At 43.9% G+C, this 121,896-nt stretch overlaps 1 protein-coding gene across 1 annotated transcript; it reads left to right on the forward strand.

Moving 5' to 3' along the window:
• The first annotated feature begins 10,759 nt into the window (after positions 1-10,759).
• Positions 10,760-111,947, forward strand: LOC120063931 (zinc finger protein GLI2-like). Its single transcript, XM_039014241.1, has 16 exons — positions 10,760-10,873; positions 11,022-11,075; positions 15,072-15,125; positions 15,384-15,525; positions 59,029-59,134; positions 69,714-69,919; positions 75,662-75,856; positions 90,036-90,237; positions 90,698-90,899; positions 94,144-94,254; positions 94,557-94,688; positions 103,464-103,613; positions 104,469-104,633; positions 104,841-105,119; positions 107,057-107,396; positions 108,115-111,947. Exons 1-16 carry the CDS (start codon positions 10,760-10,762, stop codon positions 110,436-110,438), a joined length of 4,776 nt encoding a protein of 1,591 aa, XP_038870169.1. The 3' UTR covers positions 110,439-111,947.
• Positions 111,948-121,896: the final 9,949 nt, after the last annotated feature.

A 121,896-nucleotide genomic window follows, 5' to 3' on the forward strand; every position in this document is an offset into this window, starting at 1 on the left:
AAACTCCCCAACACACAAACCCCAATGTAATTACATAGTGAGAAATTGAAATGATCAAAGTTAGAACATTTATATATGTGGACGTGTATGTACAGTGCCTTGAGAAACTAATCAGACCCCTTGACTTTTTCCACATTTTGTTAGGTTACAGCCTTATTCTAAAATTGATTAAATAGTTTTTTTCCTCGTCAATCTACGCATAATACCCCATAATGACAAAGCAGAAACAAGTTTTTAGATTTTTTTTGATAATTTATTACAAATAAAAACAGAAATATTAAATTTACATAAGTATTCAGACCCTTTACTCAGTACTTTGTTGAAGCACCTTGGGCAGCAATTACAGCCTTGAGTCTTCTTGGGTATGACATTACAAGCTTAGCACACCTGTATTTGGGGAGTTTCTCCCATTCTTCTCTGCAGAGTCCCTCAAGCTCTGTCAGGTTGTATGGGGAGCGTTGCTGCACAGCTATTTTCAGGTCTCTCCAGAGATGTTCGATCGGGCCACTCAAGGACATTCAGAGACTTGTCCCGGAGCCATTCCTGCGTTTTCTTGCTGTGTGCTTAGGGTCGTTGTCCTGTTAGGGTCGTTGTCCTGTCTGCGGTCCTGAGCGCTCTGGGGCACGTTTTCATCAAGGGTCTCTCTGTACTTTTCTACATTCATCTTTCCCTCGATCCTGACTAGTCTCCCAGTCCCTGCTGCTGAAAAACACCCCCACAGCATGATGCTGCCACCACCATGCTTCACCGTAGGGATGGTGCCAGGTTTCCTCCAGACGTGACGCTTGGTATTCAGGGCAAAGAGTTCAATCTTGGTTTCATCAGACCAGAGAATCTTGTTTCTCATGGTCTGAGTCCTTTATGTGCCTTTTGGCAAACTCCAAGCGGGCTGTCATGTGCCTTTTACTGAGGAGTGGCTTCCGTCTGGCCACTCGACAATAAAGGCCTGATTGGTGGAGTGCTGCAGAGATGGTTGTCTTTCTGGAAGGTTCTCCCATCACCACAGAGGAATTCTAGGAACTCGGGTTCTTGGTCACCTCCCTGACCAAGGCCCTTCTCCCCTGATTGCTCAGTTTATGCCGGGCGGCCAGCTCTAGGAAGAGTCTTGGTGGTTCCAAACTTCTTCCATTTAAAGAATGATGGAGGCCACTGTGTTCTTGGTGACCTTCAATGCTGCAAACATTTTTTGGTACCCTTCCACAGATCTGTGCCTCGACACAATCCTGTCTCTGAGCTCTACGGAAAATTCCTTCGACCTCATGGCTTGGTTTTTGCTCTGACATGCACTGTCAACTGTGGGACCTTGTATAGACAGGTGTGTGCCTTTCCAAATCATGTCCAATCAATTGAATTTACCACAGGTGGACTCAATTTCGAGTCTCAAAGCAAAGGGTCTGAATACTTATATAAATTAGGTATTTCTGTTATTTCTCTCGCTTTGCCATTACGGGGTATTGTGTGTAGATTGCTGAGGATTCTTTTTATTTAATACATTTTAGAATAAGGCTGTAACGTATCAAATGAAAATGATGCAGACAATTACATTGATGGAAGCTACAATCTATCTGCAATATTAAAGCTGATCTACCCCCTAAAAAACAGTTAGGACATTTCTCAGGCGATTGTGTTTGAGTCTTTACATCTGTTTTATATAAAGAGATCAACCACAGGATATTGCATGTACTAGCAGCGAGTGGTGGTGGGGGAGGGTGGGTTAAAGGGAACAGCTCATCCACAGGACTCGTATGTGTACATCTGTTCATTCTGGGGATCATTGGAAGAACATGGCCTCTGAGTGACAGACTGATTGCCTCCCAGCTACTAAGAACAGGACACGGGATCTAGTGTACCTTACTCAGTGAATGTACAGTGTGTACTCAAAGTATTTTTTCATAGTCAAAATCTGAAAATGGCATCCTATTCCTTATTTAGTGATTTAGTGCACTACTTTTGACCAGCTCTGGATAAATAAGGTTTATAGTCAAGTGCCAGTTCTCTCAGGCTTCCTTTGTGAACTTGTTAAGGCAGTAATAGTAGTACTTTCCTGGCCGGAGAATCCATTGTAAGGCAGTAATAGTAGTACTTTCCTTGCTTTTGAATCCATGTTAAGGCAGTAATAGTAGTACTTTCCTAGCCTGGGCAATGGGCATACAGTATATACCGTAGCACCTTTCACTATTTCTCTTCACTGTTACAGTCTGATCTTCCTCTAATATAAGTGCTCAAATTTCAGATAGTCTACTGTCAGTTGACTCAAGCTTCCTTTGTGAACATGTTAGGGCAATAGTTTCCTTTCTCGGTTCACTGACCAGGAGGACACCTATCTATATGACAAGTCATACAACAGATATTCCTTCCTGCGTCTGAGTCACGCATATGACTAATGAATGCTGCCAGTTCCTTTTCCACCATATATTTTAACCTGTGCCCTTTTTAAACCAGGGCTTCAAAGGTTTTCAGGGGTGGATGTTGTTCTGAAGACAGTGATTTCCCCCATCTAGAATGTGCCCTTGTCTTAAAGCATCCACATGCTTCCCAGCCAAAACAGTTCGGAAACAGTTTGTGCATATATTATGACAACATTTTGTTCGGGCACACAACATTTTATAGTCCGTAGCATAAGCATAAGCTACGGACAACAAATACATTGGCATTTTATCAATGGCAATTTGAATGCACGGAGAGACCATGACGAGATCCTGAGACCCATTGTTCATCCGCCACCATAACCTCATGTTTCAGCATGATAATGCACGGTCCCATGTCGCAAGGATCTGTACACAATTCCTGGAAGCTGAACATGTTCCAGTTCTTCCATGGCCTGCATACTCACCAGATATGTCACCCATTGAGCATGTTTGGGATGTTCTGGATCGACGTGTACGACAGAGTGTTCCAGTTAGGCCTGTGGCGTTCATGACATTTTGTCAGCCTGTTATTGTCATGCAAAAGTCTGCCGGTGTCACAGTAATTAATCGTTAATTAACATAAACACATTTAGCATCTCTAGGCCTCCACGCATACAAGCCACTGATGCGCTGCCTTTGGAACATCTACTTTTAAAAAAGTCTAATAAATCAATTGAATATACACCATCACAATAAATCCATTATTTATTTTAATAAGGTCTAAAGAAACAATATGTTATGAAGAAACATTTATTTCAGATAACAGAATATGAGTTGGCCTACTCTATGTTATCTGGCTAAGTGCCATTCCATAGGCTGTAGGCTTGTTCATTTAGCAGACAAGTGTAACGATTCTCGTCTGGTGAAGGAGAAGAGGACCAAAATGCAGCGTTGTAAGTGTTTGTCATAATTTAATTGAAAACTGAACACTACACAAAATAACAACGAGGAGAAAACGAAACAGTTCTGCAAGGTGAACAGACACTACACAGAAAATAAACACCCACACCCAAAATGGGGAAAACAGGCTACCTAAGTATGATTCTCAATCAGAGACAACGATCAACAGCTGCCTCTGATTGAGAACCATACCAGGCCAAACACAGAAATATAACAACATAGAAAAAAGAACATAGACTACCCACCCCAACTCACGCCCTGACCAACCTAACACATAAGACATAAAAAAGGAACTAAGGTCAGAACGTGACAACAAGATATGCTTATAAGTCCCTTGCCATTATTTTATATTAGATGATTTCCCATTCCAGAGTGAGTGCGCATATTTGACTCATTTCAGGAAACTAGGCATATGTCGCGCATGACTATTTCACAGGAGAGCCATTTGAACTTAAAATTTTTTAATCAAAGTTTTTTGGCAGAAATGCCTTCTGGAACATGTGAACTTTCATGTGCCTTAATAACAAACTTGTATGCCATCTGTAAATATGAATAATATTGTTCAATTACGAGCCTAGTTGGTTTATCCACAGAAAAAGCCAGTAACCTTCCCGCTAGCCATGATTGGCTGAGATAATGGGTATGCTGGACATGCCGAAAGATGAGTTTGGATTGGTCTGCCATTTAGCACGCTTCTGTCTATAACATGAGCTGGTCAGTATGTGTAGGTAATCCTTTTTAACGCGTCTTTTTTGAAAGATACTGCAAAGGTGTTGTTCTCCACTTTCTGGAGGACCGAGTTTTGAAATCAGTGGAATGCACAGTGGAATTAGAATATGATAGTTAAGGAGATGGAGAAAATTCTGGCGTTTTATTGCAAATATGCAGACAGAGTCGAAAAGAGAACAAACAGAAGGCTGTTGTATAAAACACCTGTCTCCGGATTACATCTTCAAACTAAGGCAACCATGGCATTTATGACAGAGAGAGAAGTGTCCATCCATGTATACGGGTAAGATAGTCTAGCTAGCTACATTTTCAGATATTACACATATCTAATTCAGTCAAAAAGTTGTTTTCATTTTAATTTAAAGTGTACTGTTAGCTAGCTAGCTAATGTTAGCTGGCTGGCTCGCTAGATAACGTTACGTGTATGATTTGTGTAGTAATATTATTCGTATCTCAGAGCCATTTGCATTGCAAGTTATAGCCTAATGTTAGGTAGCTAGCTAACATTGAACCTGGTTGGTTAGCTACCTGCAGATTCATGCAGGGTAGTAACGTTATGAGTTCAGATTATGGTTAACTGTTTAGCTAACTAGCTACAGGTCTAAACAAAAGACTCCGCTATGCAAGTAACCATTTCAATAGAATATTTATGATGTCACTGCGACAACTGTCGATAGACGTAGCAGGTAAATTCGCTCTGGCAATCTACTCTGATTTCAGAGCATTCATCTGAGTGTGCCAGAGTGCAGAATAACTGACGAATTTACGAACGCTCAACACCCGTTGAATATGGCCGGTGTCAGTAAACGTTGGCAAAAAAAGTGTAATTAAATTGTTGCCAGCAGCACAGTTGCAGTCAACAACACTCTGAATAACATAAAAACAGCCTAACCAGCTCTGCTAGGGCGAGTAAAATGGTCAGAGTGACCTGCTCTCTCATTTGTGTCTGGAAGTAGCTAACAAGCTAGCCAACGTTAGCCAGTTAGCTTGGGTGCTTGACTGCTGTTGTTAGGTCAGAATGCTCGGATCAACCCTACTCATCGGCCAGAGTGTCCAGTGTGCGCTCTGAACGCTCCGAGAGCGAAGCGCTCTGAATTTATGAACGGACAATCTGACAACACTCTGAGTCTACGAACGCCCAGAGCACACTGGCATTCCAGATTAAATTTACGAACACACCTGTAGTATAAACCAGCCTCTAGTCTTGAAATCTTTGGTTGTTTAGTACATGGCCTCACATGTGAATCCTTAAAGAGCAGTGTGGTGCTAAAGCTTAAGAGGGTGTGAACGATGCTGAATGGGTGTAGACAAAGAAGAGCTCTCCAGCACGTGTACAAAAATATTCAAGGGCCATTTTCTCAAAAGTGAGGTTACAAGTTTATCAACTTTCAAAGCAGAATTACTTTTCCATTGTTCCTCAACTGTACTGTATGATATAGCATTTTCTAGCTCTGAGTCTACTTTTATCCAATGTAAAAAACACAATTTCAAATTTTGCTACATAATACCGAATCGAGCCGGTCGGTCACATATGAAGTTTGATGTAGAGCATAAAAGTGAGAATTTGAAACAGGTCTTATACGCTAGATTTAGAGTTATTTAGCAAGTTTAGCTGTGAATGATAAAAACCTTAGAAAGCCTTAGAAATCCAAAGGTAAATGGGCTGCATGATGCGACTATAGGCTATTGATGATTTAAGAAAGTCGTCAAAAATGCTTGCTGTCTGTTCCTTTGCCTCAGGCTGCACACGCTGTTCTCTCATCAAGTGATCATATTTTCACCCATCAGACTATTCTCAAATTAATCCTGTCTTTACTAATATCTAAAATTAGTTTTGATTAAGAATGGCCCCTTTTCAAATGGGCAGGAACATGTCAGGTATAGGCTACTCCGGGTATTTTGCTGTGTGACAGGTCATATTCCGACCCAAATCTCTGTATGCAATGGGCTCTCCAATGAAGGAGAGAGGGGAGGAAACTCACGGTGGTGAGATATTTTGTAGCTAAAGGGAATGTGTCAGCCTATTAATTATGAAAATATAACAAATGTCTTATTACTAGGCTATTCAAAATCAAATACAAATGCAATATAATTGTAGGTTAACTCTGAATTTGTTTAATTTAGGCTAGCCCAATTATGTACCAAAGATATCTCACATCAGTATTTTTTAAATGTTTTTTCTGCCATGTGTAATATGCGGTAGGCAATGTATTATAAAGGCACACTCATATTAATTCCGAGGTCTTTTTCGGGCTTGAGGTCATAATTGGGCCTATGTGTATCCATAAGCTCTAATATGCATATGGGTGTTTTGAATGAATCATCACAGTAGAAAGCACTGTCCATTTCGTTGTGTTTGGCTTTGAAACAACACCCACAACCATCATGTTTTCCACTCAGTTTCAACTGGTTGTTGAACTTCTTTCTTCAAATTGTTCAATCACAGTGAGTTTTAAAGCACATACTGTTTTGATGATAAGTGTTTGATGTGATTTTTGATTGTGTTTGCGTTGATGTCAGAGTGGTTAGAGGGACAATACAGCCCTGACTACGAGGCCATTAGGACCTGATGGAGGGACAATAGAGCACTGAGTACCAGGCCATTAGTGACCTGATGATCATTAGCGAGTTGGGTACTACTAACACATGTCCAGAGTGCATAAGAGGAGATTACCGTGACTCAACGGTCACGTAGAATATTTCTGCGGTCATGACGCATGACTGCCGGAGCTCTAGTTCCAGTTTCCGACAATATCCAGCAACTACTCACAGCCATTGAAGAGGAGTGGGACAACATTCCACAGGCCACAATCAACAGCCTGATCAACTTTATGCGAAGGAGATGTGTCGCGCTGCATGAGGCAAATGGTGATCACACCAGATACAGAGTGGTTTTCTGATCCACGCCCCTACCTTTTTTTAAGGTGTCTGTGACCAACAGATGCATATCTGTATTTCCCGTCATGTGAAATCCATAGTTTAGGGCCTAATTTATTTATTTCAATTGACTGATTTCCTTATATGAACTGTAACTCAGTAAAATCTTTGAAATTGTTGCATGTTGCTTTTATGTTTTTGTTTAATGTATATATGGAAGAATACACGTTTAAACACTTCTACCAATACTTTTTTTGGGGTCGGGGATAGCCCTAACCCAGGCTGTATATTTGAGATCCTGTAAGCCACCAACAGAGGTTAGGATAGTGATTGGGGAAGTGATTTCAGTGCTCCTAAATCAATGCTGGAAGTTAACAGAAACGGGCATGTATTTCCTGAATGCCAGACTGTAGAGGGGAGGTGAACATCTTGACTAAAAGAAGTACATCAGAACAGTGCATGGAGGATCTCTGTACATGCAGAGAGACCGTAGTCTGCACTCTGCAGTTAGGCCATATACAGTAAAATAGTCACAGGAAAAATAACAAAAACTCATTACAGATATACAGTGGGCTATGAAATTATTGACACCCTTGATAAAGATTATTGGCATCCCTAAAGATTCTTATCGATTAAAATCAAAAAAAGTATACATTTGGTCTTATATTCATAGCACGCAATGACTACATCAAGCTTGTGACTACAAACTTGTTGGATGCGTTTGCAGTTTGTTTTGGTTGTGTTTCAGATTATGTTGTGGCCTAGTTAAATAAACGTTAAATAAAAAATATATAAACTCAGCAAAAAAAGAAAGTCCCTTTTTCAGGACCCTGTCTTTCAAAGACAATTCGTAAAAATAAAAATAACTTCACAGATCTTCATTGTAAAGGGTTTAAACACTGTTTCCCATGCTTGTTCAATGAACCATAAACAATTAATGAACATGCACCTGTGGAACGGTCGTTAAGACACTAACAGCTTGCAGTTATGAAAACTTAGGACACTAAAGAGGCCTTTCTACTGACTCTGAAAAACACCAAAAGAAAGATGTCCAGGGTCCCTGCTCATCTGCGTGAACGTGCCTTAGGCATGCTGCAAGGAGGACTGCAGATGTGGCCAGGGCAATGAATTGCAATGTCCGTACTGTGAGACGCCTAAGACAGCACTACAGGGAGACAGGGCGGACAGCTGATCGTCCTCGCAGTGGCAGACCACGTGTAACAACACCTGCACAGGATCGGTACATCCGAACATCACACCTGTCGGACAGGTACAGGATGGCAACAACAACTGCCCGAGTTACACCAGGAACGCACAATCCCTCGTCAGTGCTCAGACTGTCCGCAATAGGCTGAGAGAGGCTGGACTGAGGGCTTGTAGGCCTGTTTTAAGGCAGGTCCTCACCAGACATCACCGGCAACAACATCGCCTATGGGCACAAACCCTCCGTCGCTAGACCAGACAGGACTGGCAAAAAGTGGTTTGTCTCACCAGGGGTGATGGTCGGATTCGCAGTTTTCGTCGAAGGAATGAGCGTTACACCAAGGCCTGTACTCTGGAGCGGGATCGATATGGAGGTGGAGGGTCCGTCATGATCTGGGGCAGTGTGTCACAGCCTCATCGAACTGAGCTTGTTGTCATTGCAGGCAATCTCAACACTGTGCTTTACAGGGAAGACATACTCCTCCCTCATGTGGTACCCTTCCTGCAGGCTCATCCTGACATGACCCTCCAGCATGACAATGCCACCAGCCATACTGCTCGTTCTGTGCGTGATTTCCTGCAAGACATGAATGTCAGTGTTCTGCCATGGCCAGCGAAGAGCCCGTATTTCAATCCCATTGAGCACGTCTGGGACCTGTTGGATCAGAGGGTGAGGGCTAGGGCCATTTCCCCCAGAAATGTCCGGGAACTTGCAGGTGCCTTGGTGGAAGAGTGTGGGAACATCTCACTGCAAGAACTGGCAAATCTGGTGCAGTCCACGACTGTTACTTTTGATTTTGACCCCTTTGTTCAGGGACACAATATTAAATTTCTGTTAGTCACATGTCTGTGGAACTTGTTCAGTTTATGTCTCAGTTGTTGAATCTTGTTATGTTCATACAAATATTTACACACGTTAAGTTTTCTGAAAATAAACGCAGTTGACAGTGAGAGGACGTTTCTTCTTTTGATGAGTTCATATAAAAATATGGTAAATAATGAGTTTTGTCATTTTGAAGTGTTTTATTGTAAACAAGAATATAATATGTTTCGAAACACTTCTATGTTAATGTGGATGCTACCATGATTACGGATACTTCTGAATTAATGGTGAATGATGATGAGTGAGAAAGTTACAGAGCATCAAAGATCATACCCCCAAGACCTGCTAACCTCTCACCATTACCAGGGGAGGTAAGCATGTCTTGGGGGTATGATCTTTGACCCTCTGTAGCTTTCTCGCTCATCATTATTCATGATTCATTCAGGATTATCCATCATTTTGAGATAATAATGTCTGTCTTTCTCTAAACAATTGTATTAGTATAAAATGTATGCTGTATTTTTTGGAGCATACAATATAGCTCCGTGTTTATATTGACTTGCAAGACACAAAAACCCTATGAAGTAGACCCCATTATGCTGGTGGTGATAACTCACCTGAGGACCACCATACATCTGAAACCTAAGCGGGTTCAACACCGGCCCAGACATCTGAGGGTGGTATAGGGGCGTCAAACCCCTATATATCACACTACACCAGGGTAGAGAGAGGGTTGGGTTGCATAAGGGCAGGCAGGAGAGAAAGAGAGAGAGAGGGGGAACGAGAGAGAGAGATCTTACCAGCATCAGTATCATCATCCTGAGATAGGAAGAAAGGGGCGAAAGAGGAGTGCAGAAGAGGAGTCTGCAAATCTCCATAGATGATGACTGTCTTTGATATTTGTTTTCATTCCTTTCAGTGTTAGTGAAAGGGGATATGTTGAACGTTAGTGAGACAGAGAGAGCGAGAACTACTTGACACATTGGAAAGAATCAACCAAAAAACAGCAAATTAGAATGCTACCTTGCGCTAGACAGAGAGTACACAGTGGCAGATGACCTGAGCACTGTGACTGACCCAAAACTAAGAAAATCCTTGACTATGTACAGACTCAGTGAGCATAGACTTGTTATTGAGAGACACGGGAAGCAGTTGTTGTTGGGGGTTAATTCCCTTGCTTAAGGGCAAAACGACACATTTTTCATCCTTGTCGGCTCAAGGATTCGAACAAGCGACCTTAGGGTTACTTGCCCAACACTCGTGACCACTAGGTTACCTGCCGCCCCAATGTTTACAAATGTTTCCCATGCCAATAAAGCTCCCTTGAATTCAGCGAGAGAGAGAAATATGGAATTTCCTATGTAGTGCACCACTTTTGACCGAGTCCAGGTTCTGGTCAAAAGTAGTGCACTATATAGGGAATAGGGTGCCATTTGGAACACATGGTCAGATAACCACCAACCAGGGGAAAGAAGGGTTTATAATGGGGTATAACTGAACTGCTACAACATCTGGGTCTCCTCTCACTTGTGTATAGTCATTGCTACCCTCCTATCCCTCCGTCCTCACGCTTCTCTCTACTCTCTAATGGGCTCGTACACAGGCTTACACATGCCTTTTATTTCCTGTTGATTGTCTCACTCAGACATACAACTTGTTTATGGCTTTAATCAGTGTAAAAATAAAGTTGTGTAACCCAGTATGATAAAAACAGGACTAGAAGACCTTGAGAAGAGACGAAGAATGACAACACAAAAAGCTTTTTTACTATCCCAGGACCCAGACTGTGACTCGCTCACTGAGAGGTGGGTTATTGGTTATGTGGCAGCAGAGGGACAAATCCAAGAAAGGAGTCTGGGAGTCCTGTATAGGGGATTATCCCACCAACACCCAGCACCATAGAGTCCCCTGCCTGTGGTCACGTGGACTGGGGGTCAGTGGAGGGGGCTGGGGGAGCCACGATCCTGTTCGCTCACTGCACTAGGCTGACCAGCCAACCAGAAGAAGGGAAGAAGGAGAAATGAAGAAGAAGAAATGGCCTCTTGTTGTTTGTTCTCCTCATCCACCATCTGTCTGTTCAGTTCCTGACACCTGTACTGTCCCATCAGAGCCTGACACCCCTGTCTTCAGGGACGGTGAGTGGAGGGGAGGGAGGAATGGGTCAGAGAGAGGCTCCAAAGACCTGCATGGTGGAGCTGTGGGGGGATGGGATGGGGGTGAAGTTGGAGCCACTTCTATCCAAGCAACACACTTTCTAGCTCTTTAGTCCTTTACCCGAGCCTACAGTACCCTGAGATCCAAGCCCCACATTTTTAATAATGGACTTAACCGAACAAGCTTGTGTCTGTTTAATATACAACTCAGGGCTTAATGTATATTTGTGATTATTGTGGGGGCGATGTTAAATTGAGTCTAAAATGTAAATCTCCCTACCATCATATCTAAGCCTACATGACACCAATTTCAAGGAAATTTGGCAAATCAACTTGATTGGACGTACACATACCGGATTGTTTAACAGGGTGTTGGCAATTGAGTTTTCAGAGTATTCTCTGCACCTACCTAGCTCAAATTCAGATTCAAACGAGACTATAGCGTCCATAAAGTGACCATTGGACTTACAAAATGTCGGATTGACTAAGTTTGTAGGTGAAACAGTTTTTATTACATCTCTAATTCATTGCTCTCGCGTGCTAATTTCTGTCCATTAAGAACCAACCAGTGGCGTGCCATGGGCCTGGGGCCTGGGCCTTCAGTGAGGTCCTACACAGTCCCACCCGAATTAATCCACCTCTTATTACCATCATAATGATGCCATGGCTCTAGACACTATACATTTAGACAGAAACGCAGTATAACCAGGCGTTGCGTCACCTTGAAATTGACAAAAATTGACATTTTTGGGTAAACAGTGTTTACCCAAAAACATGACACAGTCAATGAGTCTTTTCAATATTTCCCTATTTTTCTTCACCTTTTCATTGTGCAGCTCCGTTGTCCTGCGCGCTTGTTCGTTGAGCTGTAGATCCACTCGGGTGTCCCCAAAAGTTTTCAAAAGCACCATTGCTTGTAAGTGCCCAGCCGTACATTGGTGTCTCGTTGCTGCCTTGGTTAGACAACTCAAGTTTGCAAAGCCAGTGTGGCTCCAAACACCAAATCGATCACTTGCAAATAATAGGCATTCCCAGCAGTACAGTTTGCAGTGCTTCTCGGAGCCTGTGAGCCATTGATAGCGCTCGTAGTTGGAACTTTGAAAGTGGCGAGCGAACGAACCCCTTTCCAGTCGAATCTCAGAGTTCTAAAACCAGGAGCAGAAACTCAGTTGCTGCCCAACAACAGCAGCAGCTGGCTTATAGCAGGCTAGCAGCTGTAGCTAGTCAGCTAACACCAGTCGGATGAGAAGCAAGCTACAAGGAAAGGAAGCTAGCTAGGTATATTTAGCTATGGAAGGATTTTCATATGACTGAAGTCATCTGTGTAAACTAAATCCGAGCACAAACAAATAAGCTAGCAAACCTCCCTGGCTGCTATTATAGCCAGTTAGCTAGCCAACTAGCCAGTAGCTACAAGCCAACAAGACTGTACCATATGAACCACAACTCAATGTTGACAATATATCCTAGCCAACTAAGTTACATTCTTCCATAAAGCATAGCTAGAGGGGTGGGTCTGGGGTATGTAGATTGTGTGTAGATTGATGAGGGGAAAAAACGATCTGAATAGTTTCCGAAGGCACTGTTTATATTAGGTTGTATGTATTTTTTGATATAGGTCTATTGTAAATGTGTATTATTGTAGCATCACCATCTTTAAAATAAAGGTTTAAGGAAATACAATCAGGCACCATATTACTAGAAGAAGCTTGCTTTCATATAATAATAAAAAAGCTTGACATGTTAGTGGAATGGGATTAGTGTGGTGTGCGAAGAATCCAATACTTTAACTTCTATGCGGTACAAATCATATTATTGTGGGAGCACCTCTAAGAGTATGAATTAGGCTGTTTGAGAAGGTTTGAATCCTAAGCAACCTGCATACACATTGTTTGAAGTACAATAGACTAATATCTCTACTGTGATAGGTCAAAGCTGTGTTCTGGAAAACCTTGGTAGAGTATGGGTAGAGTAGACATTGTAGTGCTCATGTGAATTTATTTTCTTTTTCGGCTTCAGACCAATGCTTCCTTATCACTTTAAACATAGCTTTTTGTTTTTAGTAGTAAAAAAATGATACTTGGCTTGAATTATAGCAGGAAACAACAGCTATTAATGTGTTGCAAGCCAGATGTTCATATTAAACATGATGTTATCAAGAAGACATTCTCTCTTCTTCAGGGGTCAAGTCACTAGGAAGACAGATAGACTGATGTTTAGGGTTTACTATGTGCTCTAGGGTTGGGCATACCTTCGTTGATCCAAGAGCCTTTGATTGTAAAAAAATATATATAATTTGTTGCCAATGTCATACAACCATTGGAATCAGCTGAAACAGATAATAAAACACTTCTTACTGCTTTGGATTGTGATCGTAAAAGGAAATGTCTTATGAATGAGTTGTCAGCCTCAGTGACAAGATGGCTAGAGGGAAAACAACTTTTATTTGTTTTTGGCAAGACAATAAAGAAACAGATGCCTTTTAAACCTGTTAGCTGCCCACTTCTTAATCGGCTTACCTAGGCACAGGGACGGGCAGCGGGACAGGCAACTAGTACCTCTGAAGGGTCATACCAATGGCCACTGGTCCGCAATATCTCCAATAGAACACAAGATGTTGGAAGACCACAGGAAACCTAAAAGGATGCTTCACACATGAGCACACATTGAATTACTTGATAGTGTTCTGTGAGTACTGTTCATAGTGGCTAGTGTAAAAGGCTAGAGAAAAAGAACATATTTAATCAATGTATTACAGTAGCATATAAACTAATTATTGGAAAGAAATTGTATCATCAGTTGAGATAATGTCCTATTTGGTCTCTAGAACACCAACATGCTGCAAATACTGTGTATGCCATGCCTAAAGGCCTGTGGTGTTAAAATGTTAATAGTGACAGAGCACTCCCTAATTCAGAAATTATTTGCAAGCGCATACATAAGTGCTGTTTGTCAAGTCATTGAAAAAATGTTTGTATATGAGTTCAGCAATATAAACAGTGTAAAACATAGTCTATGTTGCATTCATTTAAAGTTCTGACTGCCAAGTGCCCACGTCTGTCAACAAGTGTGTGGAAACTGTATGTCACTTCACTTTTACACTCCAGTAGAGCTGTTTTTAGTGTTTCACTACATTGAAGAGTGTAGAGTAGAATCGTCCTAACCAGCAAAATAGTCAAGTTATCTGTCCGAGTTTGTACTTATATGGCAAATAACGATTAATAAAATCATAATGAATAAACATATATTCAACCAATGAATCAACCAATAAATCACAGTGAATCAAATCAGTGCATACAGGTCAGATTAGACAATGTCAACAACGAAACCCTCATATTGACACACTAAAAGGGGTAAAACCAGTAGTGATAACCATGACAACAAGCTAGTGCCTAGTGACAGTGGGTCGTCACTAGCTTCCACAGCCATAAACCCTGCTTATTTCTACAATTTCTCTTCTTAAAATGTGATTTTAAATTTGAGAGTGTGGAGTGATCTCCCCTCTTAGCTTTAGACCGCTACTTCTTTGCACTTAGCCGAGGATAATCGTCTAGGTTCCACAAACTCAAACAAGTCATTTGCTGCCAAGTCTACTGCCATTCAAACAAGCATGTGAATGTGGTGTCATGGTGATGTCATAGTGGCTAAAAGACAGACTGCTGAGTGTGTCACATTTTTACTATGAAGGACATTAGGAACGTATTACACTGAACAACTGAAAAACCTGTGTCTATTTAAGTATACGTTTTCATATTGAGTGACGCCTTAAAACTATGTAGCTTATATACATGGTAGTTACAGTACATTCATTTATTATTTGTGGACAATATTCTGAGGGATACTGTTTTTACTCTCTGACAAAAAGTTAAATATCTACATTTAGTTTGACTGTGTAAGAGAGGAGGCTGTGACCAGACACGCTACATGATATAATATGGTAAAATAATGTGTCCTTTTGTGTCTTTCTCTGTGCCCCAGACGGTGCCTGGCAACCAGCAACACTCTGCATTATCTCAGAGAAGTCTGCTTCATGTCAGGACACTGAATAGTTTTTAGATTCTTTCTTATTCATTTCATATTTTATACACAGTGCTGGACTGTAATACAGAGTGTATGATCTGTAGAACTCCCTCTGTTGGCAACTCGGGCACTGCTACAGCCAGTGAGTATGTGTGTGTGTTGTGACAAAATCCACCTCCTCATTCCAAAATAATCTTTTGTCAACAACATTTGTATTGCCTTTACACATCTTCTGCTTGAATCTTTCCTTTTCCCTCCCTGTCTCTCTAGGTTGACACGGACTCCCTGCTGTCCACTATGGATACCTCTGCTCTTACAGCCACTGAGAAGAAGGAGCACAAGGGATCAGGTCTGGATGGAAGCAGCTTCTCAGACCTGCCAAAGAAACCGTCTCCTACTACAGTTACCAGAGGTATGACTAGTCTAAGAGCTGCCACCTTCAACTACATCTCTCCAGTCCAAACCTCCCAATGTTTCCCTCTCTCCACTCTGTCTGTACCGTATAGCAATGCTCCCAGTCATAAAGTAGAGTCTTCAATACCCACATCAAATACATTATAGGAGTCTCCCTGTCATACGGTATCTCTCATACTGAAAATATTTTCAATATAAAATACTTCTTGACTTAATTGATCGTGCAGAAGGTAAAATGCATGAATTTAAAAATGATTCAGATATTGACTTTAAGTAGTTTTTTTTCGGTGGCCTGTGTTGGTGTATGCTTTCATATTGGCTTATTCCCCCACTCAGTGGCACATGAAAGAGATAGATGGAGAGGGACTGCATGATTCAAAGATGTCAGAGACTGGGAGATGAAAAAACACTATAATGAGATTGAAAAACCTTGTTCTTACCTCCTGAGTATAAATGTTATGAATTACTAAAGCTGTCTGTGGTAACAGTGGACTGCACAGTGCATCAGAGTCCTCTGACATCGGCGAGGACCGGGAAGTACCTTTGATATGCTAATGAGCTTTTATCTGATAGTGTGGCATTGGTTAGTTATGTTTATTGATAAGCTTGGTGGCCTGCCATAAGCAAAGCCATATGAGCATTAATTGTTTAGAGAAATACATGAAAAATAGGACATTTCTCTCTGTCCTCACTGGCGCCTCTACAAAGAAATGGTCAAAGATTGTTTCCAAAAATACTAATTATATTTATTGTCTTGGAATCTACTGTGGCCTATATCGGACACTTGCAATTCTTCAAACCCACATAGACCAACGAAGTATGATGGTTGTAAATTATGTTGTAAGTAAAATTGCATAGCATATGACTGAAATGGAAAGTAACACGCAGGCAACTCTTATGTGATGATACCCTTAGTGGGTCAGTCCGGTCTGAGGAGAAAAAAGAGAGAGAGACAAAGAGAGAGAGAGAAAGAAAGAAACCGAGGGAGAAGGAGAAAGAGTCACAGAGAGAGAGAGAGAGAATGAGAGAGGGAGAGAACCCATGCCAAGGAGGACCTACACCCAGACCACAGCATCACCCCAACCAGCTAAGACCACCCCAAGCAAACCCTGGCCACACCCTATATAGGCCCCCCCCATATCAGACCAATGCCCCTTCTGCCCACCCCATGCCCCCTGCCCCTGAAGCAAGGACCTCAACATGACAGCAGGACATACGCCCAGGCCGTGAGCAGACCAACAGGCCCAGCCCCCACTATTACACTCACCCAAGCCCCATCCTGAGACCTAAGAGGTATGTATCAGATGCTCAACATGCTCTGCTCACCTACTGTGATGGTCCAGGCCTAAACCACACAAAAACAACACTAGACACTATGGAACACAAAGCTTTTACTATCTGATCCTGGAATATACAAGGTCTGAGGTCAACTGCCTTTGGCCTAAAGAGCAGGAACCCAGACTTCATCAAAGAAATTTGAAATACAAACATTGTCATCCTACAAGAAAACAATTAGGCAACAACAAATTCAATCCCTTCTAGACAATTTCCTGGACAAACGGTGTCACTGTAATAGTGAAGGTGTAAACTGGGCAGTAGAAAACCTAAACAGTATATTTTACCTCTCAGCTTCCCTATCAAATCAAAACAGTTCAAGCAAACAACCTAAGAAAATTAACAGCAATGGCAAATGGTTTGATGAAGAATGCAAAAAGCTAAGAAGGAAATTGAGAAACGTATCCAACCAAAAACATAGAGACCCAGAAAACCTGAGCCTACGCCTTGACTATGGTGAATCACTAAAATAATACAGAAATACACTACGGAAAAAGAAGGAACAGCACGTCAGAAATCAGCTCAATGTAATTGAAGAATCCATAGAATCTAAACAAACAACAACACAAAGAGTTATCTATCCAAAACGGAGATGTATGGATAAACCACTTCTCCAATCTTTTTGGCTCTATAACAAAGAACAAACAGCAAACACATACATGATCAACTATAAATTGTAGAATCAACTACTAAACTACTAAATACTATACATTCATGTACATACTACCTCAATTGGGCCGACCAACCAGTGCTCCCGCACATTGGCTAACCGGGCTATCTGCATTGTGTCCCGCCACCCACCACCCGCCAACCCCTCTTTTACGCTACTGCAACTCTCTGTTCATCATATATGCATAGTCACTTTAACCATATCTACATGTACATACTACCTCAATCAGCCTGACTAACCGGTGTCTGTATGTAGCCTCGCTACTGTATATAGCCTGTCTTTTTACTGTTGTTTTATTTCTTTACTTACCTATTGTTCACCTAACACCTATTTTGCACTATTGGTTAGAGCCTGTAAGTAAGTATTGTATTCGGCGCACGTGACAAATAAACTTTGATTTGATTTAAAGACTACCAGAACGCACTGGATTCTCCAATTACAGTGAATGAACTACAGGACAAAATAGAAACCCTCCAACCTAAAAAGGCCTGTGGGGCTTATGGTATCTTTAATGAAATTATCAAATATACAGACCACAAATAACAATGGGCTATACTTAAACTCTTTAACATCATCCTCAGCTCTGGCATCTTCCCCAATATTTGGAACCAAGGACTGATCACCCAATCCACAAATGTGGAGACAAATTTGACCCCAATAACTACCGGGGGATATGCGTCAACAGCAGCCTTGGGAAAATCGTCTGCATTATCATTAACAGCTGACTCGTACATTTCCTCAATGAAAACAATGTACTGAGCAATTGTCAAATTGACTTTTTACCAAATTACTGTAACGACAGTGTCACGTTCCTGACCTGTTTTATGTTATTTTTGTATGTGTTTAGTTGGTCAGGGCGTGAGTTGGGGTGGGCATTCTATGTTTTGTGTTTCTATGTTTAGGTCACTTGTAATTAGCCTTATATGGTTCTCAATCAGGGACAGGTGTTTGACGTTTCCTCTGATTGAGAACCATATATAGGTTGGCTGTTCACACTGTTTGTTGGTGGGTGATTGTCTTCCGTGTCTGTGTACGTGCACCACACGGGACTGTTTCGGTTTGTTCGTTCGTTAGTTGTAGTCTGTACCTGTTCGTGCGTTCTTCATGTTATATGTAAGTTCTCATGGTTTAGGTCTGTCTACATCGGTTTTGTTATTTTGTAAATTCTCAAGTTTGTTTAGTTTTTGTCTTGTTTAAATAAATACTCATGTCGTATCACAACGCTGCGTTTAGGTCAAATCCCTACTCCTCCTCTTCGGACGAAGAGGAGGAGGAAAACCGTTAGACAGACCACGTATTTACCCTGCACACCCTATCAAATCAAAATCAAATCAAATGTATTTGTCACATATACATGGTTAGCAGATGTTAATGCGAGTGTAGCGAAATGCTTGTGCTTCTAGTTCCGACCATGCAGTAATATCTAACAAGTAATATAACCTAACAATTTCACAACAACTACCTTATACACACAAGTGTAAAGGAATGAATACAAATATGTACATAAAATATATATGAATGAGTGATGGCCGAACGGCATAGGCAGTAGATGGTATAGAGTACAGTATATACATATGAGATGAGTAATGTAGGGTATGAAGACATTATATAAAGTGGCATTGTTAAAAGTGGCTAGTGATACATTACATCAAGATGGCAAGATGCAGTAGATGGTATAGAGTACAGTATATACATATGAGATGAGTAATGTAGGGTATGAAAACATTATATAAAGTGGCATTGTTTAAAGTGGCTAGTGATACATTACATCAAGATGGCAAGATGCAGTAGATGGTATAGAGTACAGTATATACATATGAGATGAGTAATGTAGGGTATGAAAACATTATATAAAGTGGCATTGTTTAAAGTGGCTAGTGATACATTTAATTGCCTCAAGATGGCAAGATGCATTTGACGGTATAGCGTACAGTATATACATATGAGATGAGTAATGTAGGTATGTAAGCATTATATAAAGTGGCTAGTGATAAATTGATTACATACATTTTTCCCATTATTAAAGTGGCTAGAGTTGAGTCAGTATGTTGGCAGCAGCCACTCAATGTTAGTGATGGCTGTTTAACAGTCTGATGGCCTTGAGATAGAAGCTGTTTTTCAGTCTCTTGGTCCCTGCTTTGATGCACCTGTACTGACCTCGCCTTCTGGATGATAGCGGGGTGAACAGGCAGTGGCTCGGGTGGTTGTTGTCCTTGATGATCTTTTTGACTGTAACGACTCTCCTCTTCGTCTGATGATGAGGAATAGGAATCATCGGACCAACACGCAGCGTGGTAAGTGTTCATGCCTTTTAATAAATAAACAGAACACTGAATGACAAAAAACAACAAAGAGAGTGAACGAACCGAAACAGTCCTGTAAGGTGAAAAAACACAAAACAGGAAACAACTACCCACAAACACAGGTGGGAACAGGCTACCTAAGTATGGTTCTCAATCAGAGATTGACAGCTGCCTCTGATTGGGAACCATACCAGGCCAAACACAGGAAAGGACAACATAGAACAAAACATAGAATGCCCACCCCAAGGCGGAGCAGTTGCTGTACCAGGCGGTGATACAGCCCGACAGGATGCTCTCGATTGTGCATCTGTAAAAGTATGTGAGTGTTTTTGGTGACAAGCCGAATTTCTTCAGCCTCCTGAGGTTGAAGAGGCGCTGCTGCGTCTTCTTCACCACGCTGTCTGTGTGGGTGGACCATTTCAGTTTGTCCGTGAAACTTAAAACTTTCCACCTTCTCCACTACTGTCCCGTTGATGTGGATAGGGGGCTGCTCCTTCTGCTGTTTCCTGAAGTCCACGATCATCTCCTTTGTTTTGTTGACATATAGTGTGAGGTTATTTTCCTGACACCACACTCCGAGGGCCCTCACCTCATCCCTGTATGCCGTCTCATCGTTGTTGGTAATCAAGCCTACAACTGTAGTGTCGTCTGCAAACTTGATGATTGAGTTGGAGGCGTGCATGGCCACGCAGTCGTGGGTGAACAGGGAGTACAGGAGAGGGCTGAGAACGCACCCTTGTGGGGACCCAGTGTTGAGGATCAGCGGGGTGGAGATGTTGTTACCTACCCTCACCACCTGGGGGCGGCCCGTCAGGAAGTCCAGGACCCAGTTGCACAGGGCGGGGTCGAGACCCAGGGTCTCGAGCTTAATGACGAGTTTGGAGGGTACTATGGTGTTAAATGCTGAGCTGTAGTCGATGAACAGCATTCTTACATAGGTATTCCTCTTGTCCAGATGGGTTAGGGCAGTGTGCAATGTGATGGCGATTGCGTCGTCTGTGGACCTATTGGGGTGGTAAGCAAATTGGAGTGGGTCTAGGGTGTCAGGTAGGGTGGAGGTGATATGATCCTTGACTAGTCTCTCAAAGCACTTCATGATGACGGAAGTGAGTGCTACAGGGCGGTAGTCATTTAGCTCAGTTACCTTAGCTTTCTTGGGAACAGGAACAATGGTGGCCCTCTTGAAGCATGTGGGAACAGCAGACTGGGATAAGGCTGGATTGAATATGTCTGTAAACACACCAGCCAGCTGGTCTGCGCATGTTCTGAGGACGCGGCGGGGATGCCCTCTGGGCCTGCTGTCTTGCGAGTGTTAACACGTTTAAATGTTTTACTCACGTTGGCTGCAGTGAAGGAGAGCCCGCAGGTTTTGGTAGCGGGCCGTGTCAGTGGCACTGTATTGTCCTCAAAGTGAGCAAAAAATTTGTTTAGTCTGTCTGGTAGCAAGGCATCGTGGTCCGCGACGGGGCTGCTTTTTCTTTTTTAGTCCATGATTGACTGTAGACCCTGCCACATACCTCTCGTGTCTGAGCCGTTGAATTGCGACTCCACTTTGTCTCTATACTGACGCTTAGCTTGTTTGATTGTCTTGCGGAGGGAATAGCTACACTGTTTGTATTCGGTCATGTTTCCGGTCACCTTGCCCTGATTAACAGCAGTGGTTCGCGCTTTCAGTTTTGCGAGAATGCTGCCATCAATCCACGGTTTCTGGTTGGGGAATGTTTTAATAGACGCTGTGGGTACAACATCACCGATGCACTTGCTAATAAACTCGCTCACCGAATCAGCGTATTCGTCAATGTTGTTGTTCGCCGCAATGCGGAACATATCCCAGTCCACGTAATCGAAGCAATCTTTAAGCGTGGAATCCGATTGGTCGGATCAGCGTTGAACAGACCTGAGCACGGGTGCTTCCTGTTTTAGTTTCTGTCTATAGGCTGGGAGCAACAAAATGGAGTCGTGGTCAGCTTTTCCGAAGGGAGGGCGGGGGAGGGCCTTATATGTGTCGCGGAAGTTAGAATAACAATGATCTAGGGTTTTGCCAGCCCTGGTAGCACAAACGATATGCTGATAGAATTTGGGGACCGCAGCCTAAACATCAGCACGACAGGTAATTTCCACAAAGCTGTAAACGATCTGAGAGAAAAGGCAAGAAAGGCCTTCTATGCCATCAAAAGGAACATCAAATTCGGCATACCATTTAGGATCTGGCTAAAAATACTTGAATCAGTTATAGAACCCATTGCCCTTCATGGTTGTGAGGTCTGGGGTCCGATCACCAACCAAGAATTCACTAAATGGGACAAACACCAAATTGAGACTCTGCATGCAGAATTCTGCAAAAATATCCTCCGTGTACAACGTAAAACACCACATAATGCATGCAGGGCAGAATTAGGCCGATACCCGCTAATTATTAAAACCCAGAAAATAATTCTACAACCACCTAAAAGGAAGTGATTCCCAAACCTTCCGGCAAGTAGCCTAGTGGTTAAATCGTTGGACTAGTAACCGAAAGGTTGCAAGATCAAATCCCCGAGTTGACAAGGTAAAAATCTGTCATTCCTCCCCTGAACAAGGCAGTTAACCCACTGTTCCTAGGCTGTCATTGAAAATAAGAATTTGTTCTTAACTGACTTGCCTAGTTAAATAAAAGTAAAATAAAAAATAACCAAGTCATCACCTATAACAAAGCCATCACCTGCAGAGTAATGAACCTGAAGAAGAGCCTCCTAAGCAAGCTGGTCCTGGGGCTCTGTTCACAAACAGACCCCACAGGGCCCTAGGACAGCAACACAATTAGCTCCCACCAAATCATGAGAAAACAAAAAGATACGTACATGACACATTGGAAATAATTTACAAAAAAACAGCAAACTAGAATGCTATTTTGCCCTAAACAGAGAGTACAAAGTGGCAGAATACCTGACCACTGTGACTGAACCAAAATTAATTAAATATTTGACTATGTATAGACTCAGTGAGCATAGCCTTGGTATTGAGAAAGGCCGCCGAAGGCAGACCTGGCTCTCAAGAGAAGACAGGCTATGTGCACACTGCTCACAAAATGAGGTGGAAACTGAACTGCTCTTCCTAACCTCCTGCCAAAAGAATGACCATATTAGAGACACATATTTCCCTCAGATTACACAGATCCATAAAGAATTCGAAAACAAATCCAATTTTGATAAACTCCCATATCTTTTGGGGTGAAATACCACAGCAGCAAGATTTGTGACCTGTTTGCCACAAGAAAAGGGTGAAGTGAAGAACAAACACCATTGTATAAACAACTTATATTTCTGTTTATTTTCCCCCCCTTTTGTACTTTAACGATTTGCACATCATTACAACACTGTATATAGACATAATATTACATTTTAAATGTCTTTATTCTTTTGGAACTTTTGTGAGTGTAATTTTTACTGTATATTTCTTATTGTTTATTTCACTTTAGTATATTATCTATTTCACTTGCTTTGGCAATGTAAACATATGTTTCCCATGCCAATAAATCCCCTTAAATTTAAATAGAATTGAAATTTAAATAGAATTGAAGAGAGAGAGAGAGAGAGAGAGAGAGAGAGAGAGAGAGAGAGAGAGAGCAAGAGAGAGAGAGGCAGACCCTCTCATATATAAAAAATGAGACCTCGTGTTTTCATCAGTGATTATATGTGTGATGACAACTCCTCATAACGAGGTCTGAGGACCTTGTTCTTGGCTCCAGAGGTTCAACGTTATAAATAAGTTAGAACTGCATAGTGGAGCGGTTCTGAGGTCCTTCCTTCTGAGATGCACAAAGACATCTAGCGAGGGCCCACCACAGAAACGTTAATAGAACTTATCAGTCGGATATTTTTACTATTTAATGAAGGGCTTGGTGGCCTGCCCTCAACCAACTATAATCACCATACATTCTCTATTCACTCATTGGTAACAGTGAAAGTAGAACATTTACAGCCATACTGACTTGGTTACATAGTTATAGCCCTAGTTTTTATCTTCTTATCGACACCTTTTCACTGATTCTGCAATTAGCATGCAGATCATAACAGGAATGTTAATATAGGGCATAGCGTGAATAAATCAATATGACAGTGTATTATTCTTAGTACATTTCTCAAAGTAGCCAAAATGAATGGCCTCATTCACTCATCTCTATTGAAAACTACTGTAAGTCAAAGGCTAACTAACTGAAGCATCGTCAGACCATTCTCAGTGAAAGTGCTAAGAAAAGCACTCAAATGTTTGCATAAGATATACTGGTAAAACAAGTCATTACAAATGAATAAAGTTCTAGCAGCTATGTTTTTTCTCTTCGCTGGCCTGGTCTAGACTCATTGGCAGTTAGAACATCAGCATCTTACTAACAAAACTCAATTTCAGTTGAGTTTCATGGAGACATACTTGACCAGTTTTATTTATTTATTTTAATCAGCTTAATATTGCGGAAAGAATGTTGCTTCCATCAATGTAATTGTCTGCATCATTTCCAATCCCCCATATATTTTTGGGGTAAATATATATATCCATACACGCATGCATACATATACACATATATACATACACATACCTATATAGACATACATATACACATATATACATACACATACCTATATAGACATACATACTTTTTTAAAGAATATACCTTTATTATTATTCCCCGCAAACCCTACCACCGATCCCCCAATTGGAGTAAACAAATAAACACTTCGGCTTTTACCTTCAATTTATACATCTTATACACATTTTACAGACGCAGTCTACTTTACAATAGTTCTCTCTTGTTTGTTCTTAGTCCTTCCTCTATTTCTGATGTCCATCCAGTTTGATTTCTATTTGTAACTGTGCTATTTCACAAAAGTTCCGAACCTACAGTGGGGAGAACAAGTATTTGACACACTGCCGATTTTGCAGGTTCTCCTACTTACAAAGCATGTAGAGGTCTGTAATTACACTGCCGATTTTGCAGGTTTTCCTACTTACAAAGCATGTAGAGGTCTGTAATTTTTATCATAGGTACACTTCAACTGTGAGAGACGGAATCTAAAACAAAAATCCCGAAAATCACATTGTATGATTTTTAAGTAATTAATTAGCATTTTATTGCATGACATAAGTATTTGATCACCTACCAACCAGTAAGAATTCTGGCTCTCACAGACCTGGTCATTGACCAGGCAGGACCTGGTCAATGATCTGAAGAGATCTGGGACCACAGTCTCAAAGAAAACCATTAGTAACACACTACGCCGTCATGGATTAAAATCCTGCAGCGCACGCAAGGTCCCCCTGCTCAAGCCAGCGCATGTCCAGGCCCGTCTGAAGTTTGCCAATGACCATCTGGATGATCCAGAGGAGGAATGGGAGAAGGTCATGTGGTCTGATGAGACAAAAATAGAGCTTTTTGGTCTAAACTCCACTCGCCGTGTTTGGAGGAAGAAGAAGGATGAGTACAACCCCAAGAATACCATCCCAACCGTGAAGCATGGAGGTGAAAACATCATTCTTTGGGGATGCTTTTCTGCAAAGGGGACAGGACGACTGCACCGTATTGAGGGGAGGATGGATGGGGCCATGTATCGCGAGATCTTGGCCAACAACCTCCTTCCCTCAGTAAGAGCATTGAAGATGGGTCGTGCATTGAAGATGGGTCGAAACACACAGCCAGGGCAACTAAGGAGTGGCTCCGTAAGAAGCATCTCAAGGTCCTGGAGTGGCCTAGCCAGTCTCCAGACCTGAACCCAATAGAAAATCTTTGGAGGGAGCTGAAAGTCCGTATTGCCCAGCGACAGCCCCGAAACCTGAAGGATCTGGAGAAGGTCTGTATGGAGGAGTGGGCCAAAATCCCTGCTGCAGTGTGTGCAAACCTGGTCAAGAACTACAGGAAACGTATGATCTCTGTAATTGCAAACAAAGGTTTCTGTACCAAATATTAAGTTCTGCTTTTCTGATGTATCAAATACTTATGTCATGCAATAAAATGCTAATTAATTACTTAAAAATCATACAATGTGATTTTTGAAGTGTACCTATGATAAAAATTACAGACATCTACATGCTTTGTAAGTAGGAAAACCTGCAAAATCGGCAGTGTCTCAAATACTTGTTCTCCCCACTGTATATACACTGCTCAAAAAAATAAAGGGAACACTTAAACAACACAATGTAACTCCAAGTCAATCACACTTCTGTGAAATCAAACTGTCCGCTTAGAAAGCAACACTGATTGACAATAAATTTCACATGCTGTTGTGCAAATGGAATAGACAACAGGTGGAAATTATAGGCAATTAGCAAGACACCCCCAATAAAGGAGTGGTTCTGCAGGTGGTGACCACAGACCACTTCTCAGTTCCTATGCTTCCTGGCTGATGTTTTGGTCACTTTTGAATGCTGGCGGTGCTTTCACTCTAGTGGTAGCATGAGACGGAGTCTACAACCCACACAAGTGGCTCAGGTAGTGCAGCTCATCCAGGATGGCACATCAATGCGAGCTGTGGCAAGAAGGTTTGCTGTGTCTGTCAGCGTAGAGCATGGAGGCGCTACCAGGAGACAGGCCAGTACATCAGGAGACGTGGAGGAGGCCGTAGGAGGGCAACAACCCAGCAGCAGGACCGCTACCTCCGCCTTTGTGCAAGGAGGAGCAGGAGGAGCATTGCCAGAGCCCTGAAAAATGACCTCCAGCAGGCCACAAATGTGCATGTGTCTGCTCAAACGGTCAGAAACAGACTCCATGAGGGTGGTATGAGGGCCCGACGTCCACAGGTGGGGGTTGTGCTTACAGCCCAACACCGTGCAGGACGTTTGGCATTTGCCAGAGAACACCAAGATTGGCAAATTCGCCACTGGCGCCCTGTGCTCTTCACAGATGAAAGCAGGTTCACACTGAGCACATGTGACAGACGTGACAGAGTCTGGAGACGCCGTGGAGAACGTTCTGCTGCCTGCAACATCCTCCAGCATGACCGGTTTGGCGGTGGGTCAGTCATGGTGTGGGGTGGCATTTCTATTAGGTACCGAGATGAGATCCTCAGACCCCTTGTGAGACCATATGCTGGTGCGGTTGGCCCTGGGTTCCTCCTAATGCAAGACAATGCTAGACCTCATGTGGCTGGAGTGTGTCAGCAGTTCCTGCAAGAGGAAGGCATTGATGCTATGGACTGGCCCGCCCGTTCCCCAGACCTGAATCCAATTGAGCACATCTGGGACATCATGTCTCGCTCCATCCACCAACGCCACGTTGCACCACAGACTGTCCAGGAGTTGGCGGATGCTTTAGTCCAGGTCTGGGAGGAGATCCCTCAGGAGACCATCCGCCACCTCATCAGGAGCATGCCCAGGCATTGTAGGGAGGTCATACAGGCACGTGGAGGCCACACACACTACTGAGCCTCATTTTGACTTGTTTTAAGGACATTACATCAAAGTTGGATCAGCCTGTAGTGTGGTTTTCCACTTTAATTTTGAGCGTGACTCCAAATCCAGACCTCCATGGGTTGATAAATTTGATTTCCATTGATAATTTTTGTGTGATTTTGTTGTCAGCACATTCAACTATGTAAAGAAAAAAGTATTTAATAAGAATATTTCATTCATTCAGATCTAGGATGTGTTATTTTAGTGTTCCCTTTATTTTTTTGAGCAGTGTACATTTTACAGATCCCGTATGCTTTACATTGTTTATCTTGTTATTAGTCCCACCCTTCAGCTCCATTCAACCATCTATCTCTCAACATCATCCATTTCGGATTTCTATTTGCCATATATTTTTCAACTGTACTGTGATGCTTCACAAAATAATTGAACCTTTCTATTCTCATAGCTTCTACAGACTGTAAATTAAAAAATAAAATTTTCTGCTAAAATAATAATTATATTATTGATTGATTGACTATGGCTTTTCAAATCACCCAGTATTGCTATCTGTAGCGTTAGTTCTAGACAAATGTTGCAATTCTTCAGCCATTCCTGGACCTGTGACCAAAAACGAGCTACATATGGACAATACCAAAATAAATGATCTAATGACTCTGCCTCCTCACAGCAGAATCTGCAGAGCTGGGAAGATTGTATCCCCCATATATATAACATTCTATTAGTTGCAAGAATTTTGTATAGTAATTTCAATTGAAAAATTAGAAGTTTTGAATCCGGCGTTGTTTTGCGTATCAATTCATTCATGTGCCATGGAATGGGTACATCGAAAATCTCTTCCCAACTATTTTGCAATTTATATGGCACAGCTGTCAGTTTTTTTGTCCTCAAATGAAATTGGTATATGTTTTTATTTATCACACTTTTCTTTAACCATTTATGTTCTTTAATATAGGGCCGACATACAAGTTCCTTACTTTTTTCCCTTTCTACTTGCCTCTTCCATTTTTGTGGTAATGCTGCAATTAATTGGTTGTAATATGGGGTAGAGCAGATATTTCCATATGTCTGTGTTAGCTGCATGTGTGACATAACTCCACCAGTCCTATTTATGATATCATTCACTAAAATTATACCTTTTTTTCCCCCCCGAAAAATACATTTTTTTTAATCAATTAGTATATTTGAATTTAACCACAATATTTGTTGTATTATTTGTTCTGTCTTTTCGGGTGGATTAAACTGAAATTGCAACCAACTTTCTAAGGCTTGTTTAAAAAATAAAGATATTTTGGAGATTATTTCCTTTTTAAACAACCGAAAGTGATCAGGTGTAATCTGAATAAAGGGAAAAAGGCCCTTTTTGAACATAGGATGAGACATTCGTACCAATTTACTAGAGAACCAGTTTGGATTTAAGTATAACTTTTGTATGACTGATGCCTTTAGTGAAAGGTCTAATGCTTTAATATTTAATTATTGCTGCCCTCCGAATTCATATTCGTTATATAAATAGGCCCTTTTAATTTTATCTGGCTTGCCGTTCCAAGTAAAATTGAATTTTTTTTGTTCATATAATTTAAAAAGCAGGTCACTAGGTGTAGGCAAAATCATAAGCAAATAGGTAAACTGTGATATGACTAAAGAGTTAATCAGGGGGATTTTTCCACAAATAGACAGGTACCTTGACCAGTTACATTTGAGTCCATGACTCTTAAACCATAATGGAAGTATGTCTGGCCTTAAAAGCTCTTAGTGCAAGAGGCCATGGCTAGACAGGGAAGAAGGATGTTGGCTTGGCATGAGTCCACCTGTTCCTTGATATGCATCAGGCCGTTTCTCTAGCTGGGCCTTGTTAATGATTTTAAATGGGCACCCGCATTCTCAGTGACAGCCCGCATCCCTCTGGCAGGGCAGACTCTTGCAGGCTGTTGTGTGTGTGTGTGTGTGTGTGTGTGTGTGTGTGTGTGTGTGTGTGTGTGTGTGTGTGTGTGTGTGTGTGTGTGTGTGTGTGTGTGTGTGTGTGTGTGTGTGTGTGTGTGTGTGTGTGTGTGTGTGTGTGTGTGTGTGTGTGTGTGTGTGTTCTGGTATAGGCTGTAACACACAACAACACAAACCTCAGTCTGTAGGGTTTATTGGTCTGTCTCTCTGGTTGTAAATAGCCAGATCAGGTTCCCAGTATAGGACAGTAAACATCTCAGTATTTCAAAGCAGATCTCTAAGCTGAATTGTAATGTTTGTAATCTTTCCCTTACGGAAAATCACGTGATTTCATGACGTTTCACATGTGAAACCATGTGAAAATGTGTGTTTTTGGAACACTTCACATGTGATCACATGTTTTCACCGGTGTAGTTTCATGCTATCACAGGTTGCTTTAAATGTTGTCACATGTCTTCACATTAACTTCACATAAGATCACGTGATCACGTGAAATTCATGGTCTAAAACTGTTTGTGAAACAGTTGTTTATAACTGTCTTTATCTAACACCTCAGATTGTAGTTTTGTTCAAATGGCAACATTCACAAAGCTAAGTCCAGTATACCGCTATTGTGCCTTGTGCCCCCCCGCCTCCCTCCTGCTCCCCCCACTCTTTACGCTCCTTATGCACAGATGTGGTGTTACACCAAGCCTAAACTCTGTGTGACTGGTGACTACACTAGATGGATGGAGCAGGCGCGTGCAGTGTAATTAGTTGTGTTAAGAGAGTGGCGAGTTAGTGATATGGACAGAGCAGTGTGTTAATCACAGCAGCCGTGGTCTCCGTAGCGAGGGTAAGTGAGTAATGGTCAAGGTAAGAGGGGTTCCGAGAGGTGATAGGGGATTAGAGGGGTGTGTGAAGTGTCTCTTTCCCCCACGCCTCTCTCCTAGTCCCTGGGCTGCTCTGCTCTGGGGAAGGTGCTCTGGACTTCAGGCTGCTGGCAGAGAAAAATGTGACCATAAAAAAAGAAAAAATTGTTCATAGGCAGGAACACGACAAAGGGACATCACTAATCTTCCTGAGAAAGGAGACAGGGATTTCTTTCTTTCTTTCTCTCCCTCTAAATAAGGCCATTGCACTGTTGTGGTTCTGTGGGCCCGTGAAAGGCAGGGAGAGAATAGGGGATTTGTGACTCAGAGTGTGACTCCCTCATATGTTTAATTAACTCCATCGCCATCCACCTGTGTTTTAAACTGATTAAAGAATAAATATCCTCATGAGTGGAAGTGTAGGCAGAAGTACTTTTTAAGATATTCAGAACATTGCTCTAACTCCACAACATGTGGATGAGTGCCTCAGTATTCATTCCCCATGTCTTAAAGAAGAGTAGACAAGGCAGTGCAAGAGATAAATAGTTCTGGTAACTGTGTTGCACAAGACACCACCTCGCCTGGCCCTACTACTTAGAAAACAGCATGACACACACACCTGAGAAGCCCAGAATATATTGATTTATTTCATATCCCAAGTAGATTGTCATGTTGGGAAAGAAAGGACCAGCTGTATCCAGTGCCATGTACAGTATTTCACAATCACAACATCGTATCAGTACTGCCTTAACTGACCATATACATGAGAAGACCTCATGTCTTGCAGGAAGGTGAAGGTGGGTCTTGCAGGAAGGTGAAGCTATTGACTGGCTCGGCCCAATTCTGCTTTCCTCTAGGGGCGATCCGATCCACCACACACTAGCAGGAACTGACTGTTGTCTTTTATAACTGAATAAGCCAGAGACATATATCATTATAGAGCGGAAGGGACTTTCATTTTATTGGTATGGTCAGCTTCTGTTAAACTATATAGATCCTCCTATAATTCTGCCTTATTTTACAGTAAATAGGTTATATTTCATATCTAATGTTTGAAAATAGGTTCCTACAGAGTCTGTACTGGGCAGTCAGCTCAATACATGTCTTTATACTTATACATTCCCTTATACATACTTCTGAAAAAAGGGGCCGATACACTTCTGTTCTCTTGCCGGAAATTGGACACAGGGTTTCTGCATTTTACGAATAAGTTAGACATTTTTTAAATAATTCTCTGGATAGTTTTTACAGAAAGTGAAGAAATTCCTATGCAGAGTTCAAAGGAATATGTAAGATGTTTAAAACACTACAGTAATCACATAATGAATATACAGTATAGTGTATTTAATTGAATTAATAAAATCAGCACAGTATAGTACATCAATGTCATCACGTCTGCCTAGCACACGTCCATCTCTCCTTACCAGAGATGTATACTGTACACACACACACACACACACACACACACACACACACACACACACACACACACACACACACACACACACACACACACACAGCGTCCAAAGACAACACGTTACATTCCTAGCCATTTGCAAGCTGTGGGAGAGGAGTTGGGAGCAATATATGGATCCTTTAGGGCCCTCAAACTCAATTTGAAGCCAGTTCCACTGCATTTTTTTTTATTGTTCCCCTCTAAGCAGGGACTGATTTAGACGTGGGACACCAGTTGTGTGCAATTAATTATCAGGTAGAACAGAAAACCAGCAGGCTCCAGACCTCGTAGGGTAAGAGTTGAGTACCTCTGCTTTAGAGGATTAGCCGACACCCTCTTTCTTCCCTCTCTCTCTCTGTCTTTCCTCCCTTGTTTTCTTCTTCTCTTTAACGGAATTCCATTCCCAGCATGCTCTGATTAATCCTGGCCTCCGACTCTGAGATGTTTCCTTTCTGTTTTGGGGACCTAAGTTCTGGTTCTTTCCTTTCCTCCTCAGTGTCCCCCCTCCCAGGCCCTTGCCCCTTACCTTCCCTGAATAGAGGGAGTTTTACACACATCCAAAATAATAACCGTAGCTAGGGGACAAAAATAAGGTCCAATACTTAAAGAAAACGGGAATGTCCACTCACTGTTCTGCTGCATTGCAGAACCCCCACCCCTGTAACCCTAACTCCTACCAGTCTGAACTAAGATCTCCCATGCCTGCTTTCATCCCCTAATGTACCCCTTCACGCTCACAGTTCAAGTGAACAAAAACAAGCCCCTGAGGAAATATACATTTTTAAAACAAAAATGTGTGTAAAGTGGTAAACAAAGAAAAGGGGTGCTTATGTAAACAGGTCTGTTCCTATAGCTGGGGTAGACATGCTACAGCCTATTCCTATAGTCTAGGCTGAGGCCAGGGGCTGAGGCCAGGGGAGTCCATCCGGCCCATGTGTCTCCTCCCCCTTCCCTCAGGGCCTGCACACACAGCTGGTGAAAACAGTGTCAGCCAGACAGTCAGCCACCTTCAGTCAGCCAGCCATTCAGCCAGCAAATCAGTCAGCCAGTCAGTCTGCCAGTCAGTTAATCAGTCAGCCAATTAGTCAGCCACCAGTCATCTAGGTGTCTGTCCAGAATAGAATAGAATAGAATAGAATAGAATAGAATAGAATAGAATAGGACAATATTGTATCTACTAAAATAGACATATACATCTACTAGGACCGCAGCTTCACATACTCAAAGTTTTGCTAGAGAATGTTGTAGGGAAAAGTGTAGGGGAAAGTTAATTGCATTAATGCCTCAAATGACAAAGTCACAGTTCCTTACTGCTCTTAGCTACTTTGACACTCTACCTGAAAAGAAGCCCTGTTGGCCCATAGCCTTCCCCGTCCCTGGTATTAGAGGCCTTTGTGACTGCTGTTGCAGCTCTGTTAGGCTCACAGGATATTGATTTGTAGCGACACTAGAATTCCTCCTTAGGCTGAGGGAATTGATTTGCTGGTAATTACAGATCTAAGGTTACACTGCTGAAACAGGCTGGTAATACCGCAGCATTAGCCATTAGCAATTAGCCTCATTATGGAGGGCTTATAATAGAGACATAGAGTCACATACCACACGTTTAATCACCCGCACCTGTAAGTCAGTCAGACTTTGTCTAAGTAAACCCAGTCAAATAAACAGATATAAGAAATCATTTTTTGTTTGGTTAAAAAACAAACAAAAAAGGCTTTTCTTATTTTATGTTCGTTTTTTGGTCAGCTTCGTCCAAAATAAGAGTCAGGTCAGCAGCTAAGCTTGAAAAGGAGGAAGAGTAGGAGGAGAAATTCCATAAACATTTAGTGACATTCAACTTTTCCAGTATTTGTGTGGTCAGTACAGCAGGCAGCAGCAGGGAAAATCCTGTCTGAAACAAGACAGTGGGTATGTTCCAAATGGCACTGTTTTCCCTATATAGTGTACTACTTTTCACCAGGGCCAACAGGGAATAAGATGCAGTTTGGGATGTACCCAGTGCAGCCCACATCCCTGACACCAGTGCTGGCTACTGGCCTCTCTCTCAGGATAAAATGCAGGCAGGCAGACGGCAGGGCTACAGTAAACTGTGAGACCAGCAAAATAAGCAGACAGGTTAGCCTGAGTAAATGCAGCAGACCCAGGGATAACAAACAGAGGCATCCCAGACCACAACTCTGTCCTGGCCGGCGGGTTGTGGGCTGGGAACAACCAATCCAAAACCAATCCAACCAAGCCTTTATGTTTTCTGGACTGTAACATTGAAGTCCCTTGCATGTTTCTTTTTCCATAAATAGTTCTGTTCTGTACCGGTCCCATGCAATAGCCAGACAGGCATGTCATTTTGGTGTTTCACTTTAGGCCATGGTTAAATACAGGCTCTTCAGAATGGTGGAGTGTATTTTCCTCACTGAGAAAGTCCTTTCTAGCACTACTTAAAGATGCAGTCCGGTAACATATTGTACGAATTTGATTCGTAACATTTTACACAAATTGCACAATAACAACATCTGCAGGATGTAACATATCATACGAAATGGATAACGTAGTACACAATTGGATGAAGTAGTACACCAAAAAAGGGGGCTCGTTTTGGCTCTTGAGTACCACTTTCAAAACTACTGACTGAAATTATACAAAAGTTCTGGATCATCACTTTAAAGGATTTCAGTACATAGGCCTACAGTACACCCTGTGATTACAGTACAGGCTCTGAGACCGATGTTACTTCAATGTATGGTTGTCATGGTCCCCAGAAACATGTAAACAGGCCCGCTACTAGCCGCTACCAGCCTCATGGAAAACTAGTTTGTGATGTCATACGCCAGACAGCTCTGGGAGAAGAAGAGATGTGGGGAAAATAAATAGTAATTTTCATAACAACTGGGTAGAAATGGAGTGAGTGATGAGTGAGTGAAATCCCTTCATGTGGTTAGAAAGTATGTAGATTTTCCTTTAGAGAGGATTCCCTCTTTTTGAATGACAAAAAAGTGTAGGATTTAAATGAATCGTTTCCTTGTTTCTAACTCATAGTCCTGAGAAAGACATGGTGGCTGTGACCTTGAATCATAGTAATGCTCCATGTACTCTTTGTGCTCAGCCAAACTTAACCCTAACCCAGTTTAACCTCAGCCAAACTTAACCCTAACCCAGTTTAACCTCAGCCAAACTTAATCCTAACCCAGTTTAACCTCAGCCAAAATTAACCTCAGCCAAACTTAACCCTAACCCAGTTTAACCTCAGCCAAACTTAACCCTAACCCAGTTTAACCTCAGCCAAACTTAACCCGAACCCAGTTTAACCTCAGCCAAACTTAATTAACCTCAGCCAAACTTAACCCTAACCCAGTTTAACCTCAGCCAAACTTAAACCTAACCCAGTTTAACCTCAGCCAAACTTAACCCTAACCCAGTTTAACCTCAGCCATACTTAACCCTAACCCAGTTTAACCTCAGCCAAACGTAACCCTAACCCAGTTTAACCTCAGCCAAACTTTACCCTAACCCAGTTTAACCTCAGCCAGACTTAACCCTAACCAGGTTTAACCTCAGCCAAACTTAACCCTAACCCAGTTATACCTCAGCCAAGCTTAACCCTAACCCAGTTTAACCTCAGCCAAACTTAACCCTAACCCAGTTTAACCTCAGCCAAACTTAACCCTAACCAGGTTTAACCTCAGCCAAACTTAACCCTAACCCAGTTATACCTCAGCCAAGCTTAACCCTAACCCAGTTTAACCTCAGCCAAACTTAACCCTAACCCAGTTTAACCTCAGCCAAACTTAACCCGAACCCAGTTTAACCTCAGCCAAACTTAACCATAACCCAGTTATACCTCAGCCAAGCTTAACCCTAACCCAGTTTAACCTCAGCCAAACTTAACCCTAACCCAGTTTAACCTCAGCCAAACTTAAACCTAACCAGGTTTAACCTCAGCCAAACTTAACCCTAACCCAGTTATACCTCAGCCAAGCTTAACCCTAACCCAGTTTAACCTCAGCCAAACTTAACCCTAACCCAGTTTAACCTCAGCCAAACTTAAACCTAACCAGGTTTAACCTCAGCCAAACTTAACCCTAACCCAGTTATACCTCAGCCAAGCTTAACCCTAACCCAGTTTAACCTCAGCCAAACTTAACCCTAACCCAGTTTAACCTCAGCCAAACTTAACCCGAACCCAGTTTAACCTCAGCTAAACTTAACCCTAACCCAGTTATACCTCAGCCAAGCTTAACCCTAACCCAGTTTAACCTCAGCCAAACGTAACCCTAACCCAGTTTAACCTCAGCCAAACTTAACCCTAACCCAGTTTAACCTCAGCCAAACTTAACCCGAACCCAGTTTAACCTCAGCCAAACTTAACCCTAACCCAGTTTAACCTCAGCCAAACTTAACCCTAACCCAGTTTAACCTCAGCCAAACTTAATCCTAACCCAGTTTAACCTCAGCCAAAATTAACCTCAGCCAAACTTAACCCTAACCCAGTTTAACCTCAGCCAAACTTAACCCTAACCCAGTTTAACCTCAGCCAAACTTAACCCTAACCCAGTTTAACCTCAGCCAAACTTAACCCTAACCCAGTTTAACCTCAGCCAAACTTAACCCTAACCCAGTTTAACCTCAGCCAAACTTAACCCTAACCCAGTTTAACCTCAGCCATACTTAACCCTAACCCAGTTTAACCTCAGCCAAACTTAACCCTAACCCAGTTTAACCTCAGCCAAACTTAACCCTAACCCAGTTTAACCTCAGCCATACTTAACCCTAACCCAGTTTAACCTCAGCTAAACTTAACCCTAACCCAGTTTAACCTCAGCCAAACTTAACCCTAACCCAGTTTAACCTCAGCCAAACTTAACCCTAACCCAGTTTAACCTCAGCCATACTTAACCCTAACCCAGTTTAACCTCAGCTAAACTTAACCCTAACCCAGTTTAACCTCAGCCAAACTTAACCCTAACCCAGTTTAACCTCAGCCAAACTTAACCCTAACCCAAATGTCCAGTTCCTTCCTGCGTGTTGTGACTCATGTAAAACATCTGTAATAACAGTATACACTCAATATACAAAACATTAAGAACACTTGCTCTGACCAGGTGAATCCAGGTGAAAGCTATGCTCCCTTATTGATGTCACTTGTTAAATCAACTTCAATCATTGTAGATGAAAGGGAGGAGACAGATTAAATATTTTTAAGCCTTGAGACATGGATTGTGTATGTCTGCCATTCAGAGGATGAATGGGCAAGACAAAATATTTCAGGGCCTTTGAACGAGGTATGGTAGTAGGTGCCAAGGTCACCAGTTTGTGTCAAGAACTGCAACTCTGCTGGGTTTTTCACACTCAACAGTTTCCCGTGTGCATCAAGAATAGTCCACCACCCAAAGGACATCCAGCCAACTTGACACAACTGTGGGAAGCATTGGAGTCAACATGGGTCAGCATCCCTGTGGAATGCTTTCGACACCTTGTAGAGTCCATGACCCAACGAATTGAGGCTGAGCTGAGGGCAAAATGGGGGGGGGGGGTGCAACTGAAGATTAGGAAGATATTCTTAATGTTTGGTATACTCAGTGTAGTCTAGGATTTTAGGTAGATTCCCATAATAGGAAGTATGCGTGTGCATTCTTAGCCCAGGCTTCAGAAGATCAATAGGGTCATCCCACTGCTGCCGCAGATACAGACTTGTCTCTCTCTGTCTTTCACCCCAAGATGCCCCTCACCTTCACCTCCCCCCCACACACATGCACACACATACACACCTCCACCTGGTCCCTCTGCTTGATCATAAGACACAGAACAGTTCCTTACCTCCTTATCAATGATAGTGAGGATGGCCATCAAACTGCCATGGTAGACATGTTGCATTTCATTTCGTTATTTCCTAAATACAGACACCAAACACATGTTGAATCCTAAACAATGAGAGCCTACTGACTCAATCTATAACAGAGTAGAATCCCTCTACAGTAGTAGACATGTAGACATGTAAAGTACATTTGCAGGAATGTATGTGTGTGTATTGTATATACATTATATGTCCTATAGATGTGGACATTCTCCAAGTGTACATTCTCCAAGTGTTAGCTTTGACTCAGAGAGGGTTGGTGTACTTAAGAGTCAAAGAGCTCAGTAAATCCTTCTTATTCAACACAGTTGTAGTTCCTAAGAAGGTTCCTGCTCGCTCTGAAATTCTCATGGCTGTACTCACCACACAGTGTACTTAACAGAAGAGGGGGGACTGTTTACAATTCAAGCGTCCGCTTCTTTAAACTTCCATGAATAACAATAATTTAGCTGGTGAGTTTTTACAGTTTAATTTCTTCATTGTGAGGGGATAAACCTTTAATTGTGACTGAGGAAGTTGCTTAATCCACAGACAGAAGGAAGCTGAGCTCAGAGGCTGAGAGGTGTCAGGGACTTTTTACTTCCTAAGGCCACAGTTTAGTTTACCCTTCTCTCTCTCTCATCGCTCTCTCTCTCACTCTCTCTCATCTCTCTCTCTCATCTACAGTGGCTTGCGAAAGTATTCACCCCCCTTGGCAGTTTTCCTATTTTGTTGCCTTACAACCTGGAATTAAAATAGATTTTTTGGGGGGGTTGTATCATTTGATTTACACAACATGCCTATCACTTTGGAGATGCAAAACATTTTTTATTGTGAAACAAACAAGAAATAAGACAAAAAAACTGAAAACTTGATCATGCATAACTATTCACCCCCCTCCCCCAAAGTCAATAATTTGTAGAGCCACCTTTTCCAGCAATTACAGCTCCAAGTCTCTTGGGGTATGTCTCTATACGCTCAGTACATCTAGCCACTGGGATTTTGCCCATTCTTCAAGGCAAAACTGCTCCAGCCATTTCAAGTAGGATGGGTTCCGCAAGTGTACAGCAATCTTTAAGTCATACCACAGATTCTCAATTGGAATGAGGTCTGGGCTTTGACTAGGCCATTCCAAGACATTTAAATGTTTTCCCTTAAACCACTCGAGTGTTGCTTTAGCAGTATGCTTAGGGTCATTGTCCTGGTGGAAGGTGAACCTCTGTCCCTGTCTCAAATCTGAAAAAGACTGAAACAGGTTTCCCTCAAGAATTTCCCTGTATTTAGGGCAGTCCATCATTCCTTCAATTCTGACCAATTTCCCAGTCCCTACCGATAAAAAACATCCCCACAGCATGATGCTGCCACCACCATGCTTCACTGTGGGGATGGAGTTCTCGGGGTGATGAGAGGTGTTGGGTTTGCGCCAGACATAGCATTTTCCTTGATGGCCAAAAAGCTACATTTTTGTCTCATCTGACCAGAGTACCTTCCTCCATATGTTTGGGGAGTCTCCCACACCAAACGTGTTTGCTTATTTTTTCTTTAAGCAATGGCTTTTTTCTGGCCACTCTTCCGTAAAGCCCAGCTCTGTGGAGTGTACAGCTTAAAGTGGTCCTATGGACAGATACTCCAATCTCCACTGTGGAGCTTTGCAGCTCCTCCTTCTTGGCAGGCTTGTTGTGGTGACATATTCTTTCCATTTTCTAATAATGGATTTAATGGTGCTCCGTGGGATGTTCAAAGTTTCAGATATTTTTTTATAACCCAACCCAACCCTGATCTGTACTTCTCCACATCTTTGTCCCTAACCTGTTTGGAGAGCTCCTTGGTCTTCATGGTGCCACTTGCTTGATGGTGCCCCTTGCTTAGTGGTGTTGCAGACTCTGGGGACTTTCAGATCCGGTGTATATATACTGAGATCATGTGACAGATCATGTGACACTTAGATTGCACACAGGTGGACTTTATTTAACTAATTATGTGACTTCTGAAGGTAATTGGTTGCACCAGATCTTATTTAGGGGCTTCATAGCAAAGGGTCGAATACATATACACGCACCACTTTTAAGTGTTTTATTTATTTATTTTTTTGGGAGAGAAAAAATATATTTTCATTTCACCAATTTGGACTATTTTGTGTATGTCCATGCAACAAAATAGGGAAAACGCCAAGGGGATGAATACTTTTGCAAGGCACTGTATCTCATCTCTCTATGCTCCAGGTAATATTTCCTCTAGGCAAGTCAGGCCAGTCTCTCTCTGCTGGTGGAGACAGGGAGGCGTCTGGGCCTGGAGGACCGTGAGGGAGCCAGTCAGGGGCTGCCAACAGCCGGGCAAACAACATGCATGCAGCCTGTAGGAACATAGAGCCAGAGCTATCCCAATACTACTCCATGGCTGATCACTCCATTACCACATACTGGACTGTCCAGTGCAGGGTTCCATTTCAGTTCAAGCCTCAAGGACAATTAGAATTGGAGGTGGAATTTCAGTCTTATTCGTTCTGACTGAATTGACCCCAACTCTGATCTAGTGTGTTCACTGTCCATATGAAGACCAGTGTCACCCTAACAACTTTGTAACGGCGGCCTTCCCTCTCTTCACTAGAAGAGGGGGTGAAACAGGGATCGGACCAACACGCAGCGTAGCCAGTGCTCAACATGTTTAATTAACAAAAAACTACAGTGAACACTAAACAAATACAAAATAACAAAAGTGGCAAACCGATACAGACCTATCTGGTGCAGAATACAAACACAGAGACAGGAAACAACCACCCACAATCCCCAACACAAAACAAGCCACCTATATATGATTCTCAATCAGGGACAACGATTGACAGCTGTCTCTGATTGAGAACCATATTAGGCTGAACACAGAAACAGACGAACTAGACACACAACATAGAATTCCCACCCAGCTCACGTCCTGACCAACACTAAACAAGCAAAACACATAAGAACTCTGGTCAGGACGTTACAGTACCCCCCCCCCTGAGGTGCGGACTCCGAACGCACCCCTAAAACTCAAGGGGAGGGTCTGGGTGGGCATCTGTCCGCGGTGGCGGCTCCGGCGGTGGACGAGGACACCACTCCACCACTCTCTTTGTCCCCCTCCTTAGCGTCCTTTGAGTGGCGACCCTCGCCCACGACCTTGGCCTAAGAATCCTCCCCAAGGCCCCCACATGATTTAGGAGATAGCTCAGGACAGAGAGGTAGCTCAGGACAGAGGGGCAACTCCGGACAGAGAGGCAGCTCAGGACGAATGGCAGCTCCGGACTGAATGGCAGCTCCGGACTGAGTGGCAGCTCCGGATTGAGTGCAGCTCATGACTGGAGGGCAGCTCATGACTGGAGGGCAGCTCATGACTGGAGGGCAGCTCATGACTGGAGGGCGGCTCTGGCAGCTCCTGACTGGCTGGCGGCTCTGGCAGCTCCTGACTGGCTGGCGGCTCTGGCAGCTCCTGACTGGCTGGCGGCTCTGGCAGCTCCTGACTGGCTGGCGGCTCTGGCAGCTCCTGACTGGCGGGCGGCTCTGGCTCGGGACAGACGGGCGGCTCTGAAGGCTTGTGGCAGACGGATGGCTCAGATGGCGCTGGGCAGACGGATGGCTCAGATGGCGCTGGGCAGACGGATGGCTCAGATGGCGCTGGGCAGACGGATGGCTCAGATGGCGCTGGGCAGACGGATGGCTCAGATGGTGCTGGGCAGGCAGGCAGCTCAGACGGCGCTGGGCAGACGAGCAGTGCAGGCGGCGTTGGGCAGACGGCCGACTCTGACCTGCTGAGGCGCACAGTAGGCCTGGTGCGTGGTGCCGGAACTGGTGGTACCGGACTGGAGACACGCACCTCAAGGCTAGTGCGGGGAACAGGAACAGGGCACACTGGACTCTCGAGGCGCACTATAGGCCTGGTGCGTGGTACCGGAACTGGAGGTACCGGGCTGAGGGCACGCACCTCAGGGCGAGTGCGGGGAGAAGGAACAGTGCGTACAGGGCTCTGGAGACGCACAGGAGGCTTGGTGCGTGGTGCCGGAACTGGAGGTACTGGGCTGGAGACACGCACCATAGGGAGAGTGCGTGGAGGAGGAACAGGCCTCTGGAGACGCACTGGAAGCCTGGTGCGTGGTGTAGGCACTGGTGGTACTGGGCTGGGGCCATGCACCATAAGGCGAATGCGGGGTGCTGGAACTGGAGGAAATGGGCTGGGGCGGGAAGGTGGCGCCGGATATACCGGACCGTGCAGGCGTACTGGCTCCCTTGAGCACCGAGCCTGCCCAACCTTACCTGGTTGAATGCTCCCCGTAGCCGGTCCAGTGCGGGGAGGTGGAATAACCCGCACTGGGCTGTGTTGGCGAACCGGGGACACCATGCGTAAGGTTGGTGCCATGTACACCGGCCCGAGGAAACGTACTGGAGGCCAGATATGTAGAGCCGGCTTCATGGCACTTGGCTCAATGCTCAATCTAGCCCGGCCAGTGCGGGGAGGTGGAATAACCCGCACCGGGCTATGCACACGTACAGGAGACACCGTGCGCTCTTCCGCATAACACGGTGTCTGCCCGTTCTCCCGCTCTCCACGGTAAGCATGGGAAGTGGGCGCAGGTCTCCTACCTGACTTCGCCACACTATCCTTTAGCCCCCCCCCCCAAGAAATTTTTGGGGTTTCTTCACGGGCTTCTTACCGCGTCGTCGTACTAACCTCATTCGCCGGTATCCCTCTGCACATTGCTCCATCGAATCCCAGGCGGGCTCCGGCACTCTCCCTGGGTCAACCGACCACCTGTCTATTTCCTCCCAAGTGGTGTAACCCAGATCCGGCTCCTGCTGCCGAGCTAGCTCCTCAAAACGCCGCCTCTCTGCTTTTGCTGCCTCCAGCTCTGCTTTGGGGCGGCGATACTCCTCTGGCTCTGCCCAGGGTCCTTTTCCGTCCAGCTCGTCCTCCCATGTCCATTTCTCCTGGTCCCGCTGCTGCTGCTGCTGCCACTGCTGCCCGTTGCTACGCTGCTTGGTCCGAGATTGGTGGGTGGTTCTGTAACGGCGGCCTTCCCTCTCTTCACTAGAAGAGGGGGTGAAACAGGGATCGGACCAACACGCAGCGTAGCCAGTGCTCAACATGTTTAATTAACAAAAAACTACAGTGAACACTAAACAAATACAAAATAACAAAAGTGGCAAACCGATACAGACCTATCTGGTGCAGAATACAAACACAGAGACAGGAAACAACCACCCACAATCCCCAACACAAAACAAGCCACCTATATATGATTCTCAATCAGGGACAACGATTGACAGCTGTCTCTGATTGAGAACCATATTAGGCTGAACACAGAAACAGACGAACTAGACACACAACATAGAATTCCCACCCAGCTCACGTCCTGACCAACACTAAACAAGCAAAACACATAAGAACTCTGGTCAGGACGTTACAAACTTACAAAAGTAGTTTATCCTCCCATTCTGCATTCTCCTGGTTTAAAGTGGTACAACTTTCTCTCTGGGGTTAGCTAATTCAAGCTCTAACTGTTATGGGAATAGTGTTTCAGAGGATTGAGTATGATTTTAAATATCCACTGGATAAGTAAATATATTTTATTTTGACCATTTCTTATGAGTGATATTGAATAAATGTGTGAAGAACATCTGTGGAAAATTGTAGGAACAGACCCCGCCACAGGTTTGTGACTTGTAGTATCCCAATTTGTCATTCTTTCTTTGTACATTACAGCAGCTGCAAATTACTTACTACACATGATATCTGACATTTAGCAAGGTCCCTCTGAAGTGTCAAAGACTTTCGTTCTTGTCTGCTTGCCAGAAAGCAAAAAGTATCATTTTTGTTCACTTTAAAGGTCTTACACAGATTTATTTTATATAGCCTCTAATGGTTTTGTCAGAAAATATAACTTTTAGCAAGTCAAAAGAAACTGTGAATAGTGTTTTTGCAGGTGTGCATGCACAGACTAACACTAGACAAGGCTTTGTATGATTCTCTAAATAGGGCCTTGTGTGCCTGTCTGTCTGTTTAGTTAGCTCATGTTCAGGGCAACTCGACACGGCAGCTTGTCAGACCTGCAGAGACACTGTAATTGCCCTCAACTCCCTAAGAAAACCACGTTTGACTCAATACGAAACATTTTCAATTGACACAACTCAGCTCCAATGAGGCCTGAAAACCACAACAGTGCAGCTACAAATCGAGTCTTGCTACGAAATTTCAAGCTGTTCCATTAAAGTAAAATACCTGTGAAAGAGCAGAAATTGTGTTGGTATTTAAACAAATCCCTTACGCTTTCAGAAACTGGCGCCTTGTCGTCCTTCATACTGCTCGTATAAGAAAATAGGATAAACTGTTAGGCAATAACGGGTGGTTCTGTATTCTTAAGTTCTACATAAACCGTTTAATGGAATATTTTCCCTCATTAACACTGTAAAAGGGTATGGAATCTGAATGGGCCAGTTCTAGTTTCTCTCCTACACAACCAATGGAAAGAGCCAAGTCCCAATTTACCAGGTGCTTGTTTGTCACGGTTTGCAGCACAGGTGTGGATAGGTCACACTTTGAACTGGAACAAGGCCCTTTGTTTGTTAAGGACTGTGTTATTAAGGATTATTGTCACCACCAGGATTTTAAATGTACAGTAACATGCAGCCTGACAGACATTTCCCTGTTGTGAGGCGGAGCATTGGGAAGCATCTATTAAACACGCTGAATCTGAATCTTAATCACATCAAGTTTTTGGGGATGCTACAATTGTGTAGGTATTTTGTAGATCAGTAATTATGTGTAACGTCTTACTTATGCCCATCCACTCAAACATGCTGAATTTATTTTCGGTTAGCAAAAACAGTATGGTTTCTGCTAGTCTCGCTCTCTCTGCCTCCACCCAGTTAATATATCAATTAGCTTGTCATAATACAACCTCAGGTGATCCCAGGTTTCAGTTCATGTAAAGTCTCCTGAGGTAGGGGGGGCTGTTATGGGAGGCCGGGGGTAGAGACGTGTGGCTGGTGTAGTGGCTCAGTAACCCATGGTTAGGTGATAGATACCACATGTAAGCTGTGCCAAGTAGTGGTCCTAATAGGAGCTGACAAGTGGCGGTCTGCAGGTCTGACAGGGCAGATCATATTTCTGCTGGCTGCAGACATGGTTTCAGACATGGTTTCAGACATGGTCCTGTTCAGGCCCAGTTTTAGAGCAACTGACACTCTAAAAGAGACTCTTTGCAACTGGATAAGGAGTGAAGTAGGACCTACACACACCACTGCTCCACCACATACATTTTATTGGGCTGGTAAATGCACAACGTTTCGATCTGGATCATACAAACTATTTCAACAGGTTAAGGCTCCACTAGCTCCCTACTCACTCCCCACTCGCTCCCCTGTACGTCCCACCCTACTTCACCCCAGCTATGGCAAAATCCCAGGCGTAACAGGCCTAAGTGTAAGGGGACAAGAGGCTGAGGTCAGACAAACAGAGCAGCTCTTGAGTGAGGTGGTGGTGGAGCTAAGCTGTGTGGAACTCTGGCAATAGATTACGTCTTGAAGAGAAATATGAAATATGAAACTATCAAAGCAACCAGTTGACTTCTGCTGCGTCGTCATTCATTTCCCACATCCAGCAGCTATGATGACTTCACGGTCACAAGAGAGCTCCTCTCTGTCAAGAGAGCAGAAAATGTCCGGCCTATTTAAAATGAGGAGAATTAAAAATAACACAGGGGGGCAACATGTGGCACGCAGTACGACCCACGGTACAACCCACAGTACGACCCACAAGAAGAACAAGACTTGGGTTGCGTCCCAAATTGCACCCTATTCCACCTACTGTATATCATGCACTACTTTGGAACCAGGGCCCATAGGGCTTTGGTCCAAAGTAGGGCACTTCATAGGGAATACATTTGGGATGGATACTTGGATTAGTTAGGGGACATCTGTGGCCCATGTGGATCATCTCATCATCAAGGCGGAAGGGGTGATTGTTAAACTTCAATGTGCTGCTCTTAGATTGGGGGCTTTCTTTGCTTTGATGGGATGGAAAAATGCTTTGTAATCAGAGTCTTGGAAAAACAAGCACTGTGCTGTTTTAACCCCGTCAGAACCATCCTTACCGACCAGCCAATGTCAGGAGGCCAGAGGTTTGCCTTACTTTATCTATGCATTCTTTTAGATCTCAAGTACAGTATGTCAATGTACAGTATAGTACTTCTACATTGAATTGCTCTAAGGTAAGGACACACCAAAAAGATGGGGCGACAGTCAGGTGATGGTTGGCCACTGACCAATCGTCAGTCCTGTGTGTCCTTTACTTTAGTGACTGGACCTCGAACCTCGAACCAACATTGTGTCATCCATGTTGTCAAACCATGTACACACAAACAGTCTTGACTAAGATCCACTGCTGTATTCCTTTCCTCCTCACCTCAACATTAACACTAATGACAGTCCTTTTAAGTCTTGATAGGAAACATAAAACCTCTTCGTGCTCTTTGATATGTTCCCTAAACGTCTCATTACAACAGTGGTAGAGTAGAGAGTCACCATCTGCTAGTGATTTAGATGTGGTCTAAAACCTTAATGACATAGTCCTCAGTCACACTGCTGCTCTATCATTGGTGGGGGGTATTACAAAGTGCATTAATCACTTTTTCTCAAAGCAACCATGTACCATTTCTGTCATTTACATTACTCTTGGATATTATTCTTATTTATTTTTTTACATTCATATGTTTAGAGACACATTCTAATCATAAGGTGTAATGGTATATCTTCACAGTATATAGTAAATACCACAGGAGGCCAGCGGCCCCTTAATTGGGGAGGACGGGCTCATAATAATGGCTGGAATGGAGTGAATGGAATGGTATCAAACACATGGATGTGTATCAAACCATTCCATTCACTCCATTCCAGCCATTATTTTGAGCCGTCCTCCCTCAGCAGCCTCCCTTTTCTTTTTCTGGTGTTGTCTTTGCCGCTGTTCGCACTTAGTCTCTGAATGGAAGGAGGTAAACAGACGATAGCCCACTCTGAGCTGTGTGCATGCATACGTGTGTGTGTGTGCGTGTGTATGTGTCTAGGACACATTTAGGGTGTTTACCCAGGCCCGTCTGTTCCTCCCCCCTCATCAAACCACATACACAACAGTCTCCTTCCACAGCCCCAGTCCACTCTAAGATCAATATGACACTTATTTGCAGAGCTAGGACTGCACTCTGAGAAGGACTGCGAGAAGAGAGAGAGAGAGACACGCATGCCATGCCCTCGTCTGACAATATTTACCATGGTGTTGAGGAAGCATAAAGGAGTGTGTGAACAGAACTTAGTGGACTCACAATTGACTCCTGGGCTTGACTCCAAACGCACTCCAACACATGGCCTTTATGAGGGGACTTTGTTTTTTTGTACACTATTTTATTGATTACTGCATTGTTGGGTTTGGAGCTTGCAAGAAAGGTATTTCCCTGTACTTGTGTACGTTACATTAAAACTTGAAACACAAACTTTGGGAAGATAAAGAAGGTACCGCAAGAGACGTTCTGAGGTGAACAAACTCGCAGCTAATTTTATCACACAATGTAGCATCCAGCTATTGTCACTCGACTCATGGTGACGGATGATTAGTTATCATGAGGGTTGTTGTTGTAGCTGAGTAATGTCCCAGACACTCTTTCTCAGTTTCTTTCTTTGTCTCTCGTCTCATGAGGTTTGGCTCTTTCTTTCACCTGCCTTTTTGTGAGAAGCTGCATTGCAACAAACATAGATGGTGCAAACATCTAAACAAAATCGTTCCTTGAGTTGTAAATGGACTCCCCCAGTTCTACATGGCCTTAGCCTGGACGTTGTAGCACCCTACACATCAGCCCATATCCCCAGTAATAGAAGTCGCTGTGTGTGTGCCTACGGTCTCTGTAACAACCTTATTGTTATTACGCTTTACTCAATTCACTCACAATGTTGTATGAACTCTCCAGTGTTTGATTTTCCTGCCCACTCTAACTATACGGAGAGTAATTAAGATGGACATGTAGATTAACACAGATCAACCTCTCCCTCTCTTCTACAAAGTAAATCCACCGTTGAACATGTCGACCTCTCTGCCAGCCATGCAGGAAGGGGCTGAAGAAAGCAACATGTGTTCCTCATAGATTCCTGTTTATTTTACTTTCATACTTGCATTACAGCCAAGTAAACATTTCAACTGCGCTCGGTACACGAAGCCACCAAAAAGATGCCGGCTTCTGAACTAGGGCGACATGGCTTATTGCATTCCCCATGACCCTCTCAATGCTAAAGTTTACTCAAGGGAATCACGATGTATTACCTTCTATTGGATTAAAAACATTAATGTAATCAACACAATGTCATCTGATTCTAACTGAGTAAAATGCTAACAATTTTGGTTACATTTACCATAAATCCACTAAAAGTTGTATTATGGGCTGTACACATACCTCTCCACATCTGGTAAACACTACAGTTTCCAAAACATTTAGTCACAATTGATATGGGTACCATATACCATATGCTTTGAGAAGTGTAGACAGTGAGTTGATGCATTGAGCTGTCAGCTCTTAGCTCTCTCTCTGTAGTGTTTGAGTAAGGAGAGCTCTTCTGCCTGAAGGGTTGGTCTAGTTACACAAGCACTCCATGACAGACAACAAAAAGAAAAAGACCACATTTACGTGGCCGATCCTAAGGTTAGCCTTTTAATTCATGCCATTGTTGAATGCCATTGCCCCCCTCTATCTCTCCATCCCACTCCACTCCTCCTCTACTCCAGCGTGAAGCCAGTCCATCTGTTTATTATTATCTTACTGGACCGAGAACATTGCGAGAGGACCGCGAGCTACCATTTGAATTAGTGATTGCCCGGCCGCATCGCCCCTCCCTCTCACCCTAACCCGCGAAACCTCTAACACCGTTTCTGTACCTAACTATCCCTCCCTCTAACTAGCCTAACCCAGCCATACAAACACCCCTATTGTCCAGGGAGAAAGGTGCTCCCCCCACCTCCCCACCCCCCTGTCCCCCTTTGAGACCAGGCCCTTCCATGCTGTGCTATTGGACATTCCCTTGGTTTCTCCCCCACCCCTGACTGCCTCACTATAAACCAACCCGGATGCTCCAATTAAGACTCTTAATCTCTAACTCGGTCCTCAGACAGAGAAAGGGGGAGAGAGAGAGAGAGAGAAGGGGGATAGAGGGGGAGAGAAGGAGAGGGATAGGTGGAGGGGAAAGGTAGAGAGAGTGAGAGGGGGGGGGGGGTGGAAGGAAGTGAAATGTCTCCCCACAGTTCATTATCTTTGTGGCTAAGGGGCTTCACACTGGCTGCTCGGGTCTGTGCTGTAAAAATGCTATAAAATGAAGGCTGGTGATAAATCATCTCACTTTCTCTGTGTGGGATGGAACTGTAGCCAACACTGCTAGTTTAAGACAGACTCTGCTTGTTGTTTTTAATGTAAATGTGAGTTTGATTCATTTAGTTGACGTAGCCTGGCTAGCTGACGCAAGAACCAAGGAAAAGTTGAAAGGCTCTGAGTTACATTCCATAAAGCCACTAGACTTGCATTAGTGTAGGAATATGAATGACTTGTCTCTCCAATGATGGGTATTCATCATTATTGCAAGGGTTTCTCATGGTGACAGTACGCAGGATAGCATTTACAAACAAAAATGTTTTTATGAAGAGACAAGGTCGGAGCCTGACCGGTCAGCCTCTCTGAATTATCAGACCTCTAACAAAGCACCTAAGAACCAGGATCTCTGACCCTTAAACCAATCACACGACCATCTCAGACCCTCCACAGCTGTTTGTCATTGGTGTTTTTAAAACCAATTCTCTGAGTGAGATAGTTTCCCCAAGACCAGAAGTCCCAGGACAATGATCACCAGACCAGACTGTGTCTGTGAGGAGGTGAGTCAGGTTGTTGTTCTGTATTCTTATCTTATCCAACTAGATGACCTGGGGCCTGCACTTTAACTGAAGATGCTCTGCCCTGTGCCAGAACTCCACTGACAGTTAGTTGAGCTCTGTTTTAGCCAGGGCAGACATACTGGATGTTTGAGGCCCAGAGAGCATATCTCTCAGAGGATGGCGTTTACAGAATTAGAGATGCTGGTGAGCCAAAATTGATGATGATCCCAAATATCCACCAGATTTCACCTGTGTCTATACTTTTCATATGAACACAAAATATAGAAAATCAATCCTCAATAACTGTATCCTAAGTCTTCTCCTCTGAGGACAAATGAGCTGCCTTGGAGCCAAAACATTGGCTCTGCAGTCATTGTATGAAATAAAGATGTTGTGCATCATCACAGTTGTTTTGATAGACCCTCAGTGGCAGTTTGAGTCCAGAATATGTCTCTCTCTTTGAGACACTCCCCAGACCCTCTAGTTCCCTTCGACCTGAGAAGGCCCAGAACCCAGGCTCCCCAGGAAGCCCTCACCCCGGGGTGACCCCCAGCCACGACACCCCCACCCCCTAGATCAGGGATGTGCAACTCCAGTCCTTGGGGGCCAGAGTGGTGTCACTTTTTCCCCATCCCTAGCAAACACAGCTGATTAAACTGATAGCATTCTAAACTGAAGATCATGATTTGTGGATTATTGGTGTCAAGTGTGTTAGCTGGGGCTGGGGCAAAAGTGTGACACCAGTCAGGTCCTAGAGCTGCCCATCCCAGCCCTAGATTGATGTTCTTGCCTCCTGCTCCCATGCATTGTCTGGTTATGAAGTGTACTTCCTGTTTCTATCCCTCTCGCTCCCTGTTCCTGTTAAAAAATCAATTTTATTAAGGAGGTTGGGGATGTGCTAAACCAGTGTAGAACCATGCCGTCATCGGGCTGTTAGGGTCGTGAGGCTGTGAGGACGCTCTTTGTGTGAGCTGGCAGCTTTTCTATTAGCTGTGATGCTACGGGTCAGATGCACAACACAACACTAGCTGTTATGGCCTGAGTTCCCGCTCTGGGTTTGAAGTGAGAATGAAGTGAGTATCAGTGTGTTAGGAACAGCCTAAAGAGTGTTAAAACAAGATAAATGTAATGTGATCAAGTCACAAGAATAGAAAAAAATCCATCTGTGTTGGTTAGAACCAAAAGGAATACCAAAAAGTGTGCAACCTTAATCACCTTGACGACAAGTTTCATTCACATTATCTTCATTCACCAGACAACAGAACCCTTTTTTATCCTGATCTGTTCTGTAGAGATAATATACTTTTTCTGCTCTGAGGAAATTCGTGAACCAAGCCCACACCTGGGTGTGTTAACCAGGGTTAGGTCAGCTGATCTGGTGATCCATCAGAGTCTGGTCTGGTAGCTGATTATCCAGACGCCTCATCAGTGTTACAGAGATCTTCGCTCGGCTCGCTGGTCCCCAAAGCTACACTGACAGCATGCTAATGCTAACAGGCTAATCACAGGCCAGTGAGGCCAAACGATGGCTGCCCCCCTCCAGCTCCCTCTCTTTAAATGTAATGTGAATGCGTGGCCCGCCACAGTGCAGCCCTGCTCCCAGCCTGCTCCCAGCCTGCGCCCAGCCTGCTACCACCCTGCTACCACCCTGCTCCCACCCTGCTCCCAGCCTGCTACCACCCTGCTCCCAGCTGGGTGAAGCATGGCGGTCATTAGCCCCTGATCCCCCAAGACACATCTGCTCAACACAGATAGCTGTATTCTCCTTACGACCATGTCCCCTGGCCCCCACACTAGAATAGGACCCTTACTGTGATGTTAGAGAGGTGAGGTCCTAGTACCACAGTACCCTAAAGACAATTAAGAGAACCAGTACCCCACCTTACCTCAGCTATAGGTAATGCGTCATGCTGACTGGGGTCAAACAGCAGGTTGGGGTTTGCAGATTTGGGGTTCAGTGAGACTGGGAGTATATAGTTAGTTGGGAGTGATTGGGTGGATTAGGCCTGTTGTTTGATGGAGATGGATGATGGTAGAGAAAAGCCAGTTTGGGAGAGGGAAAGAGAGGGAGAGGAGGAAGAGAGAGGGGGGGAGGAGGGGGGGAGTGATGTGAGCGTGTTGGCCGCTAAGGCCCGTCATGCAGGCTGTGTTTAGGGCTGGTTGCCATGGGCACCCCCAGATGTGTCCGATCTTCATCAGGCGTTGTGTAGCGGTGTCCTGAGTGCCTTTCCTGTTCATGTTTATACAACTCTCTCTCTGTTTCTCTCTCTCTCACACACACACACAAACACACACACACACACACACACACACACACACACACACACACACACACACACACACACACACACACACACACACACACACACACACACACACACACACACACACACACACACACACACACACACACATATAATTCAACTCCATTTATATATAGTGCTTCTCAAACACAGCTTCCCTGCCTGATATGATTTAATGAACACCTTCCAAAAACCTGAGGAGTCCTCTCTATAAAACACATTTTCCAATGACCTTCTCCCATTCTCCCCAGCATGATCCCTCTTCAGCCACCTCAGTCTTACTGTTTAAGATGGCATATGGATGTCCTAGCCAAGCTATAACTGTCACCTAATGGACAATGTACTGTTTGAGACATAAACATCTTATTTCCTAATGTACTATAAAAGGAACTGGACTTCAAATAAATAATATAACCCCATCACTTCCCTGAGCCAACAATGTTCCTTTTCTATACTGTATGTTTATTTGAATATGAAAGTGAACTTCCTCTGCTTCTTAGTCAGTCAGACTTCTAACCAGTCAAAGAAAGTAAAAACTGGCTCTATGATGAACATCAATTCTACCTGTCACGTGTTTCTATGGAGCCAGGCCCTGACTTAATCTACTTACCTTCAGCCCCAAATCCACCTATCAATAAAACATGTAGCATTTTAACTTGTCCCAGAGTGAGGGGTATGAAGAGAAGCACATACTCTCTCTTTCTCACACACACACACACACACACACACACACACACACACACACACACACACACACACACACACACACACACACACACACACACACACAGAGAGAGAGAGAGGGGTTGTGGTTGTTCCGTGCTCTCCTGTAAGCCCCTAATCCTTCTGTCGCCATGGCGAGCCCACGCCTCAGTAGGAGTCAGCACTGCAGACTAAACCTGGGGCTGTGAACGTTAAACTGGTTAAAATGGATCTTAATACATTGGCCTATTAACCTGCTGTGTGTGTGTGTGTGTGTGTGTGTGTGTGTGCGTGCGTGCGTGCGTGCGTGCGTGCGTGCGTGCGTGCGTGCGTGCGTGCGTGCGTGTGTGTGTGTTGAATTCGACTTACCACACTGGCTTATTAGCCTGGCTGGTTCATGCTGTGTGTCATAATGGTCCTAGATCAGTCTAAATACACAATACTCTTAATGACCAATCAAATAGGGGCTAAACTGTTGTGGTTGGATGGATGTACAGTACTATAGAAGTCTAAGAAAAGGACTCCCTCTCTGTATTTCTCCTCGCTTGGCGATAACAAATTTCACGCTAGCTACCCAAAGCTTTTCCCCAGCCAGTTGAAGCCTCAGTCCGGTCAGACTGTTGCTTTACTACCCATAGTACAGGGCGAGAAGGGACAAGGCCATTCGTTCGTTGTGTGTAGCCGTTGGCATGGTGCTGTGTCGTTAGGACCACAGCCAACATATCTTGCTGGAATTTCCTGTCTGAATGGCGCCCCCTCCTCCTCCTATCCTTCTTTCCTTGCTCCCTCCCTCTCTCATCCCCCTCTCCCCTAGCTCACTCCCTCATTCTCTTTCGGAGAGCGAGACAGAAAGAAAAGCTGTTTTAATTACCCTGTCCAGAGCCCTCTCTCTCCCTCTGTCTATCCCTCTCTCTCTCTCAGGATGTTATTATCACTGAGTACTTCCTTAGAGGATGAGCCCCTGTGTGTGTCCCAAATTGCACCCTATTCCCAATTCAGTGCACTACTTTTGACCACAGCTCTAAGGGTCCCGGTCAAAAGCAGTGCACTATATAGGGAATTGGATGCTATTTAGGATGAACCCCTCAACCCCTTCTGATCTGATCTTGGCTGCTGCGTTGGGACATGAAAAGTGAATGTTTTCCCCCGTACACTCAAATACACACACACACACACCAGTGCCCTTTGTTAATGTGGAACACCTGTCTTTGTCTTTAGGGTGAGATCAAACCCGGCTTAAGACCAAAACAAATAGAAAAGAGGATGGGGTTGTTTCTCACCCGCTCTCTGACAGGATGTTTGGCACTTCTGAGAACATTATTATGGGGGTTGGGAAGCAATATTATTAAAGACATTTAAGCAAACATGTTATGATGATGGAACATCTAAAGGGGTAGAGAGCAGACAGACATGTATATATGTACCTGAACACAAACATGTTATGATGATGGAACATCTAAAGGGGTAGAGAGCAGACAGACATGTATATATGTACCTGAACACAAACATGTTATGATGATGGAACATCTAAAGGGGTAGAGAGCAGACAGACATGTATATATGTACCTGAACACAAACAAAGTTAACGCAGCTCAAGAAGCACATTCCCATGAGGTGGGTGGATCAACTCCAATCAGAGATCCATACAGAGATAAAAGCAAGGAGGTTTTGAAGTGACACTTTCAGCCGTGTCCTGCCAGATGAGAGTGAGAGTGTCAGGGTGCCAAAGGCTGGGGCAGTGTGTCCCTACATTGCTGCACACCCAGAGGACAGCTGACAGTCCAGTGCCTGTGTACCCTCCCCTGTAACATATACCTACCCTCTGTACCTTCCTCTTGTAGTCCCTGTGGCCCAGGAAACAATGCTGCTGTCTCGGTGATGGAACAGGCCTGCTCAGCCTTTCCCTTCAGATCTGGACAGCCCGTCTCTCTATGGGGGTCCTTATTTTGTTTAGTGAGATAAAAGTTGTGCCTGCCTGCTTTCTTGTTTTCAAGTTACTACTACTCCAGCAGGCTCTGAGCACCACTGACATCCCCTTGACCCAGACCCATTCCACCCCACTCTACCTTCTTTAGCAGCCCACTCTCCCTGCCTTGTACCAGGCATTGTTGTGAGCCAGGAGACACATTTGGATAAAAGTTGGAACTTCTCTCCACGCTAATCCCCCCATTTAAGTTTTTACAGGGGGGCTTTTTGTAGAGTCTGTGTTGCCTCTAACATACACGTTGACTTGAGAATCTATGTCTTCTCTTACACACAAAAGGAAGAGAGGCTCGTTGGCAGACGTCGAATGGTGTAGAACATTACAGAGACTGAGGTGCTCTAGGATTCTAGAGAGGTGGAGCGCGAGGGAGGGATGTTCAGTTACACTGACTTAGTGTCATGACTTGTAAACAATTCCATGTAAGTCAATAATTTCTAACAACAATCACAGTTGTTGGGACAGTGCATACCTCAAACCATGCATTTTAATGTCACAATAACCCACCAATAAGGTGGCAATCATGACAAGAATGAGTTCAATCACGTCTAAGTACCAGTAATGTCTTGCTTTGTGTTTGCAAAGAAAAACAGTGAAACGTTCCTGTTTGGCCTCCAGGCAGAGTTGAGTTACAGTGGCATGTTTTCATAGACATGACTTCAGGAGTCTTTGTGCAGTAATGAAGCTAAGTACATCTCAAACAGAGAGGTGCCAAGGAAGGAGCCATCAGGCTCAGAGAAGAAAGTTGAAGAAAGTTTCCCGGCATGTCTTCAAACACCACCGCTCGGAGGCAAGCTCTGTGGTGGGCTTAGCCTCAGTCCTTTTCCTACCCGGTGAGCTATAAGGCCGCAACAATCGCTGTCTTTTGCCTCAGTTTGTGTTCTGATCGCTGGCTGAGATTTGTAGTGTGGCGGCTGTCAATCAAAGTGACAGGGGACTCTGTTGGGCTTCAGTGGCTTTAGCGATGACCCAGGAATGCGGACTCATGCAGGTAGAACTTCTCCTTAAAATCACACACACACACACACACACACACACACACACACACACACACACACACACACACACACACACACACACACACACACACAGACAGACAGACAGACAGACAGACAGACAGACAGACAGACAGACAGACAGACAGACAGACAGACAGACAGACAGACAGACAGACAGACAGACAGACAGACAGACAGACAGACAGACAGACAGACAGACAGACAGACAGACAGACAGACAGACAGACAGACAGACAGACAGACAGACAGACACATCGGCTACTCCCCTACTTCCTTCCTCCCCCTATCCCCCTCACAGAAGGAGATAATGATCTGTGCCACCTCTGACCCCCAGGTCATCTCTGACTCACTGGAGCTCATGATGCTGCCCAAAGAATCTTAATACAGAGATCCCAGAGATCAACCAGCCAACCCAAGGGAGCTGACCTGGCCTCCTCCTTCTTCTCTTTCTCCTTCTCCTCCTGCTCCTTCTCTTTCTCCTCCTTCTCTTTCTCCTCACTGCAATGCACACATACACTAGCTTGGATTCAGTTCAAAAGATTCAGATGGTTTTACTTACGTAAACCAGTGTCATTGTTGGGGTGAGATGTGCTGAATATCCTATATATCCAATAGCTTTGATTTGATTCTGCATACATTTAAAAGGGGATGATGTTAAAGGAGGAAAAGCGGAACTGGTTATAACTTAGAAAGTGTTTAATGGGAGCTCTTTGGGAGCAGAGCACTTCTGCTGTACTGTAACTTCATACAGAGAGCTAGAGGGAGAGGTTAGAGAGGCTTAGACTTGGAGGTTGTAATCATCACACTAATTAATGAAGGTCTGTTGTTTTTAACAAGACGTCCCCCGAGCTATGAACCTTTTTATGGCAGGAAATTGTTGATTTGTGCATTTTGAGTATTTCACATAAAAAACACACTCATGGTGAAATAGCTCTGTTTCGCCCCCATTACAGATAGAGAGCTATTAACGGACACAAAGTACCCAGACCAGACTGTCTGTAACTTAAGGTTTCAATTACTGGGGTATTATGGGAATTGTAAATATAACAGTTACACCCCATGCTAAGGAGGTAAGGATGGAGCAGGAGCACAGCATCCTTAGCTCAGCCTGATCACTAGAAATAGGCTTCGTTTTTGGACGTTTGAAAGGGCTAGAGAACGTCAATATATGCCTTCCTCTGCACTCACAAAAAAAAGATGTGTGTAGAGTAATAACCACTGCTAGTTTGTAGAGTAATAACCACTGTTAGTTTGTAGAGTAATAACCACTGCTAGTTTGTAGAGTAATAACCACTGCTAGTTTGTAGAGTAATAACCACTGTTAGTTTGTAGAGTAATAACCACTGCTAGTTTGTAGAGTAATAACCACTGTTAGTTTGTAGAGTAATAACCACTGCTAGTTTGTAGAGTAATAACCACTGTTAGTTTGTAGAGTAATAACCACTGTTAGTTTGTAGAGTAATAACCACTGTTAGTTTGTAGAGTAATAACCACTGCTAGTTTGTAGAGTAATAACCACTGCTAGTTTGCAGGATAATAACCACTGTTAGTTTGTAGAGTAATAACCACTGCTAGTTTGCAGGATAATAACCACTGCTAGTTTGCAGGATAATAACCACTGTTAGTTTGTAGAGTAATAACCACTGCTAGTTTGTAGGATAATAACCACTGTTAGTTTGTAGGATAATAACCACTGCTAGTTTGTAGAGATATAACCACTGCTAGTTTGTAGAGATATAACCACTACTAGTTTGTAGGATAATAACCACTGTTAGTTTGTAGGATAATAACCACTGCTAGTTTGTAGGATAATAACCACTGCTAGTTTGTAGGATAATAGCCACTGCTAGTTTGTAGGATAATAACCACTGCTAGTTTGTAGGATAATAACCACTGCTAGTTTGTAGGATAATAACCACTGCTAGTTTGTAGGATAATAGCCACTGCTAGTTTGTAGGATAATAACCACTGCTAGTTTGTAGGATAATAGCCACTGCTAGTTTGCAGGATAATAGGCACTGCTAGTTTGTAGGATAATAGCCACTGCTAGTTTGTAGGATAATAACCACTGATAGTTTGTAGGATAATAACCACTGCTAGTTTGTAGGATAATAACCACTGCTAGTTTGTAGGATAATAGCCACTGCTAGTTTGTAGGATAATAACCACTGTTAGTTTGTAGGATAATAACCACTGCTAGTTTGTAGGATAATAACCACTGCTAGTTTGTAGGATAATAACCACTGTTAGTTTGTAGGATAATAGCCACTGCTAGTTTGTAGGATAATAACCACTGCTAGTTTGTAGGATAATAACCACTGTTAGTTTGTAGGATAATAGCCACTTTTAGTTTGTAGGATAATAACCACTGTTAGTTTGTAGGATAATAACCACTGCTAGTTTGTAGGATAATAACCACTGTTAGTTTGTAGGATAATAGCCACTGTTAGTTTGTAGGATAATAACCACTGTTAGTTTGTAGGATAATAACCACTGCTAGTTTGTAGGATAATAACCACTGCTAGTTTGTAGGATAATAACCACTGCTAGTTTGTAGAGATATAACCACTACTAGTTTGTAGGATAATAACCACTGCTAGTTTGTAGGATAATAACCACTGCTAGTTTGTAGGATAATAGCCACTGCTAGTTTGTAGGGTAATAACCACTGCTAGTTTGTAGGATAATAACCACTGTTAGTTTGCAGGATAATAACCACTGCTAGTTTGTAGGATAATAACCACTGTTAGTTTGTAGGGTAATAACCACTGTTAGTTTGTAGGGTAATAACCACTGCTAGTTTGTAGGATAATAACCACTGCTAGTTTGTAGGATAATAACCACTGCTAGTTTGTAGGATAATAACCACTGTTAGTTTGTAGGATAATAACCACTGCTAGTTTGCAGGATAATAACCACTGCTAGTTTGTAGGATAATAACCACTGTTAGTTTGTAGGATAATAACCACTGCTAGTTTGTAGGGTAATAACCACTGCTAGTTTGTAGGATAATAACCACTGTTAGTTTGTAGGATAATAACCACTGCTAGTTTGTAGGATAATAACCACTGCTAATTTGTAGAGTAATAACCACTGCTAGTTTGTAGGATAATAACCACTGCTAGTTTGTAGAGTAATAACCACTGCTAGTTTGTAGGATAATAGCCACTGCTAGTTTGCAGGATAATAACCACTGCTAGTTTGTAGGATAATAACCACTGTTAGTTTGTAGGATAATAACCACTGCTAGTTTGTAGAGTAAGAACCACTGCTAGTTTGTAGAGTAATAACCACTACTAGTTCGTAGGATAATAACCACCGCTAGTTTTTAGAGTAATAACCACTGCTAGTTTGTAGGATAATAACCACTACTAGTTTGTAGGATAATAACCACTACTAGTTTGTAGGATAATAACCACTACTAGTTTGTAGAGTAATAACCACTGCTAGTTTGCAGGATAATAACCGCTGCTAGTTTGTAGAGTAATAACCACTGTTAGTTTGTAGAGTAATAACCACTGCTAGTTTGTAGGATAATAACCACTGCTAGTTTGTAGGATAATAGCCACTGCTAGTTTGCAGGATAATAACCACTGCTAGTTTGTAGGATAATAACCACTGTTAGTTTGTAGGATAATAACCACTGCTAGTTTGTAGAGTAAGAACCACTGCTTGTTTGCTGCATTGTAGCTTTAGGTTTTTACCCTTTTAAATATTTCACTTGAAAGTCTTTATTGAAGTGCCCATATCTTTCTTATCTCTCCTCCCTCTCTCTCTCTGCCCCCTGTCTCTCCTCTCTTTCTTCTCACAGGTCCTCACCATCTCTTCCCCACGTTTCACACACCGATCCCGATCGACATGCGTCACCATGAGGGGAGGTACCATTACGAGCCACACCCCCTCCACACCATGCATGGGTAAATAAGACTAACTTATTAAGTTCAGATTCACAACACTTGTTTTGCAGAGCAGGGCAGAATGGGAGTGTTCATGACAAAGGCATCTAGCTGGAACGTTGGGCCCTTGCTTGTTTGTTTAACCTTATCTTCAATTAAATGAATTAATAAACTTGATTTTGTTCTTAAGTTCATCCCATTCTTTACAAGAATGTGAATGAGCAGGTCAGTCATCACCCTGTAGTGATTCACCCTCGGTGATCCCTCCATCCTTCCCTGCTTTCATCTGAGCCAGAGAGAGAAAGAAGCATTTCCAAATGGAGAGAGAGAAAGCCAGGTCCATATCAGAGACAGATGATACTGAGAGAGAAAAGAAAGAACCAGCCAGTTTAGCATCAATAGCATCTCCCCTCCTTACGTTTCATGGTGTGGGACTTGGAAAGCTCTGTGGTCTTCCTGGCATGGTGCGCTGCAACACTAGGGAGCAAACTGCCAGGGAAACATCCTCTTCACATTAGAGGAGATTCACAGAAAGGGATCTGTCAGACAGACAAATAGGGAGGCAGGCAAGGAAGCAGGCAAGGAATATAGAGAGACAGACAGAACTTTGGCCCAATTGTGTTTATTTTTGTCATTCAGTCTCCAACCACACTGACATTTCTTTCCAGTCCACAACTTTTTATTTGTTGTCCGTTCCAGAAAAAGTTTAGTCTGCTTAACATTGCCAGCCTTCCTCTCCCTCCTCTGCTTAACATTGCCAGCCTTCCTCTCCCTCCTCTGCTTAACATTGCCAGCCTTCCTCTCCCTCCTCTGCTTATCTTAAAAAACACGAACAGATGGATAAAACAAATCAATAGGTTTGTGGGACTTGTCCTTCCATTTATATTCACATATCTGATGGTGATACAATATTTTTTTCCTGCAGCGGAAAAGCTAAACAAACCAGGAAGGAGTACGAGTGGGGATGAAAACCGAGTCTGTACTCTGACTGCAATGATTAACGTGATTTGATCTTGACAGTGCTCCCCTAATTCATCAAGCCCCTAATCTTCCTCCGGCTGTGCCAAAATCACCCTAATTACGTAACATTGCTCTGCAAATTAAGTGGCGGTTTCATATGTCGGTGTTGTGTCACTTTGTTACCCGCGCTACAGTATGTCAGGGGTTCTGCTTCCTGTCTGCCTGAACATGACACCTCCACACTGAGACCCTTCATCACTGTTTGCATGGAACAAAATTAGTCATTTTGTCAGAGCTGTCATATTTACAGCTCTGGGACTAGTCCTACTCTGGTAGAAAGTAGGGCTGGGAATTGCCAGCGACCTCACGGTATGTGACCGACCGGCTCGATTTGGTCTCAAAATTTGAAGTTGTGTTTTTTACATTGGATAAAAGTAGAGACTCAGTCCATCACTCTCCTTCTTGGTAAAAGTAGAGACTCAAACTAGAAAATGGTATATCATACACTACAGTTGAGGAACAATGGTAAAGTAATTCTGCTTTGAAAGTTGATAAACTTGTAACCTCACTTTTGAGAAAATGGCCCTTGAATTGTTTTGTAAACCTACTGGAGAGCTCTTTTTTGTCTACACCCATCCGGCTTTGTTCGTCTCTACTTTGACCAAGAAGGAGTGTGATGGAGTGCTGCATCAGATGACCTGGCCTCCACAATCACCCGACCTCAACCCAAATGAGATGGTTTGGGATGAGTTGGGCCGCAGAGTGAAGGAAAAGCAGCCAACAAGTGCTCAGCATATGCGGGAACTCCTTCAAGGCTGTTGGAAAAGCATTCCAGGTGAAGCTGGTTGAGAGAATGCCAAGAGTGTGCAAAGCTGTCATCAAGGCAAAGGGTGGCTACTTTGAAGAATCTCAAATATAAAATATATTTTGATTTGTTTAACACTTTTTTGCTTACTACATTATTCTATATATGTTATTTCATAGTTGTGATGTCTTCACTATTATTCTACAATGTAGAAAATAGTAAAAATAAAGAAAAACCCTTGAATGAGTAGGTGTGTCCAAACTTTTGACTGGTACTGTATAATATCTGAAAATGTTATCCCACTCTTTCACAGATGTCAAGGTTGCCCATTTGAAGATGTAATACAATAGCCTTCTGTGTGTTCTCTTTTCGACTCCGTCTGCATATTTGCAATCAAACGCGAGAATTTTCTCCATCTCCTTAGCTATCATACTTTAATTCCGAAGGGCATTCCACTGATTTCAAAACTCGGTCCTCCAGAAAGTGGAGAACAACACCTTTTCAGTATCTTTCAAAAAAGACGTGTTAGAAAGCTTTACCTACACATACTGACCAGATCATGTTATAGACAGAAGTGTGCTACATATCAGACGAATCCAAACTCATCTCTCGGCATGTCCAGCCCATCCATTATCTCAGACAATCATGGCTAGCGGGAAGGTTACTGGCTTTTTCCATGGCAAAAACAACTAGGCTCGTAATTGAACAATTGTATTCGTATTTTCAGATGGCATACAAGTTTGTTATTAAGGCACATGGAAGTTCACATGTTCCAGAAGGCATTTCTGCCAAAAAAACACATTGTTATAAAAAAAAAAAAAAATACGTTCAAATGCCTCTCCTGTGAAGTATGGACGTGCAACAAATGTCTAGTTTCCTGAAACGAGTCACATATTATCACAATACTTTGGTGCCAATACGATATGTATTGTGATTCTCACGATTCTACATGTATTGTGATTCGATACTGTGAATTTATTGTGATTCGATGTTCCAAACCATAATACCTGCTGCAGAGGGACAAGAGAAAAGAGAGAGAAAACACGTTTTGATCAGTCATGGAAATAAAAGTGCTAAAAACAAATTGGCTCCCTGTTTAAAAAGAAGATGGAGAACAAGCTATGAAGGGAAAATATTGGCGTTTTGGTGCAGGTACAGTCATCTGGCACAAAAATAACATTGCGGTATAGTCAAAACAATACGATATATCGTCAAAAATAATATCCTATATGTAACTATATCCATGGCTGACAGTGACTCCGTACAGAGCTAGCTAAACTCAGAAAAAAAAGAAATGTCCTCTCACTGTCAACTGCGTTCATTTTCAGCAAACTTAACATGTGTAAATATTTGTATGAACATAACAAGATTCAACAACTGAGACATAAACTGAACAAGTTCCACAGACATGTGACGAACAGAAATTGAATAATGTGTCCCTGAACAAAGAGGGGGGGGGGGGTCAAAATCAAAAGTAACAGTCAGTATCTGGTGTGGCCACCAGCTGCATTAAGTACTGCAGTGCATCTCCTCCTCATATCCTGCACCAGATTTGCCAGTTCTTGCTGTGAGATGTTACTCCACTCTTCCACCAAGGCACCTGCAAGTTCCCGGACATTTCTGGGGGGAATGGCCCTAGCCCTCACCCTCTGATCCAACAGGTCCCAGATGTGCTCAATGGGATTGAGATACGGGCTCTTCGTTGGCCATGGTAGAACACTGACATTCCTGTCTTGCAGGAAATCATGCACAGAATGAGCAGTATGGCTGGTGGCATTGTCATGCTGCAGGGTCATGTCAGGATGAGCCTGCAGGAAGGGTACCACATGAGGGAGAAGGATGTCTTCCCTGTAACGCACAGCGTTGAGATTCCCTGCAATGACAACAAGCTCAGTCCGATGATGCTGTGACACACCACCCCAGACCATGACAGACCTTCCACCTCCAAATCGATCCCGCTCCAGAGTACAGGCCTCGGTGTAACGCTCATTACTTCGACGATAAACGCAAATCCGACCATCACCCCTGGTGAGACAAAACCGCGACTCGTCAGTGAAGAGCACTTTTTGCCAGCCCTGTCTGGTCCAGCGACGGTGGGTTTGTGCCCATAGGCGACGATGTTGCCGGTGATGTCTGGTGAGGACCTGCCTTACAACAGGCCTACAAGCCCCCAGTCCAGCTTCTCTCAGCCTATTGCGGACAGTGTGAGCACTGATGGAGGGATTGTGCATTCCTGGTGTAACTCGGGCAGTTGTTGTTGCCATCCTGTACCTGTCCCGCAGGTGTGATGTTCGGATGTACCAATCCTGTGCAGGTGTTGTTACACGTGGTCTGCCACTGCGAGGACGATTAGCTGTCCATCCTGTCTCCCTGTAGTGCTGTCTTAGGCGTCTCACAGTACGGACATTGCAATTTATTGCCCTGGCCACATCTGTAGTCCTCATGCCTCCTTGCAGCATGCCTAAGGCACATCCTAAGGCACGTGAGCAGGGACCCTGGGCATCTTGCTTTTGGTGTTTTTCAGAGTCAGTAGAAAGGCCTCTTTAGTGTCCTAAGTTTGCATAACTGTGACCTTAATTGCATACCGTCTGTAAGCTGTTAGTGTCTTAACGACCGTTCCACAGGTGCATGTTCATTAATTGCTTATGGTTCATTGAACAAGCATGGGAAACCGTGTTTAAACCCTTTACAATGAAGATCTGTGAAGTTATTTTGATTTTTACGAATTATTTTTGAAAGACAGGGTCCTGAAAAGGGGACGTTTCTTTTTTTGCTGAGTTTATATGACTGTTCCTGCTCGGTTAATGACTAGTTTCCATTACAGTAGAACCAGGAGGAACCAGGATGAATGAGAACTAAGGAAAACCAGGGACAGGGTTCCTAGGGAGGGATGCTGCATCAGTCAGTGCCTGGGTAGCTGTACTCATGGATATGGCTAGATGCACCAAAGACCTAAGACTAAAATGCTTGGAGCATTTTGCCTCTTCTGGACTGGGGGAATTTGGGGAAATTCTTTGGGGACAGAATTTCCTCAACAGTACAGTACAGGGCTAGCTTGCTCTGAGACAGTGTTAAAGTACAGCATTTTGTTTTGAGACAGTGCTTATAATGTGCAGTGTACAGCGGAATGTGGAAATGGGCATCCTCTGTGTGAACCCACAAGTCTGGTAAGAGGGATGACAGTCTTCCTTCTCTGTCAACATGTTAGAGGGGGTTACTAATTAGTATCCAAAATCCAGCCTTCTGTTCCCAGAACCTCAACGACAACACAACAAGAGGAAAAGAAAAACAGATCCCCACTCATTCCAGACCAGCAGGACTGCTATTTATTATTTTTGAGAGAGTGAGGCAGTAAATTGCAGCATTGAGCTGAGCAGGATTCTGCCCCAAGGTTTTGTGCGGTGGAGCTGTGGAGCTGCAGCCTGCACCACCCTTTTACACAAACAGATGTGGTCCAGTTTACCAGGCAATCAGTCTGGGCTTGGAATGTGTTGATTAAATGGATTTTACAGATCAGCCATTTGTTTTTTTCTTTGTTTGGCTCGGTTAGCGTGCTGTTCCCGAGTGTGCTGATTGGTTAGCGTTAGAAGGGAGGCCGATCCTGAGCATGCTGATTGTGGAAAGATGGGGTTGATCCCAAGCGTGCCGATTGGGTACATTTTGTTGGTTCAAGTCTTCACTCTGGTTATGGGAGGATTTAACAGTTCCTGTGAATTATTGTAAGGAATGAATTCATGAAAGGACAGAAGCAGCCATCAGTCAAATTAAAGGCTGTTGCAAATGAACGGCTTAAAAATGTCAAGATTTATCTGATGCCCTTTAAATAATTTGCACTTGGTTTGAAGAACTGCGGAAGTCACCAAGTTGAATCAGAATAAAATATAAGTGTGTCTTTGCATACTAGCTACTGTCCTATGTTTCTAGGTCATCCTCATCCCGTTGTCTACTGTACATAAAGAATAATATATCTTTCAAAGTTTGAGGCCAAATCCTCAGCATCCTGATGAAGGGTCCCAAACACAACTACAGTAGGAGCTCACTGCAGCCCCAGCCCCTGTGGGGTAACATCCAAAATGGCACCCGATTCCCTTTATAGTACAATACTTTTGACCAAAGCCCTATGGACCCTGGTCAAAATAGTGCATATAGGAAATAGGGTGCCATTTGAGATGCAGACACAGTGATTTATCTCAATGGGAGCACCTGCCCAGATGTACAGACAAGTGTCTCACGTCGTAATTCATCCGCTGAGCCAGTAGGGAACAACATGCCAGAGAGGAAAATACTAACTTATTGGCGATTCCAGCCAGCCAGGCAGAGAGAGTAGAGAGAGATCCACTGAAACAGGATACCTGAATTCAAATAACCTTCAGTGTTGAGAAAGAGAGGTAAAGGCTTCTGTCTGTCCGTCAGTCCAGACAAAGGCTTCCTTTACTACCCGTTCCCCATCCCTGGAGTTAAAGAAAATAACTAAGAGTACTTAAGAAGAGTGTTGAATAGGTACAGGTGGCCCTAACCAGCCTCTGTTCATCTACTGCCCTGCCCCACACCAAAAGGACCGCACAGAAATGTGCCCCCTCCCCTGTCCCATGTAGTTGACATGCATACACAAAGGTATGGACTTACTCATAGGCTTTTCAAGCTAAAACAAGCAATCCCTTGTCTAAATGCACTTTTTCTCACACTAGGAATCCAACAATGGGATGACAGTGTAGCTAGCTACAAGCTTGTAATCATCTAGTGAAGCAAACAACAATTACCTGAATTGGAAATGTACTGTAATGTAGTTTGTGTGTCCTCACTTTCTTGAATCATTCTCTCCCCATTCTACTCATCTGTGGTGAACTTACCATTAGGCAGAAGAGGCATTTGCCTCAGGCCTCACATCATCAAGGGACATAATACAAAAAATTATACTGGTAGTAATTTTTTTACATTTAATTTCTCTGCTGTAACTAAGACATGTCTGTGGAAAAGCAGTTCAAGTAACATCTTGTCAGAAAGAGGGCGTTTTAACAAGACTTTAGTAGCTGTCAGAGAGGTCTCCTTTTTGTTGTCCCCTGACAGGCCGAGGTAGTACATTTCACCTTATTATCACGGACTCAAACACGCACATGGTAGTTTGCATGATTTATGTCCTGTATGTGTTAACGTGTTCTGGTGTCATACTGTGACAGACAAATAAGGTTTTGTTGATTGAGATGATGTGTGAACACTGCATTGTGTTACTGGGGTATTTTGAAGCGCAGAGAAACCCATACAAAAAAAAAAAATCTGAAATGTTTCCCCATTGAAACAAAGGAATTGAAGGACTTTAAGAAATATATGTGTCCATTATATGTCATGTTTCCATTTGAGCTGATAAAATAAATAATTTGAGTCTGGGAGCCAGGGCTCCCCAATTCATTTTGAACCAGTCAGGTTAGTTGTGGTTCACCATTTTTGCACTTCCATAAGGGAGAGCATTCACAGCCTCCACAAACTTGACCATTTCAATTTCACAGTTTCAATTAGCATTCACAGCCTCCACTTGTGTACTCTGTGTGTTGATCTTCTGTGGCTTAGGTCAGGACCACAGGAGAGTCAGTCAGCTCTAAATGCTCTTTGGGGTCATCACACCACAGATCCCAGATCCCACCGCTCCACCAAATGACGTTCTCCCCACAGCACAGTGGTAACAGGGAACACTGGGGCTAAACATGAAGGACGGTGACCAACAAGTACGGTCCGTAAAAAATTACCCAGACAGATAAGAGCGCTCTCGTGCCAGTTTTGCGAAACCCGGAGCGTCAGCAAAGCCGGACGCTAATCTCTGGAACTCGCGCGGGGCTCTCTCTAACTCTGTGCTGTGTGTGGAAGCACCAAGGGGAGGGAATCGGCGTCTGTTTCTTCTCAGCTCCCCCAGAACAGAACAGAAACCTCTTTATGGGCCGTCCATTGGAAGGGGTTGATGGCAGAAAGTTGGCCGTCAGACAAGGCTGGTTGTCTGTAGGCGTTTACTGGAAACAGAGGAAGCAACAAGGCCTGTGTTGGGTTGGGGCAGGTTGGCTCCAATACAGAGGGGTATAAATGAGAGACTGAGGTGAATCCAGGCCTTTCCAAGAACGCTAACATCTCAGACCCACCTTTCAGACCCACAACCAGCCTCAGACAGACAGCCTGTCATCCCTGTGGATTTCAGTGATTTAGAGATGAGTATAGCCAAATCCACAGATTTTACAGGAAGAAATATCAGTATTTTAACCGTTTTTTACCTCGTGCTCTTGGCACATATCAGAATTTACTATCCTTGAGATACAGGACTATGTGTTTTAAATCCAAAGTCCTAGTTGTATCTAATATGAATTATTATCATTATAACTAATGGATGTTAAAACATCTTTGTGTATACTAGCTTATTTAGGATTTTTCAAAGCCAGAGCATTTTGGTAGTTTTTTGTATGTTGCCTGCCTGCCCTGCAACTCATCAGTTGAGCAGACTCAAGTCTTGTACTCTGAGCCCCCAACCCCACCATCCCCACTCTCCCCTATCCTCCCCCATCTCACTGTCCCACCCTCTCCCACTCTCCCCCACCCTCTCCCATCCTCCCCCACCTCACTGCCCCACCCTCTCCCACTCTCTCCTATCCTCCCCCACCTCACTGTCCCACCCTCTCCCACTCTCCCCCATCCTCCTCCACCTCACTGTCCCACCCTCTCCCACTCTCCCCTATCCTCCCCCACCTCACTGTCCCACCCTCTCCCACTCTCCCCTATCCTCCCCCACCTCACTGTCCCACCCTCTCCCACTCTCCCCTATCCTCCCCCACCTCACTGTCCCACCCTCTCCCACTCTCCCCCACCTCATTAGTGGTCATGTATACTAGCTTATTTAGGATTTTTCAAAGCCAGAGCATTTTGGTAGTTTTTTGTATGTTGCCTGCCTGCCCTGCAACTCATCAGTTGAGCAGACTCAAGTCTTGTACTCTGAGCCCCCAACCCCACCATCCCCACTCTCCCCTATCCTCCCCCATCTCACTGTCCCACCCTCTCCCACTCTCCCCCACCCTCTCCCATCCTCCCCCACCTCACTGCCCCACCCTCTCCCACTCTCTCCTATCCTCCCCCACCTCACTGTCCCACCCTCTCCCACTCTCCCCCACCCTCTCCCATCCTCCCCCACCTCACTGCCCCACCCTCTCCCACTCTCTCCTATCCTCCCCCACCTCACTGTCCCACCCTCTCCCACTCTCCCCCATCCTCCTCCACCTCACTGTCCCACCCTCTCCCACTCTCCCCTATCCTCCCCCACCTCACTGTCCCACCCTCTCCCACTCTCCCCTATCCTCCCCCACCTCACTGTCCCACCCTCTCCCACTCTCCCCCATCCTCCTCCACCTCACTGTCCCACCCTCTCCCACTCTCCCCTATCCTCCCCCACCTCACTGTCCCACCCTCTCCCACTCTCCCCCACCCTCTCCCATCCTCCCCCACCTCACTGCCCCACCCTCTCCCACTCTCTCCTATCCTCCCCCACCTCACTGTCCCACCCTCTCCCACTCTCCCCCATCCTCCTCCACCTCACTGTCCCACCCTCTCCCACTCTCCCCTATCCTCCTCCACCTCACTGTCCCACCCTCTCCCACTCTCCCCTATCCTCCCCCACCTCACTGTCCCACCCTCTCCCACTCTCCCCTATCCTCCCCCACCTCACTGTCCCACCCTCTCCCACTCTCCCCATCCTCCTCCACCTCACTGTCCCACCCTCTCCCCCTCCCCCCTATCCTCCCCCACCTCACTGTCCCACCCTCTCCCACTCTCTCCTATCCTCCCCCACCTCACTGTCCCACCCTCTCCCACTCTCCCCCATCCTCCTCCACCTCACTGTCCCACCCTCTCCCACTCTCCCCTATCCTCCCCCACCTCACTGTCCCACCCTCTCCCACTCTCCCCTATCCTCCCCCACCTCACTGTCCCACCCTCTCCCACTCTCCCACTCTCCTCCCCCACCTCACTGTCCCACCCTCTCCCACTCTCCCCTATCCTCCCCCACCTCACTGTCCCACCCTCACCCACTCTCCCCCACCTCATTAGTGGTCATTTCCTCCTGCTTGGAAAGTGACTGAAGACTAATGAAGTGTGAGGACGTGGTACTGCTTTGTTTAAAAACTACTCCTGACACATCGACTCCTCAGTTAGGAGGAGCAGCCTGCATGTCTCAATAACAACAGACAGACCGTGGAGGGTTGTGGATGAATTGCAGCATAAAAATGTGTGTCTTTTGGCTTCGAGCAAAATACATTCTAGTCTCTTGGCTTCTACCTTTCACTGTTATTTTTGCAAGAGAATAGAGTTGAACAAGTTCTTCATCTGAATGTAAGTACAGTAGCCTACAGAGCTCTTGAGTGGTGTCCGGCAGTCTTTCTTCCTCAGAGAAGTGGCAGTCACTCCCTGTTTCCAGGTGCTCTACTGTCTGGCCCACCACACATTGTGGTTTCAATTAGACCCATTTGAAAATGTAATAGCACAACAACCAGATTCACAGGAGGAGTAGCATGCCGCTTCAAAGAACTAGCTTTGCCAAAGACAGTTCAAAGAACTGTGCCAGCAGTCAGCAGACAGACTGTACTGTATTCAGTGTTCAATTCTGGCTTCAGGGGGCAGCTATCAAGAGTTACAGCAACCTGGCTGTGTATCTACAAGCAGACTTGCTAGTTAACTGCCAACAAATGACAAATATATATCCCACTGACGGTGACCTGTGGACTATATTACCTCTGACTCTGTCGATGGTTGTCTCTTTCACTCTCTATTTTTGACATTAACTAATTCTCCACCTCTTTTCTCTCTCGCCAGACCTCAAGGCCTAGCCAGCAGCCCAGTCATCTCAGACGGCATCTCTCTGATCCGTCTGTCCCCTCAGGCAGCAGGGACGGGGGAGTCCCCCTTCAGCCCCCCTCACCCCTACATCAACCACCACATGGAGCACTACCTCCGCTCCATGCACAGCAGCCCTACCCTATCCATGATCTCAGCTGCCCGTGGACTCAGCCCCGCAGAAGGTGAGACACACACGCACACAGACACGCATGCAATCTCCTGGCAGTTATAGGGGATCTTACTATAAGAGAGCATTAGAATAAATCAAAAATGGAAAATGTCCAGATAAAACTACATTTTCTACGTCAAATCACAGCCCATATCTGTTAGATTATGAATTATATTTATACAAATGCTAACGATAAGGCAGAAATATAGTTGGTTGATTTACAAACATATTTGTTTCAGCATTAAGGTGAGATGAGAGGAGCAGACTGTGTTTGAGGCACATAAGAATAGTATATAAGATAGTTGTCGCTATAAACACACGTCTTGCACACAACATCTCCCAGAACACACCTGGGTATATGTTGTTAAGTTGTTTACACACTACATTACCCACCATACTGTGATAATTAGTCTAACGCCTAATACACTCTGATACATTAAAACATTCTCCTTTCATCCTCTCATGTAATGGGATGTGTATGGGGTATATAGTGTGTGTGTTTGCATGTGTGTACGTGTGTGCGTGCTTGAATGTGTGTGTGTGTGTGTGTGTGTGTGAGAGAGATTGAGAGTGTATGTGTACACATGCACAGAATAGAATGTGTGTATAAGTGTGTGAACGAATGTTTGGGTATCGGACACCATGGAAATTAGCAAAGACAAACAAAGCCCATTTCCTTCCCCTGTACGGAGTTCATATGATGACAGGCCTGTCCTCACAAACCTGTTATGACAACAGGTTGAAGAGACTAGAGAGAGCCGCCTGAGAGGCTAAAAAGCTGAACAATAGAGCCGCCTGAGAGGACAAAAGGTTATCCACTACCCTCCACCATCTTTAGTGTGTCTGTCCTATTCACTACCCTCCACCATCTTTAGTGTGTCTGTCCTATCCACTACCCTCCACCATCTTTAGTGTGTCTGTCCTATCCACTACCCTCCACCATCTTTAGTGTGTCTGTCCTATCCACTACCCTCCACCATCTTTAGTGTGTCTGTCCTATCCACTACCCTCCACCATATTTAGTGTGTCTGTCCTATTCACTACCCTCCACCATCTTTAGTGTGTCTGTCCTATCCACTACCCTCCACCATCTTTAGTGTGTCTGTCCTATCCACTACCCTCCACCATCTTTAGTGTGTCTGTCCTATTCACTACCCTCCACCATCTTTAGTGTGTCTGTCCTATCCACTACCCTCCACCATCTTTAGTGTGTCTGTCCTATTCACTACCCTCCACCATCTTTAGTCTGTCTGTCCTATCCACTACCCTCCACCATCTTTAGTGTGTTTGTCCTATTCACTACCCTCCACCACCTTTAGTGTGTCTGTCCTATCCACTACCCTCCACCATCTTTAGTGTGTCTGTCCTATTCACTACCCTCCACCATCTTTAGTGTGTCTGTCCTATTCACTACCCTCCACCATCTTTAGTGTGTCTGTCCTATCCACTACCCTCCACCATCTTTAGTGTGTCTGTCCTATTCACTACCCTCCACCATCTTTAGTGTGTCTGTCCTATCCACTACCCTCCACCATCTTTAGTGTGTCTGTCCTATTCACTACCCTCCACCATCTTTAGTGTCTGTCCTATCCACTACCCTCCACCATCTTTAGTGTGTCTGTCCTATTCACTACCCTCCACCATCTTTAGTGTCTGTCCTATTCACTACCCTCCACCATCTTTAGTGTGTCTGTCCTATCCACTACCCTCCACCATCTTTAGTGTGTCTGTCCTATTCACTACCCTCCACCATCTTTAGTGTCTGTCCTATCCACTACCCTCCACCATCTTTAGTGTGTCTGTCCTATTCACTACCCTCCACCATCTTTAGTGTCTGTCCTATTCACTACCCTCCACCATCTTTAGTGTGTCTGTCCTATTCACTACCCTCCACCATCTTTAGTGTGTCTGTCCTATCCACTACCCTCCACCATCTTTAGTGAGTCTGTCCTATTCACTACCCTCCACCATCTTTAGTGTGTCTGTCCTATTCACTACCCTCCACCATCTTTAGTGTGTCTGTCCTATTCACTACCCTCCACCATCTTTAGTGTGTCTGTCCTATTCACTACCCTCCACCATCTTTAGTGTCTGTCCAGTCCACACAAAGCAGCTGTACTGGAAGTGGTTATGTGATCTGGCAGGCGAGGAGAGCTTCTCTGTGGGCCTCCTGTTCTCTTTTACTTTTTTTTTTTTAAACCATATTTCTCTGTTTCTTTTGTCTTTCATGAGATACAATCAGTTGTTTGCATGATTTCTAATTTATTTGTATATTTTTTGGTTGCTTTTTTTCGTACAGGTGATTTGCCCATAGTCTTTTTTTACGAGTTGTTCACATTCTGATATAGCAAGATTACATTTTTAAAAGGGTCAATGTCTATAAGCTCTTTCAGATGAAATTATTATGCAAAAAATTATATCAGACTTTGTTTTTTAAAGTATTTCAATCTTCTCCTTCCTATTTCTACTCGACTGAATATCACGTAAATTATACATCAATATGTTATTGGTCTTCATTTTGGTGTGGCCCGTGGCTTTGGTAACGCAGAGGAAAGGGGCTCAAACCTCCCCCCCCCCCCCCCTCTCTTTTCTCCCCAGTTTCACTAACTAACAGTAGAGACATTAAGCCCTTTGAGGGAGCTCAAACTACCCTTCTATCCCTCCACTCCCTCTCCTTTCTTCCTCCCTTTTCTAACAGTAGAGTATTGTGTGTATTGTTGTGTATTGTTAGATATTACTGCACTGTTGGAGCAAAGAACACAAGCATTTCGCTGCATCCGTAATAACGTCTGCTAAATACACTACCGTTCAAAAGTTTGGGGTCACTTAGAAATGTTCTTGTTTTTGAAAGATTAGCCTATCACAATATTATATATGATCACTTGTGAATGATGCCCAACTTTAGAAACTGGTTTTATTTTGTGACTTTTTCTAATCATAGTCGCACACCTCATGTAGCCTAGCCCATAGGACTATATGTTTTGATAAGGTTTGTATCACAACTAAATAGCTTCTTAAAATTAAGCACATGAATCCGCTTTACAAGGGGGTTAGAGCCTAACTGGCATATATAAGCAGCACGTGAGTTTAAAGTTTGGGGAAGAACATTTTCAACATAACAATGCACCTTTATAATAAAAGCATTACATGCATAATTGCATTTGCTGCCACTTTTGATAATGGTGTTTACCCGCTAATGGAACATTTGTACTTATAGCCTACTACCACTATAATGTGAAGAAATAGCCTAATAGTTTATCAACATTTTAAACTAAATGTTCTGATCTATTGTGTCAGCCACATTGCGTAAACAAATATTGGGGGATGCTAGTGGTTGTATTCATTTGGGATCTATTGCACCCCACAACTTTCCCAGACTATGTTTGGAATATTTATTTATTGCACAGAATAGAATAGCACTCAGGAAGAAGGTCACAACGCTGATCTCTGGGCCGCAAAAGGCATGTTTTTTTTTAGGGTGCATTCCGGCCTCAAAGGTGATACTGCCGTGAAATTCGAGGCATTATCAAGTGCTTGTCAAATTGTGAATGAGAGACTATTGAAGTGTGTACAACCTGCACACAAAAAACAAAGCAGAGCTCATGCCTTTCAAGCGACTATTTTTCAAATCATCTTTAGTCTCATCATGCAGCCTTACAATGTATTAAAAATCCAAACATATAGCCCAACGTTTGTAGAACAACTAAAGTTACATTAATAACTCTAAATTAAGCATATAGGAATACCTACTGTATTTCTTTGTTAAAAGGATTAGCCCCTTTTTAAAATTTTCGCCTAAAATGACATATCCAAATCTAACTGCCTGTAGCTGAAGCAAGGATATGCATATTCTTGGTACCATTTGAAAGGAAACACTTTGAAGTTTATGGAAATGTGAAAGGAACGTAGCAGAATATAACACAATAGATCTGGTAAAAGATAATACAAAGAAGAAGAAAAAACGTTATTTTTTATTTTTTTTGTACCATCATTTTTGAAACACAAGAGAAAGGCCATAATCTATTATTCCAGCTCAGGTGCAATTTGGATTTTGGCCACTAGATGGCATCAGTGTATGTGCAAAGTTTTAGACTGATCCAATGAACCATTGCATTTCTGTTCAAACTTTTGTGTCAAGACTGCTCAAATGTGCCTAATTTGTTTATTAATAACTTTTCATGTTCAAAATTGTGCACTCTTCTCAAACAATAGCATGGTATTCTTTCACTGTAACAGCTACTGTAAATTGGACAGTGCAGTTAGATTAAGAAGAATGTAATCTTTCTGCCAATATCAGATATGTCTATGTCCTGGGAAATTTTCTTATTACTTACAACCTCATGCTAATCGCATTAGCCTATGTTAGCTCAACTGTCCCGTGGAAGGGACACCGATCCCATGGAATTGGAATTGCTGCATGTGCACACTCCCTCAAATCGTCTGGAGAATTGTTTTTTTTTAAATTCAGCTTTGTTCAGTTGAATTCTTCATACTATAAAATAATATAAAATAATGCTATGGAATTCTAAGCAAATCTTGTCTGCTAAATGAACTAGTGTAGCCCACAGCCATATGGCATAGCCACATCAGGACCTAACATAAGGACAACTCAGAGTATGCTTTTCTTTTCTTCTGAAATAGAATACATTTTGTTCATATCATGCTTCTTTAGACCTGTTTAAAGTACATAATGGATTTATTGTGAAGGTGTAGGCTATATTACATGTATTTATTATACTTTTTAAAATGTAGATGTTCCAAAGGTCCGCATCAGTGGCTTGTAGGCTATGTGAGGAAGCCAGGACATGCTAAATGTGTTTATGTTAATAAACAGTCAATTACAATGAGACTGACAGTTATTTGCTTGACAATCACCGGCTGACGAAATTTTGTGACCGCCACAGCCCTATATGTGACCAATAAAATTTGATTTGATGATTTGAGACATTAGCCCCTGACATATCCACAGGGACAAACGGAGAGCAGGAAACAGGGGGAGGAGGCCACAGTAATGGCTTTAGCCCACAGTGGCTCGCTGTGAAGGAAAGGAAAGGAAGAAAAACAAATCCATCTCTCACTCTTATAGCTTGTGACACTTTTAAATGTGGGTTTACTGGGTGCAGGTGTTAACATGTTTTACATCAATATTACTGTGGTGCTCAAGGGTTTCCCTGCTACTCACTATGGTTAGCATTTATGGCTTTCTGTGTGTGTGTGTGTGTGTGTGTGTGCGTGCGTGCGTGCGTGCGTGCGTGCGTGCGTGCGTGCGTGCGTGCGTGCGTGCGTGTGTGTGAGCAGATAGTCTGTCACAGTTAATTTATGTACGAGACATGAGAAAAGCAGGAATGTGTTATCCCTTCTTTCTTTTTCTCCTTCTTTGTCTTCTTCCTTTACTCCCCAGGGTCATTCACACACCCCATCAAACCTCAGACTTCACCCATCGCTGACCAAAAGCCTTTTTGCCTCCAGGCATCTGCTGTAGCAAAGATCTTCAAACCTGTGAAGCAATGCACACTCTCTGTGTCTGTCTGTCTCTACGTCCTCTCATTTCCTCTCTCTCTCTCTCTCTCTCTCTCTCTCTCTCTCTCTCTCTCTCTCTCTCTCTCTCTCTGTCTGTGTCTGTGTCTGTGTCTCTGTCTCTCTTTGTCTATCTTTACCTCTCTCGCTGTCTGTCTGTTCCTGTGCCAGTCTTCCCTGTGTCAATTGTTGGTTAGTTAACAGGTGCCTCTCATCTCACCCGCTCTCTGTCCTACAGTGACCCATGAGCACCTGAAGGAGCGTGGTCTGTTCAGCCTGCCCCCTCCCCCTCCAGGGGCCAACCCTACACAGTACTACCACCTCATGGCCAGTGGCAGAAGCACCTACGGAGACCTCCTATTGCAGACCGGGGCGGCCGCGGCAGCAGCAGCCGCAGCAGCACACCTGCCCGACTACATCAGCTCTGTGGACGGTGAGTCCCCCTGAAATAGTAAAGCACACCCACCAGGGTTGTATCGCAAATGACACCCGATTCTCTAGATCAGGGGTAAGAAACCCTGGTCCTGGAGTGCAACAACCACTGCAGGATTCTTTCCCGACCAGACACCAAACCTGACTACACCAATCACCTCACCAACCTAAATTCTTCACCTGGTCTCACATGTCTAAAGCGACGCTAAACGACCAGGGTTTCCTACACGTTATAGTGCACTACTTTGGACTCACCTCACTGCTAGTTGTATCATATATTCAAAAAATATTTTACCTTTATTTAACTTGGCAAGTCAGTTAAGAACAAATTCTTATTTACAATGACAGCCTACCCCGGCCAAACCCTAACCCGGACGACACTGGGCCAATTGTGCGCCGCCCTATGGGACTCCCGATCACAGCCTGTTGTGAAACAGCCTGGAATTGAACCAGGGTCTGTAGTGATGACTCTAGCACTGAGATGCAGTGCCTTATACCACTGTGCCACTCAGGAGCCCCTTATAAACTGGGTGGTTCGAGCCCTAAATGCTGATTGGCTGAACGCCGTGGTATATCAGACTGCATTCTACGCGTATGACAAAACATTTATTTTTACTGCTCTAATTACATTGGTAAACAGTTTATAATAGCAATAAGGCTCCTCTGGGGTTTGTGATACTGTATACAGTGCATTCGGAAAGTAGTCAGACCCCTTGACTTTTTCCACATTTTGTTACGTTACAGCTTCATTCTAAAACAGATGACATTTATAACTTTTTTTTTCATAATTCTACACACAATACCCCATCATTTTTTCATAATTCTACACACAATACCCCATCATTTTTTCATAATTCTACACACAATACCCCATAATGACAGAACCAAAACAGGTTTTTAGACATTTTTGCAAATGTATTACAAATATAATAACACATTTACATAAGTATTCAGACCCTTTACTCAGTACTTTGTTGAAGCACCTTTGGCAGTGATTACAGCCTTGCGTCTTTGAGTCTTGGTGGTTCCAAACTGTGGGACCTTATATAGACAGGTATGTGCCTTTCCAAATCACGTCCAATCACTTGAATGTACCACAGGTGGACTCCAATCAAGTTGTAGAAACATCTCAAGGATGATCAATGGAAACAGGATGCATCTGAGCTCAATTATGATTTTTAGCTGTGGTATATTGGCCATATACCACACCCCCTCGTGCCTTATTGCTTAGTTATCCATATACCACACTACTAAATACTAACAGCTTAGTTATCCATATACCACACTACTAAATACTAACAGCTTAGTTATCCATATACCACACTACTAAATACTAACAGCTTAGTTATCCATATACCACACTACTAAATACAAACAGCTTAGTTATCCATATACCACACTACTAAATACAAACAGCTTAGTTATCCATATACCACACTACTAAATACTAACAGCTTAGTTATCCATATACCACACTACTAAATACAAACAGCTTAGTTATCCATATACCACACTACTAAATACTAACAGCTTAGTTATCCATATACCACACTACTAAATACAAACAGCTTAGTTATCCATATACCACACTACTAAATACTAACAGCTTAGTTATCCATATACCACACTACTAAATACAAACAGCTTAGTTATCCATATACCACACTACTAAATACAAACAGCTTAGTTATCCATATACCACACTACTAAATACTAACAGCTTAGTTATCCATATACCACACTACTAAATACAAACAGCTTAGTTATCCATATACCACACTACTAAATACAAACAGCTTAGTTATCCATATACCACACTACTAAATACTAACAGCTTAGTTATCCATATACCACACTACTAAATACAAACAGCTTAGTTATCCATATACCACACTACTAAATACTAACAGCTTAGTTATCCATATACCACACTACTAAATACTAACAGCTTAGTTATCCATATACCACACTACTAAATACAAACAGCTTAGTTATCCATATACCACACTACTAAATACTAACAGCTTAGTTATCCATATACCACACTACTAAATACAAACAGCTTAGTTATCCATATACCACACTACTAAATACAAACAGCTTAGTTATCCATATACCACACTACTAAATACTAACAGCTTAGTTATCCATATACCACACTACTAAATACAAACAGCTTAGTTATCCATATACCACACTACTAAATACAAACAGCTTAGTTATCCATATACCACACTACTAAATACTAACAGCTTAGTTATCCATATACCACACTACTAAATACTAACAGCTTAGTTATCCATATACCACACTACTAAATACAAACAGCTTAGTTATCCATATACCACACTACTAAATACAAACAGCCTAGTTATCCATATACCACACTACTAAATACTAACAGCTTAGTTATCCATATACCACACTACTAAATACAAACAGCTTAGTTATCCATATACCACACTACTAAATACTAACAGCTTAGTTATCCATATACCACACTACTAAATACAAACAGCTTAGTTATCCATATACCACACTACTAAATACTAACAGCTTAGTTATCCATATACCACACTACTAAATACTAACAGCTTAGTTATCCATATACCACACTACTAAATACTAACAGCTTAGTTATCCATATACCACACTACTAAATACAAACAGCTTAGTTATCCATATACCACACTACTAAATACTAACAGCTTAGTTATCCATATACCACACTACTAAATACTAACAGCTTAGTTATCCATATACCACACTACTAAATACTAACAGCTTAGTTATCCATATACCACACTACTAAATACAAACAGCTTAGTTATCCATATACCACACTACTAAATACAAACAGCTTAGTTATCCATATACCACACTACTAAATACTAACAGCTTAGTTATCCATATACCACACTACTAAATACTAACAGCTTAGTTATCCATATACCACACTACTAAATACAAACAGCTTAGTTATCCATATACCACACTACTAAATACAAACAGCTTAGTTATCCATATACCACACTACTAAATATAAACAGCTTAGTTATCCATATACCACACTACTAAATACTAACAGCTTAGTTATCCATATACCACACTACTAAATACAAACAGCTTAGTTATCCATATACCACACTACTAAATACTAACAGCTTAGTTATCCATATACCACACTACTAAATACAAACAGCTTAGTTATCCATATACCACACTACTAAATACTAACAGCTTAGTTATCCATATACCACACTACTAAATACTAACAGCTTAGTTATCCATATACCACACTACTAAATACAAACAGCTTAGTTATCCATATACCACACTACTAAATACTAACAGCTTAGTTATCCATATACCACACTACTAAATACAAACAGCTTAGTTATCCATATACCACACTACTAAATACTAACAGCTTAGTTATCCATATACCACACTACTAAATACTAACAGCTTAGTTATCCATATACCACACTACTAAATACAAACAGCTTAGTTATCCATATACCACACTACTAAATACAAACAGCTTAGTTATCCATATACCACACTACTAAATATAAACAGCTTAGTTATCCATATACCACACTACTAAATACTAACAGCTTAGTTATCCATATACCACACTACTAAATACAAACAGCTTAGTTATCCATATACCACACTACTAAATACTAACAGCTTAGTTATCCATATACCACACTACTAAATACAAACAGCTTAGTTATCCATATACCACACTACTAAATACTAACAGCTTAGTTATCCATATACCACACTACTAAATACTAACAGCTTAGTTATCCATATACCACACTACTAAATACAAACAGCTTAGTTATCCATATACCACACTACTAAATACTAACAGCTTAGTTATCCATATACCACACTACTAAATACTAACAGCCTTGTCGCCCTTTGTGCTGATCTCCAGGTATGTGGATGTGGTGCTGTGCTTTTCATAGATGCCTTTTCTTCTTGTGGTTTTCTGTGTGTAAGACTTCCCCACATCAAAGTGAGAGTCGTGGGGTCTTATATAAACACAGAAAGGCCTGAGGCTGGGGACTCGTAAAAACCCCTACTGTTCTCCCAGCACAGGCTTCTTATTCACACAGCCAGTCATATGGTCTTTTAGGTGTGTTACACTGTTATCAGTAACATCCTGTAAATTCACAGCGGTAACCTTAAAAGGGCAATCATGGAGAGAGGGGGGGGCAGTGGATGTACTATATTGCAGGCAGCAGCAGATGCCAGAGCTTCTATATCTGTCTCTTCTCTTTCTCAGTCAGTGTTATGGCAGGTATACTGTAAATCTGTGGTTCCTGCTCTGCTCTCTACAGCTAATGGCAAGGACAGAGGCTAGATGCAGGCAGGGGTCATTCAGTGACAGTGTGACAGAAGAGAAGTGGCGAACAACCCTGCTTTTCACAGAAGTCAGACATATGGTGAGGGACCTAAACCTTGCTGCCAGTCTGTTTCACTCGCCTGTTATTGCATTGTTATTGGACCCAGAACTACAGATGTAGGATCTTAATTTGATCACCCTGTTGCAGGATAACTTTCCTTCAATTTAAAACGTATAGTGTATTTGAGGTTTAAAAGGTTTCTGAAGTTTGTAATTTTCACTTTGACATTTCAGACTTGATTTTCCCTTACACAAAAAGGTATCAACCCTACAAAAATGTCTATTAATTATAATCCACATAATAATTCACATTTCCTGTTTCTGCAGGATTATTTTCCTGCTGTACCAAACTGACTCAAATTAATATCCTACATCTGTATGAGCAGAGTGATAGTAAGTAAGGCCTAACATTGCTGCAAGTACCTGGACCAAGACTTTTGGATTCGACTTAAGTTAAATGAACCCAGGAACCTTCCAGTAAGCTGTATGAAAGGGCAATATAGTGCTGAGTGGAAAACTAAACTAAACTGTCCATGAAAGTAAGCCTTTCGATGCCTTTTGACAATCAAAGAAATGGAGACGCTGCCTGCCAGGCACAGACTCCCGGTGTAGTATCCATATCACTTTCATCCTGCCTCAACCCACCCAAGGAAAATGAGCGAGAGCGAGCCATCTAACAGTGTTTCCACCTCATCTGTCACGCTCCCGGTCCACCCTGCGTGACGCTTACGCATCAATCCTCACACGCACACGCTAGGAAAACGGGACCGCCGTTGAAATTAACCTTAAATTACCCCTAAATCCCATAATCAAACATGAAGAGGGAGGGAGGGTGGAGAACGGACGGCTAGTTTGGGGCATAGATGTTGTTGCCTTCCCCTTCCACTACTCCGTCCCTCCATTCCTCCATCCACTTCTCTCTCCCGGTGTGACCGCCACTGCTGCTGGCTGCCCACAGTTGTTTGGGGAGGCTGTTTTCTCAGACACCCACAGACACCGACTCACACAGCACAGCACTGGGCCTTCTCCTTCTCCTCGCCGGGTTTGATGTGGTCAACGTCCGGGCACTCTTGGGCCTGGGGCTCTCTGTTAGTGCGGTTAGCGAGGCTAGCAGCTCCACACACACAGCCTCTGTATTGACCCAGCCAGCCATCTAATGGCTCAGGGGCTCAGCAGACAGCCTGGCGAATAAAGAGACTCATTTAACAGCAGAGAGGGCGATACATATGCATCGAGACCCCAACGTTTGTTTTGGAAGCTTTGCTCTGATAAAATAAAATAAAATTTATATGCTTATTTCAAAATCAGTTTATGCTCTAATAAACCCATTGGACCTACCACATAGGGCAGAGTCCTCAGTGAACCCAAAGTAAAAGTATGGCTGGTTATTTTCCCTACCAGTTATTCCTATTAGTACTGCAGACATGAGAGAGTTGGCTTAGAGGTTTAAGGTTGAACTAGAAAATAGTGATCGTTGTTAATAAAAGAGAGAAATGTGTTTATGGAAAATTCTGCCGTGCCGGTGAGTAGAGTAAAGTTTTAAGACAGTCTGGTATCCTCGTATCGCCATAGAGCTAAATGTATGGATTTACTGTCAATTGTACAGCTTGCCATTAAGCAGACCTATAAACCAGACACTCTCTCTGTCTTTTTCTCAGGAACATGGTTAAATTACACTAAACATGTCACCCTGATGCTGTCCAGTCCAGTCTACCAGAGCTAACTGCTCAGGAAAGACCATGCAACCCTGTCTCCATGCATGGTACTGTATTCTATACGTTGGCAATTGTATACTGTGTACAACAATTGATGAGAACAGTCAATAATCTGAACAATAATCTGTGTGAGCATCCTTTAACATTTTTGGGTCCCTTTGTTAAGGGTGAAGGGGAGTAGCTAAGTAAGTAGTAATGCTTTCTCTAAGAACACATTATGGGCCCTGGTCAAAAGTAGTGCACTATACAGTATTGGGGAGCCATTTGGGACGCAGACAGTAGCTTTCTGCTCCTCTCCTCCGCCTACTGTGTGACTGACTGAGACATGGGTGCCATGTAGTCTACATGCAGTCTGCTTTGACAGGCCTACAAACAAACACCAGCAGATCCTGCCTGCCGTCGGTCGGCCGGTTAGTGTGGGCCGTGCCGAAACGCTCTCCTTCACTGCCGTGCCAAATGCGTGTCCATGCCAATGGCGTGCTCTGACACGTTCATGTGACGGGCGGGCCGACACGCAGGCTGAAAGAACAGTCTCCGCTAAAACAACAAAGACCAATTTCCCCCTCTAGTAGCAGACACTTCCAGCACACCAGGCAGAGGCCAGTTGGGCCTTGTTCCCTAAAGCCCCTTGTAAACCTAAAGTAAATCTATTGCACGTGACATGTTATGTTATGAGTGATCTCTGATAGATAAAGGGGAAGAGATGGGCCCCTGGGTGGATGAACACGCAAATAAATACATCTGTCAGTACATCTGTCAGTAACTAACCGCAGGCTTCGACAACACAGCCTAATGCAAACACAGCACACAGCGTATCACTGGGAAAATATGCTGTTACACAGTCTGATAGTGGGCCAAACCAAGGGGGGATAATATGCTGTTACACATCCTGATGGTGGGCCAAACCAAGGGGGGATAATATGCTGTTACACAGCCTGATGGTGTGCCAAACCAAGGGGGGATATTATGCTGTTACACAGCCTGATGGTGGGCCAAACCAAGGGGGGATAATATGCTGTTACACAGCCTGATGGTGGGCCAAACCAAGGGGGAATATTATGCTGTTACACAGCCTGATGGTGGACCAAACCAAGGGGGGATATTATGCTGCTACACAGCCTGATGGTGGACCAAACCAAGGGGGGATAATATGCTGCTACACAGCCTGATGGTGGACCAAACCAAGGGGGGATAATATGCTGCTACACAGCCTGATGGTGGGCCAAACCAAGGGGGAATATTATGCTGTTACACAGCCTGATGGTGGACCAAACCAAGGGGGGATATTATGCTGCTACACAGCCTGATGGTGTGCCAAACCAAGGGGGGGTATTATGCTGTTACACAGCCTGATGGTGGACCAAACCAAGGGGGGATATTATGCTGCTACACAGCCTGATGGTGGACCAAACCAAGGGGGGGTATTATGCTGTTACACAGCCTGATGGTGGACCAAACCAAGGGGGGATATTATGCTGTTACACATCCTGATGGTGGACCAAACCAAGGGGGGATATTATGCTGTTACACAGCCTGATGGTGGACCAAACCAAGGGGGGATATTATGCTGTTACACATCCTGATGGTGGACCAAACCAAGGGGGGATATTATGCTGTTACACAGCCTGATGGTGGACCAAACCAAGGGGGGATATTATGCTGTTACACATCCTGATGGTGGACCAAACCAAGGGGGGATATTATGCTGCTACACAGCCTGATGGTGGACCAAACCAAGGGGGGATATTATGCTGTTACACAGCCTGATGGTGGACCAAACCAAGGGGGGATATTATGCTGTTACACATCCTGATGGTGGACCAAACCAAGGGGGGATATTATGCTGTTACACATCCTGATGGTGGACCAAACCAAGGGGGGATATTATGCTGTTACACATCCTGATGGTGTGCCAAACCAAGGGGGAATATTATGCTGTTACACATCCTGATGGTGGACCAAACCAAGGGGGGATAATATGCTGTTACACAGCCTGATGGTGTGCCAAACCAAGGGGGAATATTATGCTGTTACACATCCTGATGGTGGACCAAACCAAGGGGGGATATTATGCTGTTACACAGCCTGATGGTGGACCAAACCAAGGGGGGATATTATGCTGTTACACAGCCTGATGGTGGACCAAACCAAGGGGGGATATTATGCTGTTACACATCCTGATGGTGGACCAAACCAAGGGGGGATATTATGCTGTTACACAGCCTGATGGTGGACCAAACCAAGGGGGGATATTATGCTGTTACACAGCCTGATGGTGGACCAAACCAAGGGGGGATATTATGCTGTTACACAGCCTGATGGTGGACCAAACCAAGGGGGGATATTATGCTGCTACACAGCCTGATGGTGGACCAAACCAAGGGGGGGTATTATGCTGTTACACAGCCTGATGGTGGACCAAACCAAGGGGGAATATTATGCTGTTACACATCCTGATGGTGGACCAAACCAAGGGGGGATATTATGCTGCTACACAGCCTGATGGTGGACCAAACCAAGGGGGGATATTATGCTGTTACACAGCCTGATGGTGGACCAAACCAAGGGGGGATATTATGCTGTTACACAGCCTGATGGTGGACCAAACCAAGGGGGGATATTATGCTGCTACACAGCCTGATGGTGGACCAAACCAAGGGGGGATATTATGCTGTTACACAGCCTGATGGTGGGCCAAACTTGCAGCACCCAGCAGAACACATACAGTACATCACCAAACTAAGGGGACGAGGGTAAGCTTTTTCAGTTGTCTAAACAATCTGTCTCCTCACTTCTCCTTTATTGCACTGATCTGAAAGAACTGACTAGGTTCTTTAAACATTTGTCACAAAGCAAATGTGTTTCAGTGTATTTTCTTTTTTTAAGTCCTACAGATTACAGTGCATGATGCACAGTCTTGATAATGGGGGGGTGGGGGGGGGGGGGGGGGGGGGGGGACAGGTCGTAGAGAACTAACCGTAGAGGAACCTGCTGGCGGGAAAATAAACTGAAGGTCCTATGACAATAGCTGCTGCCAAAGTAAATATCTTCCATCTAGTCAGAGGAAAAATACATCTGGGGATGAGGGGGGGGTGTGAGGGAGGGACAGAGAAGGAGGGGGGTCTTGTCCCCCTGGTTTGACTACATACACAAACACTTACTGTATGAACACCCAGCAGACATGTGCTCACACACACACGTCTGGCTTTAGCAGGCCACTAGGGGCTCACAGGGGAATCATCGCAGCGAGCCTCCTCTAATAAAATGTGCAGTGATGGTATTAGAGAGATTTACCAGGGAAAATAAACATTCCTCACCACTCGGAGGAGAGCAGAGCGGAGCTGGGGTGGCTGGGCTAGGGCTCTTGGCTGGCTGGTACCCAGGCTGGGGTGTAGTTCAGGGAGGCGATTGGGCATCGCGCTGAGCCTCTCCCTCGCCTCGCAGGATCAACGCCTGGGCCTGCATGCTTCACCTCAGTCTAGGGTCACCTGAGAGAGAGAGAGCAGTGGATGTAGTGGAACCACTGTATAGCAACTATACTAGAGAAAGAGAGTCCAGAGAGTAGTTCTGAGCGATTAAACCAAAATGTTGGTTATTTTTTGGTTTTTAGAAAACTAATTGACTGATGTCTGTTACATTTTATTGGATTCCATTTTGTTCAGTTTTTTGAGCTGCTGTTTCTCTAGAGATAAATCAGATCATGCCCGAACTGTGCAATGTAGTAGGGAGTTGTAGTTTCCAACAGGCCAATGTTATACATAGTTTAGCGCAGAAAACGTGACTTTTAACTGCAATGACCATAATCCAATGCGCAGCAGCTACTTGTCCAGTCTGTGTTTATTTTATGCCTGCTATGTAAGAGAAAGAAGAATGCGCGATCAAGAGGGGATACAGAGCAGTTGCTTCGCAAGGTATTGTTATTCAGCAGACATAAAAGTATGCCTTATTTACTTTGAAGAACTACTAAAGTTGGGATTTTTGTCCAACAGCATAGGAAGCAGCTCTATAGAGATGAGATGATGACTTGGAATGAAATAATAAAGTCATCAAATAAAACAAATGTAATATACACAACAACTGACATATTTGATTAAAGTAAAGTACTGTGAATAACTGATGGTTATTCACACATGGTCCGTCACTACCATTATGGGACTTAATTGTTTTATTCTGTGTTGTTACAGCATTCAACCCACATAATGCATAGTGACTTTAATGTTTAAAAAATCATCAAAACCCGAAATCATGCAAAAAATATTATAATCAGTGAGAGAGACCAGATAGACCAGAGAGAGAGAGACCAGAGAGAGGGAGAGAGACCAGTGAGAGAGACCAGAGAAAGAAATATCAGAGACCAGTGAGAGAGACCAGAGAGAGAGACCAGAGGGAGAGACCAGAGAAAGAGAGACCAGAGAAAGAGAGAGACCAGCGAGAGGGAGAGACCAGAGAGATAGACCAGCGTAAGAGATATCAGAGAAAGAGAGACCAGAGAGAGAGAGACCAGAGAAAGAGAGACCAGAGAAAAAGAGACCAGAGAAAGAGAGACCAGAGAGAGAGAGAGTCCAGAGAGACCAGAGAAAGAGAGACCAGAGAGAGAGTCAGAGCCAGAAAGCAGCGGATGTAGTGAATCAACACTCCTAACTAATGACCCAACAAAGCCAGGCCCTCCACAGGGCTCCACTGGCTCTCCTGATCCCATACAAACTGTTACACTGAACAAAGGGAGACTACCTTTGTGTGCCGTGCTGTGTGTGGAACCTGTGCCAACTCTCATTCGGAGGGCTTTGGTTTAGGGCTGTACTGGGGTTGGTGGGGAGGGACGGGGGGTAAAGGATAACTACCCTCCAATTAGAGTTTTCTGATTTTCCACAAAGCCATTTCAATTAAAACAGCAAGGCAGATGCTTAAAATAATCACTCTGCCCCCTTTTCGTTTTTTGGTGAATGTGCACTGAAGTGCCTGTAATTATGAGCCCAGATCCCCCAATTATAGCCAACCCTCCCCGTGCTCTGCTCTCCTCTGCTCCCACAGAGAGTCCTAGACCTAAAGAACAGGACATATCTCTCCGCCAGCGCTTTGCCACCTCCCCGCGGCGTATCCCGCCTCATAGAACATCTGGTTTCTCACTCTCCGCTACCGGAACCTGGCGTATCCCTAAATTAGAGCCCCGCCACCTATAAAACACTCCATCGCCGTGTGAGTGTTGCCTGAGTGACCTCTAGCAGAGCAGACGCAGCAATGACCTTGTACGCTGTGTCTCTAACACGGAGGCCCAGGAGGAGTGTATCCTTAGTGTGCCAGATCCAGGCTAGAGGAGCGAACACTGCTCCCATGCACACACTGTTGACTAACACATTAGCTAGGGACTCTTAAGGGGAAAATGAAGTTGTATTGAATTGCATAGGGAGAGACTACAGTTTGTCTAGGGGTGGATACGGAGGGGGATTTTGGGGTTGGAGGTATAAGGTATGAGAGGGTTTGAGATCCTGTCTGAGGGTAGGGGTGTGTGGTGGTGGGTTTGGGTTTGGGTTTGGGGGGTTATGACTACAGTTTGTTTAGGGGCATAGGGGTGGGGTTTAGGGGAGGTTGTAGGTATGTCTTTTGGAAAGGGGGTGAGACCATGTCTGGGTAATGGGGGTTGGAGGGTAGGAGGTATGAGGCAGTCTTTTGGGATAGGTGCCAAGGGGGTGAGGCAGGCGCCAGCCTTGCCAGGCTGCGAGTTGTACCCTGTTTGGTTTCCTGATTTATTAAGTGGCACATTAATAAGCATCTCCCCTGAGGTTCAGTTCTGTGGCAAGCAGAGATTAATAGGACCGCTGCACCGCGCGCGCACGCACACACACACAAGCGGCTCCACAATGGGCCAGCCCAGTCCCAGGCAGAGAGAAAGAGCCATTAGACTCAATGTAAATCCACCCCAAACTTTTCTAGAGAACTATAAACCCGCCGCTGTATTCGGGTATCAACCCTCTCCCCTCTACTCCCTCTCTTCCCCCTCTCCCCTGAGACAAACCCCCCTCTTTCTCAACACGCCTAATGATACATGACACATTTATTTATTAGCTTCATAGAGGAACATTCCTATGGACCGTTTGTTGTTTTTGCCAACTCTTTCATAAATATCTCTTACATCTCTACAGCTAGTTTTCATAGAGCAGCCAGAATCCTTCTATCCTGCAGCTCTTTATTCACATATGCCTTTTATAACGTAATAGTTTGAAAACGTAAGACTTAAGTTTTTACACACACACACACCATGTATAAGACTACAGTTTTTATGGCCGTAGGTTTGGAATAGTATAGTGGTCTCTGGATCCATACGGCCTGGAAGGAAGGATCACTAATTTACCCAATAAAGCAGGTTGACAGTGGTGTGTTTGACATGTTGGCGGCTGGTGTGTGTGTACGTGTCTGTGTGTGACGGGGCACGTGTTTTGGCGAGGTGGGATGAGAGCTATTAAGAACTTCCTGTTGCCAGCACCTCTGATGATGCCCCCTGTTAGGCCTAATAACCCTCCAGATGAGTACTACCCTCAGTCCTCTGCCCTGGTCTGTGTCCTGTCCCCTCACACCAGGGCTAATGCTCAGCACCTGTTGACCCACAGCAGCTGGCCAACACTCCCCTCTACCCTTACCCTGTATTCCGTTAGCCACTCCCCTCTACCCTTACCCTGTATTCCGTTAGCCACTCCCCTCTACCCTTACCCTGTATTCCGTTAGCCACTCCCCTCTACCCTTACCCTGTATTCCGTTAGCCACTCCCCTCTACCCTTACCCTGTATTCCGTTAGCCACTCCCCTCTACCCTTACCCTGTATTCCGTTAGCCACTCCCCTCTACCCTTACCCTGTATTCCGTTAGCCACTCCCCTCTACCCTTACCCTGTATTCCGTTAGCCACTCCCCTCTACCCTTACCCTGTATTCCGTTAGCCACTCACCTCTACCCTTACCCTGTATTCCGTTAGCCACTCCCCTCTACCCTTACCCTGTATTCCGTTAGCCACTCACCTCTACCCTTACTCTGTATTCCGTTAGCCACTCCCCTCTACCCTTACCCTGTATTCCCGTTAGCCACTCCCCTCTACCCTTACCCTGTATTCCGTTAGCCACTCCCCTCTACCCTTACTCTGTATTCCGTTAGCCACTCCCCTCTACCCTTACCCTGTATTCCCGGTAGCCACTCCCCTCTACCCTTACCCTGTATTCCTTAGCCACTCCCCCCTATCACCTCCTCTGTCTCTTTCCATCTCTCCCTACAGTAGCTGTCACCCATTGCCACTGGAACACAGGAGTCAAAATGACGTACACAGAACTACGTGGTTTTAGTATGTCTACATGCATTCTTATAGAGAATAAGGGTTAGTATCAAACACAACCTGAGGGAATTAGTGATAAAAGGGTTAAAGTTACCACAAAGTACAAAACAACAGTTCATGGGCAAAACGTGTTTTATTTTACTGTAATGTTCATGCTCCAAAAACAGCTTAGGAAAAGCCCTCCACAACTCTCTAGGTTGACTTCTGCCCTTTGTAGCTATGCCTCATTCTTTTAATGGTATTCTCAAATAAATGTGTTTAAATTGCCTCTATTTAACTTGCTGAAATGCAACTGACTGGGTGAGATTCTTATCACGGTAATTACAGAAAATGATTGCAAGTGATTAATTATGCATAAGAGGATGTGAACTTTAAGGGGAGAAAGAGAGTTGTATGAGAGAGATGCTGGAGAGAGATAGCCCACGTCCCAAATGGCACCTTATTCCCTATACAGTGCACCACTTTTGACCAGAGCCCTATGCCAGAGCCCAGTCAAAAGCAGTGCACTATATAGGGAATAGGGTGCCATTTGGAGCACAGCCATTAACAGACTGAGGGGGGACTGTACTGTAGTCTAGACCAGACTAGCAGCACAATGACCTCTACTAGAACGCCTCTGGAGAAAATATTTGTGCTGCTTTCATCTAAAAACAGATGATGACTAGTGACAACAGTTAAACAGTTATCAAATACATTTGATTGATTGATTGTGTTCATTCTCTGCAGTGTCCAGGTTCTCCAGCCCCAGACTGACCCCCAGGCTGAACAGGAAGCGAGCCCTGTCCATCTCCCCTCTCTCAGACGCCAGCATCGACCTGCAGACCATGATCCGTACCTCGCCCAACTCTCTGGTGGCTTACATCAACAACTCACGCTCCAGCTCTGCAGCCAGCAGCTCCTACGGACACCTGTCAGTCAGCGGCATCAGGTGCAGGACATACACACATGCATTCACACACATACTGTACATACATACGCGCGCGCACACACACACGCACACACACACACACACACACACACACACACACACACACACACACACACACACACACACACACACACACACACACACACACACACACACACACACACACACACACACACACACACACACACACACACACACACACACAAGGCATTACACCAGTCACTCACTCAAAGAAAACTTACAAGGTATTCTAACTTTTCTCATCTTTAAATGTTAGAGTATTTATTACTTTCACATATCTATACATCTATTGAAGGGCTCCACATACACTAGTCACTCGTTCACTCAATCGCCACAGCATTCAACCTTATGTCCAGGCCTATAGCGGAGTTATGTCTGTCTCTTGCTATTGTAAATGGAGTGGATCCGCTAATAACTGTCCTTCCCTTTCCTCTCCCAGTCCGTCGTTCACCTTCCCCCACTCCATCAACCCCATGGCATACCAGCAGCTGTTCAACCAACAGAGAGGCCTGAGTGCGTTCGGCCATACCCCTCCCCTCATCCAGCCCTCGCCCTCCTTCGCTGCCCGCCAGCATGCCCACGCCATTGCAGCCTCCGCACTCAACACAACCCACAACACCTCCAGCTCTGAGTCCAACCAGGTGAGTCTCCTAAACCAGGGATGCAAACTGCTGAGGGCCCAAAAAGGTGACTTTTTTTGTTGTTGTACTGAAACATGCATAAATCCCTGCTAGGGGGAATGCAGGTTTTAACTAATTAAACAACAAAGAATATGATCTACATGATCAGTCTCTGTGTGTAAAATAAAAAGTGGTTAATGTGAACCTAACTCACAGATTTATAAAAAAATAAAAAGCAATCCAATGTTATTTGTTGCCTAGACTTTACTGCAAATGACACTCTTGAGAAAGAACAATACACTAATAATGCAGTTAGCCATGACAGCCTTTATAATAGAACGCTTGTGACCACACACATCTAAATATTGCACTTGGGGAAAAAACATCTTAAAGTAGAAATAGAATGAAAGAAACAGGCATTCCATTTTTGCTCTATTATAGTGGCCACTATAGTTGACATCGATCAAGTGCACAAGGCTACATGTGTGCAAAAATAACGTTCACTGAGTAAAACAAATTATAATCTCCCCTCACTCCCATGTGTTACTGTCAAATTCAAAACTGTGTGCAAAAATAACGTTCACTAAGTAAAACAAATTATAATCTCCCCTCACTCACACGTGTTACTGTCAAATTCAAAACAACAAAAATAATATCTTTGGGCTACACTGCACAATACTACATTGTACACTTTCTGACTGTGGACATCTGTTCTACAATGTCCCAGCAAAAGTCAGAAAGCAGGAAAGTGTGTGGTGTTCCTTTCACCTCTATGGTGGCATCCAGTTTAAACCAGGCACAGCTCCAGCTACACTTGATCCCTGAATCCACTTGTTTAACAAGCAATGCCTCATAGTTAGTTAGCTAGTTAACTAGTTAACATTTCACACAGAATGTCAGGGTCCAGTAAGCAACTAACGCGTTATAACTTGAGGAACGGCAAGGAGTCGTATACGTTACCAGTTAATACTGTAATGACCTAACTGGATCATAAAGGAACAATTGTCCAGACAGAGGTTTGAGTTTACGAATTTACGGTTTATTAACCCAACTTTACACAGGCTACTGTTTGGCCGTAGCCCACGCCAAATAAATGACGGATACCCTATAAAACAACCGTGACCTTCTCTTGTGAAGACCAGACGTAAGAGAGAGAACAATGGCTAAACCTGGTCTTAACTTCCAATGCTCCATCCCCCTGCCCAACCCCCCTCCACGCCACTCCGCCAACCATCAGGATGCCTGGCATCAGAACATTCCAGGCATTCCCGTGATTGGCAGATAGCAGGTTGATTGGCATTTCGGACCCCGCGAACACTGGGTACTGGGAAATACAACACAACCAACTAATAGCCCAACACATAACACACAGCTGTCTGTGTGGGTCGCTACAATACTATAGAGAATTGGTTAGGTTACTAATGTTAGCTCATCTGATGTTGTAACGTTAGCTGTCTGACTTTATTAGCAAGCTAATTTTCACACCATAACTCAATTATTTGATCAGATATGTTGGCTAATGTTGCTCAACATTTCTCTGGCTAGCTACGGATAATTCAATCCAGCTAACAAGATATTTAACAATGCAAATACTTGTTCCACCACTTTCTCCCTCACCTCAAACTTTCCAAATGCCAGTTGTTTTTCGGTTACAGCTCATTAAGTACGCTTCATCACCGTGGTCAGGCTTCTCATCTAACGTTACCTCTTCGTTATCGTTCAGAGACGCGCTGCTGTAGCTGGCAAGCTGTCTTTCCAGAGCGCGCGCTGATGGTTGTCTCTTCAGTCGCTTGTTGCTCTGATTTCTGTTGTTATGTAAACGATTGGCTGAGCCTTGGATACAGCCAGTATTGCTCCAAACGCGCATCGCTCGTTCGCTTACAGCCAGTAGTGATCCAAAGCCCCCCCCCCCCCCCCCACACACACACACACACACACACTCAAAACGGCGAATTTCGCTGAAAGGTGACAAGTTTGTATCCCTGCTAAACAGACAGACAGGGGTAATATAATAATAGTCACAGAATCTGGGGTCATGTTCAGTTGACACAAAACACAAGATGTACTGAAATGAAGTGAAGATGCCCTAACGAACACCCAGAGCTCTCTAACATGAATTATATGTACATTGTGTACAAGTTATGTTATTGGTAAAATGATGTCATGCTAAATTAATCCAACCCAAGATTCTCATAAACTGTCAAGTGTTTTTGGTGAGAGATGTTTCAGCTGGAGGATGACTCCCTCCCACTAGCAGCTGTTTTTATCTGTCTCAGTTCTTAGAAGTGTTTCCTCTGTCTCCTTTATCAACTTATTGTATACAATATGGTCTCTATGAATGTAAACTTCCCCCTCATTTACCATCTCCCCCTCAGACACACACAGACACCCATATATTCCATCACTATGTCTATTTTAGTACACTAATGTGCGCGCACACACACATGCGCACACACACACACACAGAGAGAGACACACTCACACACAGGCAGAGAGAGCTGAATTCCCCCTCAGCTTGACAGTGAACAGAACCACATTTCCCCTGGTTTCCAGCCAAAAAAGTCAGTGTTAGTGAGATCCCAGAAGCACAGTCAGCGCTGTACTGTACTGTAGTGTAGTTGCTGGGTGAGATTTGGAGATTAGAGAGACCCCTCCTCACTGACTCCGAACCCTCCCTTCATATATTTTCTTATGATGCTTAAACACACACACACACACACTGAGTGTCTCCTCCTCAGAGCCTGTGACTGAGGCTTTAAAAGGCTGTGTCTGTCTGTCGTGTTAAGAGTTGGTCGGAGGATCAAAGCTCTGAGCGTTGCAGTGTGGGTAATAATTTCTTTTCATATTTCCCCTGGCTGACTCTCATAAAGCAGTCTAAACTGTTTCTCTGTGGTGGGTCGCTATACGAGTTATGTGCCCTGAGCCTGGTGCTTGGCTGGCTCAGGTTGTCTCTGGAACCAACCAACCCTCACATCATCATGTTGCCATAGAACAGAGCCAGTCAGCCAGAGCCACTCTGGGTTATCTTCACGCTGCCTCCATCTCTTCGCACCAGAGCACCGTAACTCTCTGACTCCTTCTTCTATTTGGCCACTTAGCAGACATTTTGTATGTAATCCCTGTGTGAATTGAACTCGACACTCTTACCAACTGAGCCACAAAGGACCACTCTATCTGAACTCTACCTCTCGCTCTTCAGTATGTCCTTCAGAAGGCTGGTATAGCCTGTGTCTCTCTAACGTCTAACTCCTTCTCTCTCCTGCAGAATGCTGGTGGCGACCCGGCGGTGAGCAGCACAGTCAAGCCCATGATCACCAAGAGGCACAAGGTCAAGATAGAAGCAGAGGGACCCCGGTCCATATCACCGTGCTCTCAGGTTTGGGACCCCACGACCTCTCACTTAATTGATCTTTATAAATGGCATACAGAAATATAATATACCGGGTCCTTTTACACTAGATCAATAAGACGAACTGTGTTGTTGCTTTTTCTTATCTTTACAGCGAGTTGTGTAAAAGCAATCTTAGATCATCAGGAAGCAGATAAGCAATTGCAGAATAGTACAGAATAGTTGGTAGCGATATGCTATTGTCAACACACACACACACATACTGTGTGCGTGCATGCACGTCAGACACAGTCATGAACCCCTCTCTGACTGAGTCCTCTGGTCCACAGGAGCATGTCCTGGACCTGAGTGAGGAGCGGGATAAAGATGAGTGGAAGCAGGAGCCAGAGGCTGTCTACGAGACCAACTGTCACTGGGACGGCTGCACCAAGGAGTACGACACCCAGGACCAGCTCGTTCACGTGAGTTATTATAAATTATACAACAGGTGGGTCTAATCCTGGATGCTGATTGGTTAAAACCACATTGCAGCCGGTGTCTACTCCACAGGTTACCACCGGCTAAATCTATGACGTTTAAATGCCTATTTACTCTGTTCCATCTCCCTGGCAATCCATCCACCCAGACAATTTATAAACTTGATCTCCACTGTAAAAAGCATCTAGACATTAACTCCCATTTCTTTTAGACTAACATTTAGTTTTCAACGGTGGAGATTTGTATTAACCTTGCTGTCTGTCTCTCCATCATTTGCAACATTGTTTCAGTATTGAAACAATGTTGCAGTATTCGATCTCTAGCTGTACTATAGTAATGAACATGTAGGGGTCAGGAGTTGGGATGAGACAGACAGGCAGGCAGGCAGCTTTTCTCAGCCAGTCGAAATCATGGATCAACATCATTTTTATGGATATACAGTGTATACAAATAAATGTCAGTAGAAAACAGGCAAAACGAAACAAAGTGCAGCAAGTTTGCAGTCTTTCCAGCTTCAGTTTGAAGTGATTGTGTTAGCTGTGTTGTTGGCTAGCTCCACCGAACAACAGTGTCCTAACGAGAGAGCGCATTTTCTATGCCAAGTGAAATCGCGCATCATTAGCTCATCGTTATGGATATATCCAAATAAATGTCACTAGAAAGTAGCTTAAACAAACGCAAATGCAGCTACTTTGCTATTATTCTGGCTGCACTGTTTAACGTGACTGTAAGTTAGCCGTAGTCTGCTAGCTAGCAAAAAAGGACTATATCTTGTGCAAGGATGAAATAGTATGAATAAATTCATCAAAATAATGTTTTTAATGATAATATAAAAGTGATAATGCCCTCGAAGCCGGTGTTTGGGGGATGTATTGGCACAGTTTGCCAGCCCTCGACTTCATCTCGGGCCTATCAACACCCGTGCCAGTATATCCTCCAAGCACTGGCTTCGAGGGCATTATCACTTAAGTGATCTTTAGTTACCTCAGAGAGTTAGGACATCTGAGAGTAGGGAGCTGCTGGTGCCATTACAGCCAGGGGTATGCCTCTGACTCTCAGTACTGTTTCATCTAGCTTAAGGGACAGTATGACAACACTCTTCAACAAATTAACTATTCTCCGCTATTACAATGACATGGGATGCCAATCAGAGGAGGCTGGTGAGAGGAGGATAATGGCTGGAATGGAGTGAACAGAATGGTATCAAACACAAGGAAACCATGTTTTTGAGAGAGAGAGAGAGAGAGAGAGAGAGAGAGAGAGAGAGAGAGAGAGAGAGAGAGAGAGTCACACAGAGAGAGTCACACAGACAGAGGCACAGAGAGAGAGGCATACAGATACAGGAAAAAGTCCTAAAGACCTTGCATTTAAAAAATAAAAATAACTAAAGTTCAAAACGGCCTCTTCTGCTCATCCTTGAAGTGTGCAGAGTTAGAGTCAGTGCGTCAAGTTTAAGATTTAACCAGTCAGTGCCAGGTCAGAGCCAGGGGTTGGGGGTCACAGCTGTTGATCCTTTCCTGTGGTGGACACGCACAGGGTTAATGAAGCCTGTTGATTGTGACTGAGGAGACATAGGTACACTAATGGCTCTGCAGCTGTAACCCCGAACCCCTGGCTCTAACCTTTGACCTTCGAACTCTGTTCTATTCCTTTCTTCTCCACTAAACTCCCGACGCAGCCTTCTCTGCTGCTCCACTCTCATAGGCTGTGATTAACAATTGGGTTTCCCCAACCTGACAGACAGGTGGCAAGCGGCATGTGTCAGCCCAGTACCCAGACTGGGAGTCTCTGAGTTGAGTCTGCAATGGTCTGGAGTCTCTAACTCCCAGTGTTACGGGTCAGGAGTGGATTCACCTTGGAGCCCCTTTCTCCCCCCTTTCCACCCTCTCCCTCCACTCTCAGCACCCCAGTCCCAGACTGTTCTGACAAGGCAAGTCAAGGAGGAGAGCCAACTAAGAACCCCTTTTACCCCATCTTTCCCCCTTTCACCCACCTCTCCTCCCCCACCCTCTCACTTCTCCCCCTCCTCCTGCCACCCAGCCCCTCGACCCCATTCTGTCCTGACAGAGGGCTAGTCCAGACCAAGTTAGTTCCAGCATCCATCCCCCTACTCTACTGCTCTGTCAGGGGCTGAGGGGGACAGAAAACAGAGATAGGACCTGCTGGTGTGGATTGTAGGGTGTGGGGTGTGGATTCTAAGGTGTGGATTGTAGGGTGTGGGGTGTGGATTGTAGGGTGTGGGGTGTGGATTGTAGGGTGTGGGGTGTGGATTGTAGGGCGTGGATTGTAGGGCGTGGGGTGTGGATTGTAGGGTGTAGATTGTAGGGCGTGGGGTGTGGATTGTAGGGTGCAGATTGTAGGGCGTGGGGTGTGGATTATAGGGCGTGGGGGTGTAGATTGTAGGGCGTGGGGTGTGGATTGTAGGGCGTGGGGTGTGGGTTGTAGGGCGTGGGGTGTGGGTTGTAGGGTGTAGATTGTATGGCATGGGGTGTGGATTGTAGGGTGTAGATTGTAGGGCGTGGGGTGTGGATTGTAGGGTGCAGATTGTAGGGCGTGGGGTGTGGATTGTAGGGTGTAGATTGTAGGGCGTGGGGTGTGGATTGTAGGGTGCAGATTGTAGGGCGTGGGGTGTGGATTGTAGGGTGTAGATTGTAGGGCGTGGGGTGTGGATTGTAGGGTGTAGATTGTAGGGCGTGGGGTGTGGATTGTAGGGTGTAGATTGTAGGGCGTGGGGTGTGGATTGTAGGGTGCAGATTGTAGGGCGTGGGGTGTGGATTGTAGGGTGTAGATTGTAGGGCGTGGGGTGTGGATTGTAGGGTGTAGATTGTAGGGCGTGGGGTGTGGATTGTAGGGTGTAGATTGTAGGGCGTGGGGTGTGGATTGTAGGGTGCAGATTGTAGGGCGTGGGGTGTGGATTGTAGGGTGTAGATTGTAGGGCGTGGGGTGTGGATGGACAAGGTGAAGCAAAGAACATACCACAACTCTCTGGAACAAGGGTTAGGCAGCCAGGAAGGAAAATACTAACAGTATATGTCAATTGTATATACAGTGTTATAAAATAATGTATTTATGAATGAGTCTCTTGTTACAGTAACTTCTAATTATATATCTCGGTAGATGTAGATGTAATAGCTGAGAGTCTGCTGCTAAGAGTTTGATAGGACTTTATATCTTCATCTACATTACTGTACACATGCCCCTGTATTGTAGATCCAAGGTTTCACACAATGTTCTCACCAGTGAAATCACACACCTTGAAAAAATACTAAATTATGGCATAGCGCTTCTAGGTTCTATTTACCCAAACTAATCCTTCCTGAGTAGCCTCATATTATGGTTTCACTATGGTATCGTTACGTGGGGTGGAGCAGGTGAACCCAAGTGCAGATTCAAACGAAGAGACAGGGATAAGGTAACCAAGGTATTTATTGAAAACCGGGGGGAGATGGGGTGCAGGCCAGGGGGAGCTCTGGCGGGTAGCAGGGAACCAGGAACTGAGGCTGCGGCTGAGGCAAGGGAAGTAGGGGCAGGGTAAGCAGGTCCGGAGCGGAATCCAAGGAAGCAGTAGAGCAGGGGTCCAGGGCAGGGAAGCAGGACTGATGAGACGAGGGACTGGAGACAGGGACCAGAGTCAGAGCGGACGGAACTGTAGCGGAGATAAGAGCAGTGTCAGGCTAGGGAAAACAGGCACCACAGGATAACAAGATCAATGCAGGAACAAACGGCTTGAAATGCAGACTGACTGAGCAAAGGCTACGATCTGGCAACGTGGAAGTGGCAGGGCTGAGTATTTGTAGAGGTTTTGATTATGGAACAGGTTGCAGCTGGTGGGGATCTGCTCTGACTCCTGCACACCTTTCTCCACACACACAATCAGATACACCCACACAGAGAGAGAGAGGGAGAGAGCACTGGGGGAGTGGCGGCAGGTTAGGGAGACACAGGATGAGAAGTAGAGGGCGTGGCAGGAGCAGATGTAACGGGAATGAAGAGTACATGGCTGAAAATGTAATCCTTCTGCAGGCCACACACTTCTTTATCCACTCCTCCTTCTCTAAAAAAAGAACTGGGTAGGAATGATCCTCAACCGCTAACCCAGTCAGTGGGTATACATCTGCATCCCAAATGGCACTCTATTCCCTATAGGGCTCTGGTCAAAAGTAGTGCACTATTTATGGAATAGGGTGGCATATGGGATGTAACCGACTTGAAGAGGGGATGGAGTATTGCTCCATTTGCTTCTTGCTTGTGACAGTGGCCACATGAGTAAGGTATAGTGCAGGCTTCAGAGGAAATGAAGTGGTTTACCTGGGGATGTGAATATTTTCCATGTGGTTGTGTGGTTGTGTGTGTGTGTGTGTGTGTGTGTGTGTGTGTGTGTGTGTGTGTGTGTGTGTGTGTGTGTGTGTGTGTGTGTGTGTGTGTGTGTGTGTGTGTGTGTGTGTGTGTGTGTGTGTGTGTGTGTGTAACATGAGTATTCGGGTTGTCTGGGCCTAAAGGACAGGATATACTGTAATTAAGGGCTTAGTCGAAATGGAGGGGCACCAGACAGGGTAATCCTACCAAGTGGCATTGCGTGCCTAGACAATACATCAGAATGACAGAGTGACTATTCCTGACCTCCTGACCACACACTTCTATGAGAGACAGGCAGTTCCCTCGAAACAAGAAATCAGTGTTTTTCATTGTCAGTTAGTTTTCTGTAGCTCAATAGAATGTAACTCTAGACATTTATGTCCAATCACTGTCATGTTTTTGAAATCCTCAAGTAAAGAACGTATGCATATACACAGTGTACAAAATATTAGGAACAACTGCTCTTTCCATGACATAGACTGACCAGGTGAATCGAGGTGAAGGCTATGATCCCTTATTGATGTCACTTTATTGATCCACTTCAATCAGTGTAGATCAGGCCTGGCAATTATTTTCCATGGAGGGCCACATTAGAATATATTTTTGCTATTGCGGGCCAGAATCATATTACAGGATTATACATCATGTGTATGACTGTGTTGACAGATATATCTACTGTAAATCACGTCCAGATATGCTACTTATTTTACTTTTTTAACATGCACAGAAATAAACCACATCCATGTTCTCCTTTTGGAAGGTATTTTCATTATTAAACATGCAATGAACTACACAGAGGGAAAAGTACACTGTGCATTTGTAACAACTTTCTTCTGTGGACGAAGGAGAGGACCAAAGCGCAGCGCGGTTAGTGTTCAAGATGTTTTAATAAAGACGATAAACGTGAACACTACAAAATTACAAAACAACAAATGTGAAAAACCGAAACAGTCCTATCTGGTGCATAGACACAAAGACAGAAGACAACCACCCACAAAACCCCAACACAAAACAGGCTACCTAAATATGGTTCCCAATCAGAGACAACGCAAAACACCTGTCTCTGATTGAGAACCATATCAGGCCAAACAAGAAACCCCACATAGAAACAGACAACATAGAATGCCCACTCAGCTCACGTCCTGACCAACACTAAAACAACGAAAACACAAAAGAACTATGGTCAGAACGTGACAGCATTCAGCACCATGGACAGAACTCTTGTTAACGGGTATGCACAAAAACACAAGAAAGAGAGAGCTCAACATTACATTTAAACTACTCAATCAGTGTGAGGAGTGAAGTCTCTGATGGGCATTGACTAGAGCAGTGAAGTCTGGTATAGTTTCTGACGTCGCTATGCGCAGGATTGCTGAGAGGTGAGAGTCAGTAAGAGATGATGATGTGTTTCTTGACTTGTTATATTTCATCACTGAAAATGTCTGTTCACATACATTGGTTGACCCAAACAGTGCAAACATCTTCTGAGCATGACTCCTAATCTTTGGAAAGTTTTGTCGTCGAGAGATGCATAGAACCTCGTCAGTGACATTGTTTTGAATAGTTATCCAATCACTGCATCAGACTGAAGATCGATAAGCTCAAGTTGCAGGTCAGTGGGAGCGTTATCCACATTGAAGGTGAAAGGAGAGGAAACCAACAGCATGTCATTTTCCAACACTTTGAAATCCTCAAAACGATGAGAAAACTCAGCGTTCAAAGCACACAGCAGCGATGTATACTTCTCCCGCTGGTCATCTGATAGGGAACAGACTATTAGTGTCGGAAGGTGGGTGAGATTGTTGGCTTCTACTTGGCGGGTCAGGAGGAGTAATTTTGACAAGGCTGTACATCTGATGTGCAAAAAGGCCCTTCCTCGTAATTTGGAATTCAGTTCATTCATGAGGGCCATGATGTCCACTGTGAAGTCAAAATCAGCCAACCATTCTTTATCTTGCAGTTGAGGGAAATCCACATTTTCCTTTCATTTGCAAAAACTCAGCAATCTCCGACTTCAGGCCCCACACCCTTTTAAGCACCTTCCCCAAACTCAGCCATCTCACGTTTGTGTGGTAGGGGAGATCTGCATGACCCAACTCTGTCTCTTCCAACAGTGAGACAAACTGCCTGTGGTTTAAAGATTTTGCTCTTATGAGGTTTACCACTTTAGTGACTGTATCCACACCATGGTTCATTTTCAGAACACATTTACAGAGCACCTCCTGATGAATAATGCAATGCAGGAAAATAATTTCTGATCTGGGCTCAGCTCAGCTACTTGATCTTGTGTCCTTTTCAAAAGGTCAACGTTTTTTCCTGTCAAGTTTGGGCACCCATCAGTGGTCACACTGGATAACTTTTCAAAACTCAGTCCCAGCTTTGCTTCACACTTATTAACCTGCTCCAATAAATCTTTCCCTATGGTTGTGCTCTTCATTGACTGCACTGAAGCAAGCTCCTCTGTAATTTCAAAGTCTGGGGTTATGCCTCGTCAGAACATCAACAACTGTGCCATGTCACGCGCATCACTGCTCTCATCCAGGGCCAAGGAGAAATAGGTGAAATCCTTTACCTTGTCTTTCAACTGTTGTTCCATATTCTCTGCAATGTCCACAACACGCCGTGTCACTGTTTGTCTTGACAGGGAAACATTTTCAAACAGCTCTTTCTTGTCGGGGCAAAGTATTGCTGCAGAGTCAATTAAACATTCTTTAATGAATTTGCCCTCAGCGAATGGCTTGCTCTGTTTAGCAATCTTGTGGGACAGTACATAGCTAGCTCTCGCAATTCTGTCGTTTGCTGAATGCAGTTTTGTGAAAAGTCCATGCTGCTTTTGCAACTGAGAAAGCAACTCTTTCGATGCACTCAGAAGATATATTCTTATATTTCTCTGCATGCTTCGTCTGGAAGTGTTGGGACAAGTTGTAGTCTTTCAAGACAGTGATGCTCTCTTTGCACACTAAGCACACAGCTTTCCCTGATACCTCAATAAAGAAATATGTCGATGTCCACTCTTGCTGGAACACACTACATTCATTGTCTACTTTCCTTTTCTTTGAAATACTAATTTTTGTGCATTTTCTAGCTAGCTACTATCTGTAACTGTGACGTGTGTGTCAGCCTGTCAGTCACTGTCTGTCCTCGTGCAGTTGTTATTTATACGGCCTTCAAAATAAATGTCCCACAAGTGGTGGGAGTTGAATCATTACACAAAGGCATTCATTGGGCTTTTCATTTGAATGACAAATATGTTTTTCAAAACTTTACTATCGTAAATTCTTTATGTGATCTGAGCATGATTCCGCGGGCCGTATTGAATCAGGTTCGCGGGCCAAATACGGCCCCCGGGCCGGCCTTTGCCCAGGCCTGGTGTAGATGAAGGGGAGGAGACAGGTTAAACAAGGATTTTTAAGCCTTGAGATAATTGAGACATGGATTGTGTGTGAGAGCCATTCAGAGAGTAAATGGGCAAGACAAAATATTGAAGTACCTTTGAACGGGGTATGGTAGTAGGTGCCAAGCGCAGCGGTTTGTGTCGAGAACTGCAACGCTGCTGGGTTTTTCACACTTAGCAGTTTCCCGTGTGTATCAAGAATGGTCCACCACCTAAAGGACATCCAGCGAACTTGACAACTGTGGGAGGCATTGGAGTCAACATGATCCAGTCTCCCTGTAGAACGCTTTCGACACTTTGTAGAGTCCATGACCCGACGAATTGAGGTTATTCTGAGGGCAAAATGAGGGTGGGGGGGTGCAACGTGTTCTTTGGGGGGGTGCAACGTGTTCATCAAAGAACATAATCAGCTGTTGAAGCATGTGCATCTGAGGGAGAGAGAGGAGGAGATGTGTGTAAATCTCAGGTGTGACTGTCAGACAACTCAGGATTATTCTTGATCCTAATTCCTCTTCCGGTTAGTAAAGGAAGTCCCCTCCCTCTGACGCATATAGGGCCTGAGAAAACATTGTGTGTGTGTGAGACACAGTACCTGACAAAACACTCACAACCCTTTGTCTACAACTCACATTGTAGACAAACTGTCAGCCATGATGGCTGGCGTTGTCACTCGTGGTCTGGCTTGGGGAAAGGACGGGATCTCAGAGAGGGATGTTTGGGAGGCCTGCTCTCACAAGCTCTTTGCTGACTAAACGTCTCACTTCTCCACACACACACACACACACACACACACACACACACACACACACACACACACACACACACACACACACACACACACACACACACACAAACACCATCCCACCTCGAATGAGCAGGAAAGGGATAGCTTTAAAGACAGTCTGACAGTTGATTGAGAAGATCATATCCTGAAACAAGTTGAGATACATGGATGTGTCGGCTGTGTTTTACTCCCATGTAAACCCATGTTCCCCTGTTCTCTCTTCAGCACATCAACAACGACCACATCCATGGGGAGAAGAAAGAGTTTGTGTGCCGTTGGGATGAGTGCTCGAGAGAACAGAAGCCCTTCAAAGCTCAGTACATGCTGGTGGTCCACATGAGGAGACACACTGGGGAGAAGCCACACAAATGCACAGTAAGAATTCCAACTCCCAACTAGCACCTGGGCATGTACACATTATTTCAATAAGCCCAGAGCCTTCTATTATAGGTCATGGATAAGCCACTCACATAACTATCTCTCCTTGTATTAAACACATTTCTACACAAGTCCTACCTTTAGATAGGGTTATGCTTTGCACCCTGTAATAACTATTGACCGTAACTTTACTGTATTTCTTCACTCCGAGCCTATTTCTTACCAGTAGTGATCCTTCCTCTCCATCTAGATGAGTTTTCCGGGAATTCCTAAGGGCCTCATCTGTAGCATGCAGTCCACTCATGATGATCACATTCAGAGTGTAGTTTCCTCAGCTTCAAAGCTCATTGATGAGGCCTTGTGAGTCCAGTCCATTAAAATACTTCTGACTAGAGACTTCACAAGGCTGATTGACAGGAGGGGAGGATATTAGTTATTAAAGTGTAAAGAGTTTAGTTTTAAATCCCACATGCATCTCATTCACCCCCAGATATCTCCCTCTCTAGCAAGTCTTGTGTTTTTGAAGGGAGGATCGTAGGTCTTTTATGTCCACTTTTGAGCGAATATAGTTTGATCCCATCTCACACAAACTGTCAATTACCCACAGTGCACAGCACAGTATGCCGCTCTGAAGGAATACCAAATCAATGCATAGCCTATTGTAGCATACCAAAGCTAAACACAGAACAGCTTTGATGCTTTGTTTCAACAAAGCTCTCCATGGTCTCTTACTTAGCTTAAATACTTGTAATAGTAATTTTTCTCTACGAGCAAATACTTTTGTGTGATACATGTAAGAGTCTCTGAGGCTATGTCTAACTGACCTTTGTCTCCCTCCCTCCCTCTCTCTAGTTTGAAGGATGCTGTAAGGCCTACTCTCGCCTGGAGAACCTGAAGACCCACCTGAGGTCCCACACAGGGGAGAAGCCGTACGTCTGTGAACATGAGGGCTGCAACAAAGCCTTCTCCAACGCCTCAGACAGAGCCAAGCACCAGAACCGCACACACTCCAATGAGGTACGGCTCTTATAGACAATCACCTCAAAGACATACTTTGAACTACATCTACATACAGTATTTACCCACTGCCATTATTTAAATCAACTAATGCGCATAAACATTAATTTTGTTTTTATATATTGCATTTTCAGAAGACAATGAAAGAAATCAGTAATCAACATAAGCATGAGGTAATAAGACATAATTTTTTATTATTTTTCCCAGAAACCCTACATCTGTAAAATCCCTGGGTGCACTAAACGCTACACAGACCCCAGCTCTCTCAGGAAGCATGTGAAGACGGTTCACGGACCAGAGGCCCACGTCACCAAGAAACAACGTGGCGATGTGCCTCCCAGGGGTCCTCCCAAGGGAAATGGAGAGAACGAGGCAAATGCCAAACAGAGTGATAGAGGGGTAGATGGAAAGATGGAGGCCAACAGCATTACTAGAGGAGTGGAGGACTGCCTGCAGGTCAAGTCAATCAAGACCGAGAACTCGATGGTAAGACTGGGTGTGACATTCCAATGTGTCATCACCACTAATTGTTTAACAAAGCATTGACTTTGACTATTGTCAAAATCCTCTCAACTACTAACTACTTAAACTATCAATGCAAATCCTATCAGTACCATTCATACATATTCTATGATATTTGAGTCTTGTGACTCAAATGCAGGCATTTCACCATCTATCCCATCACCTTTCACGCTAACTGTGATGGACAATTGACCTGCTGATGGTCTACCCTTCTCCTAATCCATCTCACCTCTCTGGTCACTACTTGAATGTGCTTCTCTTTCTTTAACACTTTCCCCAACGGACAGGCATCTCTGAGGTAAGCACCACCACTTTTTCTCTTTCATTTCAATGCTTTCTAACTGCATGTCAATTTTGCATCTGTACAAATTGCACTACTCTGTTCCTTTATGTATGAAAGAATAGAGGATTACACCAAGCACTTTCCAAGCGCTTCTGGTTTTAAAAGTCTATACTGTACTGTCTACAGTTTATTCAGTTATATTCCTCTGTGGCCTACGTGATCTGACAGTAATGTCTGTCGGGCCATGATAAAAGTCATTATCAAATTAATATTCAAAGAACGGGACTGTTCAGCATGTGTGTGGAACAAATAGTGTCAGCAATCAAGCTGTGATCAAGACTCTTTCTAGTTCAGTCTGTGTCAGAATTAATCACTATCAACACTTGACTGGGATTAGACTCACAGTATCCCTCCATCGCTCCACAATATACTTGTTTCCTTTGTAAATGAATCCAACACATCTATGATAAATAAGATTATGAAACTATAGCTAGGCTACATCATTTATTTAATTTGTGGTTTTGCAAAGAGTTTACATACTTGATTAATCAGAATTGTGCAACTGTATTCCAGTATTTAATATTTTAACCAATACAGCTGTTTTTTTCTCAATATCAAATCATTTCTGGGTAACAAGTAAGTACCTTACTGTGATCCTTTTCAATTAAAATGGTCAAAAAGAAACAAAAATAGGTTCTTAGCAAAGAGCAATTTCTCAAGCAAGAATTTTGCTAGGACTGTCTGGGAGTGGTCTGAGTGGGGAGGGGAAACTGAAAACTAGCTGTTATTGGCAGAGAGGTTTGGAACTCTTTCTTGTTGGTCTGATAACAAATGGACTGCCTGGTGATGTCACCAGGCAAGCCAAAACTCAATCCCACCAAATCAGGCTGAAATTTCAGGCCTTACACTAAAAGTGCATTAACATATTTTTCACAATTTCACAGTATTATTCTAACCTCATAGTGTGAAAATATATAGAAAACACAGAACAATCCCGTTTTTGACTGCACTAGGCCTTTAAGCATATATATTATTATTATTATTTTTATATATTTTTATATTATATTTAGATATTGCAGATAGATTGTAGCTTCCATCAATGTAATTGTCTACATCATTTCCAATCCCCCATATTTTTTTTGTAAATATATTTATATACATACATACACATACATACCCACATATATATAAATATATATACATATACACATAAATACACATATATATATATATATATATACATATCTTTTTTAATTATATTTTCCTTTATTATTTCCCGCAAACCCTACCACCCCTCCCCTAATTGGAGTAAACTAAGAAACAATAATACTTAGGCTTCTACATCCAGCTTGTACATACTTTAAGCATATTTTTACAATGACCATGCCCTGAATTAAGTACCTTACTGTGATCCTTTTCAATTAAAATGGTCAAAAAGAAACAAAAATAGGTTCTTAGCAAAGAGCAATTGGTCTGACTGTGGTACCCTTTTCACACTACCATGCCAACCTGAACAAAACCACTCAGTAGAGCTTGGTTCAACTTAGTAATATGAAAAGCCCTTGATAGGCTTGATCTGGTGTCTAACATAAACCATATATCCTGTCCCCCTCTCCAGACGTATCAATCCAGCCCTGGCGGTCACTCGTCATGTAGCAGTGAGCCATCGCCACTTGGCAGTGCCCACAACAATGACAGTGGAGTAGAGATAGCCCTGCACAGCGGGGGCAGCTTTGGGGAGCTGAGTGCACTGGATGACCCTCCCATGGTAGACTCCTCCACCCTCTCCCACGGCAACTCAGCAGGGGTGGGGCTTGGGCTCCGTAAAGGGGGAGGAGTCACCATCAAGCTGGAGAACATCAAGAAGGAGAGGCTGAAGAATGTGAGAGACTCGTGTCCCTGGACCAACTCTGGTCCACAGATCCGGAACACCAAGCTGCCTCCTATTCCTGCTGTTGGTAAGAGTTTTATATTGAGTTTTTGATAACAACTGTTGTTAAAAACTGTCATAATGCTGAAAGTTTAATAAACGATGACAAGGAAGAAAAATATTATCTTATTAAAAAATTCTCGCTAGGGCCTCCCGAGTGGCACAGCGGTCTAAAGCACTGCATCACAGTGCTTGAGGCATCACTACAGATCCGGAATCGATCCTGGGCTGTGTCGCAGCCGGCCATGACAACTGTGTCGCAGCCGGCCATGAGGCGGCACACAATTGGCACAGGGTTGTCGGGGTTAGGTGAGGGTTTGGCCGGTAGGGATGTCCTTGTCCCATCGCGCTCTAGTGACTCCTGTGGCGGGCCGGGCGCCTGCACGCGGCCACGGTCGCCAGTTGTACGGTGTTTCCTCCGACACATTGGTGCGACTGGCTTCCGGGTTAAGTGAGCAGCGTGTCAAGAAGCAGTGCGTGTTTCAGAGGACGCATGGCTCTCGACCTTCGCCTCTCCCAAGTCCGTATGGGAGTTGCAGCAATGGGACAAGACCGTAACTACCTCTTGGATATCACGAAATTGGGGAGAAAAAGGGGTACAAATTACCAAATAACCAACTTTTTTTTTTGCGTTCATCCACAATCGGAGAGATGGAGTTGGGAGGAATTTGTGAAGCAGCCTCAGAAACCAAGAAAGGTGTTTTGCTCTATATGTTCTAATGTGGTTCCTCTTGTTGGTTCCTCAGGTTCCCTTCTGGAGAACTCCAATATGATCGCTCCACCCGGGCCCTACCCTGGTCAGCGTCTTGGTGACCTGTCATCATGCGAGGTGACCATGCTAAACCAGCTGAATGAGCAGGCCCGCCGGTACAGCAACACCAGCACTGCCAGTTCAGCCTACACCAGCCGCCGCTCCTCGGGCATCTCCCCCTGCTACTCCAGCCGCCGGTCTTCCGAAGCTTCGCAGTTCAGCAACCGCCACAACAACATTAGCTCAGCCGACTCCTACGACCCCATCTCCACAGACCTGTCCCGGAGATCCAGCGAGGCCAGCCAGTGTGGAGGGGGTGGTGGAAACATCCCTAGTTTGCTCAGCCTCACCCCGGCTCAGCACTACCATCTTAAGGCCAAGTATGCTGCCGCAACTGGGGGAGCTCCACCCACACCTCTGCCCAACATGGAGCGCATGAGCCTCAGGACCAGGATGGCCCTGTACGGGGACCACTCCCAGGAGAGGGAGAGCTCCTCCCATTCCAACCAGTTCCAGCCCCCTGCTGGAGCAGTGCCCAGACGCTGCAGTGACATTGGCTACAGTAACCATAGTATGATGCCCCACGAGGTCCCTGGGAACCTGCCACGGCGAGCCAGCGATCCCGTCCGCAGACCCACCTTGGACCCACTGTCCCTGCCGAGGGTCCAGCGCTACAACAGCATGAACAGTATGAACCCCAACTCCATGATGCCTCCTCCCTCTACTGATCGCCGGGGCCTGGCTATGCAGGGCTACACACGGTCCGACGGAAGTCTGCACCGCCACTCTTTCGCCCCGCGGCCCCCCAGCATCTCAGAGAATGTGGTGATGGAGACCATGGCTGTGGACGGGCTGGACCCTGCAGGGGACGAGGACATGGTGCTGCCTGATGATGTCGTACAGTATCTCAGGTCTCAGAACACTGGCGCCGACCAATCAGCAGGCCCCGCCGACTACACCAACAGCCAATCACACGGCTTCCAGGACCAAGGGAATATGACCTCCTCCCAGCAGCCCCAGCAGCAGTTCTATGGGCAAAGGAGGATGGCCATGGTGGATACCAACATGCCCCTGTCTGAGTCAGGCCAGGCCCCCCTAACGCCCTACAAGATGAGCCCTGGTTCTGGATCACAGCAACAGCAGTACCCAACCTCACCCAGTATGAACAACAAAAACAACATGCCAGTGCAGTGGAATGAGGTCAGCTCAGGGACTGTGGACGCCACAGGCACCTCAAGAGTCACCAAGCAGAACCTCCTCAGAAACAACAACCTGGCAGTGGTTCAGCAGAGACAAAACTGTGGGCCTTTCCAGGGTAGTATGGGTAGTAACAGTAACCAGCAGGTGATGCCTATGAGCCAGAACATGGAGCTACAAGGCTACAGCCAGAGAAGCAACGCCCAAAGGATCAACTCTGTCCAACAGCAACAGAGGCAGCCATGCAGCATGAATTATACTGAGCAGAAGAGTCCCCAGCAGGGATACGGCCAAGACATTGTCCCCATCCCTAACTCTGGATCTGGGAATGGCAGCCTACGACCCAACTACAACGGCATGGCACTGCCCAATGGCAGAGTAATGGCAACACATAATCCAGATATTCAAAACTACAGATCAAGGACTCAGGTTGAAAGCTATCCCCCTCACATGAATCAGGTTGAGCAGCTGAACTACAGTAGTACGCCTCAGCAGCAAGCCGTCCATACTGGGACCAGAGATGGGATGCAGCCCAGGCTTCCCATGGAGACCAAGTCTATGTCCAGACAACATGTAAGATCCAGCAGTACGATGCAGAACCGTTTCCTTCAGTCTGACTTCAATCACAACACCTCTGAGGCCAGTCCAAAGAAGCCAGGCCGCACCGCAGCACATAACGTCGGACAAAAGGGAAACTCCAACTCTAACGCTCCAATGTTATACACTGGCCAGATACACATGTTCGAGTCCAACAACAACCTGAGTTTCGACTCCCCCATGTCCCCCTGCACACCCCAGGCACCGGTAGGCACTGCCGTTTTCATGGCATCTTCAGGGGTCAACCAGGTCACCAGCACCGTGGACTCCTCTGGTGTGGAGCACGCCCAGATTGACTTTGATGCCATGTTGGATGATGGCGACCACTCCAGCCTGATGTCGGGGACTCTCAGCCCCAGGCTCCTCACAAGTCTGTCCCAGAACTCCTCCAGGCTCACCACCCCCCGTAGCTCTGTGACCCTGGCCTCCGTGCCAGCAGGGATCGGTAACATGGCCATAGGCGATATGAACTCCATGTTGACCGCCCTGGCTGAGGAGAGTAAGTTCCTCAACATGATGAGCTAATGCCTTGGCTGCATCCCAATAGTTTTTCTCCCAAAGTGTTCACGTGTTCACTTCCTTTCATGAATTTCAAAGGAAATGATTGGTGAATGGAAACTCCCTCTGGCCCATGCCTACACCAATCAAATGCTTTTAAATTTGTGGGGAGTAGTGCACACTTCAGGAGGAAGGAGAGATTATTGGGACGGTCCCCTTGTATATTCAGACCCTTTCAAGAAAGCATCAGGAAAAATGTACTATAAAAGCTCTGATTATATGTAACAATACCTTATGGAAATTGTTACTTATCAGGAGAATGTCGATCTAGAGACTTTGCTTATCCAGTTATATGTAATATTTGCTCAAGTACATTTTAAGTAATGTTTATGTTAGATAAAGTAAGTGTAGTAAAGACATAAGGGGTATTTGTATCACTGTTTTAAAAAGCCATACTTTGTATCTACGAATAAAAATAGACAAGGGTATAAAAATACATTGGCAAATGTGTCCATTGCTCAGTATTTGTTGATGTTTGTTACCTTTAAAAAAGCAGTGCACTGAAAGCAGTTCACCAAGTGCCTTGATAAAAAGATCAAGTTTGAATAATATGTGAACTCATAAAACGTACATACATGTAACGATGTTGCCAAGAAAAAATGCATATGAAAATATTAGAATAGCATTTTTCTCATTACAACCTTCCATCATGTTTATAAATATACTGTAAGGTATGTGGTTTAAATTATGTTGAAGAGACGTAATTATTGCAAGCCGATTACAGTATGATGCCACTATTTAACATTGCGATGCTACATTGTTTACATCTATCCGTGTATAGAGGAGCTTGCAGTGGAACAGGTTCCGTTGCCAAGCTCTTAGGGCCGGTTTCCCGGACGAAGATTAAGCCTAGTGCTGGACTAAAACCCATGCTCAGTGGAGATTATCCATTGAAAATGATTTTTAGTCCAGGACTAGGCTTAATCTGTATCCGGGAAACCAGACCCTAGCGTACAGCAGGAGATGGCCCCTTTCAGTCATACTGTATAAAATATCCTCCAAGTGCCCTCCAAAAAATGTCTAACCCTCTATGGACCCTCCTCCTTGTGAGACTGACTGTATGATTGAAAAGGACAGAGATCTGCCTCAGTGTCAGTCAGTCTGTGAAGACACACACGGATCCCCATGCCTCGCAATGTCTAGGAGGAATCAGATCTCTAAAGGAATATGCAAGTACTCCATGTGTTCTCTGTGGACATGATCACACACTAATTAGTGGATTCATTACCCTCCCTCTTCCCTGAGTTCTGAGCTAGACATGGACTATATGGAGATTCAAATAAGGAATGTATTACTTTGATTACGATTCATATCAAAGACAATGATAAACCGCAACTCCTAAGTTTTTATTTAGTTTGTTTCCTGGAGTTAAAGTAGCCTTATAGTATGTATAGGTATACTGCTCATTCATTTGGCTATGCTCAGTGTGAGTGTGTGTGTGTGTTGTATATAGCTTTTGTACATTTCAAATACAGTATCCACGTTTTTTCTTTTTTAACCAAAGTTCTGTTTTGTGTCTCCTTTGAAATCACATGGTCTCGTCCCTCTGGGACACATGAAAGCAAAGTGTCGATATCTAAACTCTTCAGCACCCACCCTAATGAATTCTACACACCATGAAAACCATCCTCATGTCAAATAACTATAGAGCGAGGCAATGTTCCCGCTGTTGCGGAGAAGTCGGCTCAACTGGAAATTAACGTGACATTTTATTGCGGATCTTACGCGATACTTTAGCAATACAGATTGATATACAGTACCAGTCAAAAGTTTGGATACACCTACTCATTCAATGTTTTTTCTTTATTTTCTTTATTTATTTATTCAAGAACTTTGAAATGTTCTTCAAGTGCAGTTGCAAAAACCATCAAGGGCTATGATAAAACTGGCTCTCATGAGGACCGCCACAGGAAAGGAAGACCCAGAGTTACCTCTGCTGCAGAGGATAAGTTCATTAGAGTTACCAGCCTCAGAAAATGCAGGCCAAATAAATGCTTCACAGAGTTCAAGCAACAGACGCATCTCAACATCAACTGTTCAGAGGAGACTGCATGACTCACTCCTTCATGGTCGAATTGCTGCAAAGAAACCACTACTAAAGAACACCAATAAGAAGAAGAGACTTGCTTGTGCCAAGAAACACGAGCAATGGACATTAGACCGGTGGAAATACGTTCTTTGGTCTGATGACACTGGCGTGTCTTTGTGAGACGGAGGGTAAGTGAAAGGATGATCTCCGCATGTGTGGTGAACCATGGAGGAGGAGGTGCGATGTTGTGGGGGTGCTTTGCTGGGGACACTGTCTGTGATTTATTTAGAATTCAAGGCATACTTAACCAACATGGCTACCACAGCATTCTGCAGTGATACGCCATCCCATCTGGTTTGCGCTTAGTGGGACTATCATTTTTTTTCAACAGGACAATGACCCAACACACCTCCAGGCTGTGTAAGGGCTATTTGACCAAGGAGAGTGATGGAGTGCTGCATCAGATGACCTGGCCTCCACAATCACCCTACCTCAACCCAATTGAGATGGTTTGGGATGAGTTCAACCACAGAGTGAAGGAAAAGCAGCCAACAAGTGCTCAGCATATGTGGGAACTCCTTCAAAACTGTTGGAAAAACATTCCAGGTGAATCTGGTTGAGAGAATGACAAGAGTATGCAAAGCTGTCATCAAGGCAAAGGGTGGCTACTTTGAAGGATCTAAAATATAAAATATATCTTGATTTGTTTAACACTTTTTTGGTTACTACATGATTCCATATGTGTTATTTCATAGTTTTGATGTCCTCACTATTATTCTACAATGTCGAAAATAGTACAAATAAAGAAAAACCCTTGAATGAGTAGGTGTGTCCAAACTTTTGACTGGTACTGTAAATACATAATTGCAGCTAGCAAAATAACATCTACCTACAGTATATTTGATGTTTAGCTGCAAAGGATGCCTTTTGTTTTGGGGGGTGATTTTATCATAGATTAAGTTGAGGTGGTTAGAAAAATAGGAATAGAAGAAAAGAACATAACAGGTTACTACAGATGTAGGATCTTATTTTGATCACCCTGTTGCAGGACAACTTTCCACTTCTTAAAGTTCGAAAAGGCTTCTGAGGTTTGTAATTTCCACTTTGAAATTTCATACTTGATTTTCCCTTATGAAAAATGTATCAACCCTTACAAAGATGTCCATTAATTATAACCTACATAATAAATCACATTTCCTGTTGCTGCAGGATTATTTTCCTGCTGCAGCAAACTGGCTCAAATTAAGATCCTATATCTGTATTAAATAATCTAGGGAAAACCATAGAATTAGGAATTAGAATGTGTTTTAGGATCTCTATGGGGCAAACTTTGTTTTATCTTTTATCCCTTCTTTTTCTCTTTCATCCATTACTTCACAATACATATTTACTTCAACAAATTAAGACATCTTTAAATGTGAATCTTCTTAGTTGTGTTGCTCTTTCAGTTTTTTTTAAACAATGTCGGTAAAGGCATAAAATTCAACCTGAAAACCCAGGCTAAAAATGATTCTTCCAGAAAAACAAAATGCATACATAGCAGTTTCTAAAGTTAGGCATATTGTCCAAAATGAACAGTGGCAGGCAGGCTCTGAGGAAATGGTTTTCAGGAAAGACATTAAACACACCAGTGGAGAGAGAGGAAGAGGAAGAGAAACAGAAAGAAAGGAAGAGAGAGAGAAATAGGGGCAGAGAGGAAGACAGAGATAAGGAGAGCGGAAGAACAATGGTTGTAAAAAGGATGACGCGTGGAGAAAGTATAAAAAAAAGGGGAACAAATGATTTTACTCTGACAGGCAACGGAACTCTGCTGAGGATCCTTTTGATGTGGTTGCCACTGATTTCATTTGCCACTTGAATTCCTTATTCTCTCAGAGAGAGGATGGAAGAAAAATAGCCTGGGGTAATAAGGGAGTTAAGAGAACAAGAGGTTAGGACGGGAGGCAAGATGATCACTAACGGACAAGGCACTAGCTAATTAGACAAGAACACAAACGAGGTGAGATGTAAGACTCAAAACACTACCATAGAGAGAGAGAGAGAGAAAGAGAGTCCACAGAGATAGTCTGGGCTGGGCTTAGCTTTGCATGCCCCGTCTCAAAGCTCAGAGAAAGAGAGAATGAAAGGAGAAAGAGCGAGATTCATGAAAGGAGAAAGAGCGAGGACATCACATTCTAGAATCTACACAGTGTGTTCTCCATGCTGCTTGGTCCCATGGTTCCAGTGGTTCCAGACTGAGATGCAGTTTTATAAGAATAGGTCTCAGGGGAGAGAGCTTTCACTCTCTCTGTCCCTCTCTCTCTCTGTTTCACTCGTGCTCCCTCCTGCTCTCTCTCTATCCATCCCCCTCGCCACTTAGCTGTCGCCTAGATGGCTGACACTGGGCCGCTGGAGAGAGAGAGATGGAGCAAGAGAGAGGAGGGAGGGCAGGGCAAGGCAGCTGTTAGCTGCTTAGAGAAGGGAAGGTAGCACGATAAAACAATGCCACCAGACACAACTCACGCTAGGCTCAGAGGCCTTACAAATTTGATCCAAAAGGATTCTTCTTTCCAAGTTCTTTCCACTAAATAAGCACCTCTTCCTATCCTCATCCACTGACAACTCAACATCCACTGATTTAGTAGTAAGTCATTTTTATCCGCTCGAAATCCTTCCACTTTCTAATGGTATTGGGGAATCAAGCAGCTAAACTAAACCCAGTCGGCTGTAAACAATGAATCATTGTTTGTGTGAAGGCATCAGAAAATAACAGAGATAAATCCACCACAAGAAAAACTGCATGTTGTTGAAAGAGAATGATGATCAATTACTGATCTGTTGACTATATATCTATATATCTATCTACACAAGACCACTAATCATGCAATTTCACACACCCATTAACATTACAATTATATGGTACACAGAAAAAGACAGGAGATCAAAAGATGCTGTTCAATCATTATGAGAGAGAGTGAATGGGTGAAATAATATTATGCTATTTTAATAAACAACAGAGTGTCACATCTTGACATTTGACCCAAGTGGGCAGATCATCGTAATAAAGCAATTTATTGGACTGGGCCTCTCACTCGGGGATGGAAACTCCTGCTGTGCTGTGCTGTGCTGTGTGCCTATTTTCACAACTTCACCATTGTAATAATGCCCTACAAATACAGACTGAAACTACAGTTTGAACAGCTGAACACAGGCTTACGAATGGCGCCGGAGGAGATGGCTGCTGTTTTACGGGCTCCTAACCAATTGTGCTATTGTGTGTATTTTCTCACATTATTTGTAACTTATTTTGTACATATTGTTTCTGCCACCATCTCTTATGACCTAAAAAAGCTTCTGGATATCAGAACAGCGATTACTCACCTCGTACTGGATAAAGATTCTTTCTTTAACGAGTCTGACGCAAAGGATTTACTTCAGACAACGGACAAGGCCCAAATCCCCATCATTCGCGTGAAGAGGAGACGGAGATATAGGGGTCGTAGGTTGGGGTGCCTTGTAAGAATCAGATGTTGAGTGGGTAACCCTCCTATACCTGTAGGGGGTGCGTACTGGCGGCAGAGAAGTCAGGAGCAGGAGAGCAAAAACTGATTTACAATGGCGCAGTTTAATAAACAAAACCACCGTAAACAGAACAATAAATCAATGGGTAAACAAAACCCGGTACACAACAGCATAACATGCACAAGCACTACAAATAAACAATACCGGACAAGGACATGGGGGGAACAGAGGGTTAAATACACAACATGTAATGATGGAATTGAAACCAGGTGTGTGGGAAGACAAGACCAAATAAATGGAAAATGAAAGGTGGATCGGCGATGGCTAGAAGACCTGTGACGTCGACCGCCAAACACCGCCCGAACAAGGAGAGGGACCGACCTCGGCGGAAGTCGTGACAATACCAGTCCTATTAGCCAATGTGCAATCATTAAATAATAAACTGGATAAGCTCCGATCAAGACTATCCTACCAACGGGACATTAGAAACTGTAATATCATGGCTGAAAGACGACATGGATAACATACAGCTGGCTGGGTTTTCCGTGCATCGGCAAGATGCAGCTGCCTCCGGTAAGACTAGTGGTGGTGGTCTGTGTCTATTTGCCAATAACAGCTGGTGCACGAAATCTAATATTAATGAATTCTCGAGATTTTGCTCGCCTGAGGTAGAGTATCTCATGATAATCTGTAGACCACACTATTTATCTTTATTTTTCTAGGCTGTGTCACACCCTGGCCTTAGTTATCTTTTTTTTCTTTATTATTTTAGTTAGGTCAGGGTGTGACATGGGGGATGTATGTGTTTTGAATTGTCTAGGGTTTTTTGTATGTTTATGGGTGCTGTGGTTTAGTTGGTTAAAGGGGCTAGTCTAGGTGTATGTATGTCTATGGTTGCCTAGATTGGTTCTCAATTAGAGACAGCTGTCTATCGTTGTCTCTGATTGGGAACCATATTTAGGCAGCCATATTCATTAGGTAGTTTGTGGGTGATTGTCTATGTGTAAGTTGCCTGTGTCTGCACTTATTGTTTATATAGCTTCACGTTCGTCGGTTTGTTGTTTTTGTTTAGTTTGTAAAGTGTTCTTCGTTTCGTCTTCGTCTTAAATAAAAAGAGAAGATGTATTGTTATCACTCTGCGCCTTGGTCCTCCTCTCTTCAAAGTTACGATGAGCGTGACAGACTGTCTATTTACCACAAACCGATGTTGGCACTAAGACTGTACTCAACGAGCTGTATAAGGCCATAAGCAAACCAGAAAATGCTCATCCAGAGGCGGTGCTCCTAGTGGCCTGGGGACTTTAATGCAGGGAAACTTAAATCCATTTGACCTAATTTCTACCAGCATGTTACATGTGCATCCAGAGGAAAAACAACTCTAGACCACCTTTACTCCACACACAGAGACGCGTACAATGCACTCCCTCGTCCTCCATTTAGCAAATCTGACCATAACTCTATCCTCCTGATTCCTGCTTACAAGCAAAAACTAAAGCAGGAAGTACCAGTGACTCGCTCAATACGGAAGTGGTCAGATGACGCACATGCTAAGGTACAGGACTGTTTTGCGAGCACAGACTGGAATATGTTCCGGGATTCTTCCGATGGCATTGAGGAGTACACCACACCAGTTACTGGCTTTATCAATAAGTGCATCGATGACGTCATCCCCACAGTGACCATACGTACATACCCCAACCAGAAGCCATGGATTACAGGCAACATCCGCACTGAGCTAAAGGGTAGAGCTGCCGATTTCAATGAGTGGGACTCTAACCCGGACGCTTATAGGAAATCCCGCTATGCCCTCCGACAAACCATCAAACAGGCAAAGCGTCAATACAGGACTAAGATTGAATCCTAAGGAACGCCGTTTGGGTCTTTGCGTGTCAGAAAAGATACACGTCAAATAACACAATTTGACGCGTCAAATGACACAATTTGACGTGTTAAATCAGCTTTCAATTTTACACGCTAAGTAACACAACACACCACTACTATCAGTAGCACTGTCAAAGCTGTACAAAAAAGTCTGCAATTAAGCACACACCGGCCACGAACGATGTGTTTACAATACCACGTTGGTAATAAGACATTTGTTCGACCTCTACTTCTGGGGTAGCTAGCTAGCTTTAGCTAGGTACCTGGGGTAGCTAGCTAGCTTTAGCTTGGTACCTAGCTAGTACCAATACAACCAGCCTGAAAACAATGACCAGTATAAACTGCAGTCATTTTCATTATTCTTAGCAATTATTTAGGAATCCTTGGGAGTGAGTATTTGCTAGGTAGCCACAGGTTGTTCACCTATTGAAATTGAACTTCAGTTCATGAAAATAAATAGCTAGCCAACTACTTAACCCTGTTGCCCAAAGCTAACGTTATAAGCAGGCAGCTAGCTTCATCTGGCTAATGAGGCTCGACCGGATCGGGTTATGTGTTGTGAAGCTAGCCACAATAAGGATTAGGCACAATAGAGGAATTTGCGGTTTGCCTTCAAAATAAAAGTACTTCTTTGAAAGTGATGCAGAAGGTTACAATTGGTGGAATCATGCCATATTTAGACGAGATAATGTTAAACAAGGTTGGAATGTGAAGCAATGAAATGGGGCATCAGTCTACTCGGTGACACCCGCAGAAAACAACTGTGAAGAGTTCATGCAAATATTAGCATTGTAGCTCTTATTGCGGGACTGTGACTGTGTGAAATCACCTCCCCAGTCAGCCTATTGTGTGTATTGACATTCATATTGCACTGTACAGCTTTACCTAAGGATTGGGGATCAATGACATGGGGTATCAGTCTACTCAATACCCAATATATCTTTTACCAATGCCCTCCTCAGGGTTATCAGACTCCAAAACATCCACGCAGTATTGTTTTTCCAATATCCACGCAGTATTGTTTTTCCAATATCCACGCAGTATTGTTTTTCCAATATCCACGCAGTATTGTTTTTCCAATATCCACGCAGTATTGTTTTTCCAATATCCACGCAGTATTGTTTTTCCAATATCCACGCAGTATTGTTTTTCCAATATCCACGCAGTATTGTTTTTCCAACATCCACGCAGTATTGTTTTTCCAATATCCACGCAGTATTGTTTTTTTTGGTCAATACACATTTTTTTCACCTTTATTTAACCAGGTCTGCCAGTTGAGAACAAGTTGTCATTTACAACTGCGACGTGACCAAGATAAAGCAAAGCAGTGCGACAAAAACAACAACACAGAGTTACACATTAACAAACGTACAGTCAATAACACAATAGAAAAATTGATGTACAGTGTGTGCAAATGTAGAAGATTAGGGAGGTAAGGCAATAAATAGGCCATAGAGGTGAAATAATTACAATTTAGCATTAACACTGGAGTGATAGATGTGCAGATGATGATGTGCAAGTAGAGATACTGGGGTGCAAAAGAGCAAAAAAATAGATAACGATATGGGGATGAGGTAGTTGGGTGTGCTATTTACAGATTGGCTGTGTACAGATACAGTGATCGGTAAGCTGCTCTGACAACTGATGCTTAAAGTTAGAGAGGGAGATATAAGTCTTCAGCTTCAGTGATTTTTGCAATTCGTTCCAGTCATTGGCAGCAGAGAACTGGAAGGAAAGGCGGCCAAAGGAAGTATAGTAGGTTGACAATAAATGTGGCACAATTCAGTTGTTTCAGAGTCCCGCAATAAGAGCTACAACGCTAATGACCTATTCAATTATGGGATAATTCTACTATTTGTATTAATTTGCATCACTGTCAATTACATACTTTTATTTTGAAGGCTAACCGCAAAGTCCACTATTGTGCCTAATCCTTATTGTGGCTAGCTTCACATAGATGGGTCCAACCACCATTAATCAAATAAGAACTGTTTTATAAATGAAGGTTATTTTAGATGATGACACCTAGCTATATAGTTAGCTAGCTAACTATAGCTACTGAAACAGATTATGTCGTTTTGCTATGTTTTTGAGGAACAACATTGTTTACATCAACCAACTAGCTGGCTTTTTTTATGACGAGCACTGTAGGTGCGCGAGACAACTTTACCAGCATCATAGCATACGTATCGATGAATCGTTGTGACATATGAAATACAAGTGATAGTGTAATCAATGTGTAATAACTACGCAAAAAATGTATGAACGCGTTAAATCATTATGTGACGTGCAGTCACATTCAGTTCCTGATTGGTCAACAAGCTTATTTGACATGTCAGATAGTGTTATTTGACGCGTATCTTTTTTGACACACAACGACCCAAACGGCGTTCCATAGTATCCTACTACACAGGCTCCGACGCTCGTCGGATGTGGCAGGGCTTGCAAACTATTACGGCCTTTAAAGGGAAGCACAACAGCGAGCTGCCCAGTGACACGAGCCTACCAGACGAGCTAAATGACTGCTTTGCACGCTTCGAGGCAAGCAACACTGAAGCATGCATGTAAGCATCAGCTGTTCCGGACGACTGTGTGATCACGCTCTCCATAGCCGATCTGAGAAAGACCTTTAAACAGATCAACATTCACAAGGGCGTATGGCCAGACGAATTACCAGGACGTGTACTCTTCACTGACATTTTCAACCTGTCCCTGACCGAGTCTGTAATACCAACATGTTTCAAGCAGACCACCATAGTCCCTGTGCCCAAGAACACCAAGGTAACCTGCCTAAATGACTACAGACCCGTAGCATTCACGTCTGTAGCCATGGAGTGCTTTGAAAGGTATGACATGGTTCAACACAAACCCAATATCCCAGAAACCCTAGACCCACTCCAATTTGCATACCGCCCCAACAGATCCACAGAGGATGCAATCTCTATTGCACTCCACACTGCCCTTTCCCACCTGGACAAATGGAACACCTACGTGAGAATGCTATTCACTGACTACAGCTCAGCGTTCAACACCATAATGCCCTCAAAGCTCATCACTAAGCTAAGGACCCTGGGACTAAACACCTCCCTCTGCAACTGGATCCTGGACTTTCTAACGGGCCGCCCCCAGGTGGTAAGGGTAGGTTACAACACATCTGCCACGCTGATCCTCATGGGCCCCCCCCCACCCCCATTTTTACACTGCTGCTACTCTCTGTTTATTATCAATGCATAGTCACTTTACCTCTACCTACATGTACATATTACCTCAATTACCTCAACTAACCGGTGCCCCCGCACATTGGCTCTATACCGGTACCCCTGTATATAGCCTCGTTCGTCATTTTATTTTTGCTCTTTAATTATTTTTTATTTTTCAATGTTCTTTTTTATACATTTTTTAAAATGTATTCATTGTTTACTTCAGTTTATTTAGTAAATACTTTCTTAACACTTATTTTTTCTTAAAACTGCATTGGTTAAGGGCTTGTAAGTAAGCATTTCACTGTAAGGTTGTATTTGGCACATGTGACAAATAAAATTTGATTTGATTTGAGTAAGGGACCCCAGCATCTAAGGGGAATCATATATTCCCACAGAATCTCCCTGTCTGTCACATGGTACAGGAAACAGGAAGAGGTCATGATGCAGCATAAACCAGCCTAAACAAAACACAGCCCTCTATAGTCTATACAATGGCACAATAGTCCACCAGGCAAATCATTAATGGGTCTCCTTTAACTCCTTTAACACAGAGACTGACTGGGGGAAGTGGTCTGGAACCACAGTGACATTGTTGCGAATGAACCAATGTATATATCCTGGAAACAGCTCCATTACATGAAGGCTGTAGGGTATATTTGGAGATATTTTTGTCTTTCATTGTGAATCCTTTTCTTTTTAGATTAGAAATAAAGGTGGTTACTTGTTATATACAGTATGACAGAGAACCCCTTAGACAACAAGAAATGTGAATTATTAGGATGATTATAATTCATGAACATTTTTGTAGGGG

The sequence above is a fragment of the Salvelinus namaycush genome, chromosome 19, assembly GCF_016432855.1.
Source record: "Salvelinus namaycush isolate Seneca chromosome 19, SaNama_1.0, whole genome shotgun sequence".
Classification (NCBI taxonomy): domain Eukaryota; kingdom Metazoa; phylum Chordata; class Actinopteri; order Salmoniformes; family Salmonidae; genus Salvelinus; species Salvelinus namaycush.

Excerpts from the sequence above, each read along its gene's own strand:
- LOC120063931 (XM_039014241.1), top strand. The coding sequence starts at position 10,760 with ATGTGGCAGCAGAGGGACAAATCCAAGAAAGGAGTCTGGGAGTCCTGT. Across the intron at positions 105,120-107,056 it reads TCAAGACCGAGAACTCGATG|ACGTATCAATCCAGCCCTGG; the intron begins GTAAGACTGGGT and ends CCCCCTCTCCAG. Across the intron at positions 107,397-108,114 it reads GCCTCCTATTCCTGCTGTTG|GTTCCCTTCTGGAGAACTCC; the intron begins GTAAGAGTTTTA and ends TTGGTTCCTCAG.